This window comes from Saccopteryx bilineata, chromosome 6 (assembly GCF_036850765.1).
Source record: "Saccopteryx bilineata isolate mSacBil1 chromosome 6, mSacBil1_pri_phased_curated, whole genome shotgun sequence".
NCBI lineage: Eukaryota > Metazoa > Chordata > Mammalia > Chiroptera > Emballonuridae > Saccopteryx > Saccopteryx bilineata.
The window spans coordinates 184994659-185138837 of NC_089495.1; the positions used below are offsets into that span (position 1 = coordinate 184994659).

General features: G+C 45.1%; 1 protein-coding gene and 1 long non-coding RNA gene across 3 annotated transcripts; both read right to left on the bottom strand.

Moving 5' to 3' along the window:
* Positions 1–12980: 12980 nt before the first annotated feature.
* On the bottom strand, positions 12981–112180 carry ZNF831 (zinc finger protein 831). 2 transcript variants are annotated; one of them, XM_066237233.1, is made up of 6 exons: positions 112071–112180; positions 70859–74560; positions 68851–68981; positions 57390–57541; positions 16898–17058; positions 12981–16522 (listed from the first exon to the last, which is right to left on the bottom strand). In XM_066237233.1, exons 2-6 carry the CDS (start codon positions 74522–74524, stop codon positions 15683–15685), a joined length of 4950 nt encoding a protein of 1649 aa, XP_066093330.1. In that variant the 5' UTR covers positions 74525–74560; positions 112071–112180; the 3' UTR covers positions 12981–15682. The 2 variants fall into 2 exon arrangements, with proteins under 2 accessions (XP_066093330.1, XP_066093331.1); XM_066237234.1 differs by lacking the exon at positions 112071–112180 and adding an exon at positions 98328–98429.
* A 19390-nt stretch (positions 112181–131570) lies between these two features.
* Positions 131571–132923, bottom strand: LOC136309251 (uncharacterized). The gene is made up of 3 exons (XR_010726269.1): positions 132829–132923; positions 132427–132606; positions 131571–131685 (listed from the first exon to the last, which is right to left on the bottom strand). It is a non-coding gene; the product is annotated as an uncharacterized lncRNA (long non-coding RNA).
* Positions 132924–144179: the final 11256 nt, after the last annotated feature.

Here is a 144179-nt window from a genome sequence, read left to right on the forward strand (position 1 = left end):
GTGGGATAATTGTCCGGAGGAGGGCATGTGACTTGAAAGGGGAAATATGCAAAGACCACACTGTGGGTACACCTCAACAGCTCCACTGCGGCTCACCTTGATCTTGGCTCTCCATGGCCGCCCCGTCGATGAGACCTTATGGATTAAAAACTGAGAAAGGTGCTCTACGAGTTGATCATGATGGGCCTGTTAGCATTTAGAACTTAAAAGCGCATGGAATCCCATCAAGCAGGAATGATTACAACCCCATTTCACAGATAAGAAAACTGAATCTCAGGAAAAGAAAGTTATCTGCCCCAAACCATATAATATAATAATACATGAAAAATTATAGGTTTGACTGCAGCACTTCCTAACCCTGGAGCCTGTACCTATTACCTGCTTCTCCTTCCCTCCCAGTGGCTATGTGCCTTGGAGCCTAGTGCATTCTCGTGGTCCACTCTGCCTCCTGAATGCTGTGAATGCCATTTCCATAATAATTGATTAGAAATCAGAGCAATTGGTTTGAGGTTGGATGTGAAGTTCTCTTCATCTGGTTTGAATTATTATGAAATCAGGATTATGCTGATATTTTTCATGTTACATCCCGGAGGACAGTGATTATTTTCTTTTATTCATTTATTTTCTTTTTCTATCAGCTTTGGCTACTAAATCCTCCCCAGTATAACCTTCTGGATCTTCCCGAAATTGCACCGGATGAGGAGGCTTTCCTGTGGCTTAAGCAAGTCGGCTCCATAGGGTGGGCCCGGCGACCTCACAGGCAGAGGGGTGCTTCCAAGGTCTTTGCCTTTTGGGTTATTTTGTGCATAAACTTTTACCTTCTGCAGGGAGAATGCATTTCTTCAACACCCCCACCTACATACCTCCATGACACTTTCACAAACAGAATGCGTGTGAGGCCAAATAAAAGAGAGTTGTGTCTTATAGGGTGGTGGCTGCCATGTTCCCTGATGCTAACACACAACGAAAGACTCTGTGAACACAGGTTTACTATTTTATCTCTCCTGCTTCCCTCCCTATGGCTTCCTCTAAGGACTTGTCTTAGAGTTTCTGGGCTGCTGAGTAACAGGCAAGGTGGTGAGCCCCATGGGAGTTACTATGTGAGCTTGCCCCAATCATCGGTGTTATCATGGTTAGCATGGTTCAGAGACAGGTGGAGGAAGGCTTTTTTGAGTCAAATGAGGGGGTTGAGAAGAAGAGGGTCCTACATCCAGAAGAATGGCCATGTCACCCAACAAGTCCTTGTTGAGGTGGAACCACTAACAGATTTAGCAGAAACACCAAGGACATAACACATACAAGAGGTTCATTGGGTAAATTCGCACCTCATTCCCTACCCCAGGGTTAAAAGTTGACCTTCGAAAGTGTCAGCACACTGAGAAATCCAGCAGATTCCCATGTACAAACACACTGAGACATTCACAGTGCCATCAGTGGGCACTGAGACAACTTAGAGAGCGGGCAGGGATAAGCAGATAAGGCTGGCACAGGAAAGGGAGTAGAGTAGGGTGGTGAAAGAAGATGAATGAATGGATGTTGTATGGATGGATGATAAGTGGATAGATGGATAATAGATGGATAGATGGATGGATGGATGATGGATGGATAGATGATGGATGGATGGATGGATGGATGGATGGATTAGGAGAAAGATCAAGAAATATACGGGTGGATGAATGGATAAGTTAAGAGATAAAACTAGTTGGTGGAGAGGGATAATGTTACTGTTCTTGACCCACACAGTCTAAATTGCAGGCATCAGAAGCTGACTCAATGCTAGCTTCAGCATTAATGGAATTAATCAGAAGGACATTGTTTAGTTCACAGAACTGTCAACAATGTTGGAGAATTGGGCTCAGAAAGCAGTCAGGTCCCGTGGGGGCTGAGAAGCTGCCGTGGTCTTGCCTCAGGAACCACCGTGAAAGGGACTCTGTGAGCCTGTTAGTTCCAGCCAGGCAGAAATGCCATTCCACACAGATCTATCTCAAAGTTAAGCCCATAGAGTATATGACAGAGAGTGTTGTAAATTGTAAAGCATCATGCAAATGTAAGTAACATATTATTATCATCCTTGTTTGTAAAGTCCCCTTGTGGTGTTGCTGGTTTCTTATATGACAAAGATTTATGCTTTCTCTGTGCTGAATTAATAATTTACTTATGCTAGTAAAACAAAGAAATCCACTTGGCAATGTCTCAAAAACAATCTCACTTCTCTCCATGAGTTTTTTTTCCTTCTTACTGAGTTTATTGGGGTGACACTGGTTAACAAAATTATACAGATTTCAGGGGCACAATTTCACATCTTCTCATGAATTCTAATGTGTTTTTTTTTCTTCTTGCCACTTCTTTTTTCTTTTTAACTGGCAAATGGGACAGGTAAGTTACAAAGTCTATGGAGAATTTTAGGTCAAAAAGTAAATGGCCCATGAATTTTTTAAAAAGTAGTGTGAGAAACATTCCTCTGCTTTTGAAAGAACTCAGAATGTCCCCTCAGCTGCAGGTCATCTGAATCAACTACCTACCTTTTTGGCCAAAGTGTGAGACTCTGCCCTGATGTGACATTTTCTCCCCTGCCCCTTACATGTCCTGTTTTGCCATTCTCCACAAATGTGCACAATGGGGTTGGCCCACCACGGAGTAAGCCATGGGATAGGGGTGTGGAGGGAGCCCCTCAGATCACTGTGGGACTTCTACAACTTTCTTGGCCATTAGACAGACAGGCTCTTTCTCTGTGAGCAAATTCTAGTCCCTGGAGATGTTCCAGAATAATTTGGATAATTAAAGAATGTTCAGATTCTTAATGACTATTTTCCAAATCCTTAAATCTCTATTCCAATGGGTTCTCCCATGCCATTCCTCCCTCCACCCATTTCTCTACGCACCAAGATGAACTGGCCCTTGGAGGATGGGACAGAAAGCTGCCCCAGCACTTCACAGCTGTCCCAGTTGCTCACACTTACCAAGCTCATCCTGCGGCAGGCAGTTCTGTGTTTTCTGCAGGACAGGTTGTAGTGAGAAGAACACAAGACCCCGGGCGTAGACAGTTGGGTTTAAATGCCAGTCTGCTGCTCTTCACTGTGTAGCCTTGGGCAATTCCCTTAATCTTTCTGTGCCTTGTTTTGCTGATCTGTGAAATGGGAATGAAAATAGCACTTACCCTGGAGGATTGTAGTGAAGATCCCATGACTTACCACGGTGGCGTTCCTGGTGTGAGCTATGATCATCTCCTAGCTCCTTTCAAGGGGGCTGACACCATTTTCACAATGACACTCAGGTACTCTTAGGAACATCCACTGGCATTTTCCAGTGGCTACACGGAGTGTGATTATTGCAACAGACATGAGAGAGAGGTGTAAAACAGAACACAAAGCCCTGCCTTTTACCAAATTCTTGGTTTGAAAAATATCGCTGTTTTTTTACTGAAAAAAAAAATACATGCAATGAGTTTATTATTACTATTTTTAAATGAATTAATAAATAACATTAAATGTTTTCAGTGTTAATATATGATATGATAAATACTGATCATTATTTTGTAATAGGGATTCTGTAACAAGAGCTCTTTAGGGTTCTCAATTGTTTTTAAGGATGACAAGGAGTCCTGAGAACTGCACTGCTGGGGCATAGACGTGAAGCATTCATTTAATGCAATAAATCTGAAATGGTGGTTCTTCCTGTTCCCCTTGCACAGAAGGAGAAACTGAGGCATAAAGACTCAAAACCAGGCAGCCACTTAGAGCAGAACTAGACTGAAGCCCAGGTGTGTCTGGTTCCAAAGTCTATGCGTTTAGCCAGACATTGAACTTACTCTCATTCAGTCCTTTGTTTTATCCAGAGACGAGACGACTATGACTCTGTATAGATTTGGTGCTCTGGAGATGCTTGTTGAATGAATAAATAAAAGAATGAGCATTCCAGCTTACACAGAATAAGTCACACAACTTCCTCTGAGCCTCCCACATGACAAGCCCTTTTCTGGGGCTAAAATGCACTTCCCCAGAGCAGGACCAAGCCTGTCTTGATCTCTGAGTTCGGGTGTGCAGCGCAGCCCAGACCTCTGAACTACTAAATATGTAAATCACCAAGCCCACGTGAGTGTGTTGGAGGAGGGAGGATCTCTTCTGCATGAAAGCAAATGACTTTCTTGATCAAAGAAACCATCATCCCTTCTTATAAATCAACCCTATCACAACAACCTTGTCTTTCATTTGAATATCAGAGGAAAATGCTGGAAGCTTGACAGAAGAGAATCTTCCAAACTTGGATGCCGGCAGTCATCTCAACTCAGAAACGCCTTCCTGGGTTGCTCCTCACCTTATCTCGACATTGAGGGAACTCCTGAAATACCATTTAAAGCCAACCTGAAATACCAATCTGTCTCTCTGACTTTCGTGGTAGAAGATGGCTGGCCACATCCAGTGGTATTTCATAGTCAAGGCAGATATGAAACCTCTTCAGGCTAGGGCTAGTGAAGGGCTGTGTTTTGAGGACTTCCAGGTGGGGCCATTATAGACTTGGGCTTAACCCTCCTTCCACTGCACCCCCCAGTACTCTCTGAATGCAGTGTTTTTGGGGGTGACGTGCCTCTGCTAAAGGGTGTTCACACAGGGATGGCAGGTCCCCTCCACGTGACTTCTCTTGGATATACCAAGTAGGCATGGGAATTCATATGCATATTATTGAAAGTTACATTTCTCCCTGCCCTGCATGCTGTCACCAAGCAATGACCACAGTGGTGGTCAGTAATCCAGCATCCTTTCCCACCCCCGGTTCCCAGATACAGGGGAGAAGTCCATTAGATTTCCACCTTTATGTGCCGTGCTGCTTTAAAGCACATTATTGTGTTCAATCTGTCAATCCTTTCCAACAATCTGGTTATAAAATCAAATTACAATCTGTGGGTTTTGTCTTCCATCCACCCGCCCATAGGCTGTTTCTCCCCCAGATGAAATGGTGATGAAATGTACACAGTGAGGATCTGATCCTTTGTCGTAAGTTGTCCTTGTATGTCCCCACGTCCACAGGTGTCTCCTGGCAAAGAGCTGCTACTTACTCAGCTCTCTGTTTCTGTTTGTGGCAGACATGCCCCATAGGCTTAAGATGTTAAATGTTTCTCATTCTCAACCGCTGCCTTAATTAGAGACCAACAGGCACCTTCCGGTCCCAGGCTCCCAGCCCTGCAGTGTATTCTCCTGACACTTTGAAGACTGCACACATTGCAGTGTTTTGTTGTGTTATTTTTTGCCATGTGGTCCTTGTAGCAGGTGGGACTTTTTTTTTAAGTACCAAATGAAAGACTCATCTGCACTGACCCCAGAATTGTTTGTTTGTTTTTTTTAATTGGATGGTCTCTATGAAGGAAAGCTCAACTACCAATTGAAAAGGTTAAGCTTTACAAACTTTACATCTATGCTAACTAAGGGCTGAGATTTCAGAAAGAAAAGAAAAAGCAGTCAGGCTGGGGAGGTGCTCACAGCTAATCCTGAGCAGGACATCAAATCATGATGGCCTCAAGTCAAACATGGGCGTGCTTTTCCGATGCTTCTCCATCGTTCTCTCTGAATGAAGGGAGAATGAGGGAGGGAGAAAAAGAAAGAGAGTCCAAATCTGAAAATTTTTCCAGAATTTTCTCAGATCTCCAATTCATTTTAACTCTGTTCCTACGTAAGTCAAAAGAGAAACTTCTTACTCTGAGTCCCAAGAGACATAACATGGACATCAGGCATTTGGGATCTTCTGGATGAGACAGCGACTGTCTTCTTTTTGTCAGACTACACATGCAAAACTGGAAAGGCGATTCAAGCTGTCTCCTCCTTCATTGGAGGGTTTATGGGCTGCGGTTCTCAAATCTTGTGGCTGACTGACCCTTTAAGTATTACATTTTAGTGCTTAGATTATTCCATATGGATGAGCACTTGTAAAAATGACAATGGTTGGGTTAAATGCGATGCTGAGGCAAGACACTACACTGGCCTGTATGGAATTTTACAAAACTATGAATGGTTCCTCCTTGAGCCACGTTGACAGAAACTATTTTAATTTTAGTCACCGCCCATTCTCAAGAACAATGCCAACCTTGCAGATAGGAATATGCATTTAACATTTAAGTCTGTTTCCAGTTTTCCAGACCCAGGAGAACCTCCTTCCTGGAGCCCCAAGAATGGTGTGGATTTCTTAACTCTGCCCACCAAATCTTCCAGATCTGGCCATTGCCCACAGCAGACTCACTCACCCAACATATCCGACCCTGTACATGGGGCCATGACACTGTTCGCTCATTTTCTCTAATCCAAGCTCCCTGTACCAGGAACACCCATTTCTCTCTGGTTCTAATTCACCCTTCAAAGTGTGACTAAAGATTCCCTGATTCTATTGGTTTCCCCAATTATTTTCTCTTTTTTACCTCGTGTGATCCCTTTTCACCATTTATCAAATTGTAAGTAAATAATGTGTACTATCCGGCAGATGGCAGATGCTCAATGACTATTGGTTATATGCATGGAAGGAAGGAGGGAGGGAAGAAAGGAGGGAGGATGGATGTGCCCACAGTGCAGTCTCTTGGCTGTAGATTCTGTGAGGTGCCACTCAGCTCCCCCTTAGTGAAGGGTTGTGCCCCAGATGCTGGGAGTACAATTGGCAGGTAGCCTTTAGCCACTGGTCCCTTTAGAAAGTGCCTCAGCTGCTGAGCTGCCTCCCCCAAGGTCAACACCCTTCTCCAGCGCACCCCTTGGGTTAGCTAAGGCTGTTATTGTTCGTATTAGAGCATCATCTCTCCCTCTGCCTGCTTCTCAGTTCTCCCTCACACAGGTGTGGACCCCAAGGACCTTCCAAATAAACTTCGGGCACACTGAACTCCCTTCAGACTCAGCTTCTGGGAAAGGCCAGCCAGACATTCTCATCACCCTCATCGCCCAAGGCCCTCTCTTTGCACATGGATGCTTCCCAAAACCCAGGATGAACCAACTCCTAAAACTCATGTTCCCAGGGAGGAAACACCGAGTGACATTCCTAGCCACATTTCTAAGTTGAAACATAACAGTTTTGGCCAAAACCTTAGAAGAAATGGCATTTCTGGAACCACTATGGGAATCAGCAAGGAGACATCTAGAACTTTTTTTCACATGACTGGAAGTAATTTTTAAAGTAGAAAAAGTAACTGAAAAGTATAGCCTGGCAACTGGCAAAATACCCAATGCCCAATAAATGTTTGTTGAAACAATGAAAGCTTCTTTTTTATTCTCTTGTTCTCTGTTTCTCCCCCTAAGAATTTAAAACCAGAAAAAAGATAATAAGACTAACACATTCATTCAGCCCTATGCAGTTTCCTCCAAATCACTTGTTTTTAGCACAAAAGGGATAACTACTTGTGATGTATTTTTCCATTACTTGCTTTGTGCAGGAGGTTTTTAAAATTAATTTATTCTCTCCCTGCATCAGGTTGTCTTATAATTGAAGATGTGAAGTGTTTGTCTTCCAAAGGCTTTCTGGTGATGTCTTTGCTGCTGTTAACATCTTCTTTGTCTACGCTTGTGATCCCTGCCAAATTGCCCACAGAACAGAAACTCAAGTGCATAAATTATGAGACCACATAGGCACTGCTACATCTATTTGAGTCTAAATGTCTTAGGAGAGAATTTGTCTTTTTGCAGAACACACACAGTCAACCCTTGATTAACTAGAACATTTGGGGAAGGGGATAGTCTAAATAATTTCATTTTCTGGGTAATTTCCAGTTAACCAGAAATCCATTGGTTATTTTAAACCCTGATACAGAAAATCTTTATACAATGCCTTGTTCTCTTTTATACACTTAGCAAGAAAAATAGAACATGATGGGAGATTTCAGATACAGAATGTGGTATATCATGGCAAGAATATTGGACTTTAGAGGCTAAAAACCCAGTGTCTGCCACAGCTGTGTCCCTGACTCAAGCCAGGACAAAATCTTCTGGTTCTCAGATTTCCCTAAAAATATTAGGCACGAACCAACAAATTGGATCCCACCAATCAAATCTGAGAGCTTTCTGGTGCCCAGCATTAAGGCACATCCTCATTCATTCCATTTGGCTCTGGATGTCAGGGGAGACTGCGTGAGAGTGTGGGTTGTATTTACCCTCACAGTAAAATCTGATCTTTGAGTGTCTACTGGATATTTATGCATTTGTTCACAAGAACTTACCTTCCTGTGTCCTGGTTCTTTCTTTTCTAGGTGCATTAAAGAATGAGAAAAAATGAAATTTGGGCTTTGTTAAACCATAACCAATAGATGGTCTATTGTGTGTAGACTTCAGAAGCATGTCCTAACTGTGAAAGTTCAGATGTTACGTTGTGCAGAGAATACTGGTCTGGGAAATGGAGCCTGGACTCTACATTGGGTCCTGCCTCAACAAGTCTTTTGCCCACTCCGGTCTCATCATCAGTAGGAGGACTGAGCTGTTCTAAGGTCTCTAGTAAACAGTAACCTCATTTCCTTAGTCCAGGGTGGCTCAGTCCGGCATTGCTGGCATTGTGGACTGGATACTTCTTTGTCACCATCCTGTGCATTGAGGGTGCCGAGCAGCATCCCTGGCCTCTACCTACAGCACCCTTCACCCAAGTTGTAAAATCAAAACTGTCTTCAGACATTGTCCAATGTCCCCTGGGAGGTAAAAAATCACCCACTTATGAGAACCATTGCCTTTAAGGGTGTTCTCAACCTTTCCCGAGAAAAAGAATTCAGAATAGAAAGCATCAAGTCATCAAATACTTGATGGTTCCTCTCAGGGAAATTAGTTCTAAAATAGTGCCCACTTGGGTTTCTCTGCTACTGTGGTAATCAAGAGGCATTCATTCCCTATGCTTCTAGGTGCCTGGAAATCAGCATGTTAGTGCAGGTAGACCCAAGTTACCATGCTCAGGTGGAGGCAATGTTTACCGGCACTCATTGAAGCTACTAAGAAAGTAAGGAAATCTAGACGCAGAAGAGTAGTGAGACAACACCTTACATTGTTCTCTGCTTCATGTGAGAAGAATTCATGCCATTGGGTGAAGCAGAGGAAGTGGATCTTAATGTATAGAGGAGGATTTCTCCTTTTCTCCTGACGCCAGGAAAAGGAAAATGTTTCTTTTCATTCGGTGTTTTGAATTAGGGTATCTTTCCAACATCCCCTCAGATTTCTTAGTTCTTGGCACCTGATATTGCACTCTTTACATATTTGTTTACCTGGTTAGTTCATAATTGACACTCCCCCTTTTCTACCCCCATGTTTTCATGTGCCTGCTACATACTCAAGCACTCAATAAATATTGGCTGAACAAATGGAGTAGTAAGCAACAGAAAATTGTTGCTAATTTCTGAAATCGATGAACAGAACCTTCTGTAGATGTCTCTGCTCATCTCTGATGATGAGGTAGACCTTCCTGAGGAAAGAGGTTGGGCCAGATTCCTCATCTTAGAATCTTTTCTCTCCTTGACTCTCAGTGGGCCATTTTCATTCTTTTACTTAGCAAATGTAAAGCTAAGCTGTGAGCTAGGCCCTGTTCCAGTTGCCAACAACACCAAGGTGAAGATACCAAGGAGATCCTTGTTGGGTCATATATGTGACTGTCTTGTTTCCTAGATCATTGGCCCAGTTCTGTATTTTAACAAGAAGAGAACTTTTCGAGTAGGTCTTCAATGTATGGTGTGTGGGCAGGGGGGGAGCAATTGTTAGAATAAACATGTCTGACTGGAACATTGCCATATAGAAAAAACAAACCTGGTTATTAGGCATTTCATTTATAATGGAGTCATGAGGCCTCATTCCTGCTGAATTATGCCCTATTTCATACATTGTACACAAAGAAGACAACCAGATCTCCAGTGTGGCCAGAGACAGGGCTGGGTTCCTCTGTCTCTGATGCTACACATATAAAACCATAAATTCCTTTAGGAATCCATTCACTAGTGCATTTATGCAGAAAAACAATCTATCTACTTCTGGGCAGAAATCGCATGGATTAATGCCCGAGTGCTAGAGTGTTGAATTTGCCTCTGGCAAAAGCTGAGGGAGACTGGAAGCAGATGTTTGTCACAGCTGGAGACAAAGGTCTTGCACCACAGAGCAAGTCTTCTGTATTCACAGCCCAAAGACCAATAGGCTGTCACTATGCAGAAGACTGAGAAGTTGCTTTCTGTAGTTATACAACCAAATCCATTTGCTTTCAGTTTGAACATATGGAAGCAGGTCTTTCAGTAGAATTGATGGCATGCTTGTGGTTGAACACAAATCCCTAATGATGCTTTCCTGTATGTTATTTTGTATTCACCAACCAGACAACAAAACACCAAAACAAAATTGTAGGTTCAAGAAATTATAGGATTATTCTTTTGAGACTAAAGCATACGATAATCCTTTGACTGGGAATGTTACTAACTCAACTGTGATGTCTGGCTGAAGAAACTCATCTGATAACCTATAACTTTCTTGTAGTCACCAGTTCTGTGGCTTCAGAGAGAAAATGGGGAGAGAGCTGTATTTAACAGGAGAAACTAGTGTACCTTTTAAATTCACTCAATATTTCCTCAAGTGTGTGGATGTCTTATTGGTAGTATGAAGATGAGGTTTAACTGGTACATGAATGAACAATTCTTACTCATTTTATTTTATTTTAGTATATCAGAAATAAACATAACTACCAAATTAAGGCTGAAAATTCACAGATATTATTACATAGGGCAATAATAAGTTCTTTAAGAAAGAGATGATTTAAATAAAAGTATTAAGCAAATAATAGACCCACATGTGAACACATATGGCAAAAAGCACCGATTCTCAAATGGCTGAAGTTTGGAAATAATGGATTAATTTATTACTATTAGAGTTTGATGAGTTAGAAAAATTGCTGTTAAGATCCATGAATTAGTATATCTATATCTTCCATGATCTCATTCCCACTTTTTCTCCCAATGCATTGTGTCTCCATTGACTTCAAGTGGTTTCAAAAGGTATAGATAGAGAAGAACAATATTGTGCTGGTATGTAAAATAACTCTACTTATCCTTACAAAGAGTTATCTTCATAGGAGATATTGTTTTCGAGTTAAGGATGTTTTCTTTGTTAATGAATAATAGTAAATATCCAAGAAACATCAACGCTAAGAAAAAAAAATTCAAAATATTGCACTGTGGATAGTGCCCTCATGTGGCTTCAAAGTTTAGCTACATTTCCAAGTTACGAACTTAAGAATATGACAGACAATGACAAATGAGACACGTGGGAAAAGGAAACAGTATGAGAAAAATGTGATCATTTGCTATAACCTAATTCTTTTGTTGAGCGCTATTGGTTACCAATATGGTAGACAAGATGTCAAGTATTTGGGGATAATTGGATATCCAATTCATAGGATATTGCTTGTGGTATGTTCAGTTAAAATTTTAACAAATCACACAAGAAATTTTTTATTTTCTGTTTTATTTTTATCAAAACAAAATAATTTAACCATATAAAGAAGGAAATAAGTTTCAACAAACAATCAAGAAGTCAATCTTTTCCCTGATTTAAGAACAACCAATAGAGAAGCAAGTTCTGAACAGTTGACTGCACACACAAGATGTTGAGTCATCCTCTAGGGCTCCAAGTGACAGAAACTGACTGTTTCCCCTGGCTCCTTCTCTTTTCATGGTGAAGCATTATGCTCAAATATCCCTGTACGTCTTCAGATCGAATTATACATATTCCCACATAAGTACAAAGTATGGGTAAAATGAATAGTACAGGTTACAAACCTAGCGCACAAGATTTGCTGGGTCCTGACACCTATATTTAATGAGTTCTGAAAGATCAGGATAAGAAATTGTGCTTATGCATGGAGAAATGTAGTGTTTCAAAAGCCAGAGTCTCCCTCTCAAGAACTATGGAATCACGCCCGAAGTGAGCAGAAGTACATGTGCCTTCTTCACCACAGTAGTGAGAGTGTGATCGCCAGGGCCAGGTAGACCATCTTCGCCTCAGCATATTAAATTATATCTGGAAAGGTGAGTAGCCACACACACACCAATGATCACGACAGTTTCCCAAACTATAAAAATATGCTGCACCAGGCAAATTTTGTGCAAAATGCAAATATATATGCTAGGGATAGCAGGATGAAGAATGTGGTTTTCCTAAGTAATGAATGTAAAGTCAAAAAAAATTTTGGCATGAGGCTGTAGATCATCTTGCATGCCAAGAACTGGGGTCTCCATGCATTCTTGCATGGCTACTCCTCCCATCAGAGAGTTAGAGGAGGGACTTTTGGAAGGGAATGTTTACCTTGCCCTCAACACCATGCTATGGGCAGGGTTTTAATTTGAATCAGAGGCCACCACCCTCGTCTTTGTTTTTTACTTCTTGACAAATGAACCAACCATAGGTTCTGCTGGGTTGTGAATTAAAGGGATGCCAGCTTCATCCAGAATCTCAGAGGTAATACCTAACAGGGCAGAAGAGTTGTACTCCATCATGCTTTCTGACAAGGATGATTCCGGTTGTCCATCAAAAATCACGTGACTTTAAGAGTCCCTCAACAGCATAGATTGCCAAAGGGGAACATGAAACCATTTTTCCTCCATGCATTTTTGACAGATGAGCTCTGGCCAGGTGCAGATACAGTGAAGGAAACAAACCTGGTGGTGAGTCTTGAGCATCTTGGGTCATGGTACTTATACTTGGTCCCAAGAGAAACTGCCAAGGATTCAAAGTGCCCCTTGTCCTAGCTCATGCCAATATCCCTGGGGTTATTCACTGTGGAAGAAGCTGAGGCACCAGTGGTTAAGACCCTTCTCTGAAGGAACAATAAAATTAATAGCACTAGGGAGAGAGGGATTTAAACTCTGGTTTGCCCTATTCTAAAATATATTAGTTTTCCTTTAACCAGTACACAGCACATGCTTGTATAGTATAAAACTGTAGTAATTTTCAATCGATAATATTAAAGTTTTATTTTTAGTAATCCAAACTGGGTTTTAGGTCACTGATGTTATCCTTAAAATGTATGCTGAGAATTGCATCCTGCTTTAAGAAAACCCATAGGAAACTAAGATTTATATAAATCAGAGACTTACTTTATAAAATCATTCTTCACTTTTAAAAAAATTTACCATAGGATGATTTTTTAATAGCTAATTCCTCTAGGGTCATTCAAAATACCTTTTTTTAAAGCCACTGAAATATAGCTTTGCACAAATTCATGTTGACATAAAGTAAGGTACGCTTTACTTACCAGTGATTAGCTAAATGACTGGCTGAGACAGGATGGTTTGTCAACCTGCTCACCTTTGTAAGAGAGAGCCAGGGAGTTGGAGATAAACTGTTCAGACATATTTAATCTAGGTTGGAATGTGGCAGCCCAAAGTGGTAGCTCACAGAAGAACAGAGCTTCCGCCACCATGCTGGGGACAGTGCTATTGGGAGCTCTGACTTGCTGGCTTAGGCCCACAGCTCAGTGGCCACGCAGAGAAAAGGATCTGGAAGATCGTTTTATCCCCCCAACCAGTGCTTCCCAAGACAAGGTAGCCAATCCCACCTGCAGACATGTGGTCTTCCACTCACTCAGTAGCATGCTGGTTTTGCTTTTAACTTCTGAATCATGAACCCGCCTTGATAAACTGAATGACTACACCCTCAAACCTGGAACTCTGGGGAAAAACTAAGTGGGGCATCTCTGAGTTCACGTTCTTCGTGAAAATAACTGGATGGCATTTTGGATTCGGTTCCTCTTTCCGAACTTCTAGGGTGCAAGACCCCCTCCTCACAGGACCACACCCCCCCATCCACCAAGACCTCCTATGTGGAGAAGAGGGCAGCTCATCCATCCTCACAAGGATCAGAGCCTGGAGATACATTCAGCTCACCTTGTCTGAATCTCTCATTCACAGTTGGAGAAACTGAGGCACGGAAAGGCGAATGTGCCTTAACCAAAATTTTCCAGCTGGTTCAGGGCAAAGTCAGGCCTTCACTCTTCTTCCTTCCAGGACTCAGACAACCTTCCTGGGTGGCCCCCCTCCAGGCAGCACAGATAATTCAAAGGGTAAATAATCCTCCCCTCACTCTTGTTTGGTTCCAAAAAGTACAGAAAGTAAACACCTGACATCTTTCTTACCTCCTTTCTCATGGTTTTTCTTGGCTGGGTACTGATGAGTTTATGTGAAAGGACCACGGACACTTGTTAAGTCACCAGGGGAAGCTGGTCCTTCATTAAAGTTTTCTATTAATAACCCTTAAAATTGGAAAATTCACATGAAAGTTACTTGAAATGTGACCATCCCTTAGTCACAGGCAAGGACCTAGGAAAGTGTATGCATACATGTGAGATGTTTTGCATCACTGCCTTTGAAGTGCAAGATGTCATAGGAACATTGTTACATCAAAGTTAAGCCAAAAGAGCTCAGCTATAAATTTTAGATTGTACAAAATCATACCAAAAACAAGTATAAAACGTTATTGAAATGCAGCAGTGTAAGTCTCTTTAAGTTTTTCCTCTCCCATTTAAGGAGAAGGAGAGGAAGACAGGACCTTTGAGGCTTTGCTCACTGAGTTGGCTGACGTAGATGAGCTTATTTTGTTCTGCACAGGGGCGCACTGGCTTGGAATACTGGGGGATTTTTTTTTTTCTGTGCTGTTCTGACTTGCACAATAGAGAGGCTGATTTAATTTGACAGCAAAGTAACACCAAGCCCCCAAAATAAAATTACCAAGATGTAAAACAGCGTCAAAACTCCAATTAGTTTGTGCATCCTTGAAGCTTCGGGAGGAAACCAAAAGGCTCCCGTCACGATGAGCAGGCATCAATTTAAGCTGCAGAGATTACTAAAATGTAACCCTCTAATTGAAATTGCTCAGAGCACAATATGACAGAGGGAAATCAGAGGAAAATAAGTGAATTTTTCCCCCTCAAAAAAAAAAAATGACTCATTACAGAGACTGTTCTATTAACTTTTAACACAACGTTCCTTTGCAAGAGCTGGAAAAACCAAGGGTTTCAGAGCTCTGGACAGAAAAAGGCACCGGACACAAGACAATACATGCTGTGTCACTGAGTCATATATAAGCATTGGCCATTTGCGTAACATTTGAAAAAGAATCAGCATTTCACCAGATCACAAGCATTTTGAAGTATATTTACAACTTCCACGAAGGAGGAGTATTATTCCAACCAAACTTTAGTTTTTGAATGAATTTGAATTTTGTCTCCAGAATGAACAGAAATACCTTGGTGCCCAATTCATGCCCCCTCACCCAGTGAACCCACAGCTGCTTCCCCTCAGTTTACTAATGAGGAAGTCAGCTGCCTTGACTCTATGGGGGTCACTTATTGATAAACGTGTCAATCGTGGCTCTCGTGGTGAACCCCATTTTACGGATGAGGCGGTGGATGACTGAGGCAGAGGATACTGCTAGGAGTCCAGACACAGTCATGCTGTGTTGAGTATTCTTAGACTTTGCCTCACAGTCTCTGCCCTGCCTGGCACCCTGTGGACACCAGTGGGGCATGCCCCAAGGGATGTGGGGAAGGCTGAGGCTGAGTCAGTTTTTGGCGTTGGTTGGGGATGTCTTAGGGAGAGCCCCAAATGGCTTTCCCAATCTTTAGGTGCTTTGTGATGAGAGTTCAGGGGTCCTTTCAGCTTGACAGCATTTCCTGGAAAGCACTGATCGTCTCTGACCGTCTTTCCCTGAGGGCTTCATATTTCTATCACCAGCCGGTCTTCGTCATCGCTGCTGCTGTCACTGAACTCCACTCGAGTTTGCTTCCTCATTCCTTCCAAACTCCTCTTCTTGATGGTTTTCGAAGGGGTTTCCGGGACCTCTGTGGGCTGCCCTGGCTTAGGAGGAACCACAGAATCCTTCAGAGCAGTTAATCCAGATTCTTGGCATTTCTCATGGTCCTTTCCCAAAGGAGGGCAGGAAACAGGCATTTCCCCACACCCATGTTGCCCACTGGAGGGAAAACGTGTCTGGGGTCTCCCTTCCTCTTGGCATAAACTAGCTAAACCTGGTCCTGGAGCTGATATTTCAAGACGAGCTTTTCCAGGTGACCTCAATGGAACCGAACCTGAAGGTCTTTGCTCAGGTGAAGGTTTCCCTGGCCTGAGGGACAGTGACCTGCCCTGTGCTACAGCTCTTCCATCCGGGGAGTTCTGGGTCTCCCCTGTAGCTTGGCCGTGGTCTTGTGGCTCTGCACTGTGAGTTCCCAGGGTTGTGTAACCTCCTCTTGCCCCTAGAGAAGTACAAATGGCAGCCACAGAGGTAGCAGCGTCATGGCAGGGAGAGTTTCCTTTGGACTCAAAGGATGAAGGTTCTTGAGCATCTGAGAAAACGCACAGTTTGGGATCTGCCAAGACTTGCTCCTGGGAGGGCAGTAGCTGAGCCTCAAGCAATCCCACGTCGAGACCTTTACCATGGGACAGAAGGCTGCTGTTAGCCACTTGCACGCAGGAGTCAGAAGGCAGAGATGATCCTGACCGGACTACAGTGTTCTGAGGACAACAGTCACCAGGCTCACCAGCAGACGGAATAATATCCTGTAACAAAGTGCAAAGGAAAATATGGGGTGGGGGTGGGAGGCAAAAGGTTAATTGGTACAGAAAAGCTCATGGTCAGAAGCATGGTCCTCAATGAAAACAAAGTTTTGAGTTCTTAATGATTCTTTACTGAGTGTGAACTTCAATATCATATTCTCAATCGGTCTCCATTAATAACTAATTGAGGCATTAAGACAAATAACAGTACCTGTCGGCATAAAATAGGTTGATGAGATTGCCATGTGTTTTTCTCTGGCTTTGTGAAAAAGGAAACGTCTCCTGATTATCCTAAGCACACTGAACACCAGCAAAGAATGAAGAAGCATGATCTGGACAATAGCTAGGTAGGGGCAGTCCCAAATTACCCAGTCCCACCTGCATGGGTAATGTGTCTCTTTCCCTGGTAGCCCCTGGACTTGTGCTGGAAGAGACGCTTCCTGAACTTGGTCTCCGGTCCTCCTCCTCCTTCTCTTCGTTCCCACAACCAGGAGACGATGTTGAGGTAGCACAAGATGGCTCCCCTTGCAGGCCAAGCCCTACAAGTGCGGAGAAACATGGACATGCTCCTGAAATCATAAAATCAGCAAATAGGAATCTCCTAAGAGTTTACCTGTGTCTGAACGGTGCCATAACCAGCCTGAGCTCATTAGCCCTCATCTCACACGGCACATACAGGAAATCAATTTACCTTGAACCAATTCCACAGTCAAAGAAAATGTCTCCACTTCTGCTAAGATGAAGAAAGCAGCAGCAAAACCAATTCCCAAAGGCAGGGTGGGGGGAAACAAATCTTAAAATTACATATATTTTTTAAAACTTTTTCATGTAGCTCTTTTTCATCAGTCATCTTCCTGGCCATGTCTGTGAATTTTACAATGGCTTGAATTCTCTGGCCACACAACCGGAGGTGGAGAGTAGAAAGTCCCCCTTGTATCACATATGATGTCAAAGCACCGGGCAGCAAGAGGTCAGGCTGGGTTTGTGTTGCTGTTGTTTTGTGGTGGCTATTGTTTGATTTGTAGGGGTGGGGAGTGGGGGAGACAAAGGTGTGACAACACCCACAAAACAGCCTCTCCCTGGAAGGCAGGTCAAAAGCACTACAAGATTTCAGAGGGGGTAGATCCCATCATGAGTTCAGATCAGAAAAACATTCTCAGAATGGCTGTGTCATCAGAGAAAAAGCATTAGATGCCTTTTTAAAGTTGCTATCATTTTGATTAAAGTTCCAAATGTACAGACTTTTAAAAAGTCAAACCTTTCTACTTATTATGAAAGAGCAACATCTGCCCACCCACTCATCCTTTCCCACTTGGGATTCTTACACTGCGTGTCGCCTCCCCTCCTAAACGCAGGCTTCTAGCACTATGTATTGTTTTGTTTGTTTGTTTATTCTCTATGTTTTTTGTGGTGTTTTTTTTTTTAGTTTGGAGTATAGTCTATGACTTCTCTAGGGGAAGAGGAGGGTTTAGGATGGGCACCCTTTATCCACAAATTTCATCACCCTCTCCCCCCCACAAGATACGCACATGTCCCTCTCACTTCTCCCCAGTTGAAATATCTGCTGTCATCATTTTGCTTAGAACGTTGAATGTTTACATGACTGTTCTGGGGGACTTGCCTTTCACAGCTGAGCCATGTACTATGCTGTGGGGACGCTGCCTTTCTTGCCAACAGGGTTCTCCCTGGGTTAATCACGACATTGTTTTTTTTTCTCCTGCAGAGTTTTCTGTGGACTGATTTCTAAAATCATCCTTCAACCTCCTTCCTAATGGTTCCATCTTTTTAAAAAGCTCTCGTGAAACTTTCTTTTAATATAAGCTTTTAAAAATATATATATGGAATGTATTAAATTGACATTAGTTAATAAAATTATATAGGTTTCAAGGGTCTAAGTCTCCAGTACATCCTCTGTATTGTATTGTGTGTTCACCACCTCAGGTCAAGTCTCCTTCCATCACCATTTATCCCTCCTGCACCCTCTTCTACCTCCCCACCCCCCGGCCCCTCTCCCTCTGACAATCACTAGACAGGTCAGAAAGCTTCCCGAGTGGTGTTTACCGGTATCTATCTGATGAACACCACTTGAGAAACTTCCTGACCTGCTCCCGGGACTGCTGACCCAGGGCCCCCTGCTAGGCTCTGCCTCGCGACTCGTCCTCGCCATCCTTGGTATTTTTGGTTTTCTCTCTTGCTCTCCTAATACAAAACTCCTGGTAGCTTCAGGAGAAAGGGTGCATGACACAATTGTTTAGACTTTAATTGACTGCTTGTCGGGTAGAACATCCTGAACTAGGATTTATTTTTCTTGAGAACAGGAGCCAGGGCCCCCACTCAGTTCCTGTTGTTCAGAAGCCAACGTGACTTGTGATTCAGAATCCTTTAGATGCATCTTTTTTTGTTTTTCTCTATTTGAAAGTTCCTAGGGTTCTTTTTTGTCTCAGTGTCACCGTGGTCCTGAACAATTTTCCTTCATTATCTGGGTACTCAGTGCAGCCTTTTGATTTGAATCATTTCCTTCAGTCTTAGAAAAATATGTTATTTCTTTTATTTTTTTTCCCCTGATGCTTTGTCTTTCCACTTTCTCCATGAGATTATTGGACCTCCTGGTTTAATGCTCTATTTTTCTTATCTTTTCTATCTCCTATTTCTTTGTGTTTTTTTGTTTTTTTCATTCACCTTGGGGAGAGTCTCTCCACGGATGACTCAGCTCCTACACAAGAACCCTCCAGCCTCCTGCCTGCAGCATGCTATAGTCAAAACTGGGGATGAGAGTTTGGGGGCTCCGTGTACAGTGCCCATCATTCGGTTAAACCCTCTGTTTAAAATATAGCCCCCTCACTCTCTGATAAACTGTGCCCCATGTCCCCCAGTATTGTGTGCCCACTCAAGAGACTAAACCACTAATACTGTGCAGGGGAGAACAAGGGAACTGACCCTGTGCTGTGAGGAATAAGGGTAGGCAGAGATGGGGGGGGGTCTGACTGCTGCCTAAGCTTCCATCCCGTCATCACCTGGCACCATGAACGTCTGGGTTTTTAAGGTTTGACCCCCTGTTAAATTGGAGTTATGTTCTCGGGGGTCTGCTCACTCAGTGACTCTCAGTTTCTGCACTCCATTCCCCAGAGTTGTGGCCTCGTTTCCTCTGTCATTCTGCCCTCGTGGGCTGGTGCACCACAAACACATTTCTTTACTAACTCCTCCTGGATTGTCAGAGGAAAGTGTAGGCAAGTGAACGTGTTCTGTCCTCCATCTTGAACCAAAAGGACAGACCTACTTCTTACATCTCAGGGGCAGGTTTCTAGATTACCAAGCACAGTAATCTTGAGCGAATCCACTTTGAAAACTGATAGAAAAGTACAACAGTTGGGAATGGGAAGGATGATTTCTCCTTGAATGCACTCTTCACTTGAGCACCTAGGTATTGTGGTTCTCTAATGACACAGGACCAGGACTTTGGCATTCTATTCATTGGCTCAACAAATATATTCGTCCATAAACTGACTGTGACACTCAATGCTAAGGAATCAGAAAACCAGACAAAAGGATCCCTGGCCCTAGGGAGCTTCTATTTCTACGGGGTAAAGAAATAAAGACAAGCAAACTAGTAGATGACATTATTTTGGGTTTGACAAGGGTTATGAAGGAAATAAACATCAGAAAGTAACGATAAGCAAGAGATATAGCAGGGGATGGGAACCTTTTTGGCTGAGAGAGCCATGAACACCACATATTTTAAAATGTAATTCCATGAGAGCCATACAATGACCCATGTATGTTATGCATTATCCAATAAAAATTTGGTGTTGTCCCAGAGGACAGCTGTGATTGGTTCCAGCCACACGCAACCATGAACATGAGCGGTAGGAAATGGATTGTAATACGTGAGAATGTTTTATATTTTTAACGTTATTATTATTTTTTTATTAAAGATTTGTCTGCGAGCCAGATGCAGCCATCAAAGGAGCCACATCTGGCTGACAAGCCATAGGTTCCCGACCCCTGAGATATAGAGACTATGACAATAAACGGGGAAAGAGGGAGCACTACAGAGAGGAACAAAGGGGATAGTGCGGAGAGTAACACTACATTACAGAGAACAATGGGTGGTAACTGTTGCACGTAAATGAGGAAGGCCTCTCTGAAAAGGTGACATCTAAAAGGAGATCTTGAGAATAAGGAAGGTCCACCCACAAAGGCCATTCCAAACAAAGGAGGAACAGATGCAGAGGCCCTGAGGTGGGAAGGAGCTTGGGGATTAAGGAACCAATGGGAAGCCATTGTGGAGGGAGAGTGCTGAGCAGGGAAGGGACCCAAAGGAAGGTTGGGAAGCCACCAAGGGTTCAGATCTTACAGGGTACAGGTAGGTGATGGGAAGTGGTCTAGTCTTAGTCATTGTGAAGAAACTAGAGTTTTTACCAGGGTTCCATATCTTTAAAAGATGCAGGCTGCTACTCTCCAGAGACTGAATTTGGGGGAGAGGGGAATAGGAAAAAGCAGTTACAAGGTTACCAGGGTAGTCTGGGGGCCAGACGAGACGGGCTTGGCTAAGGCAGTGGAAGTAAAATGGATGAACAAGGATGAACTGAAAACATTTTCATTCCTACCCATGAAAAATCACCAGAAGATAATAAGGATGATAAACATTTCGATAGACCCATAGTTTACCAAGTGCCTCCCTCTAAGAGGATTAAGCTGTGTCCCCACAGTGACAAAACAACCAGGCAATTCATTCAATTTAATAAAGTAAAACCAATTAGTATAGAGGAAATAATCAGATTGGCCAAATGTCTTCCCAGCAGGTTGTTTGGGGTTTTTAGCCTAACAGAAAGGCCATGTGCACATTTGACCAATAACTTCTGACTCACCTGAGAAAGCCAGCGGGGTGAATCGATTGATTTAATTTGCTTCCGACCTACCGGCTACAGAGAAAAGTGAGTTATCTTTAATAATTGTGAGAAAACGCCCAAATAGCGTCACTGAAGCATGTTAAACGAATTTGGATTATTGAAGAAGGATGCTAACTTGCTTTTAAGTGAATGGACCTTTTCAAGAAGTTAAGTCGCATCCTGGCCAAATGTTCAGACAGATTGTGGTCCTGTTTGGGTTTCAGCATCACACGGAAATAACTTCCTACATCTTCAGAAACTTCCGATACTTTCATCATCAGGCAATCTTCAGAAATCCCACCGCTCTCACACAATTATGTGAATCTTACTAGAAAAGCCATCTCTGGTCACAGCTCTGTGTGCTGTTCCGCCCTCCCCCGATGAAATGCTGCATTTTTCATCATCTGCCTCCAAAATAGTTGCCCAACCATGTTTAGAGAGGTAGAGACTACTGAAAGTGTTGTAGCAAATTTAAATTTAGCATCTTGGAAAGGCTTGTAGGAAACTGTTAAATAATTAGAAAGAAAAGGGAGTAAAGAAACACGAAACTTACAACATGGCTGTAGACATCTTTCAAGGCAAACTTGCTCCCGGCTATCTAATGCTTAGGCCTGATTAAAATGCTAATAGACACATTACTCTAATATCATTATCTGAAAATGTAAGTGATTTAATACAGTTCTTTCGGTTGCCCCTATACACCAAGAAGTCCATTAATTTGGAATCCAAAGACTGAGTTAGGAGAAAGGGATAAAAATGAGTCTACCACATTGGCCTTTGAAGCAAGCGTTAGGTATAAACAAGAATGCAGGCGTAATCTCCTATTAATTGATATGAGATTAAATTGTTTAGAAGCATCCCTGACATTGAAGAATGCATCATGTGCGAGCAAATATAATTTGCAATTACTTAAGGAAAGCTGAACAGAACACTAAAAATCATCACTATGTAGGCAGTGATTTGCTCATTTAGTCAAAACTTTGTCAAGCCTATATTTTTTCCTGAGTTCATATTTTTGGAGCTCGTATTATTAAACCTAAATATTTCTTGAGCCTGTATTTCCTGAGTATTGTGTATAGCTAGTACTCTGCGCTAAGAACTATGCTGAGTACAGGCAGTGTGTTCAGGGGCAAACGAGGCAGATACCCTCATGGAAATTACAGTCAGATAGGGGAGAAATTGAGTCCTCAAATAATTATACAAAAATGTCACCAAGCAAACATAGTGAATACTATGAAAGAAAAAGCAGAAGGTATTACGAGACGATGCCCCAGGAAAAGAGAAAAACCACACGTATGGTAAAATCATTCTGAGACGTGGTACCTGCTTTGGCCGGTTTTCTCTCTAATGAGTTTGAATTATTCATTCATGTAATTATTCAAACAATGTTGTTGTTTTTTAAGTTTCTATTGCATTTCAGACACTGTCTTAAACTGTTTTGAAACTAAATTCATTTGTTTCTGCAATCTTATTATTATTTTGTTTACAAAGCTTCGGTAGAAGAAAATATTTGGCTGAAAAGTATGGAGGAAAGAGGTTTTTTTTCCTCCCCAGTAGGGGCCAGGCATGGTCGATTCCAATCTGAAAATGATCAGAAGTCTGTGGGTGGCCAGCAGTGAGAAGCAGCCTCCGACTGTAGTCCCACAGGCAGAGGGGACTCGAGAGGGGACCAGAAAAATATATTTATCGAGTGCAGCCTCAGGTATTTTTACACTATCCTAATGCAATCTTCTGGAAGTTTGCCTCCAGGTAATCACAAATGAATCTTTTCTTTCAGAAACCACTCTTCATAGTGGTTTTCATCTCTTTTCTATTTCTTTAATGAAAGGAACCAGAACGAGAACCCTTCCCGCACAGAAATGCTTCACCTAAACTGCGTGGAGGGCAAAGTGGTGTTTAAAATCTTGCTTTAAGTCAAAATTGTTATCACGTTCAGACCACACGAGCACGATTTGACAATACAGAGAAGAAACAGGATTATGGAATCCTGGGAGAAAAAAAAGAGGGCAATAAAAGAAATGACAACGGAAACATCCCATGCCTAGACTAAACCCAGCAAATCTACCTTATGGATCATTATTTGAACAGCTCCTCGTTGCTAAATGAATATTGTGTGCGCGGCTTTCTTCCCTGGAACGTAATTGATACACTCGCCATGGTGTTTCATCCTTCCTCAGGATTTACACCCGAAAATGAAGGAGAAATTATTCTGTTTCAGCAATTTCAGAGCACTATGACTTAACTAATAGCTTTAGGGAAAGAATGAGTACTTCTCTATTAATTCTAATGAGAGAAGACGTAGGGGAGTCATTAGCTCGTGTCAGAGGAAGAGAAGGCCAAGGGGAGAGGAGCCCTGGAGAGTCCCACCTCCCTCCTCCTGGCTCCCAGAGCCTCTGGGAATAGGCAGGCAGGTTAGCTCCCCCGAAGCCCTGGATGAAAACAAAGGAAACTCCTGGAGAAAGCCCGTGCACAAAGGCAGCATCCTCTTCTATTCCAGGGATTTTATTCAAGTCCCTTCATACAGTATTTAGAAATTGTACCTTTTCTGTCTGTCTTATTAGATAAATCAGAAACCACCCACCATCACAGCCGTCTCTACATGTCTGTTCCTGAGATGAAAGTGTATCGATCACTCTTCCCTCTCAGATATTTCCTCCAAACTCGGTGAATGGGGCTGGGCGGAACCATTTCAGTGACTTTAAAGCTTGGTTGTATACCCAAGCGTGTTCCTTCATAAAATGAAATGGAGGCCTACGACATAAAGAGAAATAATATAAACGGCTCAGAAACACTCTTGGGAAAGTTTATCTCCAAGTCCAGCCAGGAAAATAGGTTTTGTGGGTGTGTTTATACCAGTGGTTTTCAACCAGGGTAATGCCTGGAGACTTTCTGGTTGTCCTGACTTGGAGGGGAGGGGTGTATCTTGTGGATGGGGACCAGGGACTCTGTGCAACACCCTACAGTGCATATGATGACCCACCACTGAGAGTGACCCAGCTCCAAACATCATCAGGGCTGCGGTCGAGAAACGCTGGTTTAAACCAAGAATCCCAAACTCGAATGCGACAGGGGTCAGAGAGAAAACACACTGGAGGGAAGCTGGCTGGGGTGGGGTTGTCCTGCATGCAGGGCATGGCCAAGCTCAAGGGTGCACCTGACCCTCAGCTCCTGCCACTTGAGATCATGACGGAGCAAGGGTCTGGTCTGCCAGAACTATCTGATTTCCACAAGAAACCCGGGTCTGGATTCCATATGTTTTTAAACACTGATAAAGAATTGATTTTCAAACAACACTGCAAGCCAGTGTGTCTATGCCCTGAATGCGGGTGAGAAGAGGCCAGTGAGTGACCTTCTGTTAGTCAAGAAGCTCAGGTGAACAAACCCTGGAGAGGAGACGTTAGCTCCACCCTGGCCCTGCTCCTTTGTTGAAGCAATTTTTTTAAAAAAATACTGTTAAAAAATATATTTATGGGAGAGTAAACCTATTTTTCAAGATAACTTTGGTAGTATCTTATAAAATGAAACCTGTAATGATCAAATGTGCATGGACCTTGCAACTGCTCTTTGGGAACTTGAGCAAGAATGTTTTCTATAGCCTAAGGTGTGATTGAAAAACCAAGAGCCACTTCCACGGATGTCCATCAGTAGGGTAAAAGTTGGATAAATAAATGATGTAACAACTATCCTGTAGGATTTTATGCTATTAATAAAACCATATATTATCTATTCATCATCTAGGCTTGGAGTTATATTCAAGGCATATTAAGAAGAAAAGAGTTGTCAACTACAACATATGGTATCATCTATTTGTGTAAAAAGAAAACAAGATAATATTTCTGTTCATATTTGTATGTCCAGGTAGAAAGGTATGGGAAACAATATCAACATGAATCTGGCAACCTCGGGGGGCCATGAGGCTGGGAACTGGCCCGTTTTCTTGGAGGTAGCCCTGTCGCTTTCTTTGTTACAACAAGCATGGTATTGCTTTACTGGTTGGAAGAAAAAGAAGAGATAAATAATGATATAGGTTCTAATATTAAGACTGAGCGTAATGAGGAAAGCCCCAGGTTGTGCCTGGGCGCACACTAACAAAGTGACAGGTTGGTTCCGTCCAGTCAAGGCACACAATGGGGAGAGGGAAATACATCTTTGCATTTTTGAAACAAAAGTTTAGTTTCTCAGGAACAGATAAGTTGAGTCACCAAAGAAAGAAGGACATGTATTTTTCCATCTCTAACCAAATCTGAAGTATTTCTGTACCATCCTAATTTTTTTTTTGAAATTTTGCCCTTTCCTAGTAATCATTTCCCATCTCTTTTCTCAGAAACCACTTTTCTCGATGGTTCATGTTCTCTACTTTCTCTCTAATGAAAGCAATCAGTTTGAGAACACTTCAGTTACCATTTTCTCCAAAAAAAATTTAGTGGAAAAGTATGGTTAAAATCTTTTGGTAAGTTGAAATTCTAATCATGTTCAGACAATAATAAGAGAATGCCCTAAAAGAAGGGGAGGACAAATTGTGAGGGAGGCAGGAAAACTAAACTAAGACCCCCCCAAAAAAAAATATTGCTCATCTTATTTGAATTATTTAATGCCAGAATTGAATCCAGAGAGCCTACTTTATGGATCATTACTTTTAAACTTTCTTAACTCTAAATGAAAATTATAGAGAAAAGAAGTTCAGGCTTTGGAATATAATTGATGTGTTTAAGCAATTGCCTCATCATTTCTTAAGATTTACACTCCAGAGAAGGAGGTGTTATCCTGTTTCAGCAATTCTGTAAGCAATATTACTTAACTAATGGCTTTAGGAAAAGAATATCTCTCCATTAATTCTGACAGGAAAAATCATGGAACAGAGCCATTATCACGAGTCAGAGGAGCAGGAGGGAGTTGGTGGATGAGAGAACCCTGGAGTTCAGGCTGCCATTTTGTTTCTCTTCGGAAAACATCACAGGTGATGTGTGACAGAGAACAGGGCGGGAGAAATACCAAGGGACCGTCCCCAGCCCACCTGTCGCAGTTCATTCCTGACAGACTAATAGTTTAAAGTCAAAAAAAGAAAGGGGAAAAAAACTCCTATCAACTGAATTTCAGAGAATCACATCACCATCCCCACATGGTATTTAGCAGGTGTACCTACCTCTTCAACGTGATCAGGTAAACCTTTTATCTCAGAAAGTACCTGTCAGAGAAGTTCTCTTCAACTTTCTATGTCTTCAATGAAAGACAGCTGCTATGATAATGTTATCCTCAGAGGAATTTTCCCTCGGCTATGTTAGGTAGGTAGGGGGAAAAAAAAATCCAGGTAACTTATTTCAGCGACTTAATAGCTTAGTTATGTAGAGAATTCAAAAGAAGAGATGCTGATGGGAAAGGAAGTTAGTGAGACAAGGAGTAAGAAGAGAAGGGCCTCCCTCACCCTGGAATTAAATATGGACTTATTGGTAAAGATAAGAAGCTAGATTCTACCCTGTTGATGTCATATCCATATAGCTGAAGAGAAGGAAATTAGGACGTAATTGCACAATGATTAGTATTGTGGTAAATGCCACCAGGGAGATGAGTTATGAATCATTCCTCAGGTAATCTGGCTCGAGAGTCAGATGTGACCAGCCTGAGTAATCCCTAAATGTCACCTCACAAAACCATTCAAGGAGAACCAAGATGACTAAGAAGCCCCAACCCGGTTCTTCAGAGAAAAAGTAGTTGAACGACCCATCAGAGGGACAGAAAAATACATTGATCAAAGTCTAACTACATAAGAGAGTATTTCTTTCTCCTGATGCAATTTTCTGAAAGTTTGTCTCTTCTGAGTAATCATATGTTTTATGTCAGAAATTACTTTTCCTAGTGGTACCTCATTTCTTTTCTATTTCTTTGATGCAAGGCGATCAATCTGAGATTTTCTCTCTCAGAGATGTGGGTTTTTTTCCCCTGAAAAATATTTAGTGGAAAATCATGTTTAAAAATCAATCCTTAAGGTAAAAGTTTGCACCCAGACCATGTACCTAAAATTTAAAGAGCAAAGCAAACGTAAGGGAAATAATACAATTATTGCAAATACCACTTGAAATCTATAATGCTAGGATTGATATCAGGAGTATCTATTCTTTGAATTTTAATTTTCAATGCTTCTCATTACTAAATGATCCTAGAAAAGACCATCCATTTCTCGAAATGAAGGAATATTTTTTATTTTTTTATATCTTTTCTCTTTTAAAAAATTTTTTTATTTATTATTTTTTTTTTAGAGAGAGAGGGGAGAGAAAGAAAGAAAGAGGGAAAGGAGGAGGAGCAGTAAGTATCAATTCCTGTATGTGCCTTGACCAAGCAAGCCCAGGGTTTTGAACCAGCAACCTTAGTACTTCAGGTCAATGTTTGATCCACTGCACCACCACAGGCCAGGCTCAAAATGGAGGTATTGGAGAGAGCTCATATTGCCTCAAAATTTGCATTCTTAAAAAGAAAAAATGGATTCATTTCAATGATAATAGCTAGGAAGAAAGATCTTTCCTCTTCTCCTTCATTAATCCTGATAAAGGGGGTTGGGAGTAAACTAATTTCAGACTTGAAACAAAGACAAGATAGAAAGTAGTGGGGTTGGCTTTGACAACTTTGATTTTCCCATTACCTTAGGTAAAGAGACATTCTGAGTCTCCATCTTTTCTCAAACTTGAACGACACACGAATAAAAACCTAACGTGACAAGAAAATCAAGAAAAGAGGCTGAAAAACACTTCTCTGATTTCATAACATGTTTAGCTAGATAATCTGTCGTGTGTGGCACTTAGGTTTTTTTTTTTTTCCCTTACCTGCCATTCCATCCTCTCTGCTTGTTTTTGAGAAAAGGCAAGTGTTTAGCAAGCTGAATGCTCAGTCCCCACTCAGATGTTTCTTATGAACGACATTATTGGAAGAGCCAGTTCAAAACATTTCAGTGATGTGACATCATGAACAGTACAGAATTCAATAGCATTTCTTAAATACTGCTCAGGTGTCAGGGGGACTGCTATAAAAAAAAAGGGAGAGAATAAAAGTAGCCTCAAATTTTCTTTAGAAACTTTTTTGTACCCAAATTTACTCACAAACGTGTGCTTTCAGGCTTGTTTTATAAATGTGGTTTTTCTTAATCATGAAAGAAACACAATGGAGGTGGGGTGGGCATGGGGAGGACCATTCTGTAATTGAAATAGTTTTCAATTTGGCTGAAGATTTCCATCTCCAAAGAAAAAGAGTACTCTGTCCCTGCAATCCTGTAGCAATGCGACTCAAGTAGTGTTTTTCTGAGCAAAAGCCTTTCTGTGGTTTCTATGGATCCTGACAGAAAATAAAGGGGGATGGTCATGACCGAAGCAGGGAATAAAGGCTGTGCCCCACGATAAAGACATCACGGAGATTTGAACCTCAAGGTTGCCTGTACCCTGCAAGCTGAGAGGCGGAACAAAGAGACAAGAGTAATAGTAGGGAGAGATGGACCAAATTCTTCCAGAATTCTATGAAGACGCTCTTTTGTCCTCGTACCAGCTTTAGAAATTCTACCGTTAATGATGTGAAACTTGAATTGACAGGACTTTTTGAATTTCAGAAACCATCTTCCAAACTCAGAGGAGCAGGCTTTAGCTTCCTCTAAATTTAATCAGATTGGTTATTGCCCTAGAAATCATTTTGAATCTTACCAAACTAATTAAGAAATCTGATTTCTTTAAACAAACAAACAAACAAACAAAAAATAAAATAAAACCCGGCAGCGATAGACATAGACATTTCAGAATGATTTAGAAAGTCCATGCTTTGAAGCATTTTGAAAATGTCTCCATCTTCCCGGCAGATTTCTAGTTTGCCACCCACAAAAGGAGTCTCTTTTGTAATTCTAAAGTGACAGAGGAAAGAAGCTCTGTGGCCTGACAGAAAAATAGGAAGGTGTCCCTTAGGTCTTATCTGGAAAAGAGTGTTCGGCCCTGGCCGGTTGGCTCAGTGGTAGAGCGTCGGCCTGGCGTGCAGAAGTCCCAAGTTCGATTCCCAGCCAGGGCACACAGGAGAAGCGCCCATTTGCTTCTCCATCCCTCCCCCTCTCCTTCCTCTCTGTCTCTCTCTTCCCCTCCTGCAGCCAAGGCTCCATTGGAGCAAAGATGGCCCGGGCACTGGGGATGGCTCCTTGGCCTCTGCCCCAGGCGCTAGAGTGGCTCTGGTCACAGCAGAGCGACGCCCTGGAGGGGCAGAGTATCGCCCCCTGGTGGGCGTGCCAGGTGGATCCCGGTCGGGCGCATGCGGGAGTCTGTCTGACTGTCTCTCCCTGTTTCCAGCTTCAGAAAAATAAAAAAATAAAATAAAATAAAAATAGAAAAGAGTGCAATCAACATCATGCACCCAGAAAATTCCACCTGGGGAAGGGGTGGAGAATGGAGTGAGAGATGCATCTTGGGTGGATATACAATTCTGCATAGCTGTCCAGTTGGCCGTTTTCTTGAATCAAAGACAGCTAGGCTGATACACTTACTTCTTTGAAATGTTCTAATAGAAGTCAGAGGGTCTGCTTTAAATGCGTGTAGACAGAAATGACAACTACATCAAGTATGAAAAACGAAGGTCCAATAAAAAGAAATTACAGAGAGAGGGGGGAAAACGCTGAATCTTAAGGAATTGTCATTGAAAATGTATTCGGAAAATCCTCTTGACTTCTTGTTTAAAAATATGTTATTACTAAATTCAAATCAGAAAAAGAATACACAGCTCAAATTATCATGGAGTAAACTAACATAATGGTTTTGAAATAAAGTCGTTTATACTGTTTCTGTGAATGCTGACAGAAAAATAATGAGAAAATTGCATGAACATCCATCAAAGAGGCCCGGAAGCCGGGAAGCAGGTTCTCGTAAGCGTTCCCACTCAGAGCCCTCTGAACGTGGAAGAAAAGTCAGAGTGGAGAACGCGGGAGCTAATCGTCACCTGTACTGGAACCTCAGAGGATGTCTGTGGATGGAGACAGAATCATGGCAGCCTGTCAAGGGAGGCAAATAATAGTAATGACAATACCCCAAGCGCTTTCTCTGTCTTCAAGAAGTTTTCAACTGCTCTATGCAAAAGCAGTCTTTGAAACTTTGATTTTGAAAGTTATTAGTTTATTTTACATCCAGTATTTCTCTTAGAGGAAAACAAACCTATCCATTTTTTTTTGCTAAATATTACGTGCGCGTGCGCGCGCGCGCACACACACACTCACACACACACACACACACCTGTTCTGTATTCACTGTGAGCAACTAGCAAGCATACTTCTTCATTCCATCCAGCCTGGGACAAACACGAGGGAAGAGGACAAGAGGCGTGAACAAGATGGATAATAAAATTGAAACTAGGCTCCAGTGTAGGAAGAGACCCTGTAGATGAGATCGCTCACCACTGATTACAGATGCTGAGTGTATTTTCCAAGCCAGAATGTTACAGCTTTGATGTTTTCCCCTCCCAAATTTCAAAGAGAAAATTAACCCCTCTCCTCCCATGGTTTAGCTTTGAACAGAAAGGGAAGGTGGCCTCACTGATGAAGGTTATGTCAGAAAGGGGGGTGTGAGGGCCATAGGGCTGGGTTGCCAGATAAAATGTGGACACCTACTTAAATGAGAATTTCAGTCCAACAATGGATCATTTTTTAGCATAAATATGTTCTGTGCAAAATTTGGAGCATACTTATATGCTGAAAAATATACCCGCAGTTTATGTGAGATTCAAGTTTAATTGGGTGCTCTGCACTTTCATTTGCTAACTCAGGCAACCCTGCTTTGGGTGGCAAGGAGAGGGGAGCTAGCTGGAGGCTGGTCCTGCTTAGAATAAATGGGCTGCAGCCCTGGGCTGGGAAGCCACTTCTTCCTGAGCTCCCAGGACTGTCCACTGTTTATTTAGGAACAGCTGTGGGGTCTGAATTGATTTGAGATGTATAATTATTATCAATAAAGATGTTTCTGGGAGGAAGGCACCTCAAAAATATTCCGTGTGTGGAGGTGGCCCAAATAGCCCTCAATGAAGAAATAACTTGTGGGGGGTGGGGGGGGGCTCCAAAAAACTCTAAAGCCCAGCCCCAGGCAAAAAGCTAAGCAGGTAAAAGCATCAGCCCAGGGCCCACATACCGTTAAAAAAAATTTTTTTAACACCAAAGTGAAAATACAACCTTCAGGAAGTCAGTGTGAAAAACATATTAGTCTTTATGATCTCAGAATATTATTCTCTCTAGCATGTATACAAGGGTCCAAGCCTATCCATTTTCCTCTCCAAATGGTCCCCTAAACCATACCCGCTGGGAAGGATGATCAAGTGTAGAGAAGGTTTTTTTTTTTCTAGGTGAGAAATCTTAGCTAGCCTCTAATAAATGCGAGAGAGGACAGCTGTGAAGAGCGGAAATGGCCCGGCGCAGATAATAACATTTAAAAGGGGCATTATGTAGAAATGTGTTCTAGAGTTCTGAACAGGGCGGCCACACTCCAGTAATTGCAGGTTCAGGGACATTTTCTAGATGAGAGTTTTGTTATGCTCATAACTCCTCTCTCAAGAATTTGAAAGCGGGGGAGAAAAAGAAGAAAAAAGAATAAACTATTTTTTTCTTCTCTTTTAAGCCAAGAGCAAAAAAAAAAAAGAATACAGACTTTAGCTTTATCAGTAAACTTGTCAATGACATGTACAAGACAAGAGTTGACTTTTTCCCATCGGAAACCTCTTTTTCCCCTGAGGGCAAAGGGATCCCAGGAGAAAGAGCCCTGATCCTGAAGGGGTGGATCAATCAACCGGGGACGTGCTGTGGGTTCCTTTCTCCCTTCTGCATCTGGAGACCAAATAGGATGTCTGGTCTGTGTGGCCAGTTGGCTGGGCCGGAGACAGACAGATGCATATATGCAGAAAAGGGTACAACCAGTGCATGAAAACGTCTTGCTTTGGAGGGATCTCAGACAGGCCCAGAAGGAGGATGAATTCACAAGGACTTCAAATGGCCCAGGAGGTCACAATACACAAACAAGAATAAGGAACAGACAGACAGCTGGCTGAAAAACCAGTATCCTATATCCTTCCTGTCAGTTCAAAGGTCCTGGCCTGTTGGCTCAGTGGTAGAGTGTCGGCCTGGCATGCAGGAGTCCCGGGTTCAATTCCTGGCCAGGGCACACAGGAGAAGTGGCCATCTGCTTCTCCACCCTTCCCCCTCTCCTTCCTCTCTGTCTCTCTCTTCCCCTCCTACAGCCGAGGCTCCATTGGAGCAAAGTTGGCCCGAGCACTGAGGATGGCTCTATGGCCTCTGCCTCAGGCGCTAGAATGGCTCTGGTTGCAACAGAGTGATGCCCCAAGATGGGCAGAGCATCGCCTCCTGGTGGGCGTGCCGGGTGGATCCCTGTTGGGCGCATGCGGGAGTCTGTCTGACTGCCTCCCCGTTTCCAACTTCAGAACAATACAAAAACAGTTTTAGCCTCACTATGTAAAAATAGCCTTTAAAAATTCCCCTTTAAGAAAGATCATTAGTCTGTTTATCTCAGAAATAGTTCTCCCTTGTATATGAGGACCCAACACCCAACCTTGTCCCCTTGCACTGACTGGGAGAGAATCAGACGTGTGCTCCATTATTCTATATTTATAAGCAGGCTATGCCCACCTGCTAATAAATTCAGGGAGAGGTGGTGGGAGTTCATGAAACAGTATGGGGTAAATAATAAAATGTAAAACATTTCATTGTAGAACTGTACCATATAGTTCTTTCTTTATTTAATGTGTAACATCTCTACTCTGATTATAGGTTTTGGGTATGTTTTCTCAGTGAAGATTCTAATGCAATTCCTATAAAACATTTTCAAGGAAAATAAAAATACTTTTCCAATAATGTTTTGGTTGGGGTAAACATGATGGTGAATTTGGTGTCATGTAGCAGCTCTGAGTTACCTTTGCTCCAGAAGGACTCATTATAGCGAGCATCCCAGGAGACAGAATAGGATGAACAGGGCAACTTCAGGGAAGGGGGCAGATATTGCAAGTGAAGGAGATCTGTGGAGAACAGGGAGATGGAGGCAGGCACTGGCTCCTTTGGGCAGAGAGAAGTGGAATTCTTATGGGTTAGAAGTCTAGTGGAGAACCAGACACACACCACCCTGGCCAGCGACCAAGGTTGACATCCAAAGTGCTGAGTCATGCTGACAGTATGGACCTTCAATATGATGTGACGCCTCACCTCCCAAACCCAGCACCCTAGTCTAGCCGTGAGAAAAACATCAGGCAAGCCCCAGTAGAGGAACACCCTACAAAACACCGGAGCAGGACTCCTCTGAACTGTCAAAATCACCCCAAACATCGGATCATTTACAATAACATGGATGGACCTTGACAACATTATACAGAGTGAAATAAGTAAATCAGAAAAAAAACTAAGATGAATCCATACATAGAAGGGACATAAAAATGAGACTCAGAGACATGAACAAGAATGTGATGGCAACAGGGGTGGGGGGTTGGGGGAGGGGGGATGGAGTGAAGAAGGAGAGAGGGGTTGGAGGAGGGGAGGGGCACAAGAAAACCAGATAGAAGGTGACAGAAGACAATTTAACTTTGGGGGAGGGGTATACAGCACAATCAAATGTCAAAATAATCTAGAGATATTTTCTCTCAACATATGTACTCTGATTTATCAATGTCACTGCATTAAATTTAATAATAATAAAAAATCACCCCAAACAAGAAAAATTCGGAGAAACTGGCACAGTCAAAAGAAGTCTAAGGAGACATGATGAGCAGGTGTCATGTGGCGTCATGGGTGGGATCCTGGACGGGAAAAGAAGACAGGAGGAAAGAGGTAGGAAAATCTGAATAAACTGTGGCATTGAGTTAATAACAATGTATCCATAGTTAATGTATCACTAATTGTAATAAATGCACCACACTAATGTGAGATGTTAACAGGGGAAACTGGGTATGGCACATATGGGAACCCTCTGTACTATCTTCACAACTTCTTTGTAAATCTAAAAATGTTTTAAAATAAAATGTTTATTTAAACAAAAAGCTGAAATGTGCTAGGTGCTCTTTGAAGGGCTGTGTAAACTTCTTTCCCTGGGACAGAGCTTTGGGGGAAAGAGGTGGTCTTTCACTTTCATTGCTCTGAGTGTCTCAAAAACCCACACAAAATCTAAAAAGCTTCTGAAGTTCACACTTTCTCCCTCACCCCTATTGTAGGGCTGTGCAATACCACGCAGCTCTCCTAAGACATGACCACGAGAGCACCTTCCCTGGGCTTGGTGGAATGGGCAAACAGCAGGCAGTGAGCGCTGTACCTCAGAGTTGTAAAGAAAACCATCGAGCCTCACCTCCATGCAAAGGCCATGTGACTGGTAGCAGGTATTCCCCTCCCGGGGCCTCAGTGTCCTCATCTGTGCTGCAATGGAAGGAATCCACACCTCCTGCAACAGCGGTCAACAGAATGACACGAACTGATGCACTACACTCAGGATCTAGGATCTATTGTTCCCAAAATGTGGGGCTATTATTCCTGTCAGTGCCATCTCTACCATCATCACGACATGCTCTCTCATCTTAGTCACTTATATGTAGTTTGTGGCCCATCTCTGCTCAGCTAGAAGAGCAGCTCCACAAGGGAGAGGACTTGCTCTGTTTTGATGGTCATAATTTTTACAGCACCTAAAACATTCTGAGCAGCATATAATAGGTGTGTAAGGAAGACCTGTTGCATGAACCGACTGAGAGAAACTAGTTTGACTCCAAAACTCCTACCAGCTGCTTGTTCACTTCGTTCCTCAAAATTGTAAATAGTATCCTTACACAGAGCTGTGCCGTTGATGTGACTGCAGATCCTGGTTTGCCAAAGGGTTAACTAAGTGTCCCAGGGTGGAGGCAGTTTCCAGGGAGGGTTCACAGTTGGACAGGCTGTACAGAAAGTCTCCTTTCCTGATTAATTCACAGCATTTACTCCCTCCCAGCCCCATGAGTGAGATCAATAATGATTTGACTCTGCTCCACTATTCTCGCTGATTATAATCATATTTAAAAACCCTGATCGTTTTTTTTAAACTCCATTTAATGTCAATTTGCATTCATCAGGATTTTCTTTTTCTTTAAAGGGGTAGTTCTCTTGAAACATGAATTTGAAAGGAGCCGGCCCTGTATCTGAAGACGATAAAGAAGATGATGGAACGGTGTCCATAATTTTCAGCCCCCTTTCTGCAGGAGGGCCGACCACACAGGCAGCAGGAGCGCCTTGGGTTATGAGCCAGCTCATGTGTGCATGTTCTATGGACTTTGTCTGCTCTTGGCTACACATGATATTAATTTTCTGTTAGGGGGTCTATAGGTATATCCATATGCTCTCCCGGGTGATTAGTGGGGGGGGAGGTACTGGGAAGGAACAGTGTGATGTCCATATATCAATATGACAGTCTCATGCCTTGTTCTATATAAATAATAGCAAGGTGCTTTCACTACTGTTATCGCCACAGCTCACCAGGTAATGTGAGATTCCTCCAAGTGGGCAGTGACTGAAAGTAATTCGTGAGGACGAAGTCACACTCCACCAGGTGCAGTACCTGGAATGGTGTGAACAAAGGGGACACCTCATTCCTGGTTTTACAATTGTGCAGGGTGAGTATGCCAAAGGGGTTCATTCAAGACAAAAGCATTTGAAAGTAGAAAAACTTAGAAAGAACTGCATATGCCCAAGCCTAAAAGCATCAATATGGGTGTTTAGTAACAAGATGCTTGAAGTGGTATCACTTGGCTTCCTGCATATCAACAAACACAGACATGTTTTTCTCTAACTAGAATTTCAAAGCTCTATCTGTAATGTGTGTGTGTGTGTGTGTATTAGTTAGACTTTTTACTCTGATGGGGAGTTCAATAAATAAGATTTTAGTACCACTTAAAGAGACTCATGGTCAAGGTACAAAGGGAAATCTTAGTATGTGAATAATACCTGAAAAGTGGAATTGCTGGTATGACTATGAACAGAAATTTTTCTAAGGAAAGAAATGGTGGACTTTCTCCATGTCTTTCCCTCTAGCCCACATGGCAGCGCATGTGAGTTATTCTAGTTCTGATGCTTCTTCTTAGTGATAAAAACCGACTTTCCAGCTGTAGGACATTACTGTGCTGCTAAAAGCTGTATTTCCCAGTTTTTCTGCTGCCAAGGTGAGGCCATTTCCCCATCCCTGAGTCAGGGGCCAAGGATGCAACAGAAGAGATATGTTGCAGTTCCAAACCTAGGTTTCAAGAGGTTTGTGTGCTCTGCTCTCTCTTTCTCTCTCTCTTTATCCATGGGAGCCTGGGAGACATCTGCTTCATCAGCCCCATTTACCTGCTGGCAGCCAACCAACTTCCATGCATGTGGGAGTGGCCATCCTAGACCACCCAGACCCCACCAACTTGCCAGCTGACCTTACAGACACAAGAGTACGGGTGTTTTGTTACACAGCAGTAGCTGACTTATATCACAGGTAAACATATTTGATATAAGTTAGCTAATGCTGTATAGCAAGTATATGTATGGTTACCTTTGATATAAGAAATGTGAATATATATACTTATGATGATAAATATGTATTTTTTAATTTAAAAAGTTCAGATTATTTGTTCACAAGTCACAGATGTAAACATACTATGGGGCTTCCAGTGATAAGTAGTGAGGTTTAGAATGAGAAATATAGCATGTAATAACCTGGGCCTGGGGTCAGATTGCCTAGATTCGTAGCACTTGCTTGTGTGGAACCTTTAATCAGTCATTTTACTCTTTACTCTTCTATGCACCTATGAAATGAATATAATTATAGCATTTGTATTTCTGTCAGTCATTTCAAACAGATGATGAAAGGGTTCAAAAGAGTGGCTAGTCCATGGCAAGTACCCCATTAATATTAGCTAACATTATTCCTATTATTTTTCTTATTAGATAATATATTACAAATAAATTACAATATAGCTGAGCAATTAATAGAACTGAAGCTTGAGAGTAAAAATGTTCATAATAAATAAGGTTAGAATAAATGACTATTTAACATAATGCATGAGAAAAGTATAGGTGTTCCCTATGATTGGCTCATCTTTTAAGATTTGGGGTTTTTTTCTACCTTTGTTTATACTAAAATGAAGAAAGCATGCCTTCTCCATGTCCTCCCAAATTTTATTTTACTTTTGGAATCAAGCAAGGCCAGCTGGTCCCACTCCATTTTTTTTTCTGATCACTCAGAAGAGATGTCATGCTAAAGACTACATATGTCTACATATAAAAGACGTTTTACCCCAAAAATGTATTCTGCAAAAAAGAAGCAGTTGCCTCCTAACAAAATCCTTACAAACTCCCTTATTTTGTAGGAAACTCTCCCAATTACTTCATTTTGAATTACAAAATAGTATTTAGAAAGACTCATTAGCCTGAAATGCCAATCAATGCTGGTTTGGGTCACTCATAGCTATCGCCTGACAAAATTGATTTTAAAAAGATGATGAGAAGGAGACCTTTAAAACAAACTTAGTCATTCTTCCTGGGCATTTGGGACACAATTATAAGCACTGAATGTTGTAAACAAGTCTCTTGAAGTCTGCTTTTAAAAGCAAAATAGGACATGTTTATTTGGTGGAAATTGTGAACAGGCACCTACCAGAGAAATAAAAGCGACTGTCCTAACGTTATCTAAATGGGTTCTTCTGGCTGTGGGTAAATTTCTATGATGGCATTGTACTCAGCTTCTAAAAGTCCTAAATCTCAAAGAGCAGGGATGAAAGTGAAGATGCGGCGCTCTGAAAACCCTATTAGATGACTCAAGCAAGTGGCTTTAGTGATGACAAAGGCCATATCAAAGACGCATGCTACAAGTTCACCTAGAATGACTTTGTGAAATGTGACCAGAAAACACAATCTCACCAAACTAATATTTTATGTAATGTATGATTTAAAGGGGCATATGCACCTAGATGAAGAAATGAAATATTTTAAAGTAGAAATATATTTTATCTAATATCTTTCTATGTTATATTTCAGGTTGGCCCCAAATCCCTTTCAATCTCTGAGTTGAGAAAATAGGGGTAGTTTTATATTGGGGTAGATGTGATTTATAGATAACGGGTACCTTGGGGTTTTGTGTAAGTGATTTATTGACTGAGAAACGTAAAGGGAGTGAGAGAAACAGGAAGTAGACAAAAATAATTTACAGCGAGCCCACAGGGAGCTCTGGAGTATGAAAGGCATCACAAAATTTGTCCCACCCAGAGGGACTAAGTGATCACACCCCATTAGTCAGTCAGTGGCTGAAGGCTACCCGCCACTCCTGGGTGTCAGTGTGGATGTTGGGAGAAAAGTGGTTTCCTTCAGTGAAGACAATCTTTCAGAGAGGGGGACAGGTTAGAAACATAAGTAGCTGTCACCCCTGACAGCTAGGACATGGACCTGGGTGAGTGGCTGGCCTGAGCGGGGATCTGGGCAGGAACCAGCCGCAATGATGACAGTCGTTAACTTGCAGCACACGGCAAGTAGATTGGACCTGGCTGACTGTGCTGCCTCTGTGATCTCCTGTGGCCAGGAAGCGAGAGGAGACTGTGGTATATGCATCTGTTGTTCTGTGACTTCGGTAGCCTGATCCTCCACTGGGGAATATCCCTGCTCAGTGGAAGTTGGTTGGCTTATCAGCACCATCTTCCATCTCCAAGAGGGGACGTATTCTACACACCCAGCTAAACAGAAGGTTCAAGGCTAGGCATATGACCCAAACCTCTAAACTACATTAGAGTCAATGCTGGAACTTCAATTAGAACCTTCTCTTTCTACCCCAAACACTAAGTGGGTGGGATGTAACCAGGGGCCACAGGGACCACCACACACCTAGGGATGCAGGCCACCCTGAGGAAAGCCATTTCAGATAGGAAGAAATATAAACAAAGCCCTACTGACATCATCTGAGTCCATCGATCCAGCTGGGCTTCTCATTACATGAGCAAACAAATTCCCTATTGTGCTTAAACCTTTTCAAGTTAGATTTTGGTCCCTTGCTACCAAGAGTTATGACTCATACCAAAATGTTCTCCTGACTCTTAACAGACATTACTCACTTTCCTTGTGCCCAAGAGGGATAAGATAGGTGGGCGCTATGGATACCTGCTGACCCCCATCACCCTCCTAATCACATCAAAACAAAGGTGGCATCAAGGACTTATTCAACGTCACCTAACGAGAGACTTAAAATTCAAACCTTGATTGTCTGCTCCAAGGCCCTGGAAAATCACCTAATGTGTTTGTCTATGAGACGCAATCACGACTCTGATGAAAGGAGCCCATCTTTTCCATAAAGACACATTTCCAAAAAGACATTGATTAATCTAGTTTCCCATTCTTCTAAGCAAAATACTAGAGAAATCATCATTTTCCTCCTTATCTAACTACACAGATGACTGCTTCGTGACTCCTCAAATTTATTGAGTGGCAAAACCGGAAGCAAAGAAGAAATATATCCCGTGTCCTCAGAAGCAACGAAAGCCTCAAGCTGTCAGAAAACTAAAGCAAGTCCTGCTAACCCAGCTGTGGAAAATCCGAGGAGAGTGGGAGAAAAGCAAACACAAAACCAAATGAAATCAAAAAGAACCTCTTTGATTTGAATCCTCTAAGAGAGACTTCAGAGCAAACCAGGTTAAGTGGGTTTTCTCAGCTCGAATGATGAGTTACTCAAAACTCATTAAAATCCTCCCCCATTTCTTAATCTAAAAAATATATAATATGTATGCCTTGAAAATATAATGAAATGGTACTTAGATGAATTCAAATTAATTGACGTTGAACACAACAGAACACAATGCAGAATTTAAAGGGTAAAACAGAGAGAGATTCATCAGCCCAAAATGGAGTTTTTCCCCTCCACTGAGCAGTATTCCACTCCACAGAGAGGAAAGGGAGAAAAATCCTCCGGACCCAGAAGCAGTTTTAAAAGGAAAATAATTGCTTTCATATTAAAACATACAAACCCAATTTCTTTTGAACCACTAATGTGCAGACCTTTAAAAATCAATAACATATTACATTTAATCCATGTGAATGGAGATAAATGGCACCGCATGTCTCAGTGCTCAGTAGTCTTCATTGTAATGCTTTTTCGAACCACTGTAGCATGTAATTTCTGTTCTTGTTTTCTCTATTGGACTCGGAGAAGCTTTAAAGTCTCAGCGTTTGAGGAGACAGTGGGAACTCAGTGAAATGTGTATGATTTGCCCTTCAAAACAACAACAACAACAACAACACTGTTGAAATGCATAGTAGGTGCTCAGAATGTAGCCCTTGCAGAGTGGATGGCAGACTGGATGAAGCCTCCCCCCCCCCCCCCTCCCGGGGCTGGGCCACTTGTAAGCGCTGTCAGATTTATCAAAACAACCAGGCAGTAAGAGGGTCTCATCGGACTATATTTGGGGTCCAGACAAGTATATGTGTGTGTGTGTGTCTGTGTCTGTTTGTCTTTGAATGTGCATTCATTGCTATCATGTAAAAATTGAGAGGTTTTACTTAATGGAGAATTCTAGGTCTCTGGCTTTTCTGCAGAGATGCATACCAATGAGCTCTGATGCTCACTATTCAATAGGATTCTAAGCCTTATTTTAAAATTTTACATAAAATGATATAAATGATAGCTCAGAGAGCCCTACAAAATGAGTGCTGTTATTACCATCCTCATGTCACAGAGTGTGTGGGGGGGTGAGGAATAGAAGAACTGAGACCTCTCTTAGGACTCTGGGTGGGGGTACTCAGACTTGCCCACTGTACTCCTGGGCAGGCTCTTAGGCTCTCTCCCTCTCCCTCTGACATCTCCATTTTACATTTTCCTGTTAATATTTCTATGTGTTCTTTTTTAAAACATGGCCAGGTCTGATAGAGAGCTGGTGTGTTTCCACGTTGGGGATAATGGAAAACAGCTCCCATACTCGCACAGAAGGACATACAAGCCCGGTTCGTGTGCCAAGGCTGGGGGCCACGTGAGCAGCTGAGCCCCGGACTCTGTCTCACGTGCCCGGGACAGGGAGCCAGAAGGCCACTCCACCCCGTGTGGTCCCTTCTTTCCTTTACCCCCATCTCTTTTCCTCCTCTTTCCTTCCCGTTCTCTGCTGGGGTTTTAGCCCTCTCTCTTCGAATAATCGTTTTTATCCCTGCATATCTGGGAGGCATTTCTGTGAGATCAAGAAAACTACCTGAAAAGCTAGGGTCACCTGCGTGCTGAGACAATGGAGCCGCTCCGTTAGTGGAGAGTGGGGGGAGTTCATCCTATTTTTTAAAAGTATTGAGGCTGGGGTCAAAACCCTGCTGTCCCTTCTCTGTCTGCAGCCTGGCATGTTAACTCAGCCACCTGAACTCCTGAGGACATAAAATCTATCTGTGCCCAGGGGTCCCCTGGTCCTCAGAGCGGGTCCCCCCGAGTGCCCAGGTGCTCCCCAGCGAAGCGAGGGCCAGTCCCTGTCCCGACACCCCGGGCCGGGCGGCCGCGGGGCCCCGGCGGAGCGGGACGCGGGCAGGCACAGGTTGCGGCGCGGCTGCTCGCAGACCGTCGCTAGGGGGCCCCCTTGAAGTGTGGAAGCGATTCCACTGCAAAATATCAAGTCGTGCTGCGTTTTTCTGGCTAATAAATTCACAAGGCTTGTTTTTTAACCCCCACCAGAGGTTAAAATAGTTTCAGAAAAAGTTTTCGTAAATTCATGGATAACTTTTAAGGTTATGTGAGGCTGTTGTCAAAAAATAAAAAAATAAAAAGAGAAGAAGAAAGGGAAAGAAAAAAACAAAACAAAACCCAGCTTTTCTCTTCGGCTTCACAATCACGGAGCCAGGGAGGGCGGACCGGAGGGGGTGTGTGGGGCTTTGTGTTCTTTCCAGAAGGGTCCTCGTAGAGATGAGGTTGTCAAGACCCTCTCATGCCCCTGGCGGGGGCGGAGGAACAGGGAGGGTGATTGGTGAGCTCGTTCTGCAGCAAGGCTCAGACTGCAGCCCAGACTCGCTCCCCCCCCCCCCCCAAGCCTGCCTCTGCCGGCTTCTGGATTTTTCCATTGCCCTCACTGCGGTCCTGGGCGATTGCTGGTCAGGGGTTTCCGCACTCACCTCTTCCTGGCAGGTAGCCAGGGATATAGCCAAAGTTCTAGTCCCCCCGAGTAGGGGTTAAAAAGCACAAGAACTTTGTCGGATTGATAAGCAAAGAAGCCGGAGGAAGCCGAGCAAAACAGAACAGTTAAGGGAGGGGGCGTCACACATTAACTATGATTCAGAGACTCAAATGCGCTGAGTTCATTTTTCAATCTGCCTTTAGCTAGGGGAAAAAAATAAGGAAATTATAGAAAATTGAGAAACAAACATCTCTGAGAGTGCTTTGCACCCGGGGTGCTTAATGAACACTTAATAATTTCAAATGCTAGTACTTAGAAAAATGGCTTTTGTCCATTCCCGGAACACCAGGTGCCTCATAGCACAAACGGAAAGCTGAAAATAATCATTAATGTCTATGTGGAAAGGGGTACAAAAATTACTTTTTTCATGTTTCCGGAAGTTAAGAAAATAAGCAAGCCACAATTTTAAAGAGTTTCAGCAAAGGAAAATCTCGGAATTAAACTTGCATTTTCTCCTCCTCAACGTCTGAACTTGGACAAGGCTCCTAATTAGGATGGAGAACGGCCACGACACCCCCCCTCCCAACCTCGTGGGGCCATATTGAAAATTAGATGAGGCAAAACATTTGGAGGAAACTGTCCAAGAGCTCACGCAGGAAGCAGTGCTGGTTGGAGCAGATTCTCCCTGGCCCCTGCCAGCATCCAGTGGTGGGGTAAAGGCCAAGGGGAATGAATTGATATAGAGGGAGACAGCGTCCTAAAGCAGAGCTGACATTGCCAAGGAGGCCTGAGATGCCGTGGGGCCGGAGTATGGAGGACTATTCAGATCTTTTGTCTTCTCTACTTTCCCCTTGACAGGGAAAGCAACCTATGTATCTACATGGCATAAGTTAAAGAGCCCCCAAATACCTTCCCAAATACTGGCTAGCTCCCCTTCTGAAATCACTATTCATTACTCATTCCTTTGGCTTGCAGATATCTTCTCCAGATCTGGGGTAGTCATTTGGCCAACAGTCCCCTGCTGTCAGCCATGCTAACCATCATATCTACAAAGTCCTTTCTAGTTGGCACAGCGCCTTCCCACTCACCACTCCATGTCACTTGAGACTTTCCACAGCCCCATGAGCACATTCCTAGACCAGCTTCCTAGAGTTTTCAAGAGCCAAGCTAAAGGCATCAGTATAGGTAAATGCCTCTGAAACCTATGGACTTAGAAACTATATCCCCATTTTACAAATGAGGATCTGCAGCAGAGAAGGGATGGCTCAGAGAGTAGTAAGAGAAAAAGTCAAGACTGAAAAGAATGATCCAAAACCAAACTTTCTTCTCCTGCACCACTCTTGGCCTAAAGGAAGCTGACGTGTGTGTGTGTGTGTGTGTGTGTGTGTGTGTGTGTGTGTGTGTGTTGGGGGGGTTATTATTTGACTTTCCAAAGCCTATTGTGACAGGCAGCTGGGAAGATGAAATGTCTGGCATAAGAAGTTACCTGCAAAAATAAATACAATGAAAACGGAACTGTGTCCTCAAATTCTAGCCAGATGTTGAAACCTAACCTCTCTCTGTTTAAAAGAGAGATTAGTAAAGAGTTACTTAGACAGCCGTTAAAGACATATTAGCACTGAAACAAGACTCTCTCCATGATGCAAGCAAGAGGCTTAACAGGGAATTGAGAAGAGAATGACTTTCTCATCATGATTCAGTGTATCTTAACGGTCTCTCTGTATCACTTCAAGTTCTTCTCTAGGCTTACCCTCTGTGACACCATTCCGCCTCACCTTACTGCTAACACCTTAGTTAGAATTCATCCTAACGGCTCACTTACTTCTAAAACCAAAAGGACCTTGTCCCTCCTGAAGGCAAGGTACCAGGTAGAGGTAGCCCAGGAAAGACTCGGGGATATGAGCCCTGAACTTTTCATCATTGTGTGCCCCATCTGGAGGTGGTTAACACTTCTCATCCTGCCCCATCCTCTGATTCCATTTGGCTTCCAGCTTTAGCACTTCGCCTAGAAAATTCTAGAACAAGACTCAGGCTTCTTTTGCAGGCTGCACTGAGAAGGGGCTCTGCCCACTCCAAAGTGGGAAGGGTTTTCAGAAAGTCCTTCAAAAGCAGAACAGCCCTCCTCCCCACCCTTCAGGTGTGGGATTGGAGGTATCTCCTCTTCCGCCCTTTTGTTTTTTAACTTTGAACATAAACATGCACTTATCTTTCAAATATCCACATTACAATTTCTCTTTAAATATGGCCGTGCCTTCCCACCTCCCCTCCTGGACCAGCCGTTAGTGCCCTGGCCAGTTTGCCTCCCTACCCTCTGTCTGTGCAGAAGTCAGAATTCAGAATGTGTCATTCCGTTTCTATAGGAATCTATTAGTGATTGCCAAGGGAAACACTTAGCATTTTAGATAAATAAGAAAATAGTAGTTAAGTGCTATGTGCCTCAATATACAGCAGTTTAGTGTATATGGCCAAAAAAAAAAAAAATTCTTTGTGATCTAAGGAGGGAAAGGGATGCTAAGGAATGCCAGCCTGCGGGTCCCTCTGCAGGGGGGCTGGATGGAGGGGCCGTGGGGACTGGGATCGGAAGTGCTAGCGGCCCCTCCTCACCATGTTCCTGTTTGTGCTGCCCACCCTCCCTCTCCAGCGGCCTTGTCAGGATCCCTCATTTGGAAGCTTAATCATATGTGGGAGCTTACTGCATTGCATTTGTAATGACTTGTTTACCAGTCTGTGCCGGCTCCCTCTGCCAGACTGGGCTCTCCCTAAGGATAAGGGCCATGTCATGTTCTTATTTGCCTCTCTTCCTGCTCCCACACACTGCCTGGCACAGAGCGGCCCCCGGTAATTGCATGTGGACCTCGAGCCGTGTGACTCTAATCTGTTTCACGAAGGTGTCTCGGTTCACCACGCCGTCTCTAAGCTCCTTGAGAAGAGGCTTCATCCACCTTCTGCTTTCCCCTCCTCAAGGGGCATGAGGGGACTCGGCTGTTCACAGATGCACGCTGAATGTCATTAAACCATGAGTCAGAGCTGGTTGGGACATCTGTGTGTTTACCTGCATTGCCCCCTCTTCCTTTGGTAAACCACCACTGCTTTATAGGACCCCAGCCCATCCCTCCATACGAGGTGCATGACCCAGACCGAGCCACTCAAATCGCCTGTGATGGGTCCTGGAGAGATACATGGCTCCAGCCTGGCCAATGAGATTCTGTTTGGGAACTTCAGTTACGAAAAGGAGTCAAGCCAGGCCTGGACAGGTAGCTCAGTTGGTTAGAATGTCATCTGACATGCTGACATTGCCGGTTCGATCCCCGACTAGGGCACATACAAGAATCAACCAATCACAGCATGAATAGCTGAAATAAGAAATCTTATGTTTCTCTCTCTCTGTCTCTCTCCCCTCCTCTCTCTAAATAAATAAACAAATAAATTTCGTAAGAGTGTGGGCAAGTTAGGCAGATACCAGAAGAGCCAGAGATTAAGAAACTGAGTCCCAGTGACGTCACTGGTACCTCTGGGTCCAGCCAAGCCTGAAGCCGTTGTCTCTCTTACATGAGATAATGAATTTTTTTTTTGTCTAAGCCAATTAGAATTCAGTGTCTTTTCCTTACAGCCCAAAGAGTCCTTCCTAGTGCAGGTGTGCAGAGTTTATATTTCACCTCCAGTAGCAACTTTTCAGAGTAAGATAACCAGGCTGTCTGTTTGGAGATAAAACAAGTTTACAAAGAGAGACATTGCTATCATATTGGCTGCCGCAGCCCTGGGAGTCTTGTCATTTCATCCTAGGAGTCTGGGCTGTGGCCCCAAATCCCACACAAAACCAGAAGGGGCTGAAAAATTCATTGCTTTGGCTTTTGTTTATAATGAGGAATGAAGACACTGCTCAGCCTTTGACTAAAGCCTCACATATTACTGTTTGCTCTCCTGAGCTCCCCGACGGCCTGAGATTTCTGGGAGCTAGCTGAGTAACACTTAGGGCTCAGAATTCTGCAAATCAATTAATCTCTTCTGCAAGTTGCTAAGCAGGTCTAATGAATTGGCCAGGCACAGAGGAAGTCCTGCGTGGCTCTGTGTCCTTTGCAGTGACAGGGCTCTCTGGGAACAGCCTGAGACATTGTTAACTCAGCTGAAGAACAAATCTATTAATATTTGGAGAGAACATCAAATGTACCCAGTGGGCTTAAAGTTTGGTCAAGAGAAACTCACTTCTCTTTGATGAAAAAAAAATAGTCTTATTATCCTTCTGTGTTTTTTCCACTGGATGCTCTGTCTGAGCAATGGACACCCCCCCAAGCGGGATGCAGAGTCAGGTGCAAAGGCCCTCAGGTCCATGGGCATTAAAAGTACCACTTTTTACCGATCTTCAGGATGTTTTTTTAAGTTTAATAACATCCAGAAAAGAAGTACTTTGATATGTTATTTATGGGAATGTAAATTGGAAGCATTTTGGATAAATACCTGTTTTAAAACGTTAAACCTAATGCCTGACCTGTGGTGGCACAGTCAAGTGTCAACCTGGAACACTGAGGTTGCAGGTTGGAAACCCTGGGCTTGCCTGGTCAAGGCACATATGGGAGTTGATGCCTCCTGCTTCCCCACCCCCACCCCCCATTCTCTCTAAAATGAATAAATAAAGTCTTAAAAAATAAATTTTAAAAAATGTTAAACCTAAGATTCCAAGATCCAGCAATTCCTTATCTCGGGTCTTCCCTAGAGAAACCCTCTGCTTGGGTCATGGAGTTCTGAGCAGAGTCCAAGGAGCATGATACAACAGTGCAATACTGGAGACGACCAAGCCTGCCTGCCATTGTTAGAATACACAGGTCAGAGTGTCCCCACCCAGAGAGACTCTGTCCCGATTCCAAGGTCGAGATAAGTCTGAATGTACTAACTGAAAAACTGTGAAATGTTATTGAGTATAAAAAAAAAGAAAGAAAAAAGCATGCTGTACAGTGAGGCGTGCAGTGTAGTACCACTCGTGTTGGAACACACACACACACACACACACACACACGCAGAGAGACAGTGATCCAGCAGGTGCGTTCCAAACTCCACACTGTCCTTGTATGTGCAGAGGGCATGGGGAGTGAGTGGTTTTATCTGAGGAGGGTATTGGGAACGGGGAGGGGGGGTGGTCAAAGCAAACAGCAGCTTTGTCTACCCATTTTAATGTGCCACTGCGGCACATAGAAAGAATTAGCTTCCTTCTTCCTCTAGGTGGAGCATCACTGTTCTCCTAGGCCTTGAACATGAAGGTGCTGGGCCTATCTCAGGTGCCTTCTGATCAGCATCCTGGCGTCCACACTGCATCTACTCTATCCACCCCAATCCTGGTTCACTCTGCACCTGGAGTGGCCTTTTCTAAATCTATATTGAATGGTCTCCCCTGCCCTCCTCCCTTGTCCCCAAATAAATCCTTCAAAGGCTCCCTACTGTTTGTTCTCAGGAGAAAGATGAGCCCGCCCACCCACCAAGGTCTGCAAAGCCCAGCAGATGGGCTCACCATCGCCTCCACCCCAGACAGTACACTCACAGTGAGTTCCATCAACATCTGAGACTTATAGAAATGCAGAGTTTGATGCTTCCCGGTGGCCCCCAGTCCTTCACCCCCAGAAAAACAGAAAAGGTAGGGTCTTCTTGAGGAGGGGATCTTTGTAGACTGTCATCCCATGTCCTCTGCAGCCAGCTCTATGGAATGTAGAGTTTAAATCTATACAGGTCAAGGGTTTGCCAAAATTGAGGAATTACTAGATTAGACAATACCAACCAACCAGCAGGGATCCTGCTGACAGAGGGAAAGGGGGATATGGTAGCACAGCAGGGGTCCAGGGAGGCTCTCAGCCTCAGGTGGGGGTGATTCACACTGAATGACACAGTGAGAAAGGGATTCTCTTGTAATCCCTCTGATTAAGGAAAGAAGAAAGTCTCAGCTGGGTTCGTGTATCTTTAACACCTCCCTAACATTTTCCAATCTTCTTTTAGCAAAGAGAATATACCTAGGGCTATAGCCTTCTGCCTACAACAGATTCTAGCCAGATTTATTTAACACAAAACATTGTACCCAGTGTTTTTATCCTGTAACGTTCTCTTAATGGCGCATAATACTGGCTTTCCATTTTCAGTGGCGAGAAGCAGTTTCTCTTTAAAATGAATGTATTTACGTTTTTTGTAAAAATAAAAAAAATTAAGTAAAAGCAATGCATTTACTTCTTTTGTAAATGACCCTAAAGGATAACATAAGCAAATAATAGTGTAGATGTCTTACAGAAGCAACACTGCTGAAGGTGGTAAGTGAATTATTTGAATTGAGGACACACTGTTGATTACCAGATCTATTGTCTCCCTGGCTCTGGGCAAGTCGCTAAACGCCTCTCTGAGTCTCAGTTCCCCCGTGTGCAAAATGAGAATAAGAGTCACTCATCACAAATTTGTTGGGGGATTAGAGGGGATAAACCTCCTTTAGTTATTGAGTTTAGTTATTAAGAGTTTCCTCGAATCTCATTTTGAGATGTAGCTTTGAACGTCACTGTGTTTACTGCTCTGAGCCCTGCAGCTGCAGGAAATCGCAAAACCATAACCTCGGTGTTGTCCTTATCATTCAATAAAACATCTCCCTCAATCAATATGACTTCAGATGTGTCATCCGGGCAGAGGGCCACACTCTCTCTACTCTTCAGTGTTCCAATTTTAGTCTGTGTTCCGGCAGACACAGCGCATCCCAATGTGCCTAGCAAAAGCCCCAATAATTAACCTCAACTACATCAATGTTCCCTATTCAGTTCTGCAAATGCGTTTCTAAGGAAATATATGAGCACCCTTTGTATGACGGAATGTTTTCATGTATCCCAGCACTGGAGCAGATAGAACAGGTCTCAGTTAATGGAATGAGTCCTTTCAACACAAAGTATTCCAATAATATAAAATAAATAAAGGCTGATATGTCACTAGCTAGAGAGAAAGAGATGTGCCTATAAACACAAAAACAGAACAAATCTCATTATGAGATTCTTCTTTGCAGCCCAGGGTCAATAACTATGATATTAGGAGGAGACCGGTAATAGGGCTGTATGGTAATGGGTTTTAAGCTCCCAGAGTCTAGAGAGTCCTACTTGAAATGCCAGCAAAACTCAGTGATGTTGTGTTCATCCACCACTTGTACCCCATGCTGGAAAGAAAAGTATTTATTTCCGTGCAGTGACCTTATCAAAAGTTCCTCAGGAATTGCAGAGCCACACAAAAGGGAATCAGTGGAGGCTTTCACTTACGTGTATGGATGTATCACCACATTGTATGGATGTGTAGGTTTTCCGGTTGCTTTTTCTAATGGAAAAATAACACTTGAATGTGAACATATGGGCACCCTAACCTGCTAAGTAAACATTACAGAGACCATTTTCATAACCAGACTTGGGGGTGAACTTCCCCTTAAGTGAAAAGACGTGGGGTCTTGGACTGACCTACACCAGCTGGCTCAAATTGGCACGGAATAATTGCCAAGTGAAGACCTGCCCCCCAATTCCTAAGTGGGCACCAGAAAAGACAGGTGTTCAGGTGAGATGAGAAACCACCCCCAGCAGGATCCCATCACACATTTAACCTGAATCCTGACTTTGGAAACACGTTGTCCCCAAACCTGCCCAGAAGACACAACTCCGATAGCTTAATCCCCACCACAACAAACCAATCCATTAGGATGCCACAAAGGTTTTAGAGGCTTGGTGCTAAAGTCAAATGCTGTACACACTGAGCAACAAAGTGGGGACACCTGAGAACTTCTCACTCCCCGCCTCAACAGGAGGATTTACTGTTTCTCTTCAAAGCAGTTCCATTTATGGCCTTTTTTCTTTCTTTACTGCAGGGTCCTCAAACATACCCTGCTCACAAAAAGTTAGGGGATATTTCAAAATAATTATGAAGCAATAAAAGAAAGAAGCATTTGATTTTTTTTCTATTATTAAACAAGAACATCAGAAAAGCAAATGACTGGCCCTGGCCGGTTGGCTCAATGGTAGAGCATTGGCCCAGCTTGTAGAAGTCCTGGGTTTGATTCCTGGCCAGGGTACACAGAAAAAGTGGCCATCTGCTTCTCCACCCTTCCCCTTCTCCTTTTTCTCTATCTCTCTCTTCCTCTCCCACAGCCAAGGCTCCACTGGAGCAAGGTTGGCCCAGGCGCTGAGGATGGCTCCAGGGCCTCGCCTCAGGCACTGGAATGGCTCCAGTTGCAATGGAGCAATGGCCCAGATGGGCAGAGCATCACCCCCAGGTGGGCATTCCAAGTGGATCTTGATTGGGCACATATGGGAGTCTATCTTTCTGCCTCCCTGCTTCTCACATCAGAAGAACGCACACACACACACACAAAATAAATACATAAATAAAGTAAATAAATAAAACTTTTCCAAAAACTCAAAAAAAAAAAAAAAGAAAAAGAAAAAAGAAATACAAATGACAAGTCAAAGAAAGTTGTTTGGTTATGCAAATGATATGCAAAACCAACTTTTGTTTCATTGGTGAAAATGCACTGTACAAAAGGCTGAGAGTACTAGAGTATCTGCATGTTCCCTGATCCCCTAATTGTGCGAACAGTGTATTGTGCATGAGAATTTTGGCTCAGAGTTGTAGATATTAACTGTATTCTTGTGATTGCATTTGTAAAGTTTCAAAGGTAATTTTTATGACAGGTGGTTTTGACTAAAGGCTTTGGAAATGAATCCCCCATTAAAGAGTTGGTACTACAATAGTGTAAGAGAGGACCCCAGGCTCAAAGTTAACATCTTCAGGTTCAAAATTACAGTCTTTGTCTTATCTTTACAGAGTTTTCATCTGTAAGACTGAGGTAGTATTAAATAGATAATCCTTAAGGTTGAAGATCACAAGTCCACAAAACTGCATCCATCAAGGGGGTAAGTTTCTTTTTAGATGAAAAAGTTTCTTTTATGGAAAAAAGAAAGATGACGTTTCTTTTACACTGGTGAGGCCAATGCCATCTTACCCAGACACCCACTGGACTTTCTGTTACTAACGCATCTCTATCACACAACCAAAAACAAAACCTCCATTCAGGTTGCATATCCATTCTTCATTCTCAGTGAAGATTTGGGAGCTGGTTTAATTGTCTTTTCAACTGGGGCTGAGCCTCAAGGAAGCCTGAAGTAAAGGCTTACTTCTGCTCAGTTGTTCATTCATTAAAAAACAAAAAACAAACAAACAAAAAAACAGTGAGCACCTGCCAGGACCTGGTACGAAGATGGAGATGACCTATCAGCTCGGTAAACAGGGTTCTTATTAATTGAAATATCTTTGCCACTAAGGAAAGGCCACCAAAAATGAATTCATTCACAACAGGGACAAAACTTTTATGGTAAACAGTGAAGAATTAAGAACTTTGAGAATTTATCTTGAAAAACGAAGAAACCAAAGGCTGTTCTTATCAGTTTTCTCTAGTTTATTTGCCACGGGGTCGGATTCTGCCAATAAGTATGAATCAACCCAATGGTCACTGCCCTCAACTTCATGAAATTCTATGTCTTGGGCATGATTTGTAGTTTCACTTGGCAATCGATGTACATTGTATTGTGAAAATTACCCTGAAGGGCAGGGATGCAAATAGAAGAGGGGTTGGGGGAGAGATAGAGAGAGATTAAATTTATCAGCAGTTTATTAGGGAAGGTTCTTATTCCAAGGTAATCGTGTTCCCAGTCAACATCTAGGGTGTCAGAAAAAGAATGTTTGGAGTATAAGGTTGTCCCTCAAGTGGATGCTTGCTGTCCTTGGCACATACAGTGACTTGATATCTAAGAACCTTCCTTTTACCAATTTCTTCAGTGAGACAGCCTGAGTTTCTGAGTTTCTGGGATTCAATTCACCTACTGCCATACCTCAGCTTTGGTCCTGAAGTGCACGTGGGCAAGAAAAGATGTTCTCGGAAATATCTATACTTTTGCTCATCCACACTCACATTTATCCCAGAGCATCTGCTACATCAGCTCTACTTGATATCTAAAAAGAATCTTCCAGCCTGACCTGTGGTGGCGCAGTGGATAAAGTGTCAACCTGGAAACCCTGAGGTTGCCGGTTCAAAACCCTGGGCTTGCCTGGTCAAGGTACATATGGGAGTTGATATTTTCTGCTCCTCCCCCCTTCTCTCTCTCTCTCTCTCTCTCTCTCTCTCCCCCTTCTCTCTCTCTCTCTCTCTCCCCCCCCTCTCTATAATGAATAAATAAAATCTTTAAAAAAATTAAAATTAAAAAAATAAAAAGAATCTTCCAGTTTCCCCCACCCCCATGCTGGAAACTTGCATGGGATGGACATCTGAATTTAAATAAATAAATTTTTACAAAAGACTCAATTCTCAAGAGAGTCTCAAAGACTCCAATCACTGTAAAATCTTATAAATTAGATATTTATCCTTCATAATTCCTCTGCCCTTCTGCTTGCTTATGACTTCACTGCCAAGCCATCTGTTAATTTGAATGATTAGTACTGAGCTATCAGAATAGTTTTAAAGAGGGGAAAATTAAGCATCCTTTTAAAAAATATTTTTCAATAGCATCCTCTCTCTCTCTCATCTTCATAAATTATTGACAAGAAGACTCTCCAAAAATAAAGAGGACAAAGAATCAGTAATAACATCTTATTTCAGCTTCTAGATACAAGTATTCCTGACAACTTATCTTTTAAATGTTTTACTGAGTCAAGTTGTCCTGTAAGAACCAGGGCCAAAGTCTTTTCCTACCTTTAGATTAGAAAGTCCCCCCCCCAAAAAAAAGCATTCACAATTTCTTTGCTGGATTTCATTACGTTCCCCCAAGTTATAGCCTCTCAGGTCACCCCAAACCGATCACCCTATCATTGTCCTGCCATAGGAAACAGGTCCAACCCTTTCTTCATGCCAGAAAAATATACACACTTGCATGCACTCACAAGCATGGTATACACACACATGCATGGGTACACACACACACACACACACACACACACGGAGGTCAGCTCCCACACTGAGAACCAGCTCTGATCTTTCCAGGTCAAAGGACTTTACAGGTCAAAGGAGATAAGAACGTTGTTTGTAAATGGTGGACAACCAAGGTCCACCTTTCTGCTGCTTTGAAGTTACAGCACTTGGTCTTCAAGTACCCAACACTCTCAGAGTGCCTGTCACTCCACTGTGAAATATTGGCATTGGTCAGTGGTGGCAATAAAATCCCCAATCCTCTTTGATTTTCACACGGTATTGACTTTAATGCATTCTACCACCCTCTAAAGTGATGGTGTCCATCGTGACCTGTCCACCAGGCTTGCTGGTTTATCAACCAGCCATCCCTGTTCCCCTGACACTTCAATGAAGAGCAGAGGTGATTAATATTCCCTGGGCCAGCTCTCAGGCCACGTCCCGCAGGCTCACACCTGCCCTTAGTAGACATCCTCTGTGTTCTCTCTAATTACAGTGGTGGGAGCCTTTGAAAATGGGCACCAGTAACTCAACCCTCTGGCTCAACTCTCTGCTGAAATAATCAACATGAAAGTGAAGACATTTGTCACCACTCCGGCTGTTGCTGTGACATTATTATCTACACTAGGGGCTACGTTGCCAGGGAGATTTTGAACTGTGGATGGCCTCTCATCTCTTAACTCCATATTCAGACATTGTTCGTGATTTTTTTTTTCTGTTTGGGTCCAGTTTTACCCACCACTCATCGGTGTGCCCCCTCCACCACCCCCAACCCCCCATTTGCACTTAGGATTTTGGTTTGAAAGCAGAAATTTGGATTAAAAGTGGACAGAAATGGAGTTTCTCCCAGCATAGAGGGAGTCTCAAGATCTCTACTGTTAGTTCACATGGGAGGGAGTAGGACCACTCCCCTAGGAAGAAGCTCTTAAAGGGGAGAAGAGGTGAAAAAGAAAATGAAATTCAGAGGCTTTCCCACTAGTCTCTCAGGGTCCCCATGAGCACACCAGGCACATTAGGATGAGGCACCCTTTTCCAGTGGAGGATGTGTGGAAAGGTGCCCCCTGTGGGAGGAGGGCAAAGATGTCCAAAGCATAAAGCCAGACAAACTGAGTGATCGCTGGACTTCAGCCCCCATTGACACAATCCACAGAGCCACACATGTAGTCTCTGCCTGCCCCCATCCAGCCTGCCACAGGACCTTCTACCAAAAAGAAAATTATTGTGTCCTGTAGCCCAACACACACATCTTAGGATGGAAGCTACCTGTACCACTCAGACAACTCCCCCCCCCCCCCGCCCCAAGTGTGGACCATTGCCTGCTGGTGATGGGCAGAGTGATTCTGTTTTCATGATTATATCTTAATTTAGGTTTAAAATACAACTTTCCTCCCAAAACTGAACACAATAAGAGCTCAGATGCTGTGCATCATTGTACACTGAATGTTCGTGGGCACTGTGAACCTTTTCACTGGGGTCACTTCTATTGGTTTGTAGATAGGGAAAAAGTCGTAAAAGTGCTGTTATGGTTGAGTTGTGTCCCCTCAAATAGATATGTCCAAGATGAAAGCTATATTCCATGGAACCTGTGATTATGACTTTGGACAAAGGGTCTATGCAAATGTAATTAAATGAAAAAATCTCCAGATACAATAATCCTGGATTTAAGGTGGGCCCTAAACTCAATGACAAGTGTCCTTAGAAAGACAGAGGGAGGTTTTGTCCACAGAAACACAAGGGAGAGTCCATGTGGAAACAAAAGCAGAGATGGGAGTGGTGCTACCACAAGCTAAAGAAGCCTGGAGCCAGGAGCTGAGAGAAGCAGGACGGATTCTCCCCTAGAGTCTTGGGAGGGAATGTGAGATTCCTGACCCCCAGAACTGTAAGAGAATAGATTTTTGTTGTTTTAAGCCAAGTTTCTGGCCATTTTTTTTTCAGCAGCCCTAGGAAATTAGCACAGTGGCACCCAAAGAGAAACAGTGGTTTCCATGGCTTTCCACTTCCTCCAGACACCAGCACATGCCAGTCCACCTGGATTCAACCTGCCGTCCCCCGATTCCTCCTTCTTACCCCTGAGCTTTTACTTACCACTCCCCAGTTCAGAAAGCTTCTGTTCTATTCTCCTTGCATTGAATTTCCAGAAGAAGCCCCACCCATCTCTCCCAAGAAAACCCCCCCTTTGGGTTCCTCCCCTAACACTGACCCTGTTCTTCACTAGACAACAGAGACCCTTATTACAACGTGTCCCCCATTCATCTAGCGCTTGGCATATGCCAATTTGTCTGCATGTATGCTCTCATCATGCTCGGTAGACAATAACAGCCAACACTCATCTGCTTTAGAGTCTTCGAAGCACTCACTACACACAGTAGCTCATTTGATCTGACCCTGAACCATTGCATAGGTAAGACCTACATCAATAGCCTAGACATACAAACAGATGATTCCAAGGAGAAAGCAAACCAACCTGCCAATGTCATTCCCAACATGATTCAAGTCAAGGATGTCCGTCTTCACCCTATACATTTATCTAGAGCATGGTTTTTCTTTTTCTCCCCTTCTGTGCATAGCTCAGACCTTAGGAATATAAATATGGAGGCTGAGGTGCATTTCCAGGGGCAGCTTGACCTAGCCCTTTTAAGGTGCTTGAAAGAGAGCTGCTCAGAAAGCTGTGACATTTGGGACAATGGGTGGGTTCTGTTGGGTTGTGTTTAGGCAGTGTTATCACCCAAGCACGCCCCAATGACCAATTCCATTGGCTTTATCTATTTGAGAAGAAAAAAAAGGAATGGAGTTGAAGATGAGGGACACAGAAAATGAAGAGAGGGCAAAGTTGGGCTCCTTGATTCAATTTCTGCCTTCCTTCACCCCACCTCAACCTAGCCTCTGTCACATGATTTTAACCCTCCACATTCCACAAACACAATGGTTGCCTTCTACAACTGGCCGTCCAGTTGAGCAAATTCCTACATTGATTTCAATTCTCACTGAGAAACTAATCTTTGTCTTTGCTTACTGGAAAGGGCTTTGGGGGTTGAAGGTTGGCAGTGGAGGGGGAGCAGGAAAGTGCCATCTGCCTGTAGGGGGCACTGGAGCTACACAAAGGTAGAAGAGGAAGTATTCCCAGGTTGCAAAACCTCGGCCATCAGATAAAGCTCAGGGTCAGCCCTTGAGCCAAACAGACAACAATCAGCCACAAAAAATAATGGTAATGCAGTCACTGCTGGCCAGATGGGACCCTGTAGCCTTTTTACAGATGGTCTTCATATTTCCCAGTCAACACCCTGCAAGCAAGGTTAATACGGGGCTCATTACTGCTGGGGAAATTGAGGTCCAGAGAAGTTAAGCAATTTGTGCTGGTTGCCCAGTGAGTGCAACTTAAAATAGCCCCTGTTCCAGGAAGCAGCCTCCATTAGTTCATCCTTTATTTATTTCCGAGCATGAAGAGTAGACCTCTTAGCGCCTCACATGTGAGCAATGTTCCCTGCAGCTCTTACACATAATAACCACTCACATTTCTATTTCACATGGACACTCAAGCCCATCCACTGACCTATTTCAGCTACACAATGGTCCCATGGAAAGAATCAAGTGAACTTTTTTAAAGAGAAGGATCAGTAGAGGCACCAAGAGGTCTGACTCACACTTTCTAGGTCTCTCGGGGAACCTGCACCTAATACCCATGCGGCCAGTACTCAAGGATATCTGTCCAATTTTCAATATTGGATTCTCAATCCATCTCATTGGGTATTCTCACCCAGTACCTTATCTACTAGTTTAGGATACATTGACTTTCCCACAGATGTCATACTTTTACGACATCATCTGTATCCCTGCTGGACTTTGGGCTCTTGAGGGCAAGGCTGGCTGTTTCCTGCTCACCTTGCATCCCAAGCATCCTGGTGCCCTTTGGTACCCAATATGGATTCACCTCTAAGGACAGCATTACCTGCCATTCCTGAAGAAGCCTGCCTGAGGGTCCGGCGTGGATCCGGGCCCTCGAGGAGAGAACGGTGGCAGCCTTTTCTCAGCACCCAGAGTGGCTTGCGTAGTCTACTTGCTCTGAGCTGAACATGGCCCTGCAAGAAATTTCTTCTGTACCTATGGGACAGAGAAACACATGTTCAATGGCCAGCTCATACACACAACATTGATGCTCAAACAATAAAACCCAAGTCTAACCAGTTTGTCAGCTCTTAGAACCTCCTCATCCCTCCTGTCCTCATGTTTCCTTCATGACATGGGGACAATAATAGGACCTAATTCATGAGGTTGTTGTAAGGACTAAACGAGAGAGTGTTTCTAAAATGCATCCCATGCTGCATAGCACATGGTATGTCTTGTAATTAAATACTGGACCATGTGGTCTTGACTACTTCATAAGCAGACTGTCCAATAGAAACTTCTGCAACGACGGAAATGTTCTATAATCTGCATTGACCCAGGTAGTAGCCACTAACCGCTAAACTATCGAGCATTTGAAATGTAATTAGTGTGTCTGAAGAATTGAGTTTTACATTTTATTTCTTTTTAATGAGTTGAAATAGCCACACGTGGCTTGTGGTTAGTATATTAGACAGAGCAGATCTAAAGGGTCTCCTTTGAAAAAATGGGCATCATACATAGACTGCCATCTAGAGAATCCTTTCCAAATCATTCGGGCTAATCTCCAAAACAAAGTATTCACATCCCAGTGTGAGGACACAGGAGCCGTAGGGAAAGGAAATTCTAGAGTTATTTTCATCTAGACATTTTTATGTCTATTGTTGCATGTCCTCTAGAATGTGCATAATACGCTGGTGGAATAAACATATGTAGCATTTGTAAGTGAACAATTATGCATTTATTAGGGTGTAGGCTGAAAACTTGTTACTACTAAGAACATGCAACTAAAAGCAGACCAGCTAGCTAGTCTAGCGCTCCCATGTTGCAGGTGAAAGAACTGAAATGCTGAGCAGCTGCTGTGAGCCCTGAGACTCACAGACCAGGTGGCCAGTTGGGAGCTAGACTTTTAATCCAGGGTTCTATACTGTTTTGCGGAGGTCACCATCCGTAGTCAGCTCACTGAACGGATGTGCCCAGTTCCACTTGCCTAGTAGAGCCACAAGGACTCGTTCCCTTTATAAATCTCAGTTCACAAGAATTCTATTCCCATGACACTCTTCAGAACCATCTGACTGGGGAGGATGGTGAGGCAACCTACTTGGCCATTTTCTCTTCTCCTTTGTCGGAGCCTCTGCCGACATCCAGCCGCAGCCCCATGATCAGCCAGAGTGCTGGCAGAATTTTAAATCAGGTCTGCAGAGTGAGTGCGGTATCCTCTCGGCACTGATTTTGATGGCAGTAACAATAAGAAAGTGACTTTCTGTTCCTCTTTTCCGGAGTCTGGGTTTGGGAGAGGTTCCACTTACAGGGCAGGGTTGCCTCCCTAGCCTTGGGCAGGAGTTTAGTTCCCCAGGGGTGCCTGCCTTGTTCTTTGAAGCAGTCTGTCCCTGCTTGTCAAGATCACAGCTTCCTGAAATTGCTATCTAAGCCAGGGTAGGAAGCAACAGGGCTGCAGTTTGAATAATCACAACCCCCTGAACCATTTGGGGCTCCTGCTGGGCTGGGCCAAGAGTGATTTCAAAGTGCAGAGACAAAGGAAGGAAGGAAGATGCAGGGTCACGGGGAGAATTCTTCTAAGTGCTGTGGGTCACCTTGCCCCCAAGTCAGCGGGTGATTGCCACACGCTTGCATGTGTTAAGAACAGCACAGCTTGAACTTCAGGGAGGTTTTGCTTTTGGAAATGTAGGAGCGAGGCATTCCATTCAAAGAAAATAGCTAAGAGCCTGCTGGAAAAAGCTTGGCCCTTGAATTTAGATCTCATTAGGGTGGAATTTGGATCCTTGGCCATTGGGGGAGCCCAAGTGGGTCTTGGCATTGTCTTCAAGCAATATTTTGCTTAGTCATAGGCAGGGTTTGTTTCTTTCTCCCCAGGATTCTCCCAGAACATTCCACACAGCCTCTCCTAGAGTAGCATTTCCCTAAGAATGAGCAGCCAAGGTGAGGCAGGGGCTGCAAGCTCTCTACCACCAGTCAGTCCCACAGGTCTCTTACAGTTTACCAGATACCGCAGTGACTCTCCCCTTCACCAGGCTGCACACCCGTGCCCAGCTGCTGGAGTGTTGACTACCAATGACTCACATTTGTTGTTCCCTTCCCTGGGGACTTGCCCTAGGTAGGTAGGAGCGAGCAGTCTTGCCTGGAGAACCCTGGGAGAATTTGCACACCTCCCAGTAAAGACGGTTAGCCATTGACTGATTGTCACAGGAACAGCTCAGTCTCTTTGCTTCTGAGCAGGACAATCTCTATGGTGCATTTCACACTCCAGAGCTCTCCATGGGATCAGGTAGGACTGAACACCCAATGCCACGTCTCCATTTAGTTCTTTCCTCGCCTGGTCTGCTCCCCTCCCTCCCTCATCATCCTCCTGAGAGCTCTTCCTCCAGAAATCACTTGTACAAGAACCCCCATTGCAGGTTCTGTTTCTTGGGGGCACAGTCTCAGAAATGACCTGACCTGAGTGTCCCCTTCTTCCCTTCTAACTCTCATTGTCCTGCTTCCCCTAGAGACACACACTAGGGTATGTTGGACAAACACCCTTCAGTAGGCACACAGCCTCCGAAATATGTTGCTGCTCTTGAGCATGACACTGTACCACAGAGACATTCTCTTTCTCACTTTCTTTTTACTCAAGGTTATGTTTGTAAGATCGATCTAGACTTCTGTATGTATGTCTACTTTACTGCTTTAAGCTGGCCTGTATTATGGCTTACTTAAAAAAAAGTAAATAAATAAGCTGCCCCTGGCCATGTGGCTCAGTGGATAAAGTGTCAACCTGGCACTCCAGTGGTCGCTGGTTAGACCCCTGGTCAGGGCACACACGAGAAGCAATCAATGAGTATACAACTAATAGAATAACTTAACAAAACAGCAAGTTGATGCTTCTTTCTCTTCCCCTACCCCCTCAAATCAATGGGAAAATAAAAAATAAATAAACAAATAAACTGTCATTTAAGGTCCAAGGTTTAAATACAAATCCTACACTTGGCGAATCCTCTATTGTCTTCGCCTCTATCTATAGGTCTTCCTTTAAGAGCCTACATTAGGGACATTGATGTAAGTCCAACACGATACCTTTGTTTATATACCTCATGGGAGAACAATCAGAAGAAAAGCCTTCTGACCCCCTACCAGCTCCAGCAGGGACACTGACAGCTGACTGGCCAAGGTCAAGAGCTCAGGGGACATGAATGTTGACCAGAATCCAGTGGGAAGCTCGCAGAAGGAACCGAGGGAGGTTATAGTCATGTATCCTTTTTTTCTTTTTTAGAAAATTAAATTTAACAGGGTGACATTGATCCATACAAATGCATAGGTTTTAGGTAGACATTTCTATAGCCTAGTCATGTATCTTGATGCTAGTGGAAAACCACTGCCCACCCTGCCTACTCAACCCCACCCTGCCCTCCTGCAGGGACAGGGTCTTGCAGGGTTACATGCCTGCCTCACACATGCTCATCCTGGGAAAGAATGTGTTCCTATCAGCCCTCTCACTTTCCTCTCTTGTCCCCACAGATAAAAACAAAGCAAAGAGAAGTGGAGTGGAGTACCGTAGGCTCTCTGTGTTCCACTAAGCAGAACCTGGGACCGTGGGGAAAGCGTCATTGCCTTGGCGAATGTGACAGAGGGTCTCGACCATCTGTACTGGTGGCCGTCACATCTCTAGGTTTGTGTCTCCATCTTGCCTCAGAAACTGGGCTCCCATTACAGAATGTGATCTCATCAGACAGGTAAGGTGTGTCATGACTACATGAGCAGACCCATGCCCCAGACAGCAAAACATCTGCTTTGTAAGAGAAAACGCCATCCATTAAGAAAACGGCATTGGCAGGGCCCAGGGTTTTCTCTTTTGCTCTCCTCTTCAGCGATTAACGGATGTCTTAGGGTTTACAGAAAACCTTTTTGCCCCATAACCTCCCATCTCTGCCCTCATACCAATGCATTTAGGACGTCACGATTCATTGTTCCATTTGCTAGAAGCTTCCAAGAGCAAGTCTCTGGGTGTTTCATGCTCCATACGGCACGGTACACAGTTACAAATTAATCAATAAAATCCAATTCCACGGTCCAGCGCTTGCTTTGGGCGGCAGAGATGCCGCCCGCGAGCTCTCTGAGCCTCCGCGCCGCCGGGTCACATCAGGGCACTTAGGTATCCGAGTCTTAACTTTCCACATTTTACCATTTCCTCTCTGAAAATGGATCCTGCACTTTCTAATCTTCTTCTCTGACTCATGTACTTTTATTAATGAAAACAGCCCTTTTCACGACAGTGAAACAGAATGGAGGACCCTGCAGAAAAGTCCGGGTATAAGTGAGAAAGGATAGTGAGCAGCTAGGAAAAGTCCTTGGCGAATAGGGTGGAGAAACCGAGACAGAGAGCTGGACAGACTGGCCAAGCAATCTACAGCCAGACACAGAAGGTCACCTCCCTAGGATGACATCTAAGCCTCAGTTGTATTTTATTTAGTTCCAGGCCCAGAAAAGCAGGGAAACCCGGTGGGCAATGCCAGGACCAGCTGCAGTGACTAATAACCTCCTGCTCTGGTGAGGACCATGACTCCGAAAGGCGATATCTGGAAAAGGCCTATTGAAATCTTCCTCAAGCCTGACCTGTGGTGGCGCAGTGGATAAAGCGTCGACCTGGAAATGCTGAGGTCGCCGGTTCGAAACCCTGGGCTTGCCTGGTCAAGGCACATATGGGAGTTGATGCTTCCAGCTCCTCCCCCCTTCTCTCTCTCTGTCTCTCCTCTCTCTCTGTCTCTCCCTCTCCTCTCTAAAATGAATAAATAAAAAATAAATAAAATTTAAAAAAAAAAAAAAAAAAAAAAAAGAAATCTTCCTCAAACTCTCAGTCTTTAAAAATCCTCAAAACAAAGGATGCTCCCTCCAGGGAGCATACCCAGCCCTTCCCTCCCCCCTTCTCCTCTCCTCCCCCCCCCTTCCAGGTCTGTATCTCTAAGGGTCCTCAAGAGACTTGCAGCCCATCCCCAGTTCCCCCCCCTAAACCTGCCCCCAAGGCCCCCTTGTCTCTGACTTCCCAGTGAGCCAGAGCAGCCCTGCCTCAGCTCTCCTGTTGCTTCTTCTGTTCTAGGCCTTCCTTGTTTCACTGTCTCCAGCTTTAATAAGCATTCTCTCAAAATCACCTGGACTCACGTAGTGAAATTCTTCTTGTACAAAGTCAAGAACCAGCACACTACCGGCTGGCTTAGACAGACCTGAAGGGCCAGGACCCCTGTCCGATAACATAAGGGAGGAATTAAAATATAGCAAATAAGCAAGGAAAAAAAGTGATTAATCTATAAGTCTGTAGGCTTTTTTTTGTATAAAGGTCCAGATAATAAATACAATAAATATTTTAGACTTGCCACATATAATATCTGACACATATTCTTTATATATAATTACATATGAATATACATATATGAGTGTGTATGTGTGTCTACATAGATAGATAGATGATAGATAGATGATAGATAGATAGATAGATAGATTTAACCCATGTTCCACCTAGTTTCTTTATATGAACAAATATAAACCCTTCCTTACATTACACAGAGAGAGAATAAAAAAATACATTTTTGTGTTTTTGATGGAGAGTAAGAAAATATTTCTTAGACAAGACCAGAAAATAATCATTATAAAGGAAAAGGTAGCTGCATTTTCCTACATCAAAATTACCACTTCTTGACAACAAGAGAATCATAAACAAGGTTAGAAAATAAGAACTCGTTTCCAATAGTAGTTACTCTGATTGACTACCACCACACCCACCCTTATACTGAACACAACTCAAAATGTAGATTAAAATATAAAAATGTTTAAAACATATTGAAATGTACTGATGTTCTGATTAGAAGGTAAGATATATTTAAAAGTCAAAAACCCTGTGAAAACTGAAACCTGGAAAGGTAAGAGAGCTTTCATTTTGAGGGCACTTGAGGTGAGTTTGAGCTTTCATCTTCATGGTCTGCCAGGGTGCAGGGCACAGGACTTACACCTAGACTCTATCTGAGGTGAGAGTCAAGTGGAAGAGTCGACCTCCGCTCCTACATAAAACTGAGACCTCAGAGGGTCATACCCTCAACATATGGGTGAATCACCTGCCCAGCGGACATAAAAACTCCAAGACTATCCCTTACTGAAAGGGGCAATAAGACCATCTTCTCAAGGGTTTGCAGTTTGAATTCATACTACACAGTAACAAGAAAAAAACCTCAAACCAAGAATTTTATTTAAAATAAGTGACCAGAAGGTGCCCCCCGCCGCTAGCCCCTCGCAGAAGCAAAACACATCATCACTGAAGAAACCCAACTCCAATCCAAGTCTCAACATTCCAAAAATATCAGCTCACCATCAAACATCCGAGAACAGACAGGGAAACAAGTTACCATCCGTGAGAGCTGGCACATAAAACAGAGTCAGACACGCCAAGACTTCTTATGTTGGCATTATCAGGTCCAAAATAGTAAGTGTGTTTCTTGAAAAGATTGAAAATAAGAGTAAAGGTTTAAAATAATGGCCACACTAAGTGTTGGCAAGGATGTGGAGAAATTGGCACTCTCTACACTGCTAATAGAAGTGAAAAATAGTTTGGCAGCTTCTTTAAAAAATTAATTATGCCTCTACCATATGGTCCATTCATTCTACTCTTAGATAATGACCTAAGAAAATTTAATGCATATATCCATACAAGGACATGTATAGAAATATTTATAGTCATTTTTATTTGTAACAGCCCCAAACTGAAACAAACCAAATGTCTACCAACAAGTAAATATATAAACAAATTGTGATGTGCGTACCTACTTAGCAATAAAAAGGAAGAAATGATTCATATACACGACAATATGGTTGAACTTCAAAATAGTCATGCTGAGTGAAAAAAAGCCACCCCCCATTAGAAACAGAGCACATATTATTTGATTCTTTTTTTTTTTTTTCTTACAGAGACAGAGAGAGAGAGAGTCAGAGAGAGGGATAGATAGGGACAGACAGACAGGAATGGAGAGAGATGAGAAGCATCAATTATTAGTTTTTTGTTGCAACACCTTAGTTGTTCATTGATTGCTTTCTCATATGTGCCTTGACCATAGGGTTACAGCAGACCGAGTAACCCCTTGCTCGAGCCAGCGACCTTGGGTCCAAGCTGGTGAGCTCTGCTCAAACCAGATGAGCCCGTGCTCAAGCTGGTGACCTCGGGGTCTCGAACCTGGGTCCTCAGCATCCCAATCTGACGCTCTATCCACTGTGCCACCACCTGGTCAGGCTGATTCTATTTCTATAAAATTCTAGAAGAAGTGAACTAAGTACAGTTCTGGAGATAGGAGGGTACCAGCTGGCAAGAGGAAGGAGTCACAAAAGGACACGTGGAAACTTTGGCGATTATGAACATTTTCATTATCCTGATGGTGTTGGTTTCAAAGGTGTGCACATATGTCAAAACTTATTAAACTGCCTGACTAGGCAGTGGCGCAGTGGATAGAACGTCGAACTGGGATGTGGAGAACCCAGGTTCGAGACCTCGAGGTCGCCAGCTTAAGTGCGGGCTCATCTGATTTGAGCAAAGCTCACCAGCTTGGACCCAAGGTTGCTGGCTTGAGCAAGGGGTTACTCAGTCTGCTGAAGGCCCACGGTCAAGGCACATATGAGAAAGCAATCAATGAACAACTAAGGTGTTGCAACACACAACGAAAAACTAATAATTGATGCTTCTCATCTCTCCGTTCCTGTCTGTCTGTCCCTGTCTATCCCTCTCTCTGACTCTCTCTGTCTCTGAGAAAAAAAAGAAAAAAAAACCTATTAAACTGCATACTTTAAATATACATAACATTAAAATTCATATACCTCAACAGAGCTTTTCAAAAAAAAAAAAAAAAAAACACAAGTCAGTGGATTAAGAAAATTAGTCATCAATTTTAGTGATCGATTTGAAAAAAGTATTAGATTATAGCACAGAGAGACAAAGTTATTGAAAATAGAGGTTAAGAGGCATGGAAGACAGAGAACAACTATGATACATTATTTCAGTGTTGCGAAATGACAGGACAGAGAATGGGGCAGAAGCAACGTTTGAAGAATGATGATGCCTGAGAATTTTCTAGGTAGACATCAATCGACAAATCATAAAAGCCCAATGGATTCCTAATGGAATAAATAGAAGTAACACATACCTTTATACATCAAAGGAAAAGTATGGAACACCGAAGATTAAAAGGAGATCTTAAAACTAGCCAGAGATAAAAGGGCTTCAAAGGACGGATAAGTAGACTATTAGCTGACTTCTCCACCACAAAGAAGAGAAGCCGAAGGGGAGCATGAGGATAGTTTTACACGCGGGAGGAAAGCTCAACCTAGGGCTGAACGCCCGGCAGAAACATTTCTCAACAACAAGGACGTTTTGGAAATAAACAAGGAAATAAATGTATTTTCAGACCGATAAAAAATGGAATTTTTCTTCTTTAAAAGAAATTCTCAAAAAACATGCTTCAGACAGAAGAAAGCAATCCCAGAAAGATGGTCTGCTACATAAAAAAAGGAGGAAGATGCAAGATATGTGCAATGATGCTAGGAACTATAAATGAGTTTTCAAGCAGACAAATAACAGACTTGGAGAAAATATTTGCAGTACTGTATGACAGGAAAAAGATAGATACAAATCCTACAAATTCTGGATGGGCAATAACCAACATTAGTAAGAATACGAGCACAGGGCAATCTCTTGTGCCTAGCAGAGAGAATATAAAATGATGCAGCCACCGTGCAGAGGGACTTGGTGGTAACTTGTAAAAGTTGAAAATGGGATTATCTTAGAATCTAGTGATTCCACTTTTAGGCACATTTCTTAGAACATCTCTTGCACTGTGCCTAAGGAGGCATGAATACACATGTTCGTCACAAAGTAAGCAAAAAAATTTTGGAAACAAATGTCTATATAAACAAGGGAATAGAAAACAAAATGTGTCATACTCATAGAATGGAATATTCTATAGCAATTAAGGTAAAGAATTTGATCTGTATGTAACAACATGGCTAGATCGTCAGAAACAGAAATATTGAGTTTAAAAGTCCAACTGAAGAACAATAAACTTCGTGCGATATTTATATGTCTAGTTTAAAGACAGAAATGATTCGTCTTTACTAAATTACAGCGTTATTAGTGGATACACTGATTTACAAAGTGTCAAATCATGGATCGAAACAATTAGTGCCGAATACATAGAACAACATAATTATCTTTTGTGTTTTATCTATTTTAGTTTACCTAATATATATAGTACATGAAATAACATTTTGTGTGTTTTATTTTTAAAGGCTCAGAAGCAAACCTGACAAAATGTCATTATTTGTTAATTCTGGATCATTACTCAGGAGTCTGTTATATATTTTTCTGAGCTTTCCTGTGTTGTTTTATTTTTCCGTTTTCAAAACAAGAGAGAAAGAGAATAGCCACTCTGATACACTAACCTCACCCCTCTCTGATCTAAGGCCTGAGGGGTTTCTCTGCTACAGGATCTCATTTTCTGTAGAGCATTAAGACGACTGAAGTGAAATGTGAAAGTGAATTTAAAAAAAAAATAGGCTTCTTCCTTGAGGAAAGAACACACAGGTTGATAGATGGCAGGTAGATATGTGTGCATACATATATTAGTGGGTAGGTGGGTATATAAATTGAGAACTACATGCATATAGACAATCACACGTATGCGGGTGGGTGGATAGCGTGGTAAGGCAGAAGAATGATGATCAGAGCTGAATCCCCATAACCTATGAAATATCACCTTCTGTGGCAAAAAGGACTTTGAAGGTATGATTGTGAGTAGAGCAAGATGATGAAATTATTGGAGCGAGTCCAATTTCCCACCTGAGTCTTTAAAAAGAAAGAAGCTGCAGCAGAAGATTGGGTCAGAGATGGGGGGGGGGGTAGAAAGGGCAGGTTGTGGTCTGAGGCAGAGCAAACCATTACAAGATGCTCCCTGCATCAGCAAACTCAGCATCCCCACAGGTGTGAGAAATGCAGGCTCCTGGGCCCTTCCCAGACCCACTCGCTTCAACCTGGAATCACAAGAAAACTCCAGAAAACTCCAGGAGACTTTCAGGACTGTTGCGGGCTGGGAAGCCCTGGGGCAAGCCACTGTCTGGCATACAGGCTCTGGAGTAAGACTGTTGGCTCAAATCTAGGTCCCCGGCCAGGTCCCCTGACCTCTCTGTGTCTCAGTTTCCTCTTGAGAAAAGTGAGGAGTCATGGTACAGTGCCAGGCACCAAGCAGCCCTCAGCAATGGCAGCTCTGGATGCCTGGTCCTTGCAGACGATTCAAACGGGTAGGGGCCTCAGAAGAGGGCGTCACCTCCAGTCACCGAGGGTCTGAGAAGCTGTAGGGAATTATTAGGAGTTTGCGTTGCCTCTAGAAGACTATCTAGGCTTCAGATCAAATATTGACAGTGGTGGGGTGGGGAGGCTAAGCATTCCAGGAAGAGGAGGCTACTGAGGGCTGGGGTATGCAGTGGGAAGGCTTAAAGGTGACATGGATGTGAGGTCGGAGTCCTATCAAAGAATGGAGAGGGCCAGCGAGATGGCACCATGTCCGCCGGAGGGGAGAGCAGGAGATTGTGGGGAAAGGAGGTGAAAAAGCTTCGTGGGGGGGCCGAGAGGGGACAGGGGCTGGATAAAGTTTGCCTTATAACTTTTGATTGACTACCACCACACATGGGCAGCCTGAAGGGTTATGAGAAGAGACGCAAGACAATCAATCAAAGAATGGCCCTGAAATCCCCAGGTCTCTTCATTTGTTGCGGGTGTAGTATGTACACGCACACATCGCAGAGAACAGTCTGGAAGAGCACACACCTAAATATCAGTGCCGATTATCTCTGGTGGGGAGATTGCTAGGACATTTTATTGTCTCCTCTTGGCTCATCTGTATTTTCTAATTTTTCTGCAAAGGACATACATCGCTTGCATAATTAAAAAGGCAATAAAACCTGTAAATAATTAACACGCTCTCTCTTCAGGACTTAAACTGGATGGATGTGTTTTCAACTCAGTTATTTCAAATATTTGCTGGATTCCTGGCCTTAGAAAGGCACCGTTGAGAAACACACAGCCTATGAGGCTGTGCAGGGTGAATGGATGGGAGACCAGCTGAATCCCTGAACCCTAGTTCCCAAGCAGGACCGCTTTCTCTGGAGCACAGAGATGCCTTTTGAATGCCACGTGAAGCTTTTCCTGGGGGTTTAGTGAAACCACGGTCTGCAGTCACCAACACGGGAGGCACATGTGGAAACAACAGCAGTGGCCAAACACACCCTACCTTCTCAGTTTTTTCTGCTTGCTGCTTCCACGGGACATCTTTGTCCTCCTCCAAGGTGGTACTTTCTTCTGCTCTGGCTCGGACCTTGGGTCCCGGGACATCATTCCTCCTGGGGCTGTTGGGTAGGAGAGCTGAAAATACCAGGCATGTTGGCATTGTATTGCTCAAAGCCCTCATGGTGGGGACAACACAGAAGGGTTCTCTCTCTGCAGACAGGATGCCTGTCTGGGGAAATCAAGGCATGGAAATGCTGCACTGACAAACAGTCTAAGCACTCCTGGGAGGAACCTTTGGTACCCTGCCTGGGTTGGAGCCACAGAGGAAAGCCCAGATGTTTGGTGGTCACTGAAGGCCTAGAGAACACCATAGGCCAGGGGTCCCCAAACTTTTTGCACAGGGGGCCAGTTCACTGTCCCTCAGACCGTTGGAGGGCCAGACTATAAAAAAAACTATGAACAAATCCCTATGCACACTGCACATATCTTATTTTAAAGTAAAAAAACAAAACGGGAACAAATACAATATTTAAAATAAAGAACAAGTAAATTTAAATCAACAAACCAACCAGTATTTCAATGAGAACTATGCTCCTCTCACTGACCACCAATGAAAGAGATGCCCCTTCCGGAAGTGCGGCAGGGGCCGGATAAATGGCTTCAGGGGGCCGCATACAGCCCGCGGGCCGTAGTTTGGGGACCCCTGCCATAGGCAGTTCCTCTCAATCTTCCTACTCTCCCTCTCCAGGAACCCCAATGCCCAGTGCCTCACTGACTTTTGGAGGAAGGAAGGCTAAACTGGGCTTTGAATACCCATCTCTCAGGCCCAACACCTTCTTCGTTAATCCGTCAGCCTCAGGATGAAGAAGGTGCTATGGCTCGCTCCCTTAGTCTCTGCCCCCCTGGAAGAACCACCTACCAGGCTCTGGAGTCCAGACCCTGTCATTGTCCCATACAGTGACATTAGTCCCAAGGCTTCAGGTTCCTCATCAGGTGCCCTGGACAATCAGAGGCAGATTTAACAGCGGGCACACCAGGCACGTGCCCTGGGCCCCAACTTCTGAAGAGACCCACAAAACCCCAACTTTACACTTTTTTCCTTAATCCACCTCTGAGGACAATGCCCCAATTATAAAATCCAGGTGCATGGAATCACTCTCAAGACAGAATTGTAAATTTATTATTGCTCAGTTACCAAGTGAGAACTCTCTAAATCAATATTTCTCAACTGTCAGGTCCGCCGGAAATTTTATGCTGGTCTGAAAAGAAATTAACCACTCTAAATTTATAAGAAGATTATAGACACAATGATCTTATTCGAATTTGCATGGGCTCAGGGTGATTTCTGCCTCCCAATCCCTGAACTAATTCTCTTTTCACCAGTCTTCAAGTGTAAAAGGTTGAAAACCGCTGAGCTAGTGGACGCAGCTCCTTCTGGGTTTGGTCACTGTTCCCAGGAAACTTGGAGGTAAATTAAATCTGATTGTAGAAATTATTTCTCCAGACTCCCTGGTACAATTACTCTCCTTTTAAGAGGTATTTTCGTTTTGGGGTTTCTTTTTTTTTGTTGTTTGTTAGTTGCTTTTGCCTGGAGTCTATCTCTCCATAAACTTCTCTGATTTATAATCTTAGATGACCCAGAGGGCTCTCCTGGGCAACAATTTCAATTCACTTATTCCTTTGTTACCAGAAAGTTCAGAGTTAAATTTTGTGTCTAGTTAGGAAAAATATCTCACCAAGAGTCTTAGGTGCAATAATTCTATTTTTTGAAATGGATTTGTGTGTGTGTGTGTGTGTGTGTGTGAGAGAGAGAGAGAGAGAGAGATTTTCTTTCCTTTGGCACTTCTGGGCGTCATCCTGTCCTGCCCTGTCTGTGGCAGCACAGCTGCTCTGGGGCACAGGCTGAGATGTTCTGACCGACAGCGGATGCTACGTGCTTCCTCTCCCGCATGGCCAGTCCTACCTGCTAAGCAGGCTCCCTCAGCCCGGGGCCCTGGGCAAAGCTGTGTTACCTTCCACGGCTGTGTCTCCTCTCCGTCCGCTGGGCTAGTTCTGGTCCATCGTCCCAACACTGCCTTGCTCACTAGCCGGGCGTTTGCACCTTCTTCTGGGGCGCTGCTGCCAGGGCTGTGCAGCGCCCCATACACGGACGCGGCCTTCCCCTTCTGCTCCATGGGCAGAGGAAGGCTGTGGCTCAAGCAACACCAGGTGAGCCGGGGCTCAGCCCTCAAGGAAGGGAAGGAGCCCTGGGGTCCACAGCTCCCAGGACACTCTGAGCGGGTGCGCGGGGCCAGCTCAGGCCGGCCCGGAGGTGGGAGTTCCGAGATGACAGAGCTGGGCCAGAGGGAGCCCCAGGGACTGTGCCCTGTGGAGGACCCCAGAAGAGGGTCTTCCCGAGCATTCTCAGAAGCCCCCCTCATGTCCCTGCTGAGTGCCCAGGAACTCAGAACACCCCCCGAGGGCTGGGACTCCGCCCAAGTGCTGCCCACGCAGAGCTGTATGGTGTTGTGGGTCTCAGTTCTCCAGGAGTCACAAGTCAGGGTAGACAGGATGGAGGCCGTCTCCCTAGGAGCCCCAGCACTCGAGTTGGGTGACTCCCCTCCTGCTGAGGTGCTGGTGTCTAAGTCTCCTTTCTCTTCTCCCAGCACCCCTTCTCTCCTGCCCCACAGCCTGGGCCAGCTGGGGTCCTCCTCGAAGCTGTCTGTTCCACATGGAGCCAGGCCTGCGGCTGGGTGGGAAGGCAAGATGGTCCTGAGCCCTGATCCAGCAGAGGAGGCCAGTTCCTCGAGCTGCCCACTCCTGCACAGAGGGTCCTGACCTCTGCCTGGTCCCTGAGTGCCAGGTGACGGTGGGAGGGCATCTCCCCGAGGGAACCTGAGGAGGTACTTGGGGGGAAAGGCAGTGTCTGTCAGGGCCGCAGGGCCGCGGGGAGCCCGAGGCTGGGTGGCCAGCTGGGAGTCACCCCCGGGGGCTCCGGCTGCAGGGCCCAGTGCAGGCTCTGTGTCACTCAGCCCTGCTGGCCTGAGGGCTCCCGAGGAAGCAGAGAAAGACACGCCAGAGGCCTCCAAGGGCCTGGCCTGGCCTTTCACCATGCAGTCAGCACTCCTGTGCAGCCCCCCTGGTTTGTCCCCAGGGTCACAGTCCTGGCTCCAAGATGGTGGGGAGGTGGCCCGCGTGAGGTGCCCAGGGGCCTGGCCTCCTGCTCCCAGAGTCCCTGACCACTCTGGGCAGCTCATCTCCTCCACCCTCAGCTTCTTCCTCTCCGAGGGCAGCTTGTCTCGTGCAGGCTGGGGTTCCCCAGAGCTACTGCTGGGCTGTCTTGGGACAATTAGGGCCCACTTACAGGGCTCCTTGGTGTCCTCACCACCCTGGGTGCCTCCTTTGAGCTTGGGAACCTCTAGGTCCCCACCTTGGAGGGAATCAGGTGCTGGGGGCAGCTGACACTCCAGCTCCAGCTTCCCATTTGGAGGTAGCACAGGGCTCTTACTCCCCAAACATGGGGGTTCTCTGCAGCTGAGGATGGGGGGTGACGTGGCCCTGCTCACCTTGGGCTGGTCACTGTCTCCTGCTCTAGCTACCGTCTCTCTTTGCTTGGGGGACTCAGTCACCAAGAAGCCTTCTGTGGTTGGCAGACTTCCCCAAGCACCTGGCTTGGCCCCCACAGAAGTGTCCCCACAGACAGGGGTCCTCCGGTCCTGGGACAGGACCTCTTTCTGGAGAGGAAGGTCCAGCTCTGTCCCACGGCCCACGCTCACCTCCCTCCCCTTCCTGCCGCCCTGGTGGCCAGTTCTCCCCTTCTGGTAGATCCTCTGGAAGGTTTCATTCCCATACACCTGCCACTTCTCCTGGGAGAACATCTTCAGCTTCCTCTGGCTGCCTTTCCTCCCAGCCCCTCTGCCCTTGCTGGTGGTCCCCTCCACTGTGACAGCCTTCTTTGCATCCATGTTCTCTTTAGGGGTTGCAGTGTCTCCAGTGGGGGGACATGGTAGGTCTTCCACCGCAACCTGTCTGACCAAGGCCCGGGGGTGACCACTGGGGACATCTACCAGTCGGGTGTGGGCAGGCCTGGGGCTCGGAGGCTTCTGCCTCCCGGAACAAGCGTCCTGCGGATTTGGCTGCTCCTGCCACGTCCTGGTGCCCTCGACAAGGGGCAGTGAGTTGCTCCTGGTGACAGGGACACATTCCACAGTGGCAGAGAGCTGAGTGGGGACAGAATGAAAGAAGAGGGCCCGCACCTTGTCTACAGGTGTGCAGGTGGAGCGGGTGGGACCAAGGGCTCCGTGCCTCCTCCGGCAGGGCTCCAGCGCCCGGATCTCGAAATGGAAGGAGTCCTTGTAGGTATAGGGCATGGGCAGGTCGATGCTGCCCTGCTTTGACAAGACCGTCTTGCGAGGCCGCACGTGGTCCAGCTGGGGGTCATCCACCACGGCCTGGTTGTGTGAGATAAGCCGGGCGATGCGTTCCTCCAGCTGCCGCTTCTCCTGCTCCAGGCTGGGCCCCCGCCCTCCCAGCTCAGCCCCTGCATGCTCAGGCTCCGGGGTCCCCTCCCCCTCGGACTCGGCACTGTGCTCTGACAGGCTGTGCAGGGGGCTGCCGGGGGGCAGCGGCTGCTCCACGCTGTCCGAGCGGGACAGGTAGCCCGAGTCGGTGCTCTCACACTTCCTCAGCCGGCCCTCCGAGGCCTTGGTGTCCCAGGGCTTCTCTGAGGACGTCCTGCTGCCCGTTGGGGACTTCTTCTCGAGCGGCTTACGCCTGGACTGCAAGCCAGCCAGGGGGAGCCCAGCAGAAGCCAGGTGGGTGGAGTCCAAAGGGGCCTCTCTGTCAAGAAGTGTGGACCCCGGACAGGAAACAGCTCCCAGCTTCAGATCTAGGTTCTTGGCAGCTGGGGACAGATGCGTGGGGGGTCCCAGGCAGTGCTCAGCACCCTGGCCGCCTGGAGAAAGGGGTCTGTCTGATTGAGCCGCATCCCCCCCACCCGGGCTCCAGTGGTCTCCCTTGCCGGCTGTGCTGGAGGTCTGTCCAGCTTTGTCCCCCTCCTCCAGGAGGCTGCCGCCAGTGCCTTCGGACTCCGAGGGCAGCCGGGAGTTGTTGAGGTGCGTCTGGGTACGCCTGTGCTTATACAAGTTGCTCTGGGTCTTAAAGGCGATGCCGCAGGTGGCACAGGGGAAAGGCCTCTCTCCTGTGTGCGAGCGAATGTGCTTCTCCAGAACACTGGGTTTCAGGCAGTCCCGGCCGCAATGCGGGCACAAGTACTTGCCGGCGTTGCGCACCTTCCCCAGGCTGCCCGGTGCGGGTCCCAGGCCTGGCGACAGGACAGGCAGGGTGCCCACGATGTTCACAGCGAGCACTGGGGTCGCTGGCTTCCCAGCCGGGGTCAGGCCAGGTCCTTCGGGCTGCAGCAGGGTGCTGAGAATGAAGGGCGTGCTGCCCCCATCCACGCTGCCTGTCACGAGGGGAGCACGTGGCTGGAGGCCGCCCGGAGGCACGGTGTGGTACAGCGGGAGGGGTAGTGCCTTCAGGAACACCGTGGGGGCCCGGCCCTGTTCCGGGGGCAGAATGACAGGGCCCAGGGTCAGGTGTGGTGAGACCTGCTGACTTGGGGTCCTTGGGGGTCTAGGAGCCGGAGCTGGCTGGTCTCTGGCAGGTGAAGCAGGGCTGGTGAGTTCTGGTACCTCCATCCCACATCATCTGGGTGACCCAGGATGCTGAGTAACCTGCAGGCAAAACCAAACTTTACCGAGGGCACCTCTCCTCCCATCATACAGCCCTTCTCCCCCAGCCCTTCTCCCCCACCTCCCCGAGGCATTCTTCACCCCACGGAAGCCTGACAACAACCCCCCAAGAAAAGTACCTTTGTCCCCATGTTAGGAAAGGGGAAACTGAAGCTCAGAGAGTGGAAGTGACTTGTCATGCAGCTGATATATGGCAAAGCAGGATTTGGACCCGGGTCTGCATGAATCCCGTCTCTTATTTAACACGTCCAAAGGAAATTTGATTTTTGCCCTTTATATGGGTCATGACAGGCTTGTCGGCTGGTCACTGTCATCTCTCAACACTCAGCCTGTGCTGAGAAGACACTCAGAAAATGTGCTGACTTCATGAAAAAAAAAAAAAAAAAGTCATGTAGCTCAGCAAGGTCCTCAAAGTTCACAGTGATTCCATGCTCTGGGGCAAGTCCCTTTCCTTATCTGGGACTCAGTCTCTGGGTCTGTAAAAGTGGCAGAGCACCTTCCTAACTCTACAGTTCTCAGTCTTTGCTGTTGGATGAGGCAATAAGGAAGAAAACTAACCTGAATGGGGAAGCTTACAAGATTTAGCAGAAGAAAATATGAAACTCCCAGCGAAATTTGACTGTCAGATTAACAGTGCACGATTCTTTATTTAAATTTTTTTTTTTTATTTTTAGAGAGGAGAGAGAGAGAGAGACTGAGAGAGAGAAGGGGGGAGGAGCTGGAAGCATCAACTCCCATATGTGCCTTGACCAGGCAAGCCCAGGGTTTCGAACCGGCGACCTCAGTATTTCCAGGTCGACACTTTATCCACTGCGCCACCACAGGTCAGGCCATGATTCTTTAATATACATCCCAAATCTTGCATGTGTCATTCAAGTTTACACAAAAAGTTATGCATTATTTACTTGAAATCCAAATGGAACTAGGCACTCTGTATTTATTTGATCTGGCTACCCCACTAAGAAAAGAAAGACTTCCTTAACCTCAGTATCAGACACGGGCTTCTGCTCAAAGGTGGGATGTTCAAAGCCCCTCCGGATCTAGCGGGAACCCAGTTGGCTCCCTGTTGGCGAGGAGAACAGCAGGGGAAATGTTAGACAAGGAAGCAGGAGCCCTAGCCATGCTCTTCAAGCTATGAGGAGGAAAGCTAGACGCCCTGGGAACATGCCAAACAGGATCAGAGGTCTCCAGATCCTTCTTCTCCAGGCACCAACCCCTCAGGAGCTCCATAAGCACAGTTCCACCATCCCTCAGCTCAGCTCCTCAAGAAAACAAGTCCCAAGTCCAGCTTCAGCAGCAAGACTGTTCCGGCAGGGGAAGGCAAGGTGGTGGCAGGCTGGAGCCAGCTCAGACCAGCTCATACTGGCTCATGACAGCTAATGGTTACAGTCTCAGGAATTTTGCAAGCCACTTGTTAAACATGGCCAAAATCGAACGTTAAATTATATACCTTACAATGAAATAACTTTATATTAAAAGGTACAACAACTGGATATCACATGTGAAAGAATGAAGTGAAACACCTACCTCACACCATATACAAAAATGAACTCAAGACTTGTCAAAGATCTATGTAATATAACAGCTAAAACTACAAAATTTTTAGAAGAAAACATAGGAGTCAATATTCAAGACTTTGGGTTTTGCAATGAATTCTTAGATATGACACCAAAAGAATAATCAATTCAAAAAAAGAAAGAACAATAACCATAAACTGGACTTCTTTAAAATGAAAAACCTTTGTACATCAAAGAACACATCAAGAAAATGAGAAGGCAATCTACAGAATGGGTGGAAAATATTTTCAAACCATATACCTGATATATTCAGAATATATAAAGAAATCATAACTCAATAACAAAAAGACAACTCAATTTTAAAATGAGCAAAGGAAGCCCTGGCCGGTTGGCTCAGTGGTAGAGTGTCGGCCTGGCGTGCAGGGGACCCGGGTTCGATTCCCGGCCAGGGCACACAGGAGAAGCGCCCATTTGCTTCTCCACCCCCACCCCCTCCTTCCTCTCTGTCTCTCTCTTCCCCTCCCGCAGCCAAGGCTCCATTGGAGCAAAGATGGCCCGGGTGCTGGGGATGGCTCCTTGGCCTCTGCCCCAGGCGCTAGAGTGGCTCTGGTCACGGTGCCCCAGAGGGGCAGAGCATCGCCCCCTGGTGGGCAAAGCATCGCCCCTGGTGGGCGTGCCGGGTGGATCCCGGTCGGGCGCATGTGGGAGTCTGTCTGACTGTCTCTCCCCGTTTCCAGCTTCAGAAAAATACAAAAAAAAAAAAAAAAAATGAGCAAAGGACTGAAATAGACACTTCCTCAAGGAAGATACACACATGGCTCAGAGCACATGTAATGACGTTCAATACCATTAGTCATTAGAAAAATGCAAATAAAAACCCACAATATGACTTTACACCAACTAGCATGGCTATGGTAATAATAATAATAATAAACTGAAAATAACAAGGCCAGTGAGGGTGTAGAGAAACTAGACCCTTCACACACTGCTAGCTGGAATGTAAAATGAGCTATCAAGCCATAAATCAACATGGAGGAAACTTAAATGCATGTTACTAAGCGAAAGAAGGCAATCTAAAATCTAAAAAGGCTACATCCTGTATGATTGCATCTATACAACATTCTGGAAAAGGCAAAATTATAGAGACAGTAAAAAGATCAGTGGTTGTCAAGAGTCAGAGAGGGACGTCAGAATAATGGCAGCATAAAAGATACTCCTGATCTCTCCCCTTAAAATTTCAACAAAGTGAACAACTATACCTCAGTAAAGGAACCCCAGGTGGGCTCTCAGGCATGCCTGAAAGATCTGCACACCAAATAAACTAAAGATCTGTTGAGACGTGGGGAGGAGCACACAGGAACCTGAGATCACCATTGCTAGAGCCATTGAGCCCTCACAACACGTCCCACCCACCAACGCAATTGCAGCCCTACTTACAACATTGTGATAGCAACATCTCAGCAGAGGAACTTCACTGAGAAGGTGATTTCTGGAGGCTAGAACACAGGAGGCTAGTGATGGAGTGAGCCAAGCAGGTATCTGGAAGAAGAGTGTTGGAGGCACAGGGAACAGCAAGAATGTGCCTGGCAAGCTGGAGACATGACTCATTGAATGTAGAAGAAATCCCTTCACTGACACCAGTTACCCCAAAATATTTTTAATTCTTTCTGGAAAAATCTTTTGTTTTCCTCAGCCTTTGTTTCTTCAACAGCAAGATGGGGTGGGGGGAATGTCTGGGTACAAAAAGACCTGGAATTGTAGGTGTAGAGGCACCATTCTTAGTGAGATGACAAGTAAGAGGCTCATCTTGATTACTGCTATGACCATAGTGTCCTCCCTAGCAGATGGAGAAAGCGCAGCATACAGCTTTACTGTTGGCTGAAAGACAAGGCCAACCCAAAGAGAGAACCATCACCTAGGACCACCCCCCTCTCTCCAGGGGACACAGCTTTGAAGGTGACTTTGGCTCACTGTGATGCATCCCAAGAGCAGCTCTTCCCACTTAAATGCACGTTACTAAGTAAAGTGGAAAAATATTCCATGTTCATGGATTAGAAGAATCAACATAGTTAAAATGGTCATATTATCCAAAGCAATATATAAATTTAATACAATCTCCATCAAAATCCCAATGTTGTTTTTTAAAGAAATAGAACAAAACTTACCAGGTTTGTATGGAACCATTAAAAAACCCCAAATAACCAAAGCAATCTTGAGGAAAAAGAATGGAACTGGAGGTATCACATCACACTACCTGACTTCAAATTATACTATAGAGCCATGATAATGAAAACAGCATGGTATTGGCAAAAAACAGACATATAGACCAATGGAACAGAATTGAGACCCCAGAAATAAAACCACATATATATGGACAAATCATCTTTGACAAAGTAGCCAAAAGCACACAATGGAGAAAAGAAAAGCCTCTTCAGTAAATGGTGCTGGGAAAATTGGAAAGCCACATGAAAAAAAAATGAAACTTGAGTACAGTTTGTCCCCCTGCACAAAAATTAATTCAAAATGGATTAAAGACCTAAATATAAAATCTGAAACAATAATTTACATAGAAGAAAACATAGGTACTAAACTCATGGACCTTGGCCATAAAGAACAATTTTTGAATTTGACCCCAAAGGTAAGGGAAGTAAAAGCAAGAATAAATGAATGGAACTATATCAAACTAAAAAGCTTCTGCACAACAAAAGAAACTGACAAGAAAACAAATAGGCAGCCAACTAAATGGGAAATGATATTTGCAAACAACAGCTCCAATAAGAGGTTAATATCCAAAATATACAACAAACTCACAAAAGCTCAGCAACAAACAAGCGAACAGTTGAATTAAAATATGGGGAGAAGATCTGAATAGACATATCTTCCAAGAAGACATACAAATGGCCAACAGATATATGAAAAGATGCTCATCTTCACTAGTTATTCAAGAAATGCAAATCAAGACTATAATAAGTTACCACTTCACACCTGTTAGATTGGCTATTATCAACAAGATAGATAATAACAGTTGGAGAGGATGTGGAGAAAAAGGAACCCTCATTCACTGCTTGTGGGAATGCAAATTAGTACAATCATTATGAAAGAAAGTATGAAAGAAAAATTAAGACTAGAACTACCATTTAACCCAGCAATCTCTCTACTGAGCATCTACCCCCAAAACTCGAAAACATTGGTACATAAAGACACATGCACCTCTATGTTCATCACAGCAGTATTTACAGTGGCCAAGACATGGAAACAACCAAAGTGTCCCTCAATAGAGGATTGGAAAAATAAGATGAGGCCCATCTATACAGTGGAATACTACTCAGCCATAAAAAACAATGACATAGTGACACTTAAGACAACATGGACGGACCTTGAGAACATTATACTGAGTGAAATAAGTAAATCAGAAAAAGTCAAGAACTGTATGATTTCACACATAGTGGGATATAAAACTGAGACTCTTGGACATAGATAAAAATGAAGTGGTTACAGGGGGAGGGGGACATATGGGAGGGGAATGGAGGGAGCAGTGTGGGGGGAGGTGTAAAGAGGGACACATATAAGGTGACAGAAAATGATTTGACTTTGGGTGACGGGTATATAACATAATCAACAGTTCAAATGCTATAGAAATGTTTACTTGAAACCTATGTATTCTTATTGATCAACATCACCTTGTTAAATTTAATTTTCTAAATAAAATTTAAGGGAAAAAAAGAGTCAGAGGGGAGGAGGGATGACAAGCGTGGTACAGAGGACTTTTAGGGCAATGAAACTATTCTGGATGATACTGTTTATCCTTACTGACCAAGAAATGCAAAGTATATACCACAATGCCATGTTTTGTCTATAAAAGTAAAAAAAAAAAAAATAACAACCAACAAACGAATACTTGTGATAACTGGAGAAAAAAAGGAGGACTATATCATTACCAAAAAGAGAAGGTTATCATTTTTTCTAAGACTCATTAAAATAAATATATAATTATTAATCTTTTAAAATGTATATCTGTGGACCCCTCATATGTTCTTACACAACAGAGTGGTATGGTTGCATATTTTGGGGAATGTACCTCTAATTTAAGATCTTGACCTGGGACACCTTCAGGTTAGACCCTTCAGATAGATCTGACCTTCTTTTCTCCTGAGCCCTCACGTTGTAGCCACAGGCTCCCTGGTCTTCTACTGTCCACTCCCAGCAGGTCAGAGAGGAAGGAAAGAGGATCATACAGGTCTGGTTCCTCTACTGAAGAGCACACTTTTGCCAGGTGGCATCTCCAGGTCCCAGTTATAGTTCCTGCCCCTGGCCTCGGGGGTAACACTGCCTGTCTTCATCACCCACATGAAGCCCCCTCAATTGCCCACTCATGCATGCATCTGGGCCTGCCAGGACCCAAAATGAACTTGCAACTTAGATTATGTGCATGGGTGTATTTTCCCAGAAAACAAGAGCATCTCTAACTTTTGTCAGGTCATAGAGTGTTCTAGAAGGGTGATAGAGAGTGGGGCTGCCTGGGTTGGATGGAGGGTCAGCTCCCTGAAAACTGGGTCCCCTCCCTAAGCTGCTCTAGAACCTGACAGGGCTAGACACACAGTGGTTCTTGTTACAGCTTTACCCAAATTAATTCCACTGGGTGACAGAGCATATTTTGCTTAAACAAATTGAAAAAACTGAGCCAGAAGAGAGTTAATCAACAAAAACGTGGTGTGCAGGAGGTTTGTGCAGGCAGCTTGTGCGTCCCTTGCAATTGCTTACTTTTCTTAAACAAAATATGTAGTTTCCCTGTAGATGGTCAATAGGGTTCAGATGTGTGGAGGGAAGAGCCTGAGGCCAGGGTGGCTTTGGTAAGGATAGGAAAACTGCAGTCTCTGGCCAGCTGTCCCCGAGACCTGGGGATGTTTCAGTTGATGAGGAAAGACCCCACGGGTTCAGGTCCTAGCTTTGCTGCTTACCCCACTGAGTGGCTTCTGTAAGTTCCTCTAACTTCAGGACTGTCCTTTGTAAGATGAAGATAAACACGGAAGATTAAACAGATACAATCCACCAGCACTTGTCATAGCCTACGTGCAGAACAGGAGCAATCTGCTAGAAAAGATTAATATGCTTTTCTCCTTTTCCAAGTCAATCGGTTTTACCTTGGGCAGCTTGAGGCACTATCTGCCTAAAGGGAGTTGAGGATTTTTACAGATTTGTAGCAGACGTAGCCGAGCCTTCTATGGCGCCTATCCTGTGCCAGTCACTGGGCCAAGCGTTTTATCTGCCCCACGTCACCTGACCCACGCAGCAACCCATCAGGAAGGTGCTGCTGGGGTCCCAGTGAGAGGAATGAGGCACCGACAGGTGGAGAGATATGCCCAAGGTCAAGTATATGAGAAGCGTATTCCTTCAAGAAGACAGACCAAGGATGACTCAGCCACCAGCATGCAGATGAGGATTTCTGGTCAGACGATAACCCTGAGAGCAGATACTGATATTGAGTGAAAAGTTTTTCAAAATTACTTCCTCTCTTTGTTTGGTTGTTTTGGGCTCCAAGGCAGAAGGACCTGTGCCTGGAGTCGGGTGACTCTGAAGAGTGGTGTCTGTCTCATGGCAGGCTCAACAACCCAGCTACTGACTACCCACCCCACCCCTCCAAAAAGAAGAGACTAGCCACAAGTGGCACCTCAGTGAAGGCACAGGACGCCACTCCCAGCCCCTGCCTCTCGAGGAGCAAGTCAGACTTATGTCCATGACTCTCCAGTCTGAAAAGATTCTCCACTTAATGTGGACCACACTGCTTCCAGCTCTGATCCCTGAGAAACTCCCAAACGTTCAAACAGCGGAGTTGCTCAGCACACAGCGAAGGTGAATTCAACCTCTCAGGTCAAACAAACAAATAAAAAAATAATGCCAATAGCTTGGCACTGCCCCAGCCGTCAAGTCAATAAGCAAGTCCCAGCTAAGATGAGGAGACATGAAGTCTTGGAGGCTGAGCCCCCTTGGCCTTCCCATCGTGAGTGTCTCATCAGTGAACACAGCAACAGTGTTTTTGGTACAAGGTACACCAAACATACTTGCTCCTTACTGCATGTGTTAATTAAACAAGGCAGAAAGACAAGTTTCAACACCCAAGGAAAGACTGGTTGAGTTGGAGTTACTGAGAAGTACTGTTAATGGGCTGCAAAGCATGGTCTTGGTCCTTTAAAGCAGTGGTCCCCAACCCCCGGGCCAAGGACCAGTACTGGTCTGTGGGCCATTTGGTACCGGTTCACAGAGAAAGAATAAATAACTTACATTATTTCCGTTTTATTTCTATTTAAGTCTGAACGATGTTTTATTTTTTAAAAATGACCAGATTCCCTGTTACATCCGACTAAGACTCACTCTTGACCCTTGTCTCGGTCACGTGATACATTTATCCGTCCCACCCTAAAGGCTGGTTCGTGAAAATATATATTTTCTGACATTAAACTGGTCCGTGGCCCAAAAAAGGCTGGGGACCACTGCTTTACAGCTCCCGTTTCCACAGACTTTGCAGGGGACTTGGCTGTTCTTCCCATCAAGGGATTGAGACTTTCTCTCCATCCCCTGACTCTGGGTACCAGGGTGCCATTAATGATAGTCAGCTGGTTCTAAGACCAGAGCTTGAGAACCCTACATGCTTCTGCCCTGCATCTGCCGTGAGAATGCCCCCGAGCTGGCCACCTGGACCATGAGAGACCCACGGGGCTGAGACAGGCAATCCCAGGGAGGCCCTCCATCCCTTCCGGCCCCAGCAGGCCTTGCAGCTGCTGCCCACGGACACATATGGAAGTCCAGCCAAGAACAGAAAAAACCCTCCGCTGAGCCCAGCCTAAAGTACCTCCCCATAAAATTGTAAGCTAATAAATGGTTGTCACTTTAATCCACTGTTTTGGGGTTGTTTATTAAATAGCAAAAGCTAACTGAACACATAATATGACTTCAGAGTGATGCCTGACTAAACAATTTTAAAGGTAATTTTGAACAGTGGTGATTTTTGCCTTACCATATCCCTCACAGGTTGTGACTCGGGAAACCATGCTGGGACAGATAAATGCAGTGGCACTGAGAAGGGTCATTACTGAATAACCCGCCTGCAAATGGCATTGTACTTTCCATTGTCTTCAAATGTCACTAGGTCGTGACACACCTCAGACTTGAGTTTCTCCAGCTTCCCTTCTTCAGCACCGGTCACCCTTGCAGCCTGGCTTGGTGTCGATGTGGCCTCTGTGTCTGCCCATCTCTAATCTGTGTTCTCTCATCCATTTGTTTGAAGATCCTAGACTGCCCATATATTTGCATTTTAACATGTTGCAAAATTATCTTTCTCTGCTTCTCAGGGCCACCCGGCTCAAGTGCTAGCATATATTTTGACACTCATTTTAGGTCCAAAACATTTTCTGGAATGTAAACTAACTAGCAGGGAACAGGTGACAGGTCACAGAGCAGAGCTGTCACCTTGGCTTAGAGTACAGTGTGGCCGGCCAGGCTGCCTCTGCATGCAGACACTCACAACACTGATGGTGATACTCACGTTAACAAGCACTGAGTCTGTGGTCAAATATTTCAAATAGGAACTGGTAGAATGAATGAGCCCTCTCCGGTATGACGTTAAACACAGTGCATGACAATTTCAGTTTAGTTGGAACATGTTGGAAATATATCTTCGCACCCTTCCAGAGGTTTATGGAGCACCTCCCTGGCTCAGGTGTTGTGCTGTATGTTGGCTTCCTGCAGGGTGCACCACTAACAAAAAATTATAAAGTTTATATTCTAATTAGGGAGATAGATTTTAAAAAGTGTGTTTTTTTAAAATAAATTATATAAAGGCCTGGCTGGTTGGCTCAGTAGTAGAGCATTGGCCCAGGATGTCCTGGGTTTGATTCCCAGCCAGGGCACACAGGAGAAGCAACCATCTGATTCTCCACTCCTCCCTCTTTCCTTTCTCTCTATCTTTCTCTTCTCCTCCTGCAGCCATGGCTTGGTTGGACCAAGTTGGCCCTGAGGATGGCTGAGGATGGCTCCATGGCCTCGGTTCAGGCACTAAAATAGCTTGGTTGCCAAGCAATGGAGCAATAGTCCCAAATAGGAAGAGCATCACCTGATAGGGGGCTCTTTGGGTGGATCCTGGTTGGAGCACATGTGGGAGTCTGTCTCTGGCTCCCTGCTTCTCATTTAAGAAAAAAAGAATAACTTAAAATAAATTATATAGACCTTGGCCAGGTGGCTCAGTGAATAAAGTGTCATCCTAGCACACCAAGGTCAGGGGTTTAATCCCCAGTCAGGGCATGTACAAGACACAATCAATGAGTGCGTGGCTGGATGGAACTGAATGAAACAGTGAGTTGATGCTTTTCTTTCTCAATCAATCAATAGAAACCATTTAAAAATAATAAAATAAATTTTATGGTGTATCAGAGAATGGTACTATGTAAAAAAGAGACTGGACTGGAAGGACAGGCGTGTAGAGGCAGGGTCGGAGGGTTAGGCGGGGAAAGAGGGTGGCCATTGTCAATGGGATGGATCAGGTGAACCTCACTGAGAAGGTGATTTCTGGACAAACACAGGAGGCTAGTGATGGAGTGAGCCAAGCAGGTGTCTGGAGGAAGAGTGCTAGAGGCACAGGGAACAGCAGGAATGTGCCTGGCAAGCTGAAAACACGACTCATTAAACATGGGACATCAGCTGCCCCAAAATATTTTATGATTCTTTCTGGAAAAATCTTTAGTTTCCCTCAGCCTTTGTTTCTTCAAGGGCAAGATGGGGTGGGGGGAATGTCTGGGTAGAACGAGACCTGGAGTTGTAGATGTAGAGGCACTGTTCTTAGTGAGATGACAAGTAGAGGTCCGTCTTGATTACTGCTATGACCATAGTGTCCTCCCTAGCAGACGGAGAAAGCACAGCATACAGCTTTACTGTTGGCTGAAAGACAAGGCCAACACAAAGGGAGAATGGTCACCTAGGATCACCCGCCCCCTCTCCAGGGGACACGGCTTTGAATGTGACCTTGGCTCACCGTGGTGCATCCCAAGAGCAGCTCTTCCCACTGTGGGCCAGGCCACGTGGGAGGTTTACCATGACCCATCACAGCTCAGAACACATGAACTCCAAGGGTACATAACACCACAATTCAGTCACCCAGCAGGCTATAAGCAGATTTGTTTGTTTATGATGTTAAATCACATAATTTGGAATATTGTGTTGGTGGTGGTTATTGTTTTATATAATTATATTAATTAGCCAGGAAAATAGCAAACAGATGCAAGGCTGAATTCAAGGCAGAGTAAGACAAAGGGTCCCAGATACTGATGGGATTCAGAAGAGTCCAAGAGCTAACCCTACGTGTTAAACTGCTCACTTTGGAAACAGAACACACAGACAGTCTGTAAGTACACACATGTGGTGACCAAATGCAATGAACAGACACACTTTCAAGGAGGCCTGAGGCTTTTACTCATGAAAGGCATGGGTGTTGTTTGCTTTTTTGTTTCTTATTATTTTAAATTTATTTTTCAATTACCATGGACATATGTTAATGAGGGCCTGCAAAGAGAATCTTCTGGCTGCCGAGATTTATCAAGAGATCACACACCTCGAATTTCTCCAGCTTTTACCAGTATCAGCACACCCAGAGTTTTGTGTTTTTAATTAAGAAACAACTTACCACAATGAGATATCACCTCACACGAGTCAGAATGACACATTAACTAAACAAAACATAGTAAGTGCTGGTGAGGATGTGGAATAAAGGGAATCCTGCACTGCTGGTGGGAATGCAGTCTGGTGCAACCACTGTGGAAAATGGCATGGAGATTCCTCAAAAAAATTAAAAATGGAACTGCCTTTTGACCCAGCCATCCCACTTTTAGGAATATATCCCAAGGACACCAAATCACTGGTTCAAAAGAAGAAATGCATCCCCATGTTTATGGCAGCATTGTTTACAATAATGAAGATCTGGATACAGCCCAAGTGTCCTTCAGTGGACGAGTGGATTAAAAAGTTGTATACTACATATACACATGGAGTACTATGGGGCCATGAAAAAGAAGAAAATACCTTTTGCAACAACAGGGATGGACCTGGAAACTATTATGTTAAGTGACATAAGCCAGACAAGAAATAAAAATATTATATGACTTCACTCATATGAGGAATCCAATGAATAATGTGAACTGAGGAACAGAATAGAGGCAGAGGAGGGATCAAAGGGACCAGTGGGCAAGCGAACAGAGGGAAAGGGGATGAGAGGATGAGATCAGAGAAGGAAAAGAGCTTGGTGAAATTATATATACATAACAGCATTATAGAGAGCAGAAGAGCAAATCCTGGAGGAAAGCGGAGAGGGTGTTTGGGGAGGGGGCAAGAAGGATGTTGAGGGTAATTCGGGGGTGCAGGAGGATGTATTCGGTGGGACACTTGAATCTATGTAAATGCAATAAATTTAAATCAATTAAAAAAAGAAACAACTTACATATTGTACTACTCACCCTTTTTAGAATACAGTTATAAGAATTTTGATAAACAGACACAATTGTGTAACTGACAACAGGATCTAGATGCAGAAGAATATCTTTGCACGGCCCAAAGTGCCCCCTACCTCATTGGGTCAGCCGCTTTCTCCTCATACACACACACTCACAGCCCCTGGCAACCACAGATCTATTTCTGTCCCTCTTGTTTTTTCTTTTCCAAAATGTCCTATAAATGGAGTTGTCACCTGAGTCACTTTTTCAGTCTAGTTTCTTTTGCTTAGCATAATGCCTTTGATATACATCTAAGTCATTGTGCGTGTCAGTAGTTTCCTCCTTTTCATTGCTGAGCAGTATTCTGGTGTGCGGATGTGCCAAAGTTTATGCATACACGTCTCTCTCTGCTGGGTGGTGTCTGAGGAGGCCTGCGTGGGAGTCAGGACGGTCACCACCAGCCGACAGCAGTGAAACTTCCCTAGCCCATGGTGTCAGCAGAAGCTATGCGGGGAATAATACAAAGTCATCCTGTGTCACCCAGGTACTCCCACCTCCCAGGGAGAAACAAGTGATGGCTTCATGGGGAGCCAGAACAACCATCCTTACCCAGCAGCAATGAGGAGCTCACTCTCAGGGGTCAACGGAGACTAAGTGGGCAACTTGGACTTCCATCTACCCTCTTTTCCTGGCAAGCAGCTTCAAAGAAAGCCAGCTACAGCAGAAGTTTTAGTAATCCAGACTGTCTTAACATAGTACCCAAAATGTTCACATTTTCACCAAAACCCACTTGTTCTAAGAGCTGGGAAGAGTTCAAACTGAATGAAGAATAAACAATCCATAGATGCCAATATCAAGATGCAAGAGATGTTGGAATTATGACAAAGATCTTAAAGCGGCAATCATAAAAATGTTTCAATGAACACTTACAAAGTTGTTTAAAACAAACACTAGTAAGTCTTGGCAAAGGAGTAGACAATAAAAATGAAAACTTTAGAACTGAAAAATGCTATAACCAAAATTTGGAAAACTCAAAGGATGGGCTCAACATCAAAATGGAGGTGGAGGGGTACGGGGGAAGAATCAGTGAATTTTAACAAAGGACAAAAGAAATTTCCCAATTGAACAATTGAAAGGAAATTGGTTAAAAAATAAGTAAACAGAGCCTCAAAGACCTGTGTGACTAACACAGTCTCACATTCATGTTATCAGAGTCCCAAAAGGAGAGGAAAGAGAGGACTGGGTTAAAGCAAAGAAATAATGACTGAAAATTTCAAGTTAGTGAAAGTCATAAAACAATGAATTTAAGAAGCTAGTGAATCCCAAAGAGGATAAACCCTAAGAAATCCTCACCAAAACATATCAGAGTCAAACTTTTGAGCTATAAAGACAAAGAAAAAAATTATTAGAAGCAGTGAGAAAGAAATGATACCTTACTTGTAGGAGAAAACAAATTCTAATCGCAGCAGGTTTCTCATCAGAAATTTGAAGCCCAGAAGGAAATACAAAACATTTTTCAAGGGATGAAGAAAAAAAAATTGTCAACCCAAAATTCTATGTCCAGCAAAAAGATCCTTCTTGAACAAGGGGGAAATCCAGGCATTCTCAAATAATGGAAAACAAGGAAAATTAGTCACCAACAGATCTACCCCTAAAAGAACGGCTAAGAGAACTTCTCTAAACAAACAAAAAAGAAACGAAAAGAAGGACAACTGGAACACCGAGAAGGAAAATGAACAATGGAAAGAGTAAAAATGTAGGCAAAGGCAATATTTTCTTTTAAATTTTCTAAATGACTTCAATGGTTGAGACAAAAATAACACTGTCTGATATGGTTCTAAATGTATTTAGAAAAAACATTTCAGACAATTACAAATGAGGGAGGGTAAAGGGAGGTAGACTTTCTATATTTCACTCCAACTGGTAAATGGTGACACCGTAGACTGAAATCAGCCACATGATTGATATGAGGATTTTTTATGGAACCCGCCTGAACCACAGGTCACAAGTGTGATCTCTCTGCAACCCCACAGCCTCAGATTTTAGACAATGGGTCTGCAGCCTTCTTGACAGTGGAACTAGGGCCCCATGTAGCCAAAACACAACTCACCTGTGGCTGGGGTTCACACACAGTAGCCCTCCCTCTGCAAGTCCTACTTCCTTCCACACAGCCCATGAGCTCTGACAGCCTCTGTCTCTACTGGTGCTCAGACTTCCAAAGCACAACCATGTCTCCCGTTGTTCATTACCTGCCTCCTGCCCACAGCCCAGAGTATCGCCTATTGGTTGCTCAGCAATTCCACACAAAGATCCCTTCTGCCTAATGCAGCCAATTTCTCTGCTGTTCGATAGCCAATCCACAACTTCTCCTAAGAGATTCAAACCTGTTCCACATTTGCCCTTTCTTTGGTGCTCTCTCTCAGCCCTAGGGTGTTATATAGTTTCCTTAAATCTTATGGTTACTCTTTTATTACCATTAATCACTGTAACTTACTGTGTGATTTCTATTTCCTGATTAGACAGAGGCAACTGCAGAATTGGTACTGGGAGATAGATCCCCAAAGATGGGATCTGGGGACTCAATAGGTCAAGCCCTTGGATTTGAATATGATGCTGAGCTCCTTGCCAGTACAATAGCATCACAATTCATCAAGCTATCACCTGTGGTTAATTGTGATAAAGTGCCAATAGGAGAAGATGCCTTGGGAGTTCAAGTGGCTCCTGCTCTGGCCACCTGGCAGTGACAATGATTATAAGGGCTGTGCTGTGAGATGAATTCTTTTGAGAGCCCTGGAGCACTTGGAGAAAGAAAATCACAAGCTTAGGCTCATTAAGTCCTATCTTGAGTCACGGTCTGAGAATCAGACAGTCTAAATGAATCTCTTATTTCTTATAGCCACAGGGTTGACATTGCTAAAAATCAAACACAAAATATAATAGTGCACATGACTGAGTTAAAGTGGCCATTGAGCTCAGTCTCACCAAGTTTCTCGTGTGAAAATTAAGGCCTTAACTGGTTAAGAATGAGATCGTAGCCCTGGCCAGTTGGTTCAGTGGTAGAGCACTGGCCTGGCATATAGATGTCCTGGGTTCGATTCCCAGTCAGGGCACACAGGAGAAGCGACCATTTGCTTCTCCCCTCATCTCTCTCTCTCTCTCTCTTCCTCTCCCACAGCCATGGTTTAATTGGTTTGAGGGATTTGACCCCATGCCCTGAGGATGGCTCCATAGAACCTCTGCTTCAGGTGCTAAAAATAGCTAGGTTGTGAGCATGGCCCCAGATGGGTAGAACATCGGCCCCAGATAGGGGTTGCCAGGTGGATCCCGGTCGGGGCACATGCAGGACTCTGTCTCTGTATCTCTTCTCCTCTCGCTTGGAAAAAGAAGAAGAAAAAGAAAAAAGAATAAGATCCTAAAATTTAGAATAAGTATATCTCATTGGACCCAGAGACACTGACAATGTTGACCTCCAAGTCATTCTGAGCCTCTCTTTCTAGTAGCAACTGCTTTCTCTCCAGTGTGCAAGAAGACTGGTCTTTCTCAGTCTGCAAACCCTGTGACATCCTCACTTGGAGTAGATGTTTTGAAAGGGATTGTTCATTCTTCTCAGAACCCACCAATACTACCCCCTGTTGCCAAAAGACTCAGAACTGGAGTCAAGCCTCAGCCTGATCCAGTCACCTACATTTAATAAGGTTTCTCTGGTATAATGTGGACCAGAGAGTCGTAGGTAAATAGAAACACTAGACCGGAAGTAAAATATGCAAACATCAAACTACCCAGCCCCCCATAACAATTCTTAAAAAGACCCAGAAGTGCCCTGATTGGATTTCTCAGTTGGCTAGAGCACTGTCCCAGTACACCAAGGTTGCAGGTTCAATTCCCGGTTAGGACACATACAAGAATTAATCAATGAATGCATAAATCACAACAACAAATTGATGTTTCTCTCTCTCAAAAAGAAAAAAAATCAATAAAAAATATTTTAAAGTTTCTCTCATCACAAAGGCATTGAGCATATATTAAGAGGGTATTTGGCCCTGGCCGGTTGACTCAGCGGTAGAGCGTCGGCCTAGCGTGTGGAGGACCCGGGTTCGATTTCCGGCCAGGGCACACAGGAGAAGCGCCCATTTGCTTCTCCACCTCTCCGCCACGCTTTCCTCTCTGTCTCTCTCTTCCCCTCCCACAGCCGAGGCTCCATTGGAGCAAAGATGGCCCGGGCGCTGGGGATGGCTCTGTGGCCTCTGCCTCAGGCGCTAGGGTGGCTCTGGTCGCAATATGGCGACGCCCAGGATGGGCAGAGCATCGCCCCCTGGTGGGCAGAGCTTCGCCCCTGGTGGGCGTGCCGGGTGGATCCCGGTCGGGCGCATGCGGGAATCTGTCTGACTGTCTCTCCCTGTTTCCAGCTTCAGAAAAAAAAAAAAAGAAAAAAAAAAAAAGAGGGTATTTGATCCCTAAAAATCTCTGTATTGCTCTTTCTTTAGACCCAGTATGACTGTAGGGATGCCACCCTTGAGAGGTGCTCCCTGGTTTTGATAGAGGATGAAATTCCAGAGAGGCAGAGGCCAAGACAGGGGCACTTAGTTGTCAAAGGAAGAGTGGGCAGTAGGGATGTACCTGTAGTCAGTATTCTTTGGGTCTCAGAGCTCTTTAGCAGGAGCTGATTGATCAAGGTGTCCGTCACAGTGAAACAGGTGGTCAGCCTACTAGGATATTGCTTGATCCGAATCATAAGTACTCTAAGTGTGGTAGCCAGTAACCTGACTGTGTCATCAAATGGAGAATAGTGACCTTTCTTCTAGGTTTCAGACCTAAGTCAGTTCCCAGGCCCAGAGACCCTTGATTGAAAGGAAGCCTGGGTCCCCTTGTAAAAGGACCCTGTAGCCCTGGCTGGATAGCTCAGTTGATGAGATCATCCTGACATGCAAAGGTTGCTGGTTTGATCCTTGGTCAGGGCGCAAACAGAAACATCAACGTTTCTGTCTCTCTCCTTTCCTCTCTCTCTAAAATAATAAATAAGTTTAAAAAAAAAAAGGAAAGAAAAAGAATCCTGGACTATTGTCACAAAGACACTGTAAATCTTCCTTCTCACCTTCCCTGGCCACATATTACAGTGACTATGATTCAAGGGAAAAGTAAATATCATATTTAAACTTTTCATTAAGTCCTATCTTGAGTCACAGTCTGAGAATCAGACAGCTCTAAATGAATCTCTCATTTCTTATAGCCACAGGGTTGACATTGCTAAAAATCAAACACGAAATGCAATAGTGCACATGTCTGAGTTAAAGTGACCATTGAGTTCAGTCCCGCCAAGTTTCTCATGTGAAAATCAAGGCCTTAACTGGTTAAGAATGAGATCGTAGCCCTGGCCAGTTGAAGAGGTAAAGAACCCAGAGTTGTTCAGGTTCTACCCTGAGGACAAGCGAAGTAGGGCATGGAAAGTCATAGATATGAACTTCAGCCTCATGGCAAATTACACAGCAGGGAGGATGGGAGGAGCTTTGTGTATGATTTCTATGTACATTATAGGACTGAGTTTATTTACATAAACTGATTGTCCTCTACTTCTTTCTCCATCTTTTAAAATGTTAAACATGAGTTATTGCAGATTAATTTTGCAATTTAGTGTTAAGGAAACAGAAGATGTTGGAAGGACATTCCAGGAGGGAGAGGCTTCCTGCAATTTCCAGCAGGGGCCAAGGAGAGGGTCAAAAAGTATGGGTGTGAGGACATCTGTAGGAGCCAGCCCTGCCAACGGCCCCAGATGCACACCCTGGACAACCTTGCAGCCTCAGCCTGGCACTAACCTGTCTGCAGCCCCCACACATGAAAACCAAAGCTCCTGCTCAATCTGCACGCAGCCTGCCTGTGGCCCAGAGGTTTCTCTTGGATATGCAGCCCTTCTGCAACCCTGCGCACAGCCCACCTGTGGCCAGCACATCCACAGAGAACCACTTCTCCTCCCTCCTGGGCAGCCAGTGAGCTCGAAAGGCCTCTATCCCCACTGACATCCAGATTGCCAGTGCACACCCACGTCTCCTGCTGTTGACTGCACGCTTCCTGCCTGCGCTCCGGAGCACTGCTTATTGTTTGCCCCGCAACACCGGCCAAGCTCCCATCCCGCTACCGTAGCCAACTCCTCTGCTGTCTGGTGGCCAGCATCCCTTCAACGGGGATGCATCCCTTCTAAGTTCACCCTTCCTCTCAATCTTAGGAGGCCCTATAAAGTTCCCTCCTGTCTTATAGTCATCCTTCCTAGACTTAATAATTCTTTTGTAGCATTTCTCTCATTGCATCTACTATGTGGCTTTTACTTCCTGATTGGACCCAGATTGCTACACCGAGATAGGTCATATCTCAGGCCATAAAACAAACCTCAGCAAATTTGAAGAATTGAAATCATTACAGCATGTGTTTTCTGGCCATAATGGGCTCACGCTGGAAATCAACGATACAAAGATAACAGGAAACTCTCCAAGCACTGGGACACTAAGCAGCACATTACCAAATAACACGCAGGTCAGAGAGGAAACAGCCAGAGGAACCAGCCAACACACTGAATGAACGAAAGTGAAAACACGACCTCTCAATTTGTGAAATACAACTAACTCAGCACTTTGATAGAACTTTATGGCACCAAGTGTTTATATTAGGAAAGAAGGAGCCCCAAATGAATAAATAAGCTCAGCCTCCACCTCAATGATCTAGTAAAAGAAAAGCAAAATAAACCCAAAGCAAGCAGAAAGAAGAGAATCATAAAGAAAATAAAAGAAATCAATGAAACTGGAACAGAAAAAATGATTAAGTCAATATTAAAAAGCTTGTTTTTTAATAACATCAATAAAATTGATCTTTAGAATCTCTACTATGATATACAAAGGAAAATGATAAAAGATACACATCTCATATCAAGATGTAACTACAGCCTGACCAGGTAGTGGTGTAGTAGAGAGAGTGTCAGCCTGGGAAGCTAAAAACCCAAGTTTGAAACCCCGAGGTCTCCAGCTCATTCGACCTGAGCACAAGCTCACCAGCTTGAGCACAGGGTCATCAGCTTGAGCGTGGGATCATAAACATGATCCCATGGTTGCTGCCTTGAGCCCAAAGGTCACTGGCTTGAGCAAGGGCTCACTAGCTCAGCTAGAGCCTCCACCCCCCAGTCAAGGCACATATGAGAAATCAATCAATGAACAACTAAGGTGCCACAACAAAGAATTAATGATTCCCATCTCTCTCCCTTTCTGTCTGTCTCCCTTTCTCTCTCGCTAAAAAAAAAAAAAAAAAAAAGATATAACTACAGACACTCCAATTCTTAGAAGAACAATACAGGAATACTATGAATAACTCTATTCACATAAATTTGATAATTTAGGTTAAATGGGCCAACTCCTTGAAAAGCACAAACTAACACAATTCACCAAAGATGAAACAGGTTATTTGAATAACACATAACTAATTATCAGACTGAATTTTTAATTTTAACACTCCTGAAAAAAAAAGTCTCTGGGTCCTGATGATTTCACTAAAGAATTCTACCTAATATTTAAAGAAGAATTAAAACCAATTTTACACAGCCCCTTCCAGGAAATAGAAGAAGAGGGAAAACTTCCCAGTCAATTTTATGAAGCTAGATATTACTTTGACAGCAAAACCAGGCAAAGACAGTACAAAACAAAACAAAAAGCCACATAGCAATATTCCTCACGAATATAGATGCAAAATCATGCACAAAATATTAGCAAATACATTTTGCAACATTAAAAGTATTATACACCTTAACCAAGGGAAGTATTGATGTAATCTGTTATACTAAGAGTAAATAAGAAAAGTCACATGATTATGTCAATTAATGTAGAAAAAGCTTTGACAAAGTGAACACCTATTCATGATAAAATCTCTCAGAATACAGAAGTAGAGGGAAAGTTTCTCAACTTGATGAAGAGCGTCTACAACATATACACAGGTAACGTATAATGATATATGATGAAAAACTGAATACGTCTTCCTGAAATATTCAACATAGTGCTGAAAGTTCCAAGCCAGTGGGATAAAGCAAGAGAAGAAATAAAAGACCTACACATAAGAAAGTAAGAAATAAAACTGCCCCTGTTTGCAGATGACACAATTGTCTACTTAGAAAATCCCAAGAAATTGACAACAAAGCTTCTGAGAACTAAAAAGGGAATTCAGCAAACTCAGGGGATACCAGACGGACATAGATACATCATTTCTCCTTCATATGCTAGCAATGAACAATTGGAAACCAAAATTAAAAATACGATGCCATTTATAATCATGAAAAAATAATTAAATACTTAAGTGAAAGTCTAACAAATTCTACACAGGACCTCTATACTGAAAACCCCAAAACACTGATGAAAGAACTCAGAGGAAAGCTAAATAAATAAAGATACATAGTAAGTTCATGGATTAGAAGATTGAACATAGTAAAGATGTCAATTCTCTCCAAGTCGATCTACAGGCTTAGTCCTTTCCCTATCAAAATTCCAATAAGAATTTTTGTGGGCACTGACAAATTATTCTAAAACTGATATAAATAAATAAAGGAATGAGAATAGCACATTTGTGGAAAAGAATAATAAAGTGGGAAGAATCAGTCTACCTGATTTGAAAACTTATTATATAGTTATAGTAATCAAGACTGTGTCATATTAGCAGAGGGCAGATACCAATAAAACAGAATTAAAAAAAAACAAAACATATGCCTACACAAATATGCCCAGCTTTTTAAAAAAAATGCCCAACTGATTTTTAACCAAAGTTCAAAAGCAATTTAGGGAGGAATTTACAACCTTTTCAACAAATAGTGTTGGAGAAATTGACATCCATAGACAGAAAAAATAACTCTCAGCCTAAACCTCACTGCTTACTTCTATAAACATTAACTTAAAATGTAAAATAGGCTTAAATGTAAAGTGTAAAATTATAAAAACTCTAGAAAAAAAAATGCAGGAGAAAATCTTTGAGATCTACAACACAGGAAACAGTTCTTCGACTTGATACCAAAAACGTGAGCCATATGAGAAAATTTGATAAATTGAACCTGATTAAAATTTAAAATATTTGCCCTATAAAAGTCTTGGCTTTGAGGAGAACAGAAATACCAGCAATAGACAAGGAAAAAAATGCCTACGAACTCCACTCTATATCTGACAAAGGAGTATATGTAAGATATATGAAGAACTATGAAAAAAAACTTAATATTAAAAAAACTCAACAACAACCCAATTAGAAAATGAGCCAAAGACACAGAGAGACATACTGCTAAAAAAAGACACACAAGCCTTGTAAAAGACATTCAGCATCGTCAGCCACCAGAGGAATACACCTTCAAACCACAGTGAGATATGGCTGCAAACCTCTCAGACTGGCAAACATAAAGAACAGTTAAAACACCAAATGTAGCTGAGGACGTGGAAATGCCAGATACACTGCAAGTGAGGGTGTGAAATGGGACAGCCATTCTGAAAAGAGTCCAACAGTTTCTTCTTAAAAATGTACATGCAACAACTACTATTCAACCTGGGAATTGTACTCCTGGCAGTTATTCCACAGAAATGAAACTTCTGTTCACCCAGAAGCCCAGACACGAATGTTCAAAGCAGTCTTTTCTATAACAGCCCAAAACTGGAACCAGCCCTGATGTCCCTTGGCAGAGGACCGTTTCAACCATGCATGATGGTACGACCATATCATAGACTATTACTTGGCAATAAACAGAGGAAACTATTAATACGTGGAACAATTAGGAGGACTCTCCAGAAAATTATGCTGAACGAAAATAGCCAATCCCAAAAGCCACACACTGTATGGATCAGTTTATATAACATTCCTTTTTTTTTTTTAATTCTTTTATTTTTCAACTATAGTTTACTTTCAATATTATTTTGTATTGATTTCAGATGTGTGGCTTAGTGGTTAAACAATCATATACTTTACAATATGTTCCCCTCCTCATATTTCCAATACCCAGCTGACACCGTACATAGTTATTGCAATAATATTGATTATATTCCCTATGTTGTACTTTACATCCTCGTGACTAGATACAACATTCTTGAAATGACAAGTTATGGGACTGGAGCACAGGTGAGTGGTTCCCAGGGGTTAAGAGGAGGAAAGCAGGAGGGAAGTGAGTGTGGCCACGAGGGATCCTGTGGTGACGGAAACAATCTGGGTTTTGACTATATCAGCGTCAATATCCTGGTTGTGATTTGTAAGATGTTACAATTGAGGTGAAGTGGGTAACAGGTACATGGGATCTCTCTGGATTATTTCTTATAACTTCATGAAAATCTGCAACAATCTCAAAACAAAATGGCTATTTCATAAAAATAGTAAATAGCAAATGAATAAACAAATAAGAGACTTGAAACAGGAACAAGTGAGTCAATGTTATCTGATGTAGCATGTATAATATACCTAAAGCCATGTCCCTGGCCCTGAGCGCCACAAGGCTACCTTTGGAAAAACACTCACTCAATGTACATCATTTTCCATGACTTAGTTTTCTTTGTATCAACTCACTTCTCCTTAAGTACCTCTATGTTCAAAGACATTTTACATTGCTACCATATAAGAAAGAGCCACACCACTGTTTATGACTACACAACGATCATAACGAAACCACAACTAAAGCTATGAAGACCTGCAAAGACCTCGCTTTGGTTGCAAACCAAAGCAGAAAAAAGGCCTCCTATGGATACCGCTAACTGGCTCTGCAGAAATTCCTGAACACGACCATTCTAAGGTAGCCCAGCCATCCTAGTGGGTGACCCTGCTCACGCGGAACTCCTCCTCCATGACCAGCCCCCTGTCCCCAACTTCCCAGTAGAAGAGCAACCTCATCCGTTGGCTTTCTCCAAATCTTCCCACAGCCCCCATAATGCCTTGCTTAAATATTAATATTAGCCTTGTGATCCTAAATGATTGATCTTTCCTGGGGCAATAGAATGAGGGTAGTTAAAAGGCACATTATTTTAAACTGGCCCTGACGTTTATTCTGTTTTTCCCAGTCAACTGATGTTATCATTTTTTCTAAGTTGCACCCTGTCCCCCATTGCATTTGGGGCTGATAATATCTCTGGTTTCATTCTTACAGAAAGATTTGCTACGGGAACAGAGACCTATGTCACCTCCCAGAACATGGGCTCCAGGGCTTATCTGACAGACCCTCCAGCTCTTAGCTATTTTGGATACTGGGAAACCAAATACGTGTATAAATACATGGTCTAGAGTCCATGGTCCCTTGTAAATCTCATTGAAAAATGCTCCCTTTGGATGGTTGATCAGTGGAACTGCTATAAATAATATCACTATCAAAGATCTTGATATTTAGCTTCTACTATACATTATGTTTTTCCAGCTCTTGGGCTAATGTAACTGGTGTTTCTAATCAATTCACACTTTCAGTCTATCATCACAGGAAAGAAAAGAAAAACTGCTTACAAAGCAACGAATTTTCTCCTAACTTGTTTTTACATTCAGTACAACATGGATTGCAGACCCGGTTCCTGACAGCCATTATGAATTGCGGCAAATATTTTGACAAAAGCAACAGTGGGGTTAAGCACACAAGAGAATTACTAAACTGGGTCATACCCAGTTTGGTGTAGCATTTGCTTTATAACTGCATGCTTGAAGATGAATATATTATTAAGAACACAAGGTAAAAAAGAGCTTTAAAAAAAAAACTGATATCTTCCCATTGCCTACCTTGCACCACACATCACATACCTTTACGCAGAGTGATGAGTTTTCAGCCAATGATGCTCAGATTCAAGCACAAATGACCTGGCCTGAAACTGAGAAGACATCCCTGATCTCTGAAAAGACAGGTGGCTGGCCACCCAGAGAGAGGGGCTCATGTGCTCTTCCCTACCTGTGCAGGGAATTTGCACCTCTTTGCTGAGAAGGTGTTGGAGGCATCATCCATGGGCCCCCACTCTGCAGGCTGCATCTCAGAGGACAGACACTTCCTGCATCTTAGAAAGTAAAAGAAAAGAGGATGGCCTCCCATCGCTTGGCCTTTGAGTCAACTTCATGTCTCACTGAGAGAAAGCACCATTTGGAGCAACCTGGAGGAGACGCAAGCAGAAATGAAACTTGAACTGGCTCAAAAGTAGGAAGTAAATTATTGTCTATACATTTCTTAATGTCACAGTAGCAACCTTTCAAAAACAGGAAGAGAGAGATTCAGAGAAGGGAAACAACAGAGTCACAGCTCATGACTTTAGTGACTATTGGTCTAACAACCCATAAAGAGAGACAGCCACCTGGAACAGAGATGTACCACCCATTACATGACAGATGAGGTGGTTCTGTGTGGGCTAGGGAGCATGAGTCAGTGTGGCCATGTTCCTGGCAGCAGGTTGGAAAGAAGCACCTGCAAGAGCCTCCTGTGTTAGCCTGGAGGTCCCCAAGGGCCCAAAAGGGGCATCTGACCACAGTGCAGCTGATGACGTCAGGAGGCCTCACAAGGATATCTGAGATGCTGTCTTTACTCAAAATTTTGATATTTGTCTCAATAAGAAATTGTTTGCAATAATTTTCATAGTGAAGATATTGCACTAAAATATTACCTTGATGATTGAGTTTTGAATGCTCCTTAAAGTCTGCACCCACCATGACATCCCCTCTCTCTCCACCCGAGTCCCTGCTGAGCTCTCTGTGACTTTGGAAAGAGCAAGCATGGGGGTGATGGGGGATAGAGAATACAATTATTCTAAATGGTGGAGGCTGAGAAGCAAAATGGACCTCTAAGCCAGAATAGGAGCTAATGGCAAGAAACGCCTTCGGGGCGAGACAGGTCGACCAGATGCGCAGCTGGCCATGCAGAGTGGTGGTGTGTTAACTCCTTCAGGCCAGTTTCCTGATGCTCTGAAATGTGCTTTTTCCCACCAGGGAAAAAAGTGGGGAAATTTTTGCTTTTTTCCCACTTTGCTCTCAAAAATACCCAACTGGTCATGTATGTGAGCCTCATGTTAGCTACATTGGGTTTTGGGGGGGTTTCACTTGGCCCAATGAGCAGGGCTTTGAACCAAATTATGCATATTGCCATGGCTTCTGCTCCTGCTACCTCCACATCAGTGAGCAGGCACCTCGCTGGCTGTGTGAGGCACTAGCACACAAGAGGTCTCAGGGGGCATGCAGCTGAGAATGGAAGAAGGACAGGTGCAGAGCCAGCTACCATCAATTCCAGTGTCCTTTCCCCTCCCCAGGACCCCCCATGATTGCTCACATCAGCATCCATTCTGATTTATTGGTACTTCCTTCTCTCCTTCTGTTAAGTATTATAACAGCCCTCTCTGCCCCCAGCCATAAGACGTATATACAGCATTATGGGAGCTGAAGGGGAAGATGAATCCGGAAGTCTTCTTGGAAGAAATGACAGATGAGCTGGGCATTACAGGATGCATACGAGTTGAACAGGCAGAAGCAGCAACCAGAGGTGAGCTAGGGAGGCCTGAAACTGCACCCACATTGAGAACCTGTGAGTGCTCCACTGCCTTCCACACAGGCAGCCATGGATGTGAGGAGGGAGAGGAGGATACCAGACACCCCAACTTTTGTGCTGAGGAGATGGGCCTTCCCCTGGAGCAGGGAGAACCCTAGACGCTTCCAACGGCAACACTCGAGAGCAGGGAGATATGGAAAAGGATCAGACAGGGGTGTGCGAGGTCCCTCGAGGCTGTGCTGGCGGCTGCCCAGGCTTAACCAAGGACGTCCTCAGGAATGAATCTGTCCCCACATCCTACAGAGAGCTTGACTTGCTTTTTTTTCCCCCAAGTTACAGTCTGAATGCCCTTCATTAAGATAAATTAACAAAAATGTTTCCTGTACAAGAACTACTTTTAAAAAATACCATTGGAGTTGATTAATAATAAATATATCAACTAATGAATGGGTAATAAAATGTGGAAGAGTTGTACAATGGAATACAGTGGTACCTTGAGATACGAATTTAATTCGTTCTGTAACCAAGCTCGTAAGTCCGTCAACTCGTATATTAAACTGCCGATCCTGGACCCGTGCGCCAGTGCGCCAACTAGCGGCAGCTTCCCGATTCACGACTTGTATCTCGGAATTTCGCTCGGATCGCGAACAAAAATACGGACCGAGTCACAGCTCGTATCTTTAAAAAAAAAAATCGTATGTTGGTCTGTTCGTATCTCAAGGTACCACTGTATAGGCAGTTACAAGGAATGAGATGCTGACACTTGCTAAGGCCAATGCTCTATGGAAGAAGCCAGACAAAGGAGCCACATATGGTGTGGTTCCACTTATAGGAAATGCCCAGCAATGGCAAACCTGCCAACAGAAAACAGCAGAGTGGTTGCCTGGGCAGGGGTGGGGGTACGTGCTAATGGGTATGGAGTTTATTTGGAGGGAGCAGAGAATGTTCTGGAATTACATAATAGTGACGACTGCACAACTTTGTGAGTCTACTAAAAACCACTAAATGGCACACTTTAAAAGGATAAATGTTATAATATGTGAGTTATTTCTCAATATAATAAATAAATCGCTCCCTTTCCGATTTTTCTCAGTGCCATGATGTAATTTAACTCTCCAGAGCGTGCGGCAGAAAAACCAATGAGCTAAACATGTGGCAATAGTCACCAAAGAAAAAGAAATTTCCAAAGAATGGTGAACTTGCTTTCTCGGGCCTTTTATTCCCAAGGAAACAAACAAAAAAGATATGATGGCTCCCTTGTCAAAAGCCAGGCTCATTTGGCAAAATTGCAGCCTGCAATGAATGTTCTTTCAAACAAAGCCACCTCAAAGAAAAAGCAGCAAAACCAAGGGGAACCGTCAGATAGCCTGGGTGTCTGTCTGAGGGAGCCAGGTGAGAGGAATGATGGGGCCCAGGAGATGCTGCACACTCACTGCCCCAACTGCACATGTTCTCACAGAGAAGCCGTGGCCAAGGGGGCCCAGCGATCCCTGCCTTCAGGATCCAGTCCCCAAGACTTCCCCCAGCCCCCGAATGTTCAGTCACATGGCAGAGAGCCAAAGGGACAGGGGCTGGCGGCTGCTGGCCCCCTGCTCCAGCCCTGCAGCAGCCGCCTGGCTCGTCCAGGGCTGAGTGTGTGGATAAGCAGCCTGAGCAAGAAGCCGGAGGGCCGGGGGACCCAGCCCAGGCCCCCCAGCGAGCCAGGCTCTAAGAAGTGCTTCTCTACACCTCAGATGAGTCAACTCAATAGTGACTACCAGACAAGTCTCTCTGGATGGTCCCCACGTCTTGCTGCCTGCCTTTCTCCTGTTCCCCACCCCCAGTGGCCCTCTTCAAAGCACTGAACTGAGCCTCACATGGTGTCAATGGTCTCCAAAGTATGTGTCAAATAAATGAAAGAGAACGTGTGGGCCTGTCTGCTTGTTTGCTTGCTTCAACACTCTTGTACGAGCTGTGGGATATGGGTGAAAAACCAAGACCACGCTGGAGCGGTCAAGACAGCCCGCCACCCCTCCTCAGGTCACTCTTGGAGATGGACAGGCACAGCATATCTCTTGTGCTGTGTGCCCACCCCTTCTCAGCTATCTGTCCTGTGTGCCATTGCAATTTTTCAGATACTCCTCTGCATCCCCACCAGGCCCTCACACACACCCTGCCACACACCCTACACAGTGCCAGGCACACAGTCAGCCCTGGGTCAACATCTGCCAAGTGACACACCTATCAAATCCCTCACTTCCTAAGCAAGCCTTGAGTGACCTACAAACTCACAAACCAGGTCGTGCCTGCCTGACACGCAAAGCTCAGAGGTGCCTAACCGCAGCCTCAAACCACTCACGGACTTCTCAAGGGGCAAGCAGTGGGATGCAGTCCACTCTGTGCTTTGGGAACACACGCACTCAAATTTTCATTTAATTTAAACTTCTCCCATCTTGGGGTTCGGTTCCGTCCTCCACACACCGTCCTCATTTTCAAAAGAGGGGTGCAATCGCAGTCCCTGAGGAAAAGAGCCCCCACAGCTGAGTGACACTGTGTCGCTGCTGTTGTCCTTTTATGCAGACAGACAGTGCCTGGCCCCAAAGTGTAATTTGCACAAGAACCTCAGGCAATCACACGCCTGCAAGTCCTCAAGGCCACTTAAACAATGTTTTTATTTAAAACATGATGTATCCAGCCAGTTTTTGATTATCCATGGTAATGGGGGGGTGGGGGTCAAGGATCAGCTGAATAATTGAAATGGAAACTTGATTTCCACCGAGAGTTTCCTCCACCTCCTTCCTTCCTTCCGCTGAGGAGAGAGGAGCTGTTGCATTGTGGAAGGGGCCCTAGGCTGGAAGTCCCCATGCGGGCCCTGGCCAGCACTTTGTCGATGGCTTTCTGGGGGACAATGAACAACGCCCTTCCCTTCAGTGGGGCTGGGAAGAGAAAGAGCTGGGCACAGCGTGCCTTGTTCCTCATCACCGGGCTGCGTGTCATTGTCATTGATATTTATAACATATGTCTCCCAACTGACTTGCTGTTATCACTTAATGTGCCCCCAGCTGTAACCACAGCTGATGTGGTCATAATGTCTTTTAGTAATAGCCATTAAAATAACTCCCTACATGTTAACTTTTCTAAAAAGGTATAGCCAAAGATCCCACTGGACCCTGGCTTCACGGAAGCACTGTTGAAATCCAAATCAAGTCTGGAGTTCAGTTATAGTCAAGTACCGTGTTCACTCCTAAGTCATAACAAATGCCCCACGCTCACTCGTATGAGATGCCCAGAGGAGGGAGGACACGAGGGGAAATGGGAGCTCCCTGTGCTGCAAACCTAAAAGGATTCCAAAAGAAAAATTTATTAAAAAGAAAAGAAAAGAAAAAAGGTCCTGCCTAAAGTTAAAGAAGTTAAAAGGGATTTTAAAAATAAGAAGTGCCCTCCTTCTGGGGTCAGCCCTATGGACTGTCCTGATTCAGGGACAGGTTGGCTTGGTGGGGGGCGGGTGTGGGAGCTTTCTGGCTTAGAGCACTGAGAGAGTGAGGAGACAGAAAGACGCCCACTGCCATAACCAGTAGCTCGATAGGCAGAGGGCAGAAGTCCACCACAATGACATCTCTCTAACTGACAAGACGGTTTCCCCAAAACTGTTTCTGTCCTCTCTCCCTGTGCAGCAAAGGTTGTTTGGGAAAGAAATGCCCTCCAACCCTCTCCAGAAGAGCCCCCATGAGGCTAACGAAGATGGCCCCACATGCTGGCTCCTGGCTATGGCTGTGATGCATGGCAGCCGAGCAGGGCCGTGACCCACATTCTCCCCCACCCCCTGCCCCGCTGTCACTGCCTCCACTGTTCATGACCCCAAACCCCCGGCCCGGGCAGCACTCACCTAGAGTCACTTATACAGAAGTGCCCAAGAGACAGATGCCAGGCAAGAGGAAGGTGGGGCACTCAATTTCCCTACAAATCCGGTCCCTATTTAGGAAGATGTGATGTGTCTCTCCAGCACCTGGGTCTCAGACTTTCCATCACAGAGTGTTAAAATGAAATCATTTTCGGCACCTGAAGCGATTTTGGTGCCGTTATCCACTGTGTTTGGACATTCATTTCTTTTTTAGGCCAGAAAGAAAAAGCCTTATGTGTCAACAACAAGATAAAGGGGACCTCCCCCTCCTACTACTCTCAAAAGTTTTTTTTATGTAAAAAGTTTGTTTTTGTTTGTGTTTTAAGAAGAGTTCACCGGTCCAGATGGCGAACGAAATGGCTAAGACCCCAACCCCACCCCATCACATGGGAGTTAGGCTAATCAGCATCTTCGGGATGTATTTACAAACACTGTAGGTTTCAAACATTTCAATAAACAGATTAGAACACAGAATTGTCTATTAGTCTCTGCCAGCTGCTTCTCCAAGCCAAGAATCTTTTGTCCTCGGGAAACCAAATGGAGGCTGTTCCTGAATCCAGTCCCGGCCTGAGACATGCTGGCCCTTCTCAGGGATTCGGGGTCTCTTTCTCTTGGTGGCCTCCCATCTCTCAGGTTGGCTGTTTTCACTGTCTTATCCTTGTGTTCTTACTGTAAGTTCCCCAGATCTTTTTTTTTTTGGATAGAAGCTAGAGCTCAAATTGTAAGCCACCCAATTTCCCTCCAAAGATAGAGTTCAGAATCCCCTCCGGACCCAGAGGAACAAGCCAGCTTGACCAGTGTCTGTCACTAGACAAAGCACTCCTTAAGCTGTGCACAAAATGCTAGATATCTTAGCCTAGCTCCAAGCAAGTCCCTCGTGAGGAACTGCTGCACAAAGTCATTTAGTTCTGTTGGGAGAGTAAAAGTTGCCTGTGGCTTTTTCAAAGCAAGAGTTCACCCCAGCACAAAGCAACGAGGCAGAAATGCCCTCTCTGAGGCCATGCTAGCCAAGGCGTTCTTGGGTCCTCATCCCTCTATAGCTCAGCATGGTGGGGACGCTCTACTTCTGAGGTGCCCTTCTTAGGGTGTGTTGGTGGGCCCTTGGGACAGTCAAACATGTTCGTCCTGCTTCCCAATCAGGTCTTGGCAGCTGGGAGACCCAGGCTGCCTGGGCACCGGCCAGAACAATTAAGTACTTCACCTTGTGGGCCTTGGAGCGCCCTTGGCGGTGAAGCAATCCATTGCTCCTGCCAAGCCTGCTCCCTGGGAAGTCCAGCCCAGGAAGAGGCGCCCAGCCCAGTGCAGAGGGCCAAACAGAAATCAGGCCCTGACCTTCTCAACAGTCAGGCAGTGGGTCTGAAGCATGCTTCCTATCTTGTTGACTCTTTCCTGTTCTCTATGGGTCCAGTTGTGCAGAATTTGGCTCAGAGAGGAAGAACTCAGAGAGTGTGGGCTTGGAGCCAAAGCACGTGTTCTCCAAAGGAAGGTGGTGGGGAAGTCGAGCGGGGGGTTGGGGGGGAGCGAAAGGGGTCTGATGAGACTCTATTCCAGTCACTAAATAGTCACTGAATCTATTGGGCCAGGAATGGCGGTGGTAGCCAAGTAGGATTTTGCTCGAATTATATGGGCCACAGTTCACTAAAGTCCAGTCACCTACCTTTTCCCCTGTCCCTCACAAACCCACTCTCTAGCCGTAACAAAATTACATCCGCGCATCCCTCTCTAGTTACAACCCCTCAGTGGTCCCACTGCTCTTGGGATTAAGTGATCTCCCCTGCCCGCAGATCCCCTGGGCTCTGGCCTCTGCCACCCTCCCTCCCCTTCCCAAACCCCATTCTTGTTTCTGCTTCCCAGGAAGTCAGACACTGCCTTTCAGCTCCTGACACCCCTGTGACACCCCTGCCGTGTCAGCCACACCCCTGGCCTAAAGCTCTCACTGCCTCCCACTACACCTTCCTACCTTAGCTCAGCTCTCCGCTCCTCAGGAAGCCTTCCTAGATGCCCGCTCCCTGACCAGTCTGATCCCCCTGGACTCCTCACGATTATAATCAAACATGACCTATTGAACAATGCAAACTCCTGAGGTCAGGGACCCTTCTCCCTTGTCACCAACTCTGAGCCCATTGCCCACCACAGGTGGGTGAGTAGATGAACCTCCACCCCAACTGTACTGCTTTTCCTTAGACTGTTCCCTCAGCTGGCCTTCCTTTCCTGCCCGAGGACCACATGCCCAAAGCCTGCTGTCCATCAAGGCAGATGCAGGCTCTACTTCCTCAACAAAGTCTCCAGGGCCTCCCCAGCTGAAGGTGAACCCCCCCCCAGCCTGAACCTTGGCAACACATTGTCTGGGGCACTTTTGGGGGGTCTATCTTTAGCAATGTCACCTTGTAATGAAGTTAGCTTGGTGTTCTGGGTTCTAAGAGCTTCCAAGGTGAGACCCCCACCTTTCAGATGGCTGGAGCTCTTGCAGCACCCAATATGGTTCCCGGCCCACAGCATCGACTGGTAATAGCCCAAACTGTTCGGCACTCAGCAAGTGAGACCACCAAGTCGTGACGTGAAAGAGGCAGTCAGGACACACACCATTTACATTTCGTAGAGATGAGGCCACTTCCCCCTGGCCATTCAGCCAGCCATCAGCAGATACTGCTAAACCCAAGTTAACATGTTAGCCATTAAACCAACCTTTCCACTTAGGTGGATGGTGGGGGGAGCCCACTCCCCACAAGTGTTCCCTGGGTTTAGCTCTTCTCTTAGAGAAAGAACATCTCCCAAAACACCAACCTCATCTGACACCAACATTTGAGCCCAACCGTGTTAACTCGAAGAGCGCAAATCCCAAACCTCAGTTAAAACTGTTGTTGGTCTCCATCAAGAACTTTCCAAAAGAGTGCTCCTTCTTCAGAAAGCGCATGCCCAGGACCCAGGTTTTAACACTATTACTCACCCGGCAGTGGTCCCCCTGGCTGCACCACAGAACAAGGGAGTGAGTGGAGCCTGGCGTTGAACCTGAGCTGGGTTTCTCACCAGTTATGAGCAAGTGACTTTACTTCCCAAAGCCTCAGGGGACTCATTTGTCCAGAAGGGCAATAATAACACCAAGCGCTGCTGAGAATAAAGTACTAGGGCTCCCCAGGTCCTGGAAATATTAACGTAGCTTGTTACGATAGTTCCCCACTCCTGGGCAGCTCAGCAGAGAACACCCAGTGAGAGGGGCTGCCTCAGCCTGTCCGGAAAGAAATGCTGGAGGATCCCGGGAGAGGTTATCCCAGGAGACAGGAGCCATGTGTCTTGCTGGGGGTGCTCAGATCAGGGTGGCACGCACACACCAACACACGCCCCCAGTCTCATGCATCCACCTCCAAAGCAGCCCCCTCACATCTCCATCCAGGCAAGAAAGCACGTGTGTTCACATGCTCACACACACACACACACACATGCCTCCCATCCCAGCCCACGTGCACCCCAGGAATGTGGATCTCTTGCGGGCCCAGCATGCTCAGCCAGGGACACCTGCCCCTGCCAGAAACCCAGGCTGGGGGACTATGCTCCTGTGTCTCCCATCCAGGTAGGGCAGCCTGCAGGCGGCCAAGTATATTTGCATATAATTTGCATGTGTTGACACAATCCTTCTCAAGCTAACCTGTTATTACTGCTCCTCTAAGCCTGCTTTCCCCAGAACTCAAGCTGCTTACCCACCCACTGCCAGAAAGTACTATTCAGTGAGACAGGCCGCACTTTCTGAACGCCCATGAGTCATGCCAGCTCCTGGGCCTCAGTTTCCCCCAAGGCAATGAATAACAACATGCCTCCATTGGGCAGACCCCTCCCGCACGTAATCTGTTAGCATGTGCCCAAGCACCAACAACTCACAGAATTAATTATTATCAAGGCTGCTTTATTATTTATGTTGGAGGGTCAGGAAGCAAGTCTGAAGGAAGAAGCTGACCTCAATGCGACAAGATGAAGCCTTTGAGTCTCACCTGGTGGGTCCCCTTGGGATAGTTACGACTTGTAGCAAATATAGCATATAAACATACAGGATGCTTGATTAAATTTGAATTTCAATGAGACAATGGATACTAAGTTAATATAACTGTTTCCTGTGCAATAGTTGGGACGTGCTTATACTAAAAATGTTTTTATTGTAGCCCTGGCCAGGTAGCTTAGTTGGTTAGAGTGTTGTCCCAATATGCCAACATTGCGGATTTAATCCCTGATCAGGGCACATACAAGTATCAATCAATGGATGCATAAATGAATGGAAAAACAAATCAGTGTTTCTCTCTCTCTCTCTCTCTCTCTCTCTCTCTCTCTCTCTTCTCTCTCCTCCTTCCTCTCTCTCTGTAAAACCAATATTTTTTTAAGTATTAAAAAAAGTCTTTGTTGCATACTTGGAATTCAGATTTTAACTGGGCATCCTGTATTTTATCTGACAGCCCTACCTGGGGCCCAAGGTCTGTTGGCTCCTATCATTATGAATATCCTGTTTTCTCACAGCTTCTACCTAAGCCCAGAGGAGCACAGACTTTATTTCCTAAATGTCCCACTTCCCCACGTGGATAGGAAGCGAGGGCGAAGGTCACGTGTGAGGTAAATTGAGAGTTGCTGAGGGGAGAGAGGGAGAGAGGGAGGGAGAACATGTGTTTCCTAATTTAGTTAAAAATCTAAAATCTGTTCCTCTTTGGTTTCTGTGAGGGGCCTGGTGGTTATCACTGAGAACGTGAGGCCACGTTTCCTGTACTGCAGGGTACGTGTGTTTTCATCAACAGAGCCTGTTTCTAGGGCTCCTCTCAGGATGTGAGGCCCGTGGCAGGTCACAGAGGAGGAGGGGAGGCAGGCAGGGCGGGCCTGCAAGGGGGCAGGGCAGGTGGCAGCTCGGGAGTGAGGGTCCTGAGCCTCGCTCTACCCTCTGCCCAGCGTCCCCATCGCACTCCAGCCAACTGGGACCTTTGGAGAATGTCAAGGTGCTGATGTGTCCGATTCCACCCTTACACTGGGGGGGGGGGAGATGAGCAGGGGCGGTACAGAGGTTACAGAGGTCAGGCAACACTGCCCTTCACTTGCAGTCACCATCAGACGCAGAACGCTCAGTACGAGACATGCATGGAGGAGACTTGCTCTGCATTCAGGGGCTCTGTGGTCAGTCCTTCCCTCCAACGCGCAAAGCTCTGGCTTTGCTGGCTGGGATGTGTGTGCTTCCGGGATGGGCCACATGTCACAGGAGTACCACCTGTTTGGCAGTATGGGTAAATGGGCACCTCACTCAGGAGTGACAATTTTCCTTCAAGATCAATGACTAGACCACGGAGTGCAATGCAAAATTTTTGTATTTTTAAGATAAAATGTGAAAAATATAATATATAAGGCTCAGTTTCTTCCTCTTCCATAAAGGGGTGATGGGGCCAGCCCCAACTTTGCAGGGCCTTGCAAGGATTAAATAAAGAAAGGCAGGTAAGCCCTTCCAGGGCAGCCAGGCCACAGTAAGACCTCTAACCAGAACACTTGGACTGCTGTGGAGACAGGGCTCAATGACTGAAATCCCTTCATCTGGTCTTGCAGGTCAGAACTTCATGTGCGTAAAGAAATCACAAAGTAGCAAGAGGATTCTAGATTTGTGATCACCAGAGGAAGCTTTCCCTTGACATTCTGGCAGTATCTTTTCTCTGGTCAGGTCTCCAACAGAACAAGAACCTTAAAGCCACCTGTCTGGCCTGATACACCAAGATGGGCACCCACCATGAACATTTGTGTCCATAGACATGGCTGGCCTAGATGGAGCCAAAGGTTTCCACTACCAATGGAGACACCATGCACTGGCTCCCCATTCAATACCTGTGCCAAGGCTGAACACAGGGTTTCCAGCCCAGAACTGTGCCTGCCAGCGGTGCCAGAAAGAGGCCCTAGGGAAGGACATAATCAGCAGTATTCAAGGAACGTGGTGTGGTCAGGAGGACAAGACTCATCTAGACACACATAGCTGAGATGGGTAGGCTCAGGATTCCTGAGTCAGCTGTCTGGGTGAAAGAATGAGATTGAGCCTCATGGCATAATACCCGAGGTCAATCCCTGCTGGCTCCCACCCTCTGGGTGGTTCAGACCCTTCTTAAGAACGTCAGAAATTCAGTGATATTTCTTGAGGACCTGAAAATTGACTTTGCCAATGGTCATCAAAGATCATCTATGCACCTTGTATTTCTCCACTCAACAGAGAAGCTAGCCACTTGCCACAGGAACTCTTCCAACCTAATCAACAAATTGTCCATGCCTTTATCATTGATGGACCAACCATAAGTGACTTAAGAAGTAAATGAGGACAACACATAGGCCTTGCTAATTGGCACTGGACCAGTAGTCAGCGGCTAGGTCTGACTCAGATAGTAGGGGAATATTCTGCATAAGAGAGTATATGGGATGTCCTTTCTAACTGGGAGCCCTGATGTAGTCTCACTTTCTATTGACCTAATAATTGTTACAAATGTACAAAAACGTTGACCCAGCAGTTTGACTACCACCTGGCCTTCCGTTTCTCATCCTTGCCTGTTGTTCATGCCAACTGTTACCCTGTGACCACCTTGGGAGTCAAGGCTCCATGCTCATGACCACCCTGGCATTTAAATTCTCTTCGAATTGACAGTCTCAGCTCTGACATATGAACAGACGTTGGAAGGGTAATTAGCCTCACACAGAATTGCCGCCAACATCCAATCAACGCCAGCCCCATAGTTAGTTCCTGCTAATATATTACACGTTGTCTAAACTACGTTGGAAGATGTTCCCCAGTTATGAAATCTACTTTATCAAAATCAGTCTTGTTTGGGGATTAAGGGGCCTCATTCTTCTTTATGACAATAGAGTTGCCCCCAACGCCATTTTTCTTACTCTGAACCATGATCCAACATCTCTCTCTCTCTCTCTCTCTCTCTCTCTCTCTCTGTCTCTCTCTCTTTTTCACTTTCAGTGTGTATAGCCTTTCCTTTTTGAAAAACAAAGCATAACAATCACAATTCTCCCTTGGCCAGTGGCCAGACCCCCAAGGGCTGGAGCCAGAAGATTAACGGATACACCCGGAGAGGGCAAGGCCAGAGAGCGGAACATTCTGGATCCGTGTTTATATCGGAGCCCAGACTCCATAGACCCTGAGGGCACCCCTCCATGAGGGTGGATGGCCCCCGCCCCAGTTTGAATGACATGCTAAGGCCCTTCAGAACCTGCAGATGCCACATGCCTGTGACATTAATTAATGCCAGGCAAAATGTAACAGCAGATCTTGGAAACTAAAAATAGATCTATGCTAACTGATTCATCCCCTGACTGCACAGAACTCAGAGCTGTTTTATCTCTTCTGCGAGTACGTTACATTATGGCCTTTTTCTTGCCTTCCATCTTTGTTGTGGTCCCTTTATGCCTCACTTCCTCATCAACAAGTTTAAACCCTCTAGGAGGGGTGTCCCCACTCAGCTACCCTCCGACCCACAAACATGCTTAATAAGCAAGGAAACTGTGTCTTTTCCTGGCTCGCACGACCATGAGCTATGTCATCTGTACTTAATATTTTCCAGGCGGGTATCCCTGCCTGTTGCACCACAGAGAACTCTACAGCTTCGTTTTTGATGACGGCCCCTTCTATTTTAAACTTTGTTGATTTCTACTGGGAAGGAAGCCTAGTTCGTACAGATTAGCTGGACAGCTGGGTCTGATTGCTTCTGATTACCGGGTTTGGGGTCACTGGGGAAACAGGTTTCCCAAAGCCCCTTGGACAGAGAGCCATTCCATATGGTCCCAAAGGAATGGGTCGGGACTCGCTCGGGGCGGGGGTGGGGGGAGGAGAGGAGGGGTCAGCAGCCTCAGGTGGAAATGAGCAGGTCGAGACAAAGGCAGAATCAGACCTGAATCCACATCCCAGGCTGTGCTGACAGGTGGTGGAGAGGGGATCAGACTCCCCCTGGTTCCAAGCGCTGCAGGGACCTGGGTGGGGACCGTGTCAGAGATGACTGCGTGTGTTTGGCAGGGAGCGTCCATCATGCTTGCCTGATAGAATCACTCGGGAGGCATCAGACAAGGCTCAATGATTAAGTCCCTTCATCTGGCCTTGCCTCCCAGACCTCCAGGTGCACAAAGAAATCACAAAGACCTCTCTCACCTTTAGTGGTCAGTCCACAGGCAGGCTGGGGCTGCCGCGCTCTCCCGAGAACCGGTGGCTGCGATGAGGCAGGAGCTTTCTCCCTGCTCGTCCCATTCTGCCTTTGCTTCTCTTTATGCCTTCTCTAGAGAAACCGAGGGCTGGAGATTTTTTAAAAAAAAATATTGTGTGTGTGAAGGGTGGCGGTGGCGGGGGGTGCTGGGGCTGTGTGGGTGCTGAGGGACGCCGGGGGAGGTGTGCAGCTGCCCTGGTGTGGGTTCGGTTTAATGGCCGACGCCGGGGCGATGGTTCGCCTGCTGAAGCTCAGTGCACGGCAGCTCTGTGTGTGGGCGGCGGCAGCTCCACGGCTGGTTTTCAAACCATTACACTGAACATTTGCAAATAGATAAAAAAACAAAACCATCCGGCACAAGTGGAAACTTCTGTTTTCCTTTCTCTTTCTGCACTGTCTGCCCTTGAGTCTTGGGGGAGGAGGGTAAGGATGGGCATGTCTCCCTTGGGGCTCCCCCACCCCCATGGCCACCAACACAGGCAGGTAGGTCAGAGTACCCAGACTAACCACCACAGCTTTGGGAGGACCCAGACATTTGAGAAATACTTTCTCTTCTAGGGTCTCACTCAGGGTCCAGCCACTAAATGCCATTACATGCAGAGAGCGTTTGGACTTCCCTATTTGGGTATTTCTCATTCTCCTCAGTTTTAAAGCTACCTTAGAAATGGCCAGTGAAAGCCCAGGTGGTGCTCTTTCATAAGTGAGGGACACTTTCCCAAGGAATACTCTATGAGCAAGGCATTAGACACTCCATGAAAATACAGAGTCCTGTAGTCCAATGATTTGGGGAGCTGTTGCATCCTGTGTTGCTTTGGGACAGTCACAGAGCACGTTAACAAGGAAAGGCTCTGAGAAATCCTGCAGGGAAGATTCCTGGTTCACTTCGTTTGATCCAACATTTCCAAACTATGTGAGACCTCAGACGAAAGAACCCCCTGTCCCTGAGCAACACCTGCCCCAGTGACAAAACACACTATACACACATACTCACCCCCACCACCCCAGTGCTGACTTGACTCAAATCCCAAATCAACTTTTCTGGCCAGAGAACAAGAGAGGACAGGCACAGATGATACCGGGAACCAGAGACTCCCAGTGCGGTGTCAACACTGGTGTCTTCCATGGCTACCGAAGAACTGGAGTCTGTGGTTCTGGCAGGATGGGGAACAGGAAGGGTACAGATGATTCCTCAGGGCTGTGGGGGCTGTCAGGGCACAGCTCCCAGCCCAGGGGTGCACTTTCACCCCCACAGCTCAGGGAGCGGGCAGCCTGTGGCTCGCAGGGTCAACAGGGAGTAACCTCCCTGAGTAGGACTGTATGATGCCTCCGCAGAACACAGAAATGAAATGAAATGTCTGCACCTGCCCTCTAGAGCAGGGGTCGGGAACCTCTGGCTCACAAGCCAGATGTGGCTCTTTTGATGGCTGCATCTGGCTCGCAGACAAATCTTTAAGAAAAAAAATGTTTAAAATATAAAACATTCTAATGTATTACAATCCATTTATTTCCTACCACTCATGTTCATGGTTGCGGGTGGCTGGAGCCAATCACAGCTGTCCTCCAGGACAACACCAAATTTTTATTGGATAATGCATAACGTACACGAGTCGTTGTGAGGAGAGGAAGTAAACGTCCCTCCTTTTAATCAAATAGTCAGCTAGCTAATTGCAGAAACCCTTTTGACGAAGAAGATGGCTAAAAGAAAAAAAGGTGAGAAGTATCGTACTTTTCAACAGGAATGGACAGAGGAATTCGCCTTTGTGGAGAGAGCAGGTTCTGCAGTGTGTTTAATATGCAATGATAAAATTGCATCAATGAAACAGTCAAATATAAGCAGCACTTCCACACACGCCATACTACAGTTGCATCAAAATATCCAGCGGGGGACAGCAGGAAGAAAGCATGTCAAGAGATACTGTGCAGAGTACAAGCTAGTCAGCAGCAACTCCATGTTTGGACCCAACAAGGTGACTTGATTTCGGCTAGCTTTGCTGGTGCTTTAGCAATTGAGAAACGGAAAGCCATTCACAGATGGGGAGTATGCCAAAAACATTCATGCATGATGTTGCCAATGAACTTTTTGATGACTTTTCAGATAAAGACAGGATAATGAAACGAATAAAAGACATGCCTCTGTTGGCAAGAACTGTTCACGATCGTACCATCATGATGGCAAATAAAATTGAGACAACACAAGTGAAGGACATAATTGCAGCACCATTCTTTTCTCTCGCTTTGGATGAGTCAACAGACGTAAGCCATTTATCCCAGTTCAGCGTGATCGCAAGGTTTGCTGTGGGTGACACACTACCTGAGGAAAGTCTTGCTGTTTTGCCTATGAAAGAGACAACAAGAAGGGAGGACTTATTCAAGTCTTTCACTGAGTTTGCTAAAGAAAAAAATCTACCAATGGATAAACTTACTTCGGTGTGTACTGATGGTGCTCCGTGCATGGTGAGGAAAAACAGAAGATTCATAGCACTTCTTCGTGAACATGAAAAGAGACTCATCCTAAGTTTTCACTGCATCCTACATCAGGAGGCGCTTTGTGCTCAGATGTGTGGTGAGCAGCTTGGTGAGGTGATGTCGCTGGTCTTTCTAGTGGTCAACTTTAATGTTGCCTGAGCTTGAAATGATCGCCAGTTTAAAACACTGCTGGATGAAGTTGGCAATAATTATCCTGGTCTTCTTCTGCACAGCAATGTGCGTTGGTTGTCAAGAGAGAAGGTGCTCAGCCGTTTTGCAGCTTGTGTGAGCGAAATCCAGACTTTTCTTGAAATGAAAAATGTTGAGCATCCTGAGTTAGCTAACACTGAGTGGCTCCTGAAGTTCTACTATCTCGTGGACAAGACTGAACATCTGAACCAACTCAATGTGAAAATGCAAGGCATTGGAAATACAGTCTATCCCTTCAACAAGCAGTGTTTGCATTTTAAAACAAGCTGGAACTCTTCATCAACGACATTAAAACAGGTCATTTACTACAGTGGTCCCCAACCTTTTTTGGGCCGTGAACCAGTTTAATGTCAGAAAATATTTTCACGGACCGGCCTTTAGGGTGGGATGAATAAATGTATCACGTGACTGAGACAAGTATCAAGAGTGAGTCTTAGACGGATGTAACAGAGGGAATCTGGTCATTTTTTAAAAATAAAACATAGTTCAGACTTAAATATAAATAAAACAGAAATAATGTAAGTTATTTATTCTTTCTCTGCGGACCGGTACCAAATGGCCCACGACTGGTACAGGTCCACAGCCCGGGGGTTGGAGACCACTGGTTTACTACACTTTGAAAAAATGGCAACATAATTGAATGACAAGATAACCTGGAGATGTTTTCTTTTAACATATGTACCCTGATTTATTAATGTCACCCCATTAAAATTAATAAAAATTTATTTGAAAAAATGGGAAAGTTTAAAGATGCACGCATAGCAAGTGACCCTGCTCCACACCTTGATCTCCAGCAGCTAGTGGGTTTCACACCTAATCTCCTGTAGTCATTCAAAGTGCACTTTGGAGAATTTCATGAGCGCACTCAGCTTTTTAAGTTCATCACCCATCCACACGAGTGTGCAGTGGACAGCGCCGACCTGAGTTACATCCCCGGTGTCTCCATCAGAGATTTTGAACTATAAGCTGCTGACCTGAAGCCCTCAGACATGTGGGTGAATAAGTTCAAGTCACTGAATAAAGATTTGGAAAGACTTGCATGACAGCAAGCAGAGTTGGTGAACAAACACAAGTGGGGAGAAATGAAAAAACTTCAACCCGCGGACCAGCTGATTGTCAAAACTTGGAACGCACTTCCAGTCACATACCACACACTGCAGCATGTGAGTATTGCTGTACTGACAATGTTTGGCTCTACGTATGCATGTGAGCAGTCTTTCTCACATCTAAAGAACAATAAGACCAACCTACAATCATGTTTAATAGATGGAAGTCTCAACGCCTTAACACGAAGCTTAACCTCACCATGTATCAACCAGACTACAAAGCCATCAGCAAAACCATGCAGCACAAGAAGTCGCATTAATGGTAAGAAGTACTTTATTCATCATTGGTTAGCAACAGCATAACAACATTATTAAAAAGAATTCAGAGACTTATTGTACTTTAAAAGTGTTGGTCTTACATAAAATGCACACATTTACTTGTATTTAGTGTTAAACATATTGTATGGCTCTCATGGAATTACATTTTAAAATATGTGGCGTTCATGCTTTCTCAATCAGAAGGGTTCCTGACCCCTGCTCTAGGGAATAAAACTTGGGAGGCAGGAGAGCAGAAGCTTGAAACACCATGTGAACTCTAAGAGATAAATGTGCAGAAGAAAGGCATCTATATTGGATAGGACTATGAACAAGAGGACAGGCTGGAATTTGAACAAAAGACAGGAAAGGAAAAGATGGCCCCACAACTGAACTGGGGCTACTGTGGGCTGGCAGTGCCAACAGACTCCGGAGCTAGAGCTCACCACTGCAAGGGCTGGGGCAAGCCTTTTGTACCTCAGTTTCCTCATCTGAAAACTGTCTGAACCAAGGAAGATTTTGCCCTGCACAGGGGACATCTAGCAATGTCTAGAGATATTGTTTGTTGTCACAACAAGGAACAGTGCTGCCATTCAGTGGGAAGTCTCCAGAGATATTGCTAAACATCTTCCAATGCACAGGACAGTCTCCCAACAGAGAATAATTCAGCCACAACTTCAACAGGGCAGCAGGAGTTGAGATCATGGTTTAGGTGCGGCCCCCGGTCCCTCTAAATGGGGCTCAGCTGAAACAATGCATGTGAGCATTCTGAGTAAACCGGAAGCCAATGATGTAGTTGCTAAGAAAGGGACCTCCGTATCAAGTAGATGGCATTTCACTTCTTACTGGGTGGCAGGATAGGAACAGATGGAAAGTGGAGTAAAAGCTCTCTGCCTCAGACCAAGCAGAGAGAAAGCTGCTTGCCCACCTTGTATACATTCCAAATCACACAATTTAAAGAAAGAAAAAAAAATCAGCGAAGGAAAGAAAAGAAATGCTTCCTCTCACTTAAGCACATCAGAGAACCTGACCTGTGTGTGAACAAAGTGAAATGGGTATAGACAAGCTTTAAAAACCTTGCAAGTGCTTTGACAGATAATTATTGGTAATTAGAGCATTTCGTAGAATCCATTAAAGAGGCTTTAAACAAAGCTGAAGTTATTTGTTGACCTTTCTTCTTAAGGAGGGTGACAGTCATGCTGATAACACTAATGCTTCCGGCCTGGTTAGGGGTTTTCTTTTAAAAAAAAATCTTCAGGCCAGGCTTGCAATACGATCCTCAGCCCACAGCAAATTATTCTTAGAGGCCAACAAAAAGAGAAAGTGAAATTAGAGTTTAGACTCAGGTTCCAGCTGACTGCCCTGCCTGGGAGAAGGGAAGCTGGCCACGCCTTGCTTTGGGTCCTCCCCCCCCCCAAAACTGGTAGGAACCCCAGGGCAAGACCCAGGAAATGCTTTCTCCTGGGCGGTGGGAATGTCCCAGGTGAGTGTGAGCTCGGGTGAGGCGGGCAGGGCCAGGCCTGCTGTGGCTGGAGTGAGGGGAAGGCCTGTCCTGGAGGGAAGCAAGAGAGGATGTGTGTGGAGAAATGAGTGCACAGACCAGCCCTCACAAAGAGGCTTTCGAGGAAGGAATGACGAGCCAAGTTCCTGACGTGGACACTGCTCTGGGCCCAGAGAGCCAGTTACGTCAGCTTCCTCTGGGAGCCAGATGGAGAGCAAGGCCAGCCTGTCAGTCTTGACTGTCCTCAGCCTTCCTCATCCACCTATCTGCTCAGGTCACCAGGACAAGCGGGATTGCGTCCCTGAGAACCTCCTAGGCACACACTTTGCTTGTCTCTGGAAACAAAACAGTAACAGAAAAACCAAAGCCCAGTCCCTGCCTTCATGGGGTTCACAGTCAGTGGGGTAAAAAGATGAAAATGAACGAATAATAGAAAAACATCTAATTCATTCAAACACTCATTAGCAGAGAATTTGAACCTCTACTATGTACTAGGCATTATTCACGATGGGGAAAAAATGTGTAAGCAGATTACCATCAAAAACCACAATGAAAACAGAGCAATATTATAAAACTCTATTTGGAGGGTATTGCTTCTCAAAAGCCCTACAGCCAAGACCACTTTTTTCCCTAAAATGTGATACAAGGGCCCAGGTATTAAACACCTACCAATAGAGGCTGACATGATCAGAAACAGAACCACTGCCATTCCGTGATGCATCGTTGTTCAAACCCAGTTTCTGTGCCACATAGTTGTCTTGCATTCCATCATGGCTGTGAACCCAAGCTTAGAAACACTACCTTAAACACAGAGGAGTAATTGAAGCAGAGCCATCCTGTCCACCGACTTCAGGTCTCATGGAAGGAAAAAAGGCTGTTCAGAACCTAGGACAGCTCTTGAGTGCCTGGTGGTCTAGTTCTCCCCCTTTCCGGACACTGCCAGGCCACAGGCTTGTCCCACATCCAAGACAACTGCTTTCCGCTTGCCTGTTCTCATTGACAGCCCCTGACTCTATTTGCCTGATAAGCAAATGTGCCAAGAGAGAATCTGATTGGTTCCCACATAGAGACTTGCAGTTGGTCTGAGCATACCTATCCTACAGATGACTTCTGTGGGGTCAGCCAGCCACCACTGAGCCAGCCCTAGACAAGGGACAGAGTCATATGAATTTCCCCAAAAGGTACAGCCAGCATTTCATGAAAATCCCCCTCCCAATACAAGGGTGGGAGGAGATGAGGGTCTGGGCCAATTTAGTGGTTTATGAGATCATTTCACATGATTTACAGATGAATTTTTTTTCATTGTGGTAGTTATATTTTTATTCTAATATGATTTAGGACCATTCTAGCTAATAGATCAAATTCATGTTTTTCTCCTCTAAATACATTGTGATAGCCAATTTAAATAAAATGTTAATTTTATTCTAGGATTTGCATGAAAATTCAAACTAACTAGAATAGTTAAAATTATTTTGAAAAAGAAGAATAAAATCGAAGGACTCACACTATCTTGTTTTAAGACTTGCTATATAGCTACAGCAATCTAAACAGTATAGTATTGATGGATGGAGAAGAACACTCAGATCAATAGGACAGAGAAAATAACCCAGAAATAGACCCACACAGATATGCTTGAATGATTTTGACAAAGGTGCAAAAGCAAATAATCTTTTCAACAAATGATGTCGAAGCAAATGGATGTCTTGAGAAAAAAAAAATCTTTGCTAAACCTTATCACTCTGACAAAAAGTAGTTCAAAATGGACTGTAGATTTAATGGTAAAACTATAAAAATTTTAGAAAAAAACAAAGAAGAAAAGCTTTGGGACCTAAGGTTGAGACAGAGTTCTTAAGACATGACACCAAAAATACACTCCATAAAAGAAAAAAAAAAAACCAGTTAGACTTTATTAAACTTAAATCCTTTTCTCTACAAAAGACCCTGTTAAAAGGATGGCAGATGAGCTCTATTGAACAACTGGTGCTAGAACCACTGGATATCCACCTGAAAAAAAACACATGAATCTAGACACAGTCCAAGCCTTCTTCACAAAACTCAACTCAATGCAAAATGTGAAACTATAGAACTTCTACACAATAACATCAGAGATAGGAGAAGACCTAGGTGACCTTGGCATGATGATGACTTAGCCTAACATATTCTTATCATACAATCCAGCAATCATGGCCCTTGGTTTTTATCCAAAGGAGTTGAAAACTTATGTCCACACAAAGCTTCCACCTGGATGGTTATAGCAGCTTTGCTCATAACTGCCCAAACCGGGAAGCAACCAAGATGTCCTTCAGAAAGTGAATGAACTAATAAACTCTAGTCCATCCAGACAATGAAATATTATTTAGCATTAGCAAGAAGTAAGCCACCAAGTTCGTGAAAAGACGTAGAGGAGATTTATATGCATATTACTAAGTCAAAGAAGCCAGTCTAAGGGTTACAAACTGTATGATTCCAACCATATGACATTTTGGAAAAGGGCTATGGAGACAATAAACAGATCGGAGGGGCGGTCGCCAAGAATTAGAGGGGAGGCGTAGGGTGAATAGACAAAGCACAGAAGATTTTTAGGGCATTAAAAATACTCTGGATGATACTATAATAATGGATACACATCATTACACATTTTTCTAAGTCCATAAAATGCACAACCCAAAAGTGCACTTGAATATAGACCAAGACTTTGAGTAACAATGACGTGCTAATGTAGGTTCTCCAGTTTTAACAAATGCACCACTCTGGTGGGGAATGTTTATAATGGGAAGAGGCTGTGCACAAGGTGCCAAAGGCTACACCAGAGCTCTGTGCTTCCTGCACAGTTCTGATGTGAGCTTAAACCTGCTCTAAAAAATGTCTTTATAAAAACATTGAGGGAAAAATCTGACAAAAGATTCACCTCCATAATGTATAAAGACCTCTCACAACTCAAAGGTGAAAACAAAAGTCTAGTTAGAAAATGGGCCACAGTGCCCTGGCCGGTTGGCTCAGTGGTAGAGCGTCGGCCTGGCGTGCGGGGGACCTGGGTTCGATTCCCGGCCAGGGCACATAGGAGAAGCGCCCATTTGCTTCTCCACCCCCCACCCCTCCTTCCTCTCTGTCTCTCTCTTCCCCTCCCGCAGCCAAGGCTCCATTGGAGCAAAGATGGCCCGGGCGCTGGGGATGGCTCCTTGGCCTCTGCCCCAGGTGCTAGAGTGGCTCTGGTCACGGCAGAGCGACGCCCCGGAGGGGCAGAGCATCACCCCCTAGTGGGCAGAGCATCGCCCCTGGTGGGCGTGCCGGGTGGATCCCAGTCGGGCGCATGCGGGAGTCTGTCTGACTGTCTCTCCCTGTTTCCAGCTTCAGAAAAATACAAAAAAAAAAAAAGAGCCACATCTGGCTCATGAGCTATAGGTTCCTGACCCCTGGGCTAATGGTTTCTGCAGGGTTGGCGACAGAGAGTGGGTGAGACCATGTAGGGGCAGCTCAGGGGACTCGTCCGTGGTGATGGACAGTTCTGTGTCTCAAAGTGTCCACACATCCTAAAATTGCACTGACCTATACAAACAGACAGAAAATGAGTGCGCACAAAAACTGGTGGCACTGGAACAAGGTCTGCAGCCCAAGGAACTGTAAGTTTCCTACTTTTGACTCTGTAGTACTATGATAAAGTTGAAATTGTTACCATTGGAACTGAGTGAAGTGTCACTAGAACCTCTCTGTACTGTTTTTGAGTCTATAATTATTGAAAAATTTATGAAAGAGAAAACTATTAATTAAGTAATAATAAAGTGATTCATGAGTACAGAAAAAAAATTGTGAAGGTGACAAAAGAGTTGCCCGAAGTCCTAGGATGGTTGTTCTGTTGGTGCTAAGGCACCTACTCTCACCCAGGGCCAAAGCCTGTGGGCATCCATGCCTCAGACACCCACTGGATATCAGAAGCAGAACTCCAGCCCTTCTCCAGTTCAGAGTTGGTCAAATTTAAAATCACACTGGCCTCTGAATCCAAATGAACCAACTTTTTAAATGGCCAGAGACCTTGGTTAAACTCAAATGAAATTGAATTGAATGACACAGCAGATGCCTTTGTGATAACAGCAGCCTAAGACAGAAATACCACATTTCATCAACTCTTTAAGACACAACTGCAAGAAGCAGCATTATTTTCTGTTCCGCTATAAAAGAAACACACGCTGCCAATTAGTCCATGACACAATGCTTTCTTATCGCTTCGAATTTTTAATTTTACTTATTGAAAGCGTTCTTTGAGACTTAATTAGACAGATTTTATCACATATTACTATTGTGCACACATAAAAATGAAAATATGAGTGAAATAAATCGGTTGTTATTCCTCAAACATTTTTTTATACAGAGTACAATTCTTCCAAATGACTTTTTGACTCAGACACATCAATGTCTGGGGTTTTTTTCCACACTGTCTCATCTCTGTGCCTTCATGCATAGCACTAATGATGTGGCATTTCTTTGAAGACTCCATAAAAGAATTAAAAGTCATGAGTACTGGACTCTTAAGAAGATGTTAGAATTATATACGGTTTTTCTGTTTGGGTTCCCACTTCAGCAATGTACCTAAATAGGTAAGATTTCTTCAAGTCCTCCGCTCCATCCCTATAACCATGACATTCAGAGAGGTTAAAGGAAGACTCCACATCCATCCTAGTTTCCATCTTGTGTGCAGACACTGGTCAGTCACATGTCAGTTACATGTCTTAGCTGCAGAAGGGAAGTCAGGCATTTGATGTTTACACGTGCATGGGCCATATGGCAATGGCATGGCTGACATTTCTCAACTGCTGGTCCACCGGAAATTTCATGCTGGTTCACGAGAGAGTTAACCACCCTGATATTATATGAAGATGATAGGCCCAATGATCTTAGTAGAATTTGCTTATGCTTGGGGTGATTTCTGCCTTAGCAGTCCCCAAAATAATTCTCCTATTTTCACTGGTCCCCAAACGTAAAAAGGTTGAAAACCACAACACACTGTGGACCATAAGATCCATCCTGATTTCAGAAATTAAACTGTATAAAATAAAATGTTTATCTTAGCAATAATGAAATGCAGTAAATGGACAAATAAAATAATGTCCAGTGTCCTCAAGTGCTATGAAAAAAATAAAGCAAGAAAGGATGGTCAAGAGCAGCTGGCAGGAGGTGGATGAAGAGGACCTCTGAGGACAGAATATTTGAGAAGAGTCTGAAAAATCAGGAGGCATTTGCCAGAGGAAAATCAGTGGACATTAGATCATGTTGTGGGACAAAACAGCCCACAAGTCTCTGACCTAAAATAGTAAAGGTTGGTTTCTGAGTTATATACTTTGTGTCCATACGCAGGTAGGCTTGTTTCTCCCTTCAAGACCAATGCTGAGGGAGGAGCCACTGTCTAGAAAATCTGCAGTTGCCACAGCAATGGGAAGTTCCCCATAGGCTCTGGAAGTTTCTGTCCAGGAGGGGCACAGTCCCCTCTGCCCACGTTACCTTAGTGAAAGCAAGTCATGAGGACTGCCTACCATCCAGGGGGCGGGAAGAGAGTGTGATCTACCGCGTGCTTGAGAGAGTGTGATCACCGAAAAGGCTTGGTGAGCAGCAGTGATGATGACCACACAGGCAGAGAGGTCAGGGTGACCGGAGAGGGGGGAAAGGAAGACAGGTAGAAGGGCTGAGACCTGTTCTAAAGCCAGCTGTGCTCTAGAATCCACAGCATATCCCAACTATGACCTCAAATGCTTGTAGACAGAAATAAGCAACTAAAATTGTATAATGAGGTGGTTGGATTACACCTAATTTCCACAAACGCTTTCGTTGAACAAGCACTTGCATTGCCAGAATGTGGTTTTCAATCATTTAATTAGTCTTCCAAAAATGCTCCAAAATTGGTATTAATCACAGTTTTAAAATAATACAGTTAGTGTGTCCTTAAATACTGTGTCTCAGCATTAATCCTGCAATTAAATACATTGAGTAATTGATGCACATTTAACACCTGGCGCTTGGGACGTTGAAAAGAATGCATTTCGAAAAGGACGTAGCCAGCAGGTAAAGTCCAGCGGGCCTTAGTGAGTTTCTTTGGGATGGTCAGGAATGGGGAGCCTGTTTCGTGGAACGGGGTGTGCGTCCAGAGACAGGCTGGCCTTGTAACAAAGGGCTTAGTGCTCGATGCAGGGTCAGAGCGCACCTATCTAAGAATACACAGCCGTGCCCAAGGGCACCTACAGGCACTGCCAGGCAGGTTCTGAACTGCTCTAGGTGCCCTGTTGATGCTGCTCCCACCTGCCTGGCTGCTGCCAGGATGTGGCCATGTTGTTGATCATGCTGAAAAATCAAAGGTTTAAAACAGCAGGTGAACTTCACGACCTCCATGCAACACAAGCATCCCTGCCCTGCCACAGCTGAACTTCCGGGGGCTCATGAACATTTCACGTGGATGGAGAGCTGAGGGGGACCCCGGCTTTGAGTGTCGATAATGTCTGAGTCACCAAAAGAACCTGAAAAGGCTGAATTTGAGGCTGACCACCTCTTAGGACCCAGAGATGTCAAGTTACATCTCTGCACTTCCAATTCTTCATCCCAACTTCGCCAGTGAACAAAAACAAAGAGGGTTCTTCTATCCCATCTAGTAGAAAAATGTAACTGGAAATGCAAGATATTTTTATCTTGTATACTGTGCTTCACTGTGAAAAAGGGTTTGTTAGGAGCCTATTAAAGATGTGTTAGAGTATAGGACATGTTGCGATATGGATATTGTTGTTTTGAGATAAAAGTTTTTACTTTCATAATAAAGACTAAAAAAATAATAGTGGCTTAAGCGAGATGGAGTTTTAATATTTTGCTACGTAACAGTCCCAACACAGACAGTCTGGGGATGGATGGCAGATTCACAGAGTCCAAGACACGGGCTTTCTTCTAACTGGCCGGTCTGCACCCTCATATATGCCATGACCCCAGAAGTGTGCACCAGCTCCTTTCAAGGTAGATGAAAGGATGGGAGATGGGCTCACACCTTCCTGCTATAGACTTGGTGTGGCAAATGTAGGCCTCACTTGTCTTCACAGCTCTCTGGACAGAATGTAGTCCTAGGGTCCTATCCAGCTTTCAACAAAGACGGAAAGTTTTATTTTCATCCTGGGTGATCAGGTGTTCAGCTAAAAACGTGAGGACCCCTTACTATGGGACAGAAAGGGAAAATGACATGGAGGGGACACTTTTCAGGCTCTGCCCCATTGCCCTGTGGGAGTTCAGGCTACGGAGGAAGGATGGCCGAACCCCAGGATCCCATCCTAGAATGGGCCAAACACCTGTCAGATGGAAGCTCAGGAAGGGGGCAGTTCGGGGACCAAAATCAAGAGGGAGTTAGAGTATCTACCACAGAGGAGAGGTACCGACCTCCCGTAAACTCAAGAGAGCAGACACAGCTAAGTGGTAGGAGGCAACACAGACTCCAGGGTGCCAGAACAGAGCCAGAGTCCAGCCCACCACTTAATTTCTGGGTGACTGAGGAAGGCAGACTTCTAAAGGGTTCCCCCCAGGGGATTCCTGATTCCTGGTTCTTCAAGCAAACAGGAGTCTGGGGTCCAGGAAAAAGTCAGCAGATGCACCTGTGACGACAATACACATGCTCATTGCTGCCGCCTTCAAGATGATGGGGCCGTCAGGGCGCAAATGGAGATGTGCACTTTACAAACATGTCCATCCTCAAGCCTCAGGATGGGGCTGGGCTGGCTTTTTCCCACCCTTCCCAGGTCTGGGGGAAGTCCAGTGTCTTGCTGCTCAGCTTCCAAGAGCAGGCTGCCCTGGGAGAAAGGCTACATCTTCCATCTGTTTAAAGGCCCAAAGAGAGAGAGGTAGACAAAAAGCCCAGCAGAGCTCCTCCATTGATTCAGCCATCACTGGTCTCCTAGATGCCAGGCACTGTCTTTGGTGCTGAGTTACTCAAGTGGGTAAGACAGGCACAGTCCTTCTGAGGAGATTAGGACAAGAAGCCAGTAAATAGCCAAACGCGTCAATCAGGTCACTAGAGGGAGCCCTGCAGGCCTGCGTCCTGCTGCTTTGAGGCCTGAGTGGGGGCTACGGCAGAGGGTCTTTCAGCTGCTGCGGCCACAACCTTCTGTCCACTGTTTGGTAAGACTCTGAGCATCACCATCCACGTTAGAAGAGTCTGAGGTGGTCCAAATGCCACTGGAGAGCTGAGGCAGAGCTAGCCCTGAGTAATGTCCCAACTTGTCCCCACAGCAGGACACTGGTCTGCCCTGTTGGCTGTCACCCACTCTCTGTGACAATGGCAGTCTGAACTCTGATACCTGAGGATGAACAGAATGGAGGCTGAGTCGCTCCCACAGGAGAATGAGAAGGAGGAGGGGAAAGCACGAGGTCTCCACCCAACGCCAGTCCTGCCACTCATTTGCCTTCTCTCTCTGAGCCTCTGTCTGCCAAGCTCTAGAATGAAAGAATGAAGATGACCCCTCAAGCCTCCTCCAACTCCCAGACTCTGACGTGTGCTCCTTCCTCACTCACCCACCCACTTCCCTCCCCGCCAGCAGCGTGTCTAGCACAGCATTCGTAATTATAAATGTTTCTGGCGCCCTCTTCCTGCTTGGCAACTGTCAAATCCAGCAACTCAACCCTGGCTGGTTGCTCAGTGGTAGAGCGTCGGCCTGGCATGCAGGAGTCTCGGGTTCGATTCCCAGCCAGGGCACACAGGAGAGGCACCCATCTGCTTCTCCACCCCTCCCCCTCTCCTACCTCTCTGTCTCTCTCTTCCCCTCCCGCAGCCAAGGCTCCATTGGAGTAAAGTTTGCCCGGGCACTGAGGATGGCTCTGTGGCCTCTGCCTCAGGCGCTAGAATGGCTCTGTTTGCAACAGAGCGACGCCCCAGATGGGCAGAGCATCGCCCCCTGGTGGGCATGCCGGGTGGATCCCAGTCAGGCGCATGGGGGAGTCTGTCTGACTGCCTCCCCGTTTCCAACTTCAGAAAAAAAAAATACAAAAAAAAAAAAATCCAGCAACTCATGGGGTTACCTGGTCTACCACAAGCAGGACTTCTGGCCCTGCATGGAGGTGTCTCTGTGTAGATTTGCGTGAGCATACATTGCTTTAAATCAGCGTTTTTCAACCACCAGTTCACCAGAAATTTTGTGCCAGTCCATGAAAGAGTTAACCACTTGGATGTTGTATAAAGATTATAGAGTCTATAATCATTGGGTCTATAACATCATACGTCAGGGTGATAAACTCTTCACGGACCCACATAAAATGTTCTGGTGGACCAGCACCAGTTTGCGGACCGGTGGTTGAAAAACACTGCTTTAAATCATCTCAAAACCTGACTTTGGGCGTGAATTTGACAGGTGAGGTGTGTTTTCCTATTGGAAAAGCAAGCTGAGCAGCAGCGCAAGGTAACCCCACGGCACTCATGCAGGACCAGAGGTAAAGAGACTCTGACAGATCAGTTGAGACACTTCCTGCTGTGGTCAGCAGCATGAGAGGTCCCTGTCAGGGCTTAGGACCCTCACAAAGCAGAACCTCAGCCTGGTGGGGTTTTCACCTGGCTCGCAGGCCTGGCGAGTCTGTCACCCGTAGCTGGCTCACCTTCCTCCAGGCAAGGGATGCTGAGAGAGAGACACAGAGAGCTGAGGGTTAGCGGAGGGCTTGAGTTAATTCATCAGTTTAGTGGTCTGGCAGTTTACAGAGATGTAGGCAGAGAACAAAGAACACGAAATGGATAAATAGATTGCCAGAATATGTGTAAATGTCCAAGAAGCATATGAAAAGATGCTTCACCCCTCAACCACCAAGAGAAAAAAGCAAGGGAGAATGGACCACATGAGGTAAAATATCTCCAGCATTTGCAGAGCCAGGCGTGTTGGGAGACAGACATTCTCCTAACCCGTTGATGGAGATATAAAATGGTCAACATTCTGGAGTCCAACTTGGTACTATTAGCAGAGCAATTCATTATCTAACAATTATTTTCCTGACGACACACTCAAGACAAAATCACAGTATGTATGTAAGACAGTTTGTTGAAGGCAGAATATTGTCCCCTTCCCTCCCCCCTCAAAAAAACAAAAACAAACAAAAAAAAACAACCCCAACAGAAGAGCTTTGGTCGGTTAAGTCAAGGGTATATACAGAATGAAATGCAATACAGTCATTAAAAATGCTGGTCAAATTCTACATTATTTGACTTAGAAAGATTTCTCTATTATATTGTTGGGCAGCAAAATAGCAAGTTATAAACCAGCACAGGACAACGGTCCCACTTGTGGGAATTGTCACACAATGGGTGTGAGTTCTGTGGGCAGTGAGCCCCTGCAGGAGATGGCCACAGTGCTCCCCTGCCATGGAGATAACGGGAGGGGTTTTAATTTTCATCTTCATGCTTTTTATTCCAGGATGGTTTGAATTCTTTACAAATGATTGTGTATCATTTTTATAATCAGAAAAATGTACAATGGAAGCGGTTTCCATTTGGAGAAGAGAGAATTCAATGAGACACAAAAGCATGCAGGCATTGGAGGCTCTCTTTGTGCCTGGGTGGGAGGTGAAATAACTCCCCCTTCCCCGGGAGAGCAAGGACTCACTCACCAAGGCCATCCTGCCCACCCAGCACGTGGGGCTCCCCACGTGCATCTCCCCAACTCCCCGCCACTGGGCCCAAGTCTGCTCACTCCCACTCCTGCCAAATCAGAGGCCTCCCTGCTCCACCCCAGAGCCCTACAAGGACAAGGCAGCCAGAGGAGACATGCACAGGCCTGAGAAGTGGAGAGCAAGAGGGCAATCCTATGGCCAGGCGGACTGGGCGAGGCCTCCGGAGCCAGACAAACTGACCAATGATGCATCAGAGAATAAAGGACCCTGTCTCATCAAACCATCTAGCCCTCAACTACAATCCTTAAAAAAACCTAAAAGTACCCTGGTTGGGTAGTTCAGCTGGTTAGAACATTGTCTTGATACTCCTAGTTTGCAGGTCCATCCCCAGTCAGGGCACATAGAAGCAGCAACCAATAAATGCATTAAATAAATGGAACAACAAATCAACATCTCTCTCTCCCTCCTTCTCTCTTTCTCCTTCCTCTCTCTCTCTCTCTCTCTCTCAAATCAACAAATAAATTTTTTTTTTTTTAATGCAGGGCATGTTTATAAAGCCCATCTTACACACAAGGCCGGACAGAGCCAAAGGCCCCAAACCTGTCTTCTGGCACCCACCCCAGTGATAGGATAAAAAGAGGCCCACCAGGTGACTGTAGGTTCTGACTACCCTGAGCAGTACTCAGGCAGGTCAGCATCCCTGGAAACTGAGGTCTTTCACACCACCAAACCCACACATCCCCTGACAGCCACAGTGGGTCACAGCCTGGCAGAAAAATACAAGGAGCAAAGGAAAGTGTCACCGAGTCAGAAAAGTGCTTCCATCCCAGCCCAATGCACGTGCCCCCCAGACCTGGCCACGAGGAATCTCAGCCCAGCATTCGAATTGCACTCTCTCTTTACCAGTGAGATGTAGGTGCTAGAGTGTCCCTCAGAGACAACAATGGAGGCAGAGGGGTCCCCCTGTAGAGTCAACAGGATGTGCTGACGGATTAGACATGGGGTGCGAGACAAAGAGAGGAGTCGGAACCACTCTGAGAGTTTTGTCCAGAGCAACAGGAGACAGGACTTGAAATTTACTCACATTTAGCCCCCCAGGGCACCCTCTGCTGAAGGATCAAGAGAAGAGGGATCAAGAGGCAGGGGGCAGCCAGGCCCAGCAGCCAAGGACAAGGACGTGAGCAGAGCTATGAACTCAGAACCCCTCAGCAGACAGCAGGCGTGAAGCCTTGCTTTCAATACCTCGCCCAGGAAAGGGTCAGGGGACCAGCCCTAAGGCACACCGACACTCAGAGACTGGAAGACAGACGAAGACAGAGCAGCCAGTGAGGCTGGCAGAGGCTTCAGAGCTGGACCCAGAGGGCAAACAAAGAAAAGGTATCGGCTATGAGAAGAGCAGCCTTGAAGAAGGGCAGAGGGTGGGGGGATCAAAGCTCTCACTGGGTTTGAATGAAACCAGAGGAGCTGGAAACAGGGAACACTTAACTCAGAAGAGATTTGAGGTACAGGAGAGCAGAGACATAGTATGGTGGTGGTGGAAGGGAATGTGGGGTCAAGATTAGCCCCTTTGTTTAAAGATGACAGAAATGACATCCAGCTATAAACAGCTTGCTGGGAGGGGGCTGGGGTCACAGTAGGGAAAGGGGACAGATGCAAAGGGAAGTGCATACACGGGAAAGCGAGTTGGGGATAGGAGCCCAGACCATGGAAGGGATTGCATTTGTTAGAGAATTTTGCTACTTTTTTCAGCCTGGGTGATGATTAAAAGTAACTCCTAACAAAGTGTGTTCTGCTGGCCAGGGTCATGTGCAGAAGAAACACTCAATAAATATTTGTTGACAGATTGATTTTCAAGGACTATTCCTGCTGAACTTGAACATGCCGAGGTGCGCTTATAATTGGAAGCCTCTGGTGGCGTCCACCTGGTGAGCCAAAGCCCTTCCACACTGTTATCCATCTCGGGGGCGCACTCCAGCCAGCCCTCGGCCTGGCCCCGATTTAAATTATCACTTCGACATCAGTCGGGCCTGAATTAATGAGATTTCACTGCACTCGCGGCTTTAGGTTAAAATCAATGCTGTACTCAAAGGCTAGTCGATGAACACTGGTTGGGAAAAGCAGAAACTTGTAAACAACATTCAGGTTTGTGGGTAGGATGTCCACTGAGGCCTCCCTCCACCTTCCCGAGCTGTTCCCTGGCTCCCTGGCACACCTGAGATGGGCAGGTCAAACATGCAGACCCAATACCTATCGCTTTGTCTTGGGGCGAAGCTGAGCCTGTTGCTGTCAAAACCAAAGTCCCCTCAACAGGGCTTGCTAGACAAAAAGTGTGCCCATTAGGGCGGGGCTTCTCCAAGCTCAGTATGGGCGTGAAGTGCTCTGATCTCTTTAAAGAGCTGAGACTCAGGCCCAGGTGGGGATTGAAGATCTCCCTGTGCCCCTGGCCTGGTTGGGGAGCACTTGTGGAGTGACAAAGCATTTAGGATGCACTGACTTCCAGAAATAGCAGCCAGCACCTCAAATGCCTGAACCGATAGGACTCTCATTATCTCACGTACCAAGAGGTCTTGCAGAAGGGCAGGGTCAGGGACCACAGGTCAAGGGGACCTGCCATTCCTAGCAGGGACCAAAGTCCTTTCTTCTCTTTGGTCATGCATCCCTAGAGTGCAAGCTTTGTCTCCAGGCTGTTTCTGTTACAAGATGGCCAGTACCACCCTAAGCATCACATCCAGCCCCAACAATGGCTAGCCAAAAAAACAAAAAAAACCCAACCATCTCAGTCTTGATGGCCCTCTTTCTTTTTCTTTTTCTTTTTCTTTTTTTCTTTAAATATTTTATTTATTGATTTTAGAGAGAGGATAGACAGAGAGAGAGGCGGGAAGAGGAGCAGGAAGCATCAACTCCCATATGTGCCTTGACCAGGCAAGCCCAGGGTTTCAAACAGATGACCTCAGCATTGCAGGTCAACTCTTTATCCATTGTGTCACCACAGGTCAGGCTTGATGACCCTTTTTTTTAAGACATCCTTTCCCCAAAGGCCCTGCCTCATTGGCCAGACTTGAGTCACTTGCTCACCCCAAGCTAGCACTGGCCACAGAGATCGGAAGGTCAGAGCCGCCCAACTCTAATCAGAATTTAACCTCTGCATGCGGGTAGTACTGTCTCCCTGGACACATTGACAACTTGGAAGAGGGTGGGCACCCACACCACACAGAGGTCCCCCTAGCAAGATTGAGGAGTGGTGGCCAGCGACTCCTCCTGTGGTAACAGCTGGTATATTTCAGACTGAGGCTGGTGAGGGGGCCACCCTTTTCTGTGAAAGGCAGCTGAGGGTAGAGGGAGGGAGCCAGACCTGAGCCCTGTCTTCTGATTGTCAGCCTCCTGTTGCTGCATAGGACCTCCTCCTTGCTCAGATGAAGAGCCCTGTGGGAAAAGGGGACAGTCGGACATGTTGTACCCACCTGAGGGTTCAGTAAAAAAAAAAGCAGGGGCCTGACCTGTGGTAGCGCAGTGGGATAATGCATCGACCTGGAACACTGAGGTTGCCGGTTCGAAACCTTGGGCTTGCCTGGTCAAGGCACATATGGGAGTTGATGTTTCCTGCTCCTCCCCCTTCTCTCTCTCTCACTCCTCTCTCTCTAAAAAATCAATCAATAAATAAAATATTTAATAAAAAAAAGCAGGATCAAGCACTAATTATGGTTGCAGGGCCTCACTTACCACAGAACTTGGACTGCTAATCTTAAGACAGATGGCTGGTTTGTTCACAAAAACAAACCCTACATGGCATTGGGGGACACTGCCAAGGAACAGGAGAGGCAACAATTTTACTCAAAATCAGAACCTGTATCCAGCTGTGCCTCCAGCTGCCTGTGCTAGCATGAGACCAGACGAGGCCACCCAACACAGCCACCATTTTTCTTTGCCAATGGGGCCTGAGCGTTGGCCCTGGAGTCTGACGTCATAGAATGCAAACACAGCCAGCCCTGTTCCTGCCTCCCCCTCAGAGCGTTATGAAAGAAACAGCCATAGGAGAAAAGTTTATTTTTCCTGAGCTCACAGATGATCACCTGACGTTGCCACCAAAAAAAGATTATTTTGCATCAGATGGCCACCAGCTCCCCCTCCTTCGTTCACACCCACGCCTGAACCAACACCGCTGACCTTGGTGGGGAACAAAGGCTCTCTTGGCAGACGGCAGGTCTGGGTGGCCTGCTCTGGTGTTCTCAGCTAAGTAGAAGTTAGAAGTTGAACTTCAATATCGTTTCCACTTGTACCCACTTCAAAGTTGCTTTGCAGGTCGTCTTCATCTGGCTTGTGTTCTGTGAACCCAGCAGTGCTTCTCTGGAAAAAAATGCCCAGATCAGAGACATTCGTCGGAATGGAAGGTCCCTGTGCAGTATGTTCCCCCTGGGAATTACTGGGTAACTCACTCGCCCCCCTGGGCTGACCATCCCTGAATCCCATTCACACCACTGCATCCTGTCCTCTTCTTCCTGCCCATGTTTGTCAAACTCAAGGCTGCCGATTCGACCTCCAATCCCTCCCTTTTCCAAATACACCCACCAGGCCCTGCTTTGGCCCTGACTCAGACTGATCTCCTCGGACCTTGGTAGGACCCTGTTTTCCATCATCGCCCAGACCATGCACAGAGATCCTGCCCCCCCCCCTTATAAAGTTCTTAGCTCAGACAGGATGCTCAGGTCTGAGCTGTGCCTGTGACTATGTGAGTACTGTTTGTCCATCATTTATTGGTGATGCATAAGACTTTCATGCACGGCTGGCGATTTCCTCTCATAAACAGATGCCCCAAACTTCCTTCTCCTCACTCTGAGCTAAACCCCACATTTGGGCCATCTGTGTGGAGGCGACAATTCTGCGGGGGCAGCCTCATGTGGGGGAAGAAGATGTGGCCAGGGCGAGCCGGGCTTCAGCCCTCCAGCAGATGGAAACTTCCAGGGGACTTTGGGCGATTTCCCCCTTGACAACATGAGAAAAGGGAACCTCTGTGACCCCTCCTGCCTGCTTGTCCCAGCTGTCACAGAGGAAATGGAAGATGTGACTGGTTTGAAAATTATAAACTACGACACCCACCTGGAAAGGCAGAAAATGACAGTGGCTGTTTTAAAAGGCACCCTCTAGGAAGACTCTAGTTCTAGATGGGCATCCTCAGTATTACTTTGATGACTCTGGAGAGTCGAGGCAGAGTGACACAATAATAGCGAGCAATTTCTTGCAAACTACTTGCAGGCTGGACGCCATGCTAGATGCTTTCTGTGTGTTAGCTCCCAGCATGCTCACCGGGCTTGGAGGCTAACCTGATCACGATCTCACAGAGAGAGCCTAAGAGCGCAGGGGCTGTATCACATCACCACTAATGAATGGTGTGCCCAGACTTGCCCACTGCATGCGACCCAAGTCTTAACATCACGTCTGACCCAGAGTGGGCCCTGCTTTCCCTCTCTGCAGGAGATACTGAGCAAGAGCCCTGGTGCTCTGTGACCCCTCTGGGCTCAGACAAGCTCTGATTCTTGGAATGAAACTTGGTGGAAAGCAAACTGCAAACTCTTTAAGGCAGCACTGCCTGACAGAGCGTCAAGCTGCTCCTTAGCTGGGAGATTTCTCCCTGCTGCAGAAATGGGCCATGAAAGAGAGGAGCTTCCTGTTGCCCACTTTACGGCCCCGGATGTGCGTGACAACTGCGTCTATCAGACTGGTGACTACGTGGAGATAAGTCGTTATTTGGGAAGCTTTTTTAGGCTAATTTCCCCTCTCCTCCTGATTCTTCCTATTTTTTTATAGGCTTTTTGCCTTACTAGGCTCTGATTTTCAAACCTGTTGTCAAGGCAACACTTGATTTCTGTCTTTGCACGCCAGTGTCTCAATGGGGGTCTCCATAGCAACAAGAATACCTTCCGTTTTCAAAGTCAGTGACCTCCCAAAGCTTTGTGGAACTTGTGGAGATAAATTACGTTCAGGCAACTTTTTTGCCACAGCAACTGATTTAGTACCTAACAAGCCTAACTGCTGACATCTGTAATGGTTAGCTTTTTCTGCATAACAAATAATCCCAAAAGTTGGTTGCTTCAAACAGTAAGCATTTAAAATTGCTCTAAAAGCCAGCTGGCTAGTTCTTCAGGTCTCAGCCAGGTACACTCATACATCTGCAGTCAGCTGCAGGTGGGTAGGCAGCCCTGCTCATGTTGACTGAACTTTCATGTATTTGGGGGACACCTGGCCATTGACCGGATCAGGATGGCCTCAGTTAGGACCATCAGGTTGGGTAGGCAGCCCTGCTCATGTTGACTGAACTTTCATGTATTTGGGGGACACCTGGCCATTGACCGGATCAGGATGGCCTCAGTTAGGACCATCAGGTTCTCTCCTTTAAAGTCTCCCATTTGCCACCAGGCTTTTCGCATGGAAGCAGCAGTCTTCTGAGGGAGAGAGAAAGAGAGAAGGTGACCAGAAGCTCACAAGGGCTCTTGACACCTAGGTTTGGAATTGGTTCAGAATCACCCTACCACATTCCATAGTCACAGTCCAGGCCAGATTCAAGGAGTAAAAAAAATAACCCCACCTTTTGATGAAGGAACTAGAGTCATATCACACAGAGCATGGGTGGGCAGAGGGGAGAGGTGAAGAACTGTGTCCATTTTTGCAAACCATCTACCCCAACATTCCTTAATATTTCTTACAGGAAAAACTCAGGTACCACTTAACACACCAACCACATTTCAATAGCCAAAAAGTGGTCTTAGCACCGATGAACCAGAACCCTCAGAATTCTCCTATCTCTCCTCTGTTTCTCTGTAAAGACCTCTGGTCTCCCTTTTTCTCATAAGGATTCAGATTTTCGCTGTAGCATAGATTCGTCTGTGCATGTTGACCTGCCCCCCTTGAACCACACAGTTTGAGAAGAGAGTGGGTCTCTAGCAGACAAGAGAGATACTACCACCAGAAAAAGGGACAGAGAGCTGGGCAGCCAAAATCCATAAATGACTAGGACAGACCTCAGCCAGCCACCACTAGCTAAGAAGCTACCCTGGTCAACAGGGATCTCTTTTTAGCAAGAGAAATTGAGTGATTTCTACTCAGGCGAAATCTCCTGCTGTGAACCTCTGGTAGATTTCAGAACTCCATCAATACTATTTTAAAACACAAACCCTGGAGATCTCAGCTGGCTGACTCCTAGCCCAGCAAAGCAGGAGCAGGTGTGCACTTTGCTACAGGAATCTAATTCTTTCCCGGGACTGGTGAAGAATGCTGTGCTCCAGAATGTTCCAGAATGATCCAGCATAGAGGGTTATCAGCAGGCCAATAAAGATGAACAAAAACACCCTCTCATGAGTGCTTAGCACATGCCCCTGCTTAGCAAATATTAGCTTCCTGTTCTTCGAGATCTTTTTGGTGGTGATAGAAGCCTAACTCAGACTGGCTTACGTCCAAAAGAAATTTATCACCTCGTGGAGTGAGGCCAGGCTCTAGGAGATTATTCAGATGTGGCCAGGTCAGGGTTTCAGATGACATCAGCAGTCGCCTATCTCTCTCTCTGTGTGTGCCCCCTCTGATCCTGAACAAGATCCTTTCAAATGCAGGTTGATTCATGGGACATCCTGGCCCCACCGCAGAAAACCCAACATCTACAATCAGGACCTAGTAGGTGCTTCGGAAGAGAAAGACTGAGTGAAAGACTGTGAAAAAGAAATTTCTCCTGCATCAGAACTTTGTGGGCAATGTGGTATTTTTCCACTAGGAACTTGGAAACTGTGCTGTCGGCCCCTGCTGCATGCAGTCAGGGGAGATCTGGGAAGGGCCAGCCGAGTTCTCTTCTCCCACCGGAGGCCGGGAGAGAGTTAACCAGCTCCTTGAGCAGGATCCTCCTGCTGCCTTTCTGGTCTGCACCTGTCACCCATCTCCCACGCCCTGTTCTCTGTATCGAGAGAATGTTATTCTCCACCACTTGGCCTTCAAAACGCAGAAGCACAGCACTGTGACCCATTGCAAAGCTCTCTCTCCAGCTGCTCTGCGTCCTGCTCTAATCCCCTATGATTCATCCACTTTAAAATTCCCGCTTTCCTCCCACTCCTGGAAATGTCAGGAGCACCTTGTCACCACCTAATCAATTCCCTAATCCCCAGTCTGAAAACCTATTTCTTTCAAAGGTGGTGGTTTTAAACAGAAGCAAAAAAGACTATGGCAGGGTGAAGTCAGGACAGTCTGGGAGGGGAAAAAAGTCGAAGGCAGAGAGGAGTGATGAAACTTTCTGGAGACTTTCTTTTTATTATTTTTTTAAGGGAGCTTACAAAATGCATCCACGGACAGTAACGATTAATTTACGTTATCTCACTGGTGTGGAAAACAGTGGTTGGAAGTCATCACCCAAAATAACCCTGCACAGCTTTGCTTCTTACCAGAGACATAATAAGACAAATTCTTGCCTGGTCTTTATTAATAAAGCAGCTTTTTTATGAAATATACTTTGGATCAACAGCAAGTTCAACGGCTAGAAAGTCAACAAAAAAAAGCAATGTGTCAAAATTGATTTCTATTCCGTGTTTCTAATGCTTTCAGATAATTTTCTGATGCACAAATATGCTGATTTTCAGTGACAATGTTCCATTTTTGTCTAAACTTAATATGAAGAAAATGGATGGAGAGAGGAGAGTCTGCCTCAATCCCCTCATGGGTCAGGGAATATGTTATTAGTTAACTCAGAAAATAGTTGCTTTTAACCCACTTTACAGCTTTTCATCTCCACAGGCATTGTGTGGTTCTGTTTGTTCCTTCTGTGGTACAAGGATACTTAACGTTTTACAATGCATTTGTTAAAACCTCCACATTTGTGATTTACATTGTTGTTGCAGCAGAGTTGAGATATTTATCTGCAAGTTCCCGTATGGGCCATAGCCACATCCCCAGCAAAGTGTCCCCAATACAGAGCGGACTGTCAAAAGCTACCAAATGAATGAAGCAACTTTCAAAGGCACTTTGAGTAGTGTAAGGAGTAGTCCTTGAATTGACAAACATGGCTAATCCTGAGTTCTTCGTGTTGAGTTCTCCCGAAGTCTCCAACGAGAGCAGGGAGCAAAGTCTCTGACTGAGGAGGAAACCGGGCACTGGCTCGCACTAGGAGACAAACCCTTGGCCCATCGAACAAGACTGCTGGTGGTCATCTTCTCTGTATCTGTCAACATGTTATTCTCTATACATCAACATATTATATTCAAATAATTGTCAAAAGACAGCACTTTGGGAGATGCGGCTGGGACAAAGGTAGGGGCAGATGGGAGGTTCTCCAACTGTTCTTTTCACCAGCCACGCCATAAATATTTTGGTGAGTGTTCTTACTCGCTCATTTTATTCAATGTTCTCTGGACTGAATAGGGGTCCCCAAAAACCCACACTTGGCCATGTGAAGTCTTTCCCCCAATTTTCTTTTCCTTTAAGAGAGCTGGCCCTTCATCATTAAGAAGATGCAATGTCATTGTTCCTCCAGTTAGAAAAGAAAGCTTCCTTAGCAGCCTCTGAAGTTCGCTTGAGGACACTCTCCAAGCAGATTTCATCTGGGCAGCAACTCAGAGGTTCACGCCACCTCGAGGTTCAATATCCTCTAAGGATATTAAGGAAGAAAAATAATGTCTCGGTGGTGCATGGTAATTAAACCTATGTGTGGCCCAGCACTGTGACTATGGGCACTTATCAGCCGGCTCAGGTCTGATCGTTCCTGGGCTGCAGAAGCTGCAGGGTGAGCTCAGAGTGCTTTGTGTCACCGGAAGTATCACTCTTGACACTTCACCCCCTTTCTTACCAACGCAGAGGGACAGGATTTTGGAAAGAGGTGGGAAAGGGCATTTGAGTATCTGTCCCAATCAAAATGAAATCTCAGGTCCCTCTGAGTCAGCTCAGAAACCAAAACCAGCCCAGGAGCAGAGGTCATTTGATTTAATGACCCACAGAATAAAAAGGCCAGGGCCTCTTTAGGGCATCAGGACAGACTCACAGGAACGGCTCTGCCATGTGTCTGGCCGATTTTCACACCACTCGGCAAGAGAAACCTCAGAAAACATCCACTCCCTTGACTTTCAGAATCATCTGCTTCCAGAAGGTACTCGAGCCCACTTCAGCTTCTCCATCCCACAAGTAAATGAATTTAAGACACTGAAGGTGCATTATCTCTACTGCTAACAACAAAGACTTGGGGTTTTTTTTTGTTGTTGTTGTTTTTTATCAGTTGTCAAGGCAACACTAGCAGTTTTCTCCCTGGCTTCTTAATGCCCAGATTTATGTTTCCATAGCTACAGGAAATCCCTAGGTCTTCAAGGTAACACGCCAGTCCACCCAAACTTTCAGCAGTAAGTTGTGCCCATTACTCTGCAAGCAAAGGCAAAGTTACCTCTTGCAGCTTGGGATGACAATGATGTGAGGGCAGGGCGTTTGGAGAGACACCGATATGTGGAGCTGCCAAGTCACCCTGCTGGGACTTCAGCCCACAATGCTCGGTCTTGATGACATCAACTCTTAGGACCCAGAAACCAGTCTTTTCTTAGGATTAACTCACACGGAACTGACCTTTCGGATGTTTGTACAACCGAGCTTACCGTGTTTTGTTTAAACCAATTGATTAATAAATCACTACTTTACATCTCTCTGTGGCCTTCTTGACCTTTCCCAGGGTTTTGTTACCTCAGGAATATTCTGGCAAATAGCTGGATACTGTTGCTCAGAATATTAAAAGCAAAATTGTGTGAACATATGTATGTGTGTGTGGTGGGGTGTGGGCGGTGCCTACCCTAATAAATCAGTAATATTGTTAGAGACAGGGGGATGTGGTCAAGTTAAGAAACCCAAGCTAGCAATCCTAAAGTGGGGCAATATAGCCCGATTTTGAAGCCCTTCTTTGTAAAAATACCAACATTCTTAACAATGGTTTGTTGCCTCTCAGGAAAGGTTAAAATAAGGCCCTGGGCAGGTGCCGTAGGGGACAAACACCTCAATCATTTTAGTTTGCTAGGGCAGCAGAAGCATCGCCCATCAGCTTAAACAACAGAAATTGACTCTGTCAGAGTTCTGGAGACCAGAAGTCTGAAGTCAAGATCTTGGCCGGGCCACCTCCTTCTGGAGGCTGTGGGGAAGAGCATGTCCCAGACCTCTCTCCCAGCTTCTGCAGGCACCTGGCCACCCTTGATGTCCCTTAGCCTCTGGCTGCGTCACTCCCATCTCTGCCTCTATTGTCACATAGCCTCCTTCCCTGGCTCTCTTGGTATCTGGGTCTCTTCTCTGCTTCTCACAGGGACATTAGTGGATTTATGATTTAGGTCCACCTCCTCCAGCATGACCTCATCTTAACTCACTACATTGGCAGTAACCTTATTTCCAAATAAGGTCACAGTTGAAGGTTCAGGGAAGGACATGAAGTCTGGAGGGACACTGTCCAACCAAGTACAGAGATCGAGGCTACTGGTTGGGGAATTAGCGGTCTCTCCACGGGGTTTCAGCACAGCCTCCCCCTCCTCCAGGAGACCGTCTCTGACTTCCCCAGACCAAGTTAGCTGTCCCTCTTGAGAGCCCGAAAGCAGGCTGTTCTTCCCAGTGTGACGGCTCCATTGTGACTGTCCACTTACTTGTCTGAATCCCACCTGTGTCAGAGGGCAGGGCGCTCTGCTCCGTCCTCTCCTGACACCCCCATCCTTGGGGGTGGCCTCAGGGAACGTTGATTGTCTTTGACTTTAAGTAACAGAGAAGCCATGCTCTCAAGTTGGCTGAAACAGAAGAGAACTTCTTTTCTTGGCCACCGGGAAGTCCAGAGGCGGGCGAACCCTGGGCTCAGGAAGTCAGGCTGTGGCTTTGCTCATGCCCATGTCCACGTGTCAGCTTCAGCCTCAGGTGAGGAGCAAGATGGCGGCCTCAGGTCCAGACAAGTATTTTTCCAGAGGGGTAATTTCTCAGACTCCCTGCTGTGTCAGGGTAGGTCACATGTCCTGGGATCAGCCAATGGCTGACATGGCCTGGCTCAGACTAATCATTTAGAGATGGCCAGATGTGGGGGATTCAACACACATGATCACTTCACTGAGTGAATGAATACATTCTGTAACTTTGCTGTCTTTGCCTTGGACCTGGGGCAGTATTCCGCTTGCACTGACCTTTTGATTGCACGGTGACTTTGAAAGCTCCAAAGACCCAGCTCGAAAGCCCTGGAGGCCTTCTGCAGGGTCACAAGAACCAGTGGAAACACGTCTCCTCTGGTCTGGGCCAGTATCTTCTGATAACCGCTTCTGCGTGCCAGCTCTCATGGAGGTCAGCCGAGGGGACAAGTTGGTGTTCTTTCTGGGCAGGAACCAACTTCTTTCTTGGAAAGTTCCGTGTTCCTGAGCCAGAGCTCACAGGCCACTCTGAGGTCAGCGTGGGTGGGGCGGTGAACAGGCCCCGCTGAAGGTCTGAATGAGTATGGCTTGGCCTGGAAGCCGGTCAGGGACAGACAGCTGCCCTCATTAACGCAGGATTTTGGCTCTGACTGGTTTGCAAAAAAAGAAGGGACCGGGTGGGGGGAGGACTGAAGGTGACCCGTGACTTCTGAAAGCCAAGAAATCACAGGGCAAGGTCAGTCTTCATTTAGATGTGTTCATACAGGAATAAAGAGAGTGTTGGTGGTGTTTCTACTTCCAAAGCAAGAGCAAGATGAATAAATCCTTTTCAGGGAACTTACCCACGAGCTCCCATTACTCTTCTACCCGAATGAATCCTTCCGGCCGGCGGAGGGGGCAAGGTGGTGATCCTGATCGCCACACGGGTGTGCCTGCCCTTCCCCACTTACGGCAGGCTCCTTCTTTATCTGGGGCCTCCTAGTTCTGGGGTGAAATATTCAAACATCAGAAAAAAAAGGATAGTAAGAATAGGAAATTTTTCCAAGCACATGGTAAGAGCTATATATGGGCTATCTCCTTTAATCTTGATGGAAAATACAACATGCCTATGAGAGGTATAGCACCAATCACTTATTTTACATTTCGTGGACTCGAGGCTCAGAAGGGTAAGGCCACTTGCTCAGAGCCCCTGATGGGTCATGGGCAGGGTAAAGGGTGATAAGATCTCTAGATTTAAAAAAAAAGTAAGACACATATCAATGAAATGCAATGTGTCTGTAACATCCAATGAAAAGAAACTTTAAAAAAATATTTTTATTTATGGATTTCAGTGAGAGAGAAAGAGAGAGAGAGAGAGAGAGAGAGAGAGAGACAGGACCATTGAGCTGTTCCTGTATGTTCCCTGATCAGGGATCAAACTGGTAACCCCTGACTTCAGGATGATGCTCTAACCAATAGAGCTATCTGGCCAGGGCGAAAAGAAACTTTTGCGATAATTAGGAAAATATGACTGACTGTATATTAGATAGTCTTGTTAATTATTTTTAGGTGTGCTAGTAGCATTGTGATTATGTAAAAAGTATCTTCAACTGATAGAGATGAAAGCTAACAGTAGTGCTAGGTAAAATAATACACTATCTGGAATTTGCTTCAAAACAGTCCAAGAAAAAGAGGAGTAGCTAAACAGATTGAGAAAATATTAGAAGTCACAGAATCTGGGCACAGGGCTTTGTCATATTGTGTTCCCAGCTTTGGTGTGTGTTTGATCATTTCCATAACGAAAAGTTAAAAACATTTAGGAAATAACTTTTCAACATTAAATATACTTGCAACTCATTTATATTTCCTTGCTTTGTTTCCGGTACACAAAAATGATTGCTTTGCTTTGCTTTGCTTTGCTCTAAGGCCTGGCTGAGATCTCACCTCCCCTATGAAGCCTTCCCTGACTGCTTTCCCTTGAAACAACTTCTTCTCAGCAAAGTTCCAGAAACATTTTGGTCTTTATATCCCTGTAGCATGTATCTAATATCATTTAGTACTTCCAGCTAGCTTTTCATACTCTGATGTCTGGACCTGAGGCCGCCATCTTGCTCCTCACCTAAGGCTGAAGCTGACACGTGGACATGGGCATGAGCAAAGCCACAGCCTGACTTCCTGAGCCCAGGGTTCGCCCGCCTCTGGACTTCCCGGTGGCCAAGAAAAGAAGTTCTCTTCTGTTTCAGCCAACTTGAGAGCATGGCTTCTCTGTTACTTAAAGTCAAAGACAATCAACATTCCCTGAGGCCACCCCCAAGGATGGGGGTGTCAGGAGAGGACGGAGCAGAGCGCCCTGCCCTCTGACACAGGTGGGATTCAGACAAGTAAGTGGACAGTCACAATGGAGCCGTCACACTGGGAAGAACAGCCTGCTTTCGGGCTCTCAAGAGGGACAGCTAACTTGGTCTGGGGAAGTCAGAGACGGTCTCCTGGAGGAGGGGGAGGCTGTGCTGAAACCCCGTGGAGAGACCGCTAATTCCCCAACCAGTAGCCTCGATCTCTGTACTTGGTTGGACAGTGTCCCTCCAGACTTCATGTCCTTCCCTGAACCTTCAACTGTGACCTTACAGCAACCTGCAGAAGCTGAGAGAGAGGCCTGGAATAGAGGGGTCAAACATACTGCAGTCACCTGATGTCCCTGAGCAACCACACCATCCTGAAATGTCCGTCGGCCCCTACTGTGGTCCAGTTACTCCAATGTGGATTTTCTGCAGTCAGTTCTAGCCTTAACTGACACGCACTGAACAAATAAGTAAGAGTCAGGCCAATGGCGAGCGAGGAGGACATCCTGGCCAGGACTGTGAACTAAGTCCCAAATTCCAAGAAAAGCCCGGCATCCTGGGGAACAAGGTCTTCAGACAGACAAGACAGAGAATGGAATGGAGGAGTGAGGGCCCGCAGACTGACCGGGACTGACCGGGACTAGGCAGCAGAGGACGGCACCCATCCATGACTTATCCCCTCCCTCCACCTGGATGGCTCAGTGCACCCCAGCCCACCCAGCTTCAGCCCCCGCACTTATTCCTCAGAGAGCTTTTTCAAGCCACAAATGCCAGAGCACCAGCACTGATGGGAGGAGCCCACCAATACCCCATCGAGGTGCATTTCCCCCCGACTCCCTGGCTCCCCTGCAGGCCTGAGCTTCACTTACCTGTGGTAGTAACAGGTTGATGATGGTACGCTCTGTGTGGCCGCCTTCCCTTCCCTGTCTCATCTCCTTCTGAATGTGCTAGGCTGCTCAACAAATGACCACAGACTGGGGACCCTAAAGCAACAGAAATCCATTCCCTCTCAATTCCGGGGGCCAAAGTGTGGACCAAGATGTCCACAGGGTTGTGGCCCTGGAGGCTCCAAGGAAAATCCTTGCTGACCTCTTCTAGCTCCTGATGGTCCCTGGCATTCCTTGGTTTGTGGCTGCATCACTCCAATCTCTGCCGCCACCATCACAGGGTCTTCTTCCCTGCATCTTGATGTCAAATACCCCTCTTCTGTCTCTTATGAGAACATCAGCCTTTGAATTAAGGCTCACTCTAAATCCACAATGACCTCATCACAAGATCCTTAACTTAATTATATCTGAAATTAAATTATCTAATTGGGAAGTAAGGTCACATTCACAGGAACTTGGAGTTAGGATGCGGACATTACTGGGGGACACAATTCAACCCACTACACACACGCACTCACACCCCTAGCTGCCAAATCAGCTACTTATACTTGAATCCTTTTCTCAAGCTCAACTGCTGGGCAGAACCCAAACCCAGGCCAGAGGCTGGAATGTTGTAGAGATAATAGAGAAATCTCATGTCTATTCAGAGAGAAAGGATGTGTCCAGATGGATAAAGACCTACTGAGAACCACAAATTTAAAATCATGATAATCTAGAACATTCTCTGTGTGAAATTTGCCATGGCTTCCCACTACTTTTGTTCAAGCCGTGTGTGTGTGTGTGTGTGTGTGTGTGTGTGTGTGTGTGTTTTCATAGCCACTCACTGTTTATGGAACATTCTCACA

What these genes read in the sequence shown, in the direction of transcription:
- ZNF831 (XM_066237233.1), bottom strand. Translation starts at nt 74,524, where the DNA reads ATGGAGGTACCAGAACTCACCAGCCCTGCTTCACCTGCCAGAGACCAG. An exon ending in AAGCAGAAAAAACTGAGAAG is followed by an intron (nt 57,542 to 68,850) that starts GTAGGGTGTGTT and finishes TCTGTCCCATAG; the next exon opens with GTACAGAAGAAATTTCTTGC. An exon ending in GGCTTCTTCAGGAATGGCAG is followed by an intron (nt 17,059 to 57,389) that starts GTAATGCTGTCC and finishes CCGCACTTGTAG; the next exon opens with GGCTTGGCCTGCAAGGGGAG.